Source organism: Barbus barbus (assembly GCF_936440315.1).
Source record: "Barbus barbus genome assembly, chromosome: 40".
Taxonomy (NCBI): domain Eukaryota; kingdom Metazoa; phylum Chordata; class Actinopteri; order Cypriniformes; family Cyprinidae; genus Barbus; species Barbus barbus.
In genome coordinates this window covers 472,035-616,213 of record NC_136718.1, presented here as the reverse complement: position 1 = coordinate 616,213, position 144,179 = coordinate 472,035, and the positions used below count along the sequence as shown (strand labels likewise).

Sequence of the window (144,179 nt, the reverse complement as noted above, 5' to 3'; positions counted from 1 at the left end):
AATGTGAAGGATCTTTGGACTGTTTTCTAATGCTCACCATCTCTCATTGAAATGAGTTCTTGTTTTTGGACCTACTACTAAATATATATCTTCACCTGCCAGCATTTATATGAATAAGATACATACACAAAACATACTTAGAGGAATGTGGAAACTGTTGGCACTGTGTTATGACAGAAATGAATGAAAGTTTGTAAATGTGTTACTCTGAAGAATCTGATAATCTTTTTTTTTTAAAGTACCTTTGAATATACCATGCTATACTTTCCTGTTAACATGTGGTTTATGAACATATTTAGTGCCCTATTTGATATAATACAGGACTTATAGAGGGCTGGAGGCCCCTGGGCTCTAAAACATCATTTGAGTTCCACAAAACAAAAAAAGTCAACAATGCTATGAGCCTGGACAAATGAATATAAAATCATCTAGACATTAGGGATGTCCCAATCAGGTATCACTCATTGAATATTGAGTATCTGCTGATGCAGAGTATTTGAAAGTATATGAAACTTGTATTTTCCTACTGCTTGGTGCACACTGTAAGAGGGTATATGTATATATATACAGTCATGTGAAAAAGTTAGGACACCCTATTGAATTCCATGGTTTTTCTGTATCAGGACATCATAAACAATCATCTGGTCCTTGGCAGATCTAAGCCAAAATGGAAAAACCATTAGTGACAAAGTTAGGACACTCTATGATTCAGTTGCCTGTAGATGCACTTTTAGCAGCAATAACTTGAATTAATCATTAATTAATCAGTCTGTCACATCATTCTGGGGGAATTTTGGCCCACTCTTCTTTACAACGTTGCTCCAGTTTATTGAGGTTTGTGGGCATTTGTTTATGCACAGCTCTCACCACATGATTACCACTTGATTCTTTTATTTTCAGCCGTTCTGTTGTAGATTTGCGGGTGTGCTTGGGATCACTGTGCTGTTGTATGACCCAATCTTGGCCAAGCTTTAGCTTTTTTCTATAGTACATTTTGGCTTTATTTTTGTTAAATAAATAATGGCACGGTGCAATATGTCATTGTTATTGTTCATCAGAGGTTTTTTTTTCCAAATTGTAAGACCTGTCAAGGACCAGATTTGTTTTATTATTATTATGTCCTGATACGGAAAACCATGGAATTCAAGAGGGCGTCCTAACTTTTTCACATGACTGTATATATACAGTCAGGTCCATAAATATTGGGACATCGACACAATTCTAACATTTTTGGCTATATATACCACCACAATGGATTTCAAATGAAACGAACAAGGTGTGCTTTAACTGCAGACTGTCAGCTTTCATTTGAGGGTATTTACATCCAAATCAGGTGAACGGTGTAGGAATTACAACAGTTTGCATATGTGCCTCCCACTTGTTAAGGGACCAAAAGTAATGGGACAGAATAATAATCATAAATCAAACTTTCACTTTTTAATACTTGGTTGCAAATCCTTTGCAGTCAATTACAGCCTGAAGTCTGGAACGCATAGACATCACCAGACGCTGGGTTTCATCCCTGGTGATGCTCTGCCAGGCCTCTACTGCAACCGTCTTCAGTTCCTGCTTGTTCTTGGGGCATTTTCCCTTCAGTTTTGTCTTCAGCAAGTGAAATGCATGCTCAATTGGATTCAGGTCAGGTGATTGACTTGGCCATTGCATAACGGTCCACTTCTTTCCCTTCAAAAACTCTTTGGTTGCTTTTGGTATGCTTTGGGTCATTGTCCATCTGCACTGTGAAGCGCCGTCCAGTGAGTTCTGAAGCATTTGGCTGAATATGAGCAGATAATATTGCCCGAAACACTTCAGAATTCATCCTGCTGCTTTTGTCAGCAGTCACATCATCAATAAATACGAGAGAACCAGTTCCACTGGCAGCCATACATGCCCACGCCATGACACTACCACCACCATGCTTCACTGATGAGGTGGTATGCTTACGATCATGAGCAGTTCCTTTCCTTCTCCATACTCTTCTCTTCCCATCACTCTGGTACAAGTTGATCTTGGTCTCATCTGTCCATAGGATGTTGTTCCAGAACTGTGAAGGCTTTTTTAGATGTCGTTTGGCAAACTCTAATCTGGCCTTCCTGTTTTTGAGGCTCACCAATGGTTTACATCTTGTGGTGAACCCTCTGTATTCACTCTGGTGAAGTCTTCTCTTGATTGTTGACTTTGACACACATACACCTACCTCCTTCACCAGGGAAAGAATTCTTCGGTCATCCACCACAGTTGTTTTCCGTGGTCTTCCGGGTCTTTTGGTGTTGCTGAGCTCACCGGTGCGTTCCTTCTTTTTAAGAATGTTCCAAACAGTTGTAATGTTTTTGCTATCTCTCTGATGGGTTTGTTTTGTTTTTTCAGCCTAATGATGGCTTGCTTCACTGATAGTGACAGCTCTTTAGATCTCATCTTGACAGTTGACAGCAACAGATTCCAAATGCAAATAGCACACTTGAAATGAACTCTGGACCTTTTATCTGCTCATTGTAACTGGGATAATGAGGGAATAACACACACCTGGCCATGGAACAGCTGAGAAGCCAATTGTCCCATTACTTTTGGTCCCTTAACAAGTGGGAGGCACATATGCAAACTGTTGTAATTCCTACACCGTTCACCTGATTTGGATGTAAATACCCTCAAATTAAAGCTGACAGTCTGCAGTTAAAGCACATCTTGTTCGTTTCATTTGAAATCCATTGTGGTGGTGTATATAGCCAAAAATGTTAGAATTGTGTTGATGTCCCAATATTTATGGACCTGACTGTATATATACAGTCATGTGAAAAAGTTAGGACGCCCTCTTGAATTCCATGGTTTTCCGTATCAGGACATAATAATAATAAAACAAATCTGGTCCTTGACAGGTCTTACAATTTGGAAAAAAAACACTAAAGAGCGCCTATACAACAGTTATTTTATTTCCTGAAAAAAATTGACATAATTTGAAAGATTATACTTTTTCTTACAATACACTCAAATTCAAATTTTATTTGTCACATACATATACATACATAGTACGACATGTAGTGAAATGTATTGTACGACTGTCCAACAAATTGTCCAACAAAATTAAGAAAAACCTCAAGTACAGTAAACATATATATAGAAATAAACTAGCAATAAAATAAAATAAAAAATAGATATGAGAATAAAAATAGATATGAAGAATAAAAAAAATATGATTCTATATAGATTCTATAAAAAGTAAAGTGTATGTCAGTGATAAAGTGTCTGTGTGCTGTGCAGTGCAGTAAAGTGTATAAGTGAGTAAAAGGAATACTAAAGACAAATGGTATGTAAATTCACTCATTTATCCTTACGTAACCTTCTACAAATTAGTGCAGATTGTAATAGAAAATGTGCAAAGTGGAAGTGTGGGGTGATGTGATTAGAGTGGAGAGAGGTTAAGACTCCGAATGGCCTGCGGGAAGAAGCTCCTCCTCATTCTCTCTGTGTTCGCCTTCATGGAGCGGAAGCGCCTCCCTGAACGCAGCAGAGAAAAGAGTCCATTGTTGGGATGGCTGAGGTCCTTCACTATCTTCCTGGCCCTGGTCAGGCACCGCTTGCTGTAGATCTCCTGCAGGTCAGGGAGCTCGGTGTGGATGGTACGTTCCGCTGAACGCACCACCCTCTGGAGGGCTCGTCTGTCCTGCATAGTGCAGTTCCCGAACCAGGAAGTGATGCTGCCCGTCAGGACGCTCTCGATGTTGCAGGTGTAAAAAGTCTTAAGCACCCGAGAGGGAAGTCTAAAGTCCTTTAAGCGTCTCAGATGGTACAGACGCTGCCTGGCCTTCTTCACCAGGGTGCTGGTATGACAGGACCAAGTCAAGTCCTGCGTGATGTGATCACCCAGGTATCTGAAGCTGTCCACTCTCTCCACTGGAGTCCCGCTGATCGTGATCGGCTGGTATGACCGCTCCTGCTTCGTACTGAAGTCCACAATCAGCTCCTTAGTTTTGCTGATGTTCAGGTGTAGACTATTCACTTGGCACCAACTCTCCAGGTTCTTAATCTCCTGTATGTAGGCCGTCTCGTCGTTGTCTGACATCAGGCCCAACACAACAGTGTCATCAGCAAACTTAATGATGGTGGTGGAGTTGGAAGTGGCCACACAGTCATAAGTGTACAGTGAGTACAGCAGGGGGCTCAGAACACAACCTTGAGGGGCTCCAGTACTTAGGGTGATGGGGGATGAGGTGTGTTTACCCATCCGTACGGCTTGCTGTCTGTCCTTCAGGAAGCTGGAGATCCATTGGCACAAGTATGTGCTGAGACCAAGGACCTCCAACTTGGAGGTGAGTGTGGAGAGAATTATGGTGTTAAACGCTGAACTGTAGTCCACAAACAGCATTTGTACATAATTCCCTTTTCTGCAGTCCAGGTGACTTGTTGTGGTGTGGAGGAGGTGTGAGATGGCATCCTCCGTGGAGCAGTTATGCCTGTATGCAAACTGTAGTGGATCCAGTGTGTCTGGTAGTGATGCAATGATGAAGTCTCTGACCAGTCTCTCAAAGCACTTCATCACCACTGATGTGAGGGCTACAGGGCGATAGTCGTTTAGGCAGGTGGACTGGGGTTTCTTGGGGACAGGAACAATGGTGGACTGCTTAAAGCATGAGGGGACTATGGACTGTTCCAGGGAGAGGTTGAAGATCTCAGTGAACACCGGTGCTAGCTGGTCGGCGCAGGCCTTCAGAACCAGGCCTTCACTCACCTAAAGGATTATTAGGAACACCATACTAATACTGTGTTTGACCCCCTTTCGCCTTCAGAACTGCCTTAATTCTACGTGGCATTGATTCAACAAGGTGCTGAAAGCATTCTTTAGAAATGTTGGCCCATATTGATAGGATAGCATCTTGCAGTTGATGGAGATTTGTGGGATGCACATCCAGGGCACGAAGCTCCCGTTCCACCACATCCCAAAGATGCTCTATTGGGTTGAGATCTGGTGACTGTGGGGGCCATTTTAGTACAGTGAACTCATTGTCATGTTCAAGAAACCAATTTGAAATGATTCGAGCTTTGTGACATGGTGCATTATCCTGCTGGAAGTAGCCATCAGAGGATGGATACATGGTGGTCATAAAGGGATGGACATGGTCAGAAACAATGCTCAGGTAGGCCGTGGCATTTAAACAATGCCCAATTGGCACTAGGGGCCTAAAGTGTGCCAAGAAAACATCCCCCACACCATTACACCACCACCACCAGCCTGCACAGTGGTAACAAGGCATGATGGATCCATGTTCTCATTCTGTTTACGCCAAATTCTGACTCTACCATCTAAATGTCTCAACAGAAATCGAGACTCATCAGACCAGGCAACATTTTTTCAGTCTTCAACCGTCCAATTTTGGTGAGCTCGTGCAAATTGTAGCCTCTTTTTCCTATTTGTAGTGGAGATGAGTGGTACCCGGTGGGGTCTTCTGCTGTTGTAGCCCATCCGCCTCAAGGTTGTGCGTGTTGTGGCTTCACAAATGCTTTGCTGCATACCTCGGTTGTAACGAGTGGTTATTTCAGTCAAAGTTGCTCTTCTATCAGCTTGAATCAGTCGGCCCATTCTCCTCTGACCTCTAGCATCAACAAGGCATTTTCGCCCACAGGACTGCCGCATACTGGATGTTTTTCCCTTTTCACACCATTCTTTGTAAACCCTAGAAATGGTTGTGCGTGAAAATCCCAGTAACTGAGCAGATTGTGAAATACTCAGACCGGCCCGTCTGGCACCAACAACCATGCCACGCTCAAAATTGCTTAAATCACCTTTCTTTCCCATTCTGACATTCAGTTTGGAGTTCAGGAGATTGTCTTGACCAGGACCACACCCCTAAATGCATTGAAGCAACTGCCATGTGATTGGTTGATTAGATAATTGCATTAATGAGAAATTGAACAGGTGTTCCTAATAATCCTTTAGGTGAGTGTATATAAAACTGGAAGTTTCCAATGACGTTCCAGTCGTGCAGTGGTTAAAACAATACTGTATTTGTGAACCAAACCGAAAGACCCATACTGAAAATGTTCGGTATGAATGCGTGAACACTTCTACTGTGTTGTTTGTAGGTTGTTTCCTCTGCGAGAGCCAGGAGTGAACTACATGGCTGCTGAGCTCACCAAGAAGGAAATCCAAGTAAGTCATGACGATCCCAAACTCTAATAAACCCTGTTCCAGAGACTCTAAACTCTGCTGTGGGACTGAAGCGGGCTCTCGTCCTGTCGTCCGCAGGCCTTCAGGGAGAGCAATGAGGCTAAGAGTCGTCTTCTGGACTCCAACGAGCTCATGCTCGGATTCTACGGCATACAGCTGCTCAACAGAGAAAGCGGGGAGGTGAAGCGTGCCGAGAACTGGAGGGAGAGATTCGCCAATCTAGAGAGGTGAGGAGACTCCTGCCTGTCCTGACGTGAGCAGCAATCATAAAACATCTTTTAAAACCTTCCTTCAAATGAAACGCTGGCTGTTTATTGTTCTTCTAGTGTACACAAGAAATCCACTGTAGATTTCTGTTTAGTTTCCAGGCATTCAGTAAGTTCCTCACCAGTACTGGGTCACAGGCCCCCCATCAGAAAAGCGTGCCCATACTTTTTAATACTGTTTTGAATATGGAAATTAATCATCTGTGCACTCACAGTAAAAAGCTGCTTCATCATTGACAAATGGTAGAAGTCATTTTTGTTTCCTACAAAATAAAATTTCTGTCCTTATAAAATTACAGAGTGTCTATTTACACGAAGTACAAATAGCCCGGCTTGTTGGCAGAGGCTATTTACACTGACTCCGCCTACCACTGTCAACATTACAAAAGACGCCTGTCAAACATCAGCTCCAGTGGTGTAGATGGTAAAGTGCATGCTGTCTTTTTGATGCGATCAACCAGAGTTCAAACCCGCTTTTTTTCCGCCCTTTTCACTAGAAAACCAATTATGTCGATGTCCCAATATTTAAAGACCTGACTGTATATATACATACACCCTCTTAAAATCCATTTTGTAGTTGTTCATCGACCGCCCCAGGTCCGCTAAGTAACTTCTTGGAGGAGGTGCTTTCAAACTTCCCTGAGGATGGTACTCCCCTAGTTATGCTTGGAGACTTCAACATCCAAGTCAAGTCACCTTTATTTATATAACACTTTTAACAATACAAATTGTGTCAACTTCACAATATCAAAATAGGAAAATAGTGTGTCAATAATGTAAAATGACAAGATTAAACATTAAATTTTCTGTTAAAGCCATTTCATTATTGAATTTAGTAGAATTAGAATATACATATTTATCGACCTAGATAAACCTCAGACTTCAGACTTCCACACTCTGCTTGCTTCTTTTGATCTCAAGAGAGTGTTAACTACGGCTACTTATATATCAGGCAACCAACTAGACCTTATTTACACACGACACTGCTCCACTGATCATGTGCTGAATTTAAATGTTTGTTAAAAACTCATATTTTCTCCAGTGCTTTTAATAGATAGGTGATTGGGTTGTTTTAAGAATATATGTTTTTTTTCTGTTGTATTTAAGCCTATGCAATACTAATGCAGTAATTAGGTTTGTTCATTTTTTAAATGCTGTAATTAGGTTTATGTTTTATGTACAGCACTTTGGTCAACTAAAGTTGTTTTAAATGTGCTTTATAAATAAATTGAACATTGAACATGTGCTGGTTACTCCACTGCACACCTCGGATCACTTCCTCCTCACTCTTAACCTCAGCATGGTTCCTGATACAACACATACCCCTCCACATGTCATCTTTCGATGTAACCTACACTCACTCTCACCCTCCCAGCTATCTGCTATGGTTTCATCTTCATTTCCTCCCCTAAACAGTTATCGTCTCTTGATGCTAACAGTGCTACTGATACTTTCTGCTCCACTCTTACATCTTGTTTAGAAACTGTCTGCCCCGTGTCTTCCAGGCCAACCCTTCCTTAAACCCTTCAATTTGTCTAACTCTCACATGCTCTTTTAGTACATTTTCCTTCCTCCTTTGTCAACTCTAACAGCTGATGACTTTGCGACATTCTTCGTTAATGAGATTACAACCATCAGTGCACAATTCTCCACACCACAAACTGTCAAACACATCTTACCAGCAAACATACACTCGTTCACATCCTTCTCTCCACTCTCTGAGGCAGAAGTCTCTAAACTTTCTAATCATCCTACAAACTTGTCCGCTTGATCCTATTCCATCTCATCTCCTTCAAGCGATTTCTCCTGTAGTTGTACCTGCACTCACATCGTTAACACATCCCTTCACACTGGTGTTTTTCCCTCAGCATTTAGACAGTCTGGCTTCAGAAGTGGACATTCAACTGCCTTGCTCTCAGTTGTTGAAGCCCTAAGACTGGCAAGAGCAGCTTCCAAGTCTTCAATACTTATCTTGCTGGATCTGTCCGCTGTTTTTGACACGGTTAACCACCAGATCCTCCTGTCAACCCTATTGGCAAAGGGCATCTCAGGAACCGCACTCCATTGGTTTGAAATCAGTTACCCATAGCTAGATAGGGCTCCAGACTGTGCTTTGTTATGTTTTAATAAAGAAAGTAGCCTAGGTTGTCAAGTGGCACATGAACCAGTATCTTTCTCTTTAGTATGAAAGTTTTTGCTATGAAAATAGCCTAAGATGCTGACATGAAATTAAATAAAAAAATACTACTATTAGCCTAATACTATAGTACTATAGTACTATTTTATAAAAGAGCCTACAGTACAACCTACTGAAATCTCTCATGTAATCTCTCATTCTGTCAGGATTCTGTCACTTCGGTCTAGTTTATTCATGGTTTTGTGACGGAGCCCTGACACTCCCTTCTTATCCTGTTTTCTGGTGAGCGCGCGGCTCAGAGTGTGCTTGAGCTGCGCACTCTCTTGTCTGCGTGCTCTGTTTCATGTTGGGGCGTGGGGTTCGGATCCCGGCACTCCTGTCTTGTTCAGACTCTGTTCTGGTTTCGTGTCGGGGTTCGGACACTCACGCTCCAGGTTTGTTCTTGCTGGGGAGCGTGTGATTTCGAGTTCGCTCGGGCCGTGCGCTCCTCTGTCCTCTGTGTATGTGTGTGTGTGTGTTTTGTTTGCATGCTTTCATGTTTGTTTTTGTGAATGAGTCTTCTCATTAGCTGCGTGTTCGTGTCCTGTTTTGCACATGGCTAGTGATTTGTTTTGCTGGCCATGTGCTTGTGTTTTTGTTTTGTTTGAGCACTTGGCTGGTCTTGTTTAGTTCTATGTGCCATGTGCTCTCATGTCAATTGTCTTGACCCCACCCACCTTGTTTCCTAATTATTGGTTAATTTGCCCCACCTGTTACCTCATTACCCTCCTCATTTGCTCCCTTTATAATCTCCTTGTGTTTGTAGTCCTGGGCCAGTTTGTCATCGTAACTTCCCCTGTCCTGTCCTGTCCTGCCTTGCCAAACCTGCCAGCTGTCCTGTTTTTCCCCTACGGGGTAGTTTTGGTTGGTTTTGTTTATTTTTATTATTAATAAAGCCCATTCTCTGCAGTACTGAGTCCTCGCCTCATCCCTTCTCCCCACAACCCTGACACATTCAGGGTTTCAAACTGTGGAAAACGTGTAAAGCTTGTAAACAATGTATCAATACATTTACCTCAGCATAACATTCAGCGTTCATCAGTCAGCTAGAAAAATTTATAAAGAGGACCATTTTGCTAGATTCATGCTGCATATTGCATATTCGTATTGTGACGAGTCGGCTGCCTCCCCCCTTATTGTCATCACCACCCCGTCCCGTATTCGCCGCCCTTCACCAGGCTCCCGACGGGAGTGGGTGTGTGAGAGAGGAGGGGCGCTGAAACAGCCAGGGCTGGCGGCGTGTGATGAGGCGCACCTGATGTGAATAGAGCCTCATCACCGCCGCCGTTTAAATGCAGAGCACGCCTCTCCTCGGGAGACCGGTCTCTTCCCCGTGCATGCACGCTGGTGTCCTCGTGGGTCCAGGAAGGGAGCGTCGAGTAGGAAGACTGCCGCACCCGTTAGACGGCCGACGGGCCAGGATGCCGGGCCATCGAGTCCCCCAGAAGCTCCGGGGGCTTAGGAGAAGGACGTCGCCGCTGAAGGAAGCCGCCGCAACTCGCTCCCGGACCCGAGAGGGGAGTGCGTGCGGCCACCGGACTCCGCCCCTTCCCTGGACCCTTTCCTCCTGAACACTGCCCTCCTTCACAAGCCCCGCAGCACGACGACGACACCAGATCCCCTGTTTATTTTGGACACTTTTCCCCCTTTGGACACTTTATTTTAATATTTTTGTTTAATAAAAACCTCTCCGAGGCCTGACGCCATGCCCACTGTGTCTGTCGTTTGCTCCTCCAGCCACAGTGGTGGAGAATGCGGGCAGGCGGAGCCTAGACAGCGCAGTGGGGCAACATCTGATGACGTCATCCCCTCTCGCTCGCAAGAAGCCATGGAGCCCGCACGGGGACGTAGGAAAGACGGGGACAGCCTCCCAGCCACCAGTGGGGTAAGTGACAGTCTGTCTATTTGTCATCATTACCCCGTGGTTGGTTGAGGCTGTCAACTAAAACCCGCTTTCTCTGTCCCGGTTCCGGCGCGGTGCGAGAGGGAGAGTTGCCCGGAGAGGAATTCCTGCCCCGCCCACTCCAACCGCTGGAGCCTGGTTGAGGAAGGTAGCACTCCTGCGTCGGCGGCGACCCTAGAACGGGGATGTCGCTTGGAGGGGGGAATGTGACGAGTCGGCTGCCTCCCCCCTTATCGTCATCACCACCCCGTCCTGTATTCGCCGCCCTTCACCAGGCTCCCGACGGGAGTGGGTGTGTGAGAGAGGAGGGGCGCTGAAACAGCCAGGGCTGGCGGCGTGTGATGAGGACTGCTAGCGCTACCCCAAGCCTAGTTCTACTACCTTTCTGACAAACTTACCTGATAACCCTCTTACCTCTTGTGTATCTGCTCCTAGGATCCCTCGTCCGTCTGCTCCAGGAAAACCCTCCAGTCTGCTCCTCGACAGCGGTGTGTGTCTCCTCTGTTCTGTCCTCCAGTCCCGTGTCACCTGCAAGATAAGATCCCAAGTCAAGCTCCAGCGAATACACCAAAGATTCCAAGTCCGATACTCACCACTACTGCTTCTCTGCTGGTCAAATAAACTTACCCATTACCATCTGTCTGTCTCCGGGCCTCTTCTGTAACAGAAGACCGGACCATCACCGACGATCAGCAGTTTAGAGGACCTGACCCACTCCGTAACATGGACTGCATTTTCCTGCCCCCTGAAGATGAACTCCTTCAGACGTCTCAGGATGGCCGCCCCATAGAGGAGTATGTGGAGGATTTCCTCGAGCTCGCCCACTGCGTGCCGTGGACGGATGGGACATTGAAGGTCGTCTTCTGGGGTGGTCTGGATAAACACCTGTCCCGCCGAGCGCCACCTATCACCACCCCGGGCTTCTTCCAGGAATACCTGAATTATGTTTTTTACCTCGCGGGTTCATCCCTTACTGTGAAGGAGGTCCCAGCTGTCCAGCTTCCGTCCGCGGTAATGAAGTCTCCATCGCCCGTGACATGCCAGCCGCCGCCGTTCGCGACCACCACAAGCCCGCTTCCAGAGTATTCCCGAGAACTGCAAGAGCGCCCCCTTGAGTCCGCGCTACAAGAGCGCCCCCTTGAATCTGCGCTGCAAGAGCGCCCCCGAGAATCCGCGCTGTCAGAGCAGAGATTCCGCACTGCAAGTGCACCCCTTAGAATCCGCGCTGCAAGAGCGCCCCTGAGTGTCCGCGCTGCAAGTGCACCCCTTAGAATCCACGCCGCCAGAGCGCCCCCTTGAATCCGCACTACAAGAGCGCCCCCGAGAAACCGCGCTTCCTGAGTGCCCCAGAGAATTTGCGCTTCCTGAACCCCGAGAATCCAGTTCTAAAACCACGACCAGGAGTGCCGATCCCGAATCACGAGAATCCAGTTCTCAGACCACGGCCAGGAATGCCGATCCTGAACCCCGAGAATTCAGCTCTCAAGCCACGGCCAGGAGTGCCGATCCCGAATCCAGTTCCAAGACCACGGCCAGGAGTGCCGACCCCAAATTCCGAGAATCCAGTTTCCAGACTACGGCCAGGAGTGCCGATCCCGAATTCCGAGAATCCAGTTCCCAGACTACGGCCAGGAGTGCCGATCCCGAACCCCGAGAATCCAGTTCTCAAGCCACAGCCAGGAGTGCCGGTCCCGAATCCCGAGATTTCAGCTTTCAGCCCACGGCCAGGAGTGCCGGTCCCGAATCCCAAGAAGTCAGCTCTCAGCCCACGGCCAGGAGTGCCGGTCCCGAATCCCGAGAATCCAGTTCTCAGACCACGGCCAGGAGTGCCGATCCCGAGCCCCGAGAATTCAGTTCTCAAGCCACGGCCAGGAGTGCCGGTCCTGAATCCCGATATTTCAACTTTCAGGCCACAGCCAGGAATGACGGTCCCGAATCCCAAGAAGTCAGCTCTCAGCCCACGGCCAGGAGTGCCGATCCCGAACCCCGAGAGTCCAGTTCTCAAGCCACGGCCAGGAGCGCCAATCCCGAACCCCAAGAGTCCGCGCTGTCCGAGCGCCCCCAAGAGTCCGCGCTGTCCGATAGTAGTCATCCTGCATTTCTGATTTGCCATACTGATTAGTCAATAAAGATAAATTAAAACCAAGTACATCTTAATTCCTACAGACGTGTAATATCCCACTCATAATGTCATGTTTCTTCATTTTCTCCCCTTTACTTGTGTCTCACTCTCAACAGCTGCTAAATACACCCCAAAGGCACTTTTAAGAGCCACAGAACAGAGCAGATTTTTGGCTTTGTAAGTATGATTTGACTGCATATTAGATAGTTCGATTATTTACTTTAATTGCTTAAGTAATGTTCATGGTATGACACCTTTTAGAGGCTCATTCACATTGTCATGTTTCTTCTTTTTCTCCCATCTGCTTGTCTCAACAGCTGCTAAATACAAGCTTATTTAACAGAACAGAGCACATCTTTGATTTTGTAAGTATGTTTTAACTGACAACAAGACTCTGTCTTAATAAAGACATTAGCCATATGATCCTATATCATCATTTTTAATGTAACACATTTGTAACATTGGTTTGTAAATAACTGTTCTTTAATCTTAATGACTCTAGTTATTCTAGTTAAAGTTATTCTGAACATATGTCATACAGACCTATGTTCTATCCTCTTTTTCTTGTCTGCAAAAAGATCATTGGCATCCTAATATAATTTTAATCAGGCATGTTCTCAGAGTTTGACTTTAGATTTATCTTTCATATTATAGTTTTTCTCAATCGCTTTGGCTCAGGTCTCAAATTAGTGTTTTGTTTTTTCTCTCAAAACAATTATTTCAGATGTCTAAACAATTAGTTTCTTTTTGGATTGGATTGGATTGGATTCAATTTATTGTCATTGCACATGTAGGTACAAGGCAATGAAATGCAATAAAGAAGAAGAATACAGCACAACATGAGGAAAGAGAGGAGAAAAAAATAGTCCTCACACTACGCTCCTGAACGAGAGTGCAGTGTGAGAACAGACAAAAACCTCAGCATAGAGCACAGTCAACACAGGAACATAACTTGCATAGTAATCCAGTTCAGACTAAACAGCCATCCGGCCTGCAGCCATTACAGCGCGAACACAGACCCGTTATCAACTGATAGGATGAAGCGACGAAGGAGTGGGATGGGGGTAGGGAAGTGGATGACAATCTGTATATATGAGCGTATGAGTGTGTGTATGTGTAAGTTCGTGTGAGTTCGTGTGAGTTCGTATGCCTTGAAATCCGTTGCGCCAGTACTCCAAACCAGTTGTCTCAGTTCGCAGGTTGTGGTGCGACATAGCAATTACCATGGAAACGACCTTGGCCAGAGCCCAAGCGCCCGACAATAACAAGGTGTTTGATGGGGGAGGGAAGAAAGAGCGTCTCCCTGCAGTATTCACAGGAGAGTTGATACCAGAGCGGCCTTGCCAAGCCGTTCTGTTTTGGGAAGCCGGAAAGAGATAAGATTGTTTTGTCTTTGGGCAAACAGCTGTCTTCTGGTTTCACAGCTATTCTCATTTTCCATTCTGATCTCCTTGTCCATCAATTTTCCTTTCCAAAGCCGAGAGCTTAGCCGTGATCGAATCCATATTGCGGTTAATCGTCTCTGTTTCAGAGCCGACCGCTCTGCCAACAGCTTCAATCATGACGGGCAGCCTTGAGAGGTTTTGGATAGCCAATCCCGTCTCCTTAATTTTCCGATAGTTTAGGGCAACACCTAATCCAAACAGCAGAAACCCAGTTATCATGGTTCCGAATAAGAAGATGTCTTCAATGTCCTCCACGGAGAGAGCCGCCAGACACACGACCCGCCATCTCTCCCATGCGTCCATCGTGTAGCCAGCAGCAAACGTCCCAGCAGGACATTCCGGTTCTCCAGATCCCGATCTTCTAGTCGAGAAGATGGTGTCAATTGCGTTAAGAGACCAGTTGATCAGATCCATAATTTCGGTTTTGTAAATAGTGCAGCGAGAGTCTCTTAAGAAGGACAAGACAAGGACAAGACAATACGAGAGAGCAAGCAGGGAAGTTCAGGATAGGGAGGGTAGAAAAATGTGACCGCCTTCGAACAGAGCCAAGCGAGAACCGTTTGGCTCACATCAGATTTGAATTTCCTATTAATTTAAGCAAATTGTGTGTGTTTTGGCACGTGTGCAAATGAGTAAATGCAATTGTCTAAAATTTGCACAATAGCCAAATAATTGTAGATCAAAACAGATGCGTTGATTTTCAGTGAAACTGTCCAACTCTTCACAACTTCTAAATGTTCTATCATCGTGTGAGCCATCACATGCAAGATGATCCAATTCAATTAACAAAATCTATCAGACAAGCGTGTAAATTTCATAAATATCAGACATGGAGTGGGTGCAATGTCTGCCAAGTTGGCAAATGGCTTTAAGTTTGCAAAGGGGCAGAAAATTTCTCGTCAGAGGACGTCTTTTCAATGTGCAACAAACACTTCCAAAAGATGTCATTTGGATGTACCTTTGCTCCATGGGTATCATATTAATTCTGTAATTGTATATAAATGCATCCATTCATAATTCTGTGACACTTAACCTTTTGAGCGGTACGGTCCCACATATGGGATTTTTATTTCTGTGCCCCTGGGAGTACGGTCCCACATATGGGATTTAGAACGTTCGGTGACGTCGCATAGCTGCCAAATTCAAACTCCGCTAAAGGTTTTGCTGGTAATGTATCAATTGGTGATTGAAAATTGGTTAATTTATTTAACCTAAATTTATTCACTGCATGGTTAATCAGTAACTTATATTACAAGGACCATGAATATTGGTTGAAAAGTAGTTCAAAGGTGTTTTGATATTTCATGGTAAACAAATATTGATAGAAATTGTGATTTCAGGAGTACAGAAAGAAACACTCCACAACAGATGAGAAGGTCCTAGATTTTCTTGGCTTATGTTCCTAGATTCTTCCATGCTGATGGCCTGCTGCACCCAGCAGATTTGGACCCAACCTCCTCTCAGCCAACATCTCCAAGTTGCTATTGACCATAGTAAGTCAAATCTCAAACACACAATACTGTTTGAAAGTTTTAAGTTGGTATGATTTTGAATATTTTTGAAAAAGAAGTCTCTTCTGCCCACCACAGCTTCACTTATTTGATTAATACAGTCAAAGTCCCTTTATGGCAAGTCATGTCACTCGACGCCCATCTTTGGCCTGCAAGTGCAACTTTACAGATCAGCGATTGGCTCTTTCAGTCAGAAGCGGGGCTCCCAGTGATTGATCGGCCATTTTTCCCCATTCAAAACTATACGAGTGACACATCTTGGGTATTTTATAATGTTTGATACAGTAAAACTGCAATATTGTGAAATTAATACTGTTTTCCATTTTAATATATTTAAAGTAGTTTATTACTGTGATGATAAAGCTGAATTTTCAGCATCATTACTCCAGTCTTCAATGTCACGTAAACCTTCAGAAATCATTTTAATATACCGATTTGCTCGCAGAAGTCCACGATACAATATTTATTACAATATTTATAAAAAGACAAATGAAGACTTGGGACATTTTAAAATTAATTACTTTTACATAATGCACTTTGAAAGTTCAAAATTAAAAACTCCAGCCCATGTTCCTAAGAAAACTTAAGTCAGAAAAAAAGACTTAAAGGGTACTCAACCCTCTTTTTAGTTATGGCGTACTGTCTTAGTCTAAATTACATTCACGCTGGTATTTTACAAGCCAAACAAATTAGAATAGAATAATAATAATTACAATTTTATATTATTGTTATTCCTGTGACAGTAATAGAGAAGTCCTAACTGCTCTCTCTTTTACAGGCTGCTAGAGAAAATCCATCTCTATACGGTGAGCTATTGTTGCTGTTGCTTTTTTTTACTCCAAATTGAGTTTTAAATTCGTTATTGAATATTAATTGAAGGAGACTGTAATGTTTTAATGCTAGATGTGTGTTTGTGTGAATGCTGTGTGTGTGTTGAGCTCTGCAGGAGCAGGGAGCAGAGCTGCCATGGAAACGGGGCTCAACACAACTACAGCTAGCAGTAAAGTGCATAGTGACCCGCCAATTAGCCTTTTTCACACTTCCACGTTTCTGGCTTCCGGTTTGGCGCTTGCAGGGTAAAAGTTTTTCCGGTGACAACAGCGGCTGTACTGAACAAGAATGAAGAATCAAAGTCTTTTTTTTACAAATTAGATCTTATGAAAATGCTTGAACTGCCGGTACTGTATTCTACAAAGCGCAATCATTTCACAATGAACTGTTGTTTAATGCTAAATGATGGCAGTTATAATTCAGTTAACGTTAGCTTTGCCATTCTGTCCGTTTGGTGCTGGCTGTGCATTATAACTGTACATTTTTCTCTCGCTATTATTATTAAAGTAATGTTGTATTTTCTATTTGCTCTCCTTTGCATTAATGTGATGAAGTAAATGTACATTGTATAATGTACCCTAGGAAATACATATTAAACGAGATGACTCGTATTCATGGCTTTGTTCCTATTCTGTCAGGATTACGTTGTTTTTTTGAGTTTAATATACTTCAACCGGGCTGAGAATTGCTTAATATTCTTGGAAAAAATGTGCATCTGGTAATAAATGTTGTCATTTTGAAGTAATTTATCATGATGTGGTGATTTGAGGGAAATGACTGAGTAAATTGAGAGAATACGCTCAAATGTACTGGAGATCAAAGACTATTTTAATTTGCCGGAGAATAGAAACCATCCAGCGTTATATTGAGCACGTTATCTCAGAGTCAGTGGTCTGAGTGGCCATATAAGTTACAAACAAGTAAAATGTTATTTCTTCATAGATTATATAACAACAACTTGGAAAAAAGACAAAACAGAAAAGGTAAGAAGCATTATTTGACAAAAGGACACACTGATATAATAGGCGCAGACCTGTAACGGAACTGATTTTACCCTGCGCTGACGTAGTTTCCGATTCTTGTGAAAAAGGCTAATACACGGGTCACTATGCACATTCATGTCACTCTAAAATGACGACGCGCCCAAAGCAGCAAAACTGTACAAACTCTGGACATCCACACACCACACCACAGTATTATCAACACACCACCTACACCTCCATAACAGTGTGCATGATACAACATTCATCAAATAATAAAGCACTCCCCTGTCACTTGTAAATAAAGTCCATGGGTCTGTCATTCCATGCCACTTTACTCGGATTTAAAAGCAAACACAGCCAACAAAATAACTTGTACTCGGTGCTAGCTGTCAGCCACTGATAGCACTCATAGCTGCAATCGTTGAAATGGTGCAGAAAACCTTTGCTGGCCTTTGCAAATTCAGTTTGGTGTTGGTCTTCCTTTCTCAGTTATTCTCTTGATAGAGCTGATTTTTCAGCATCATTACTCCAGTCTCATGATCCTTCAGAAATATCATTCTAATATACTGATTTGCTTCTGAAGAAATATTTCTGATTATTATCAGTGTTGAAAACAGCTGTGCTGCTTAATGTTTTCAGGATTCTATGATGAATAAAGTTTTAAAACAGTACAGTGTTTATTTGTACAAATGTTTGCTCTAACGTTTGATAATTGATAAGACTGATAATAATCAGAAATGTTTCTTTAGCAGCAAATCAGCGTATCAGTTTGATTTCTGAAGGATCGTGTGACACTGAAGACTGGAATAATACAAATTAGCTTAGATCACAGAAATAAATTACATTTCACCACATATTCACATAGAAATATGTTGTTAAATTATAGTAATATTTCACAATATTACTATTTTCACTTCATTTTGATCAAATAAATGCAGCCTTTGTGAGCAGAAGAGACTTCTTTCAAAGACATATAAAAATCTTACTGTCCTCAAACATTTAAGAGTAGTGTAAATTACAAATATGATGTTCCACCCACTTAAATGATACTGTGTGGCATGTGTTGTCCATTCTTAAGAGACTGCCTAATTTACTAAGGGATCACATGAAACACTTCAACAATAAATTGATTTTTGAGAGCATTAGTGGCAGTGTGCCGATTGTTGTTTACTGATAGATGAAGTGTTTCATGTGATTGAGCACCTGCCTAATGTTTTTGGATGAGCACATATTACACCTTCTTGTGATTTAAATCAGATATACAGCGGAATAAGCACAAATAGAGGCAGCAGCAGCTGTGGTGCTTGGTCTGTAGTGAGGTCACACAATTCTAATACCAAGGATTTATCAAAATCCACTGAAGGAAGTAGAGCTTTTTGGTATTTTACATTGAAATAGCCTTCCTGATAATATTTGGGGCTCGGACACACTCTTTTAGTTTAAATTAGATTAAAATACATATTTTAGCCAAGTATTCACACAACACATCTAATAACCATGCACTCCAGTTATACGTGATGAAATAAATCCTCTTTTGTCTGAAATAATATGAACAGCCGCTATGCTAAACTTTCTTCTTTTGATTTCCTGTTTCTATCTCTCAGGATGCCCATCCCAAGATTATTAGAGATTACACCAGCTCCAGACTGAATCCAAACTCACTTGTGAAGACTTCAGATGATACCAACACTCACAAAGACTTCAGATGACGGCAACTGTACATGCACACACACAACATTGGACACACAAAACAAATACTTTCTTATATTGTCTATAAGGCTAAGTTTGACTATTTTCAGCCCACTTTGTATTATTGCAACGTCTCTAATATCTGTAAATGAACCATATTTACTCTTATGTGTATCTATATGTCCTCTTTTATTTGCAAGCAGCACTCCACAGGATGAAGCAAAATGAAATGACGAGTTTTGACAAAATGACAAACTCTTTTTGTTGTTTCTAAATGAAAAAATGCTATTTTGCATACTTTTTGCTGGCAAATACACTGGGTATCTCAGAGAAAGAATGAACACTGTTCTTTTACATATATTACCAACATTGGTAAGTTCAACAATTTTCAGTCCATTTTGTTACAATGTTGAAGAATAGTGTTTAACTGAACACAAAAATAGAGACTTTAGTAAGATTTTATCAGAAAATATTTTAGAATTTTTATCATGCAATTTAAAACATTTTAACTGCTTAATTGTGGTTTTTATTGTGTGTTTATGTAACTGTTGTATTATTGTAACTCATGAAGATAGCCTTCGATGCTGACAGCACTGAACACATGACTTGTTTTATGAACTGCTGTCATATGGACATTATTTTGTTGCCAGAAGATGGTCTTCCCAGCGAGTCTCAGTCACCTCTGGCTGATTAAAGGATGTTTTTAAATTGTAACCTTGAAATATGCATATTCTGTAAACCTACTTTGAGATAAGTATTGTGAAAAGTGTTCTACTAATACAATATTTAACCATGGTTTTACTATAGTAAAACTGTAGCAAGCATGATTATAGTAACCATGTGGGTTTTTTTTTTAAAACCATGGTTTTGATGCCATATTCTACTATAGTACTATTGCAGTAATACTTCAGTAAAACTGTGGTGACTATGACTATAGTAACCATAGTTTTTGAAATCATGGTAAATGATGTAACTATGGTTTTACTGCATATGCTGTAGTAATGGTTATTGTGTACTTACTATGGTTTTACTGCAACAGTTATAGCTAAACCATGGTTATTGTAGTAAAACTATGGTTGATTTTGAGTTTACTATGGTTTTACTGCAAATGCTGTGGTAAAATAATGGTTAATTTTCAAAAGACTAAAAATAATCGTGAATTATCCGCTTTTGATCAAAGCATCTGATAAATGTAAATGTTTTGTATATGTAATGTGTTAAATGAAAATATGAATAAAGCTGCAACTGTTTTTCAGAGTGGTGTGTATTGTTTTATTATAAACCAGCGGCAGCAAAACACCGGTGAACCGTGCCCACGCAGAGCGGCTGGTATTTGCAGCTACATCGTCCCAACATTGGCCGGAAGGCATTTCCGATCAGGGGCCGACGTCGCGGCGATGTATTCCCGATTAGCAAACGCTCCCTGAGCGACATCGTGCCGATGGAATTTTGTACATCGGGTCGACGTCGGCCCGACGTATGTGTGCTATTAGGGATGGTGCTGCCTTATGTTAAACGGCTTTAAATTGCTTTTTTACACACATCAATCTACACTCAATAGACCATATTTACAAAGCAAAAACAGAACTTAGTAACACTCAATAGACCATATTTACAAAGCAAAAACAGAACTTGTCACAACTTAGTAAATTTATTAAAAGTAAAAAAAAACTGATATAAGTACATTGCATAAGTATTCATACCCTTAACTAAATATTTAGCTGAAGCCCCTTTACAGTCTCAAGTCTTTTTTGTTTGATGCGACAAGCTTTGCTCATCAGCATTTGGCAGTTATCTGCCATTCTTCTCCTCATCTCTTCACCTCTCAAGTTCTGTCAGGTTGGATGGGGGCAGACACACATTTTCAGGTTTCTCCAGAAACATTTGATTGGGTTCAAGCTCAGGCTCTGGCTGGGCCACTCAAGGACATTCATAGAGTTGTCTATAAGCCACTCTCGCCGTGTTCTTAGGGTCATTGTCAGAGGAGTAAAGAGTACCTGAAAATCATACTTGAGTAAAAGTGCAGATACCTTACAGTGAAAATGACTCCACTACGAGTTACAAGTCACCAACTCCAAAACAACTTGAGTAAAAGTATTAGAGTATCTGATTTTAACAGTACATAAGTATTTTACTTATACAACCCGAATTCTGGAAATGTTGGGACGTTTTTTAAATTGGAATAATGAAAGACTTTCAAATCACATGAGCTAATATTTTATTCACAATAGAACATAGATAACAAAACAAATGTTTTGAAAAATTTTACACTTTTATCCACTAAATGAGCTCATTTCAAATTTGATGCCTGCTACAGGTCTCAAAAAATTTGGCAAGGGGGCAGCAAAGGGCTGAAAAAGCAAGAAATTTTTAAAAGATTCAGCTCGGAGAACATGTAGCAACTAATTAAATTAATTGACATCGGGTCTGTAACATAAAAGGGATGTCTTAGAGAGGCAGAGTCTCTCAAAAGTAAAGATGGGCAGAGGCTCTCCAATCTGTGAAAGAGTACGTAAAAAGATTGTGGAATACTTTAAAAACAACGTTCCTCAACATCAAATTGCAAAGGCTTTGCAAATCTCATCATCTACAGTGCATAGCATCATCAAAAGTTTCAGAGAAACTGAAGAAATCTCTGTGTGTAAAGGACAAGGTCGAAGAACTTTGTTGGATGCCCGTGTTCTTCGGGCCCTCAGATGACACTGCATCATCGGCATAATTCTGTCATTGACATTACTAAATGGGCCCAGGAATACTTCCAGAAACCACTGTCGGTAAACACTATCTGCCTTGCAAATGCAAAACCACATACTGCAGCTATTACAACAGCATGGCTTCATAGTAGAAGAGTCCAGGTGCTGAATTGGCCTGCCTGCAGTCCAGATCTTTCACCTATAGAGAACATTTGGTGCATCATTAAACTAAAAATATGTCAAAGACGACAACAAACTCTTCAGCAGCTGGAAACCTATATCAGGCAAGAATGGGACCAAATTCCAACACCAAAACTCCAGAAACTCATAACCTCGATGTCCAGACGTCTTCAAACTGTTTTGAAAAGAAGAGGAGATGCTACACCATGGTAAACATGCCCCCGTCCCAACTATTTTGAAATGAGCTTTTGAAATGAGAAAATTGTATGAATTTTGTGCATACAATTGTAAACTGTATCAGTTTAAACATGTTATATATGTTCTATTGTGAATAATAATAAAATATTGTGCTCATGTGATTTGAAAATCTTTTAGTTTTCATTTTATTCAAATAAAAAAAAAAAAAAACATTTCCAGAGTTCGGATTGTACTGATTATAGGCTCAAAGATGCACAAGTTAAAGAGACATGCCAGTCAAAAACTGTAACGTTTTGGAGAAGCTGGGGAAACAGGCAAAGAAAAGCTAGAACAAACAATAAGCCAAAACCCACAGGGAACAAAAAACAGAATGACAAATAGGCAACCATTACATTCAACAACTCTCAAAGGAGGTGTACAAGCTGAACAAGATAAGATACAAAGTGACTACAAACACCAAGGGAGACAGGAGGTGACATAAAAGTACAAGACAAGGCACAGAAAACGCAACAAAAAGAAGAGCTGATTTGTGAGGAGAGCAATCATGCTTATTTTCTGAAACCAAAATAAAACTGAACACCTCAAAATTGCAAAAACAAAACAAAAAAACAATATCCTTCAAAAAGGTCTCTTCAGTATAATGGATAAATAAAATAATGTTAAGCAAAATTAAAAAGTCAAAGTCTTCTTGCACTGGATGTGCCGGTTTCGGCCTCATTGCCAGCTGCAGTCATGTCCTCATCTCATATATAAAACACCTGTGATTCACAACTACTGGCTAAGGAACTCACATTCATGTAAAGTAGCTTTGTTGACAAGTTTGGGTAAGAGCAAAATGCACAAGATATAGTACTTTCAGTGCCCTGTAGTTGGCGATATCACATCTTTTGTAGCAGAAATAAATTGCTTAATAAACAAACTCCAGATGGTCCAAAACGCAGCAGCTAGAGTTCTTACTAGAACCAGGAAGTATGATCATATTAGCCCGGTTCTGTCAACATTTCACTGGCTCCCTATTAAACATCATATAGATTTTAAAATTTAGTTAATTACTTATTAAGCCCTGAATGGTTTAGCTCTGGTTGAGCTATTATCGCATTATAGTCCTCCACGTCTGCTGCGTTCTCAAAACTATGGCCTGTAATACCAAAATCAACTGCAGACGGCAGATCCTTTTCCTATTTAGCGCCCAAACTCTGGAACAATCTACCTAACACTGTTCGGGAAGCAGACACACTCAGTTTAAATCTAGATTAAAGACACATCTCTTTAACCTGGCTTACACATAACACACTAATATACTTCTATTATTCAAATATTATTTATAGAAACTGTAGGACTGTGGTCATGTTTAGTGATGGTTGTTGATGAGTCCCGTGTTCATCCTGAGCAGTTCTTCTGCCCGTTGTTCTTCAGAAAAATCCTCCAGCTCTTCACTTTCTCAGGTTTTCCAGCATCTTCTACTGTCCAACAATAACTGCATGATTTTCAGATCCATCTTTTCACCTTGTTTCCTAATTATTGGTTAATTTGCCCCACCTGTTACCTCATTACCCTCCTCATTTGCTCCCTTTATAATCTCCTTGTGTTTGCAGTCCTGGGCCAGTTCATCGTCGTAACTTCCCCTGTCGTGTGCTGATCCTGTCCTGTCCTGTCCTGTCCTGCCAGCTGTCCTGTAGTTTTGGTTGGTTTTGTTTATTTTTATTATTAATAAAGCCCATTCTCTGCAGTACTGAGTCCTCGCCTCATCCCTTCTCCCCACAACCCTGACACATTCAGGGTTTCAAACTGTGTAAAGCTTGTTAACAATGTATCAATACATTTACCTCAGCATAACATTCAGCGTTCATCAGTCAGCTAGAAAAATTTATAAAGAGGACCATTTTGCTAGATTCATGCTGCATATTGCATATTCATATTTTTACATGATAAAAGAATGCTAAAGATAAAATTCAACTCCTATATAAATGCATGTTACTAATGAAGTCTATTTTCTATCTTAAAAACAATATTATACACTATCATTTTCGTTTCTTTAACATGTGAATATATCACCTATAGCATTCTAAAACAAAACCAATCAGAGCGCCTTGTTATCACTAGTTTTTTTTTATTTCTCGAGTCTGCTATTAGCTTATAGCCCGTTAGCATCGGCAGTGTGGCTGCCGCTAATCTCGCTTACATTGCTAATACTGTATTCACACACATTACCATGTTTCACTGTTACTTGCTTAAATGGCAGATTTGTGTCTACCTTTAAGTGCAGGTGAGGACACATTCGAGCTGCATTCGGTGGAGAAGCAGATCCGTGACCTGGTGGAGAAGCAGGCCCAGCTGAGAGAGCGGAGAGCCGCGCTGGAATCATCCCGTGCTGACGCTCACAAGTCCGGGGTAAGTATACAGCACGGTGCTAACACTCCCACCACCTCTACTCTGTGTGTTTCTCTGCACAGACCCTGTGCACCCAGGACGCCATCTTCCCAGATGTCCTTCACTCCGGCGCCGAGAGCTGAAGGTAAAGTGCACACTCACTGTTTCCCCGGTGCTTGTGTTCTCGATGTTTCTGCGCAGATACCCGCGATCCTGAAGGGCGATGAGAGCATCGGTTCTGTCGTGCTGCACGCGGGGGTTAACGACACCAAGCTGCGGCAGACGGAGACACTGAAGAGGGACTTCAGCAGCCTGATCGAGACGGTATGCAGCACATCGCCCACGGCGACGATCATCGTGTCAGGACCGCTTCCCACGTATCGACGAGGACACGAAAGGTTCAGTAGACTGTTTGCTTTAAACGAATGGTTGTTGTCATGGTGTAAAGAACAGAAACTGCTCTTTGTTAATAATTGTAATCTTTTCCGTGCTGATGGCCTGCACCCCAGCAGAGTCGGAGCGGAACTCCTGTCAGACAACATCTCCAGGACGCTACGCTCCATCTGACTAGTAAACCAATTCTCAAATAACTGCTATGATGACTTTTGTTCTACCCACTTAAAAGATAAAAGTACTTGCATTGTCTAATCTATACAGACTGTGTCTGTTCCCCAAATAGCGAGGTCAAAATATAAATTTAATGCAGGATCTAGAAAAAATCTGATCGTGATTAAACCAGAAAAACGCAAAATAAATGAACAAAAACAATTTTTAAAGCTTGGGCTACTAAATATTAGATCACTCGCACCCAAAGCAGTTATTGTAAATGAAATGATCACAGATAATCATTTTGATGTACTCTGCCTGACTGAAACCAAATGAATATTTTGGTCTAAATGAGTCTACTCCACCAAGCTACTGTTATAAACATGAGCCCCGTCAGACTGGTCGTGGCGGCGGTGTGGCAACAATATATAGTGATATTCTCAATGTTACTCAGAAAACAGGATACAGGAGGTTTAACTCATTCACAATACTTCTGCTTAATGTTACACTGTTAGATATGCAAAAGAAATCTCTCCTGTCTCTTGCTCTGGCTACGGTGTATAGACCGCCAGGGCCATATACAGATTTCCTAAAAGAATTTGCATATTTCCTCTCAGATCTATTGGTTAATGTTGATAAACTGCTAATTGTCGGAGATTTTAACATTCACGTTGATAATACAAATGATGCGTTAGGACTTGCGTTTACTGACCTTAAACTCTTTTGGAGTCAAGCAAAACGTCACCGGGCCCACTCATCGTTTTAATCATACGCTAGATTTAATTATATTGCATGGACTTGATCTTACCAATAGAGATATCGTACCTCAAAAAGTTGTGTCTGCTCAATTGTGCTCCTTCTTGCAAAAAAATTATCTCTATGAATAATTTCAGTCAGGTTTCAGGCCTCGCCATAGTACAGAAACTGCACTTGTTAAAATTACAAATGACTTCTTGCTTCAGATCAAGGCTGCATCTCATTGCTAAAAAACAGTACACAGAATCTCTTGGATTACAATTTGCAACTAGACGGATGCACTGTCACATGGACTATTGTAATGCACTGCTAGCTGGTTGTCCTGCATTTTCAATAAACAAGCTACAGATAGTCCAAAATGCAGCGGCTAGAGTTCTTACCAGGTCAAGAAAATATGATCATATTACCCCAATTTTACAGTCTCTGCACTGGCTACCTATTAAATTCCGTATCATTTACAAAATATTATTACTTGCCTATAAGGCCCTAAATGGTTTAGCTCCTGCGTACCTAACTTGTCTTCTACCACACTACAATCCAACCCGCTCTCTAAGGTCGCAAAACTCTGGACTTTTGGTAGTACCTAGGATAGCAAAGTCCACTAAAGGAGGTAGAGCTTTTTCACATTTGGCTCCCAAACTCTGGAATAGCCTTCCTGATAACGTTCAGGGTTCAGACACACTCTCTCTGTTTAAATCTAGATTAGACAAGCATTCACATAATGCATTTTATAATCTTGTACTGCAGTTATATCTGATCAAATGTACATTATTATTATTCTTTAGCTTGGGTTGAACAAATAATTTTTGCTTGGAACAGCAGCTACGCTAATTATGTCTCTATTTGTTTCTCTGTTGATTAACATCCCATGGTAACTAAGAATTACAGAAGCTTCAGTCTGGATCCAACCCTTAAATGATCTGAGATGACCAAACACCTGAGAAAAGATGATGCCAACCCCTCAGAGGACCTCAGAGGATGCCAAAGCTCAGGCAACATACAGAATTAACAAATTTTGCCATAAGTCAAACATATTAAGGTTCTGCAATATATAAATATATTGTGGAAACTTAAATTCCTGTAGAGCTGCTTTGCAACGATTTGTATCGTAAAAAACGCTATACAAATAAACTTGAATTTAATTTAATTTAATTTAATGGTCCTCACTGCAGAACACAAGATCCAAGGAGCGTGGTTGGATCTAGATCCAACTCCTCCCACCTTACATATAACTGAACCTACCCGTCCCACCCTCTGATCCCTAAACCCACCCATCCCCACCCCTAAACCTACCAATCTCCACCCCCTAGATGTGGATCCAACCCTGCACCCTGGATCTTTGTTCTGCAGTGAGGGGCTACTGATGTTTCTGGAGTCGCGACGCATGAGGAGCGAGCTTCGCTGATCAAACGAGAACAGAGGAGCAGCGCGTTTGGATGATTACAGATGAGACTTTATGTACTGCAGATAATGAATCAAGTAAGTATATCCTGATATAAGCTTTCTTTATTCTTAATTTAGTCTTGCCATTCACACTCAGCAGTTCTTGCTGTATGGACTCAGGAGGGGAAATAATCGTGTCCTATAATTTATCTATGAATGCATTATGATATGTTAATCACATGCCTGGACCAAAACATTTGGCTGCTGAAAATACAATATTTTATTTTTAACTAAACGATTTAAAATTAAATTTAACGCTAAACAAAATTCAAAGATCCGATCTTGTAATATTTATTATAAGCACCAGTAATATTCAATATATCAGCCACCTAGAAATAATGTTGTTGGTTTTTTTCTTTTATTTTATTTTTGCATTTGAAGAGCGAGATGTTCCATTACTGGTTGTGTTTATAATATGTAATATTTTTGTACTTCTCTGGAGTTCTTCATTTTGCAGGATCAGTACAGATTTGTTGCTGGAGATACAGTATGGAAACACGTGATGTTACAAGTTAGTCGGCTCACCCTGATCACGCATTATTACCAGCTAAAAGTGCTATATTAAGTCACTATCCCTATGGATTTTAAATGCTTTGAATCTTTTCCTTTTGCAAGTAATATATTCCCACCTGTGCATTTACAGATCCCCCTCTAATCATCATATATTTTACAGGTAACAAACCAAAGGAAGCGGGATGCAGCTTTGCTGTGTCAGTCGTGCCAAATACAGGAACATTCTTCATGAAGATGTGTGAGAAGCTTGGAAGGCAAGATAAGGGGAAAAAAGGTACCTTTCTTAATTTTCATAGATTTTGGGATATTTATCTATATTTGGGTAATTGATAAAGTTACATTTTATTCCCTGTAAAGTAGGAATAAAGTTTTTTTGTAAAAATGCCCAGTGCCAGTGAAGATGTTGTGATCAGGAAATCTGAAGGAACATCTCCCAGCATTCTACTACAATGTTGCCCTGTTGATTGAGGTAATTCACCGCAGGTGATGCAGATGTGGTCAAAAGTTTACATCTTGCAGAATAAACTGCTTCATCAGAGCAGAAATTGCAAATTTTTAATGATTCTACCCCTCTACCGTCTTACTGCTTAAATTATTAACATTTTGCAGATACTGCAAGGTGTACATGGACAGCAACTTGGACTGCAACTGTGTATTGCTTTCACTCAACTGAACCATTTATAATGACTGGATATGTTTTATAACAATTGTTCTTTTTTTTTTTTCCTCAAGGTATTGTTTTTTCTTTTGACTTTCTTGCCTCTTTGGAACATATCTGTTCACAGAGACTGTGGAGAGATAGTGTGTAGCTTTTCCCGGCATTTCCCAGAAAGCTCATTTGAAGTTATTTTTTTTTAATTAATTTATTTATTTAGTCAAACTTGCATTCACTAATGCTGGAGTAAGATTTTAGAAGAAAACTTTCGGCACTCAGGCTTTATAAACCTTGGACTTCCTCTTGCTAGAGGCCGAGTATTGTATTGCATTTATCACTCTCATAGCGATAGCTACTCTACGGAGTCATAGTCTTGTGCAGTGTTGGGTATAACGCGTTACTAAGTAACGCGTTACTGTAATTAAATTACTTATCCACTGAAAAAGTAAAGTAAGGGATTACTGTTCATTTTTAGGTAATTTAATTACAGTTACTTATAAAGTACTTGCGTTACATACAAAAGCAATATTGAATTTGAAATCTAAATTTACCGTCTAAAGATATTGAATGCAGCGGCTTTAACCCTCCGCGTGCGGGTGCGTTCACTTTCAGATTTTCCTGATTCACAGAGAAACCTTAAATACTCAAATCAGGGCCGGCACCAAGAGGGGGCATTCGCGGGCAGAGTTACGGTGCCCCCCACTTTCCATCCTCTCCCCTTCTTGCTGAACGTGATCGTTTCGAAAGCGAAAGTGAAACCGGTAAAACAGCGCACATAAGAAAGCGATTGCACGCTTTAGCGAGCGTCAGAAACTGCACGCAATCACAGATTGCACGCTTCCCATCCCACCCCGACACCCCCCCACACAACCACCACCACCCGCCACACACACACACAAAACGTGATTTGTGCCCCCCCCCCCCCCCAGAAATTCAAATGCCCCTCTGATGGAGGTGCCCTGGCGCCGGCTCTGACTCAGATACATATAAGACTAAAATCAATAGAATCTAAAAATCTTGAAGTGTCTACTTGACACTTGAACGAATTCAAATTAAAAACTAATGTTTCTGATTATGCAATCCGTATAAAACTAAAGCAAGGTACAGTCTTTCCCGTGTCTGAGCTCATTATATGCAGTCACCTGAGCGCATATGCCCTCACCTAGATACAAAAAAAAAAAGTAAAATATTAAGAAAAAAAAAAAATCATCTAATATTCATCATTTTTGAAAGAAGACCTGCTATGAGAAATTTACCTCATAAGAACAGCGCGATCTGACATTATGCAGCAGAGAAGATCATTTCTGTAATTTATTCTTTCCTACATTAGTTAACGTGTTATTTTGACATAAACCTGTACAAATTTTACTAGTTGGGCTTTTCCTGAACATCTTGCCAAACTGAAATGTATTGTTTAACTTTTAAGCCTTTTTGTTATTCAGATATTTTGCAGAGTATTTCTATTTGTTAACCAAAGGTGGTTACATTTTTTTCATAAAAATGTTTAAGTATTACAGTTGTTTTAAAGCTAAAAGGCTAAACTATTCTATGTTTGACTCGAATTGAAAGAATATAGAGTTTAATTTCTATTAAGGTTTATAGGGATTTTAAGATAGCCTAATTAGCGATTTGAATAATTAAGTTACTTATTGAGTAACTAAGTTACTTTTCAGATAGAGTAATTAGTAAAGTAATTTAAATACAATATTGATGAAGTAATTAGTAACTGTAATTAATTACTTTTTGAAAGTAACTTACCCAACACTGGTCTTGCGTTACCTTGTGTGTTCTCTTGTGTTTTGACTCCTGCCCTTGTTTTCTGGATTTACAGATTTTGCCTTGCCATTTGGACTCTGTTTGCACCTCGATTGGATTATTGCTCTCGTACCTGGATTACCCCTTCTGTCAAGCCCTTTGGATATTGTACGCCGATCACCGACCATGCCTGTTTACTTGAGTACTCTTCTGTCTTGGCCTCTCTATACCTTTTTGCTGTTTGTTCGACCCTGCCTGTTATTGACCGTGCCTGTATTTTCACTGCCAAAGATGCTACTTATGAACTATCACGTCCAGTTTCAGCCCATGAACCCAATTATGAACTATCAATATGTCATATGTCAGCCAGTGAACCTATTGATGCCCTTTTAGTGTTTTCTGCCATGGATTCTCTGTCTGTTTCATATGTCTCAGTGTTTCCTAGGTTCCAGTCCTTGTCATGGTCTTCAGGCCTGTTTGCTCCACTGAGGTGGCCTTCTGCTCAGGTCTGGTGGTCTTCTGCTCCACCATGATGGTCTTCTGCTTCATCTGCTCCGCCGTGGTGGTCTTCTGCTCAGGTCTGGTGGTCTTCTGCTCCGTCTGCCCCGCCGTGCTGGTGTCCTACTCCGATCGGGTGGTTTCCTGCTCCATCTGCTCTGCTGTGGAGATCTTCTGTTCCACCCTGTTGGGCTCGCGTCCCATCGGCTCTGCCCTGGTGGGTCCCTGCTCTGTCGGCCCTGTCCTGGCCTCTGGCTCCACCCAGGTTTCCTGCTCTCTGCCTCTGCCTTGGTCCCTGGCCACTCCACTTCCACGTGGATCTGGCCCTCCGTCCCTCCCCCTGTTCCGCCTCCGCTCCACCACCCTCCTGGATTGTATAGGAGCATCTGGAAGCCGTCTTTGGATATTGTAAGCCGATCGCCGACCATGCCTGTTTACTTGAGTACTCTTCTGTCTTGCCCTCTCTATACCTTTTTGCTGTTTGTTCGACCCTGCCTGTTATTGACCGTGCCTGTAAATAAAAGCTTGCACTTGGATCCGCATGTCTCACGTCTTGTTTGCCCCGTTACATTTACACATACGAGGAATTTGTTTTAGTGACCGACGCTCCACAGTGCAACAGAGACCGCAACAGGACAGGGCACAGATAATAAATAATACAAATAGGCAAAGTACAAAACAGCAAAAACACTATATAATATAGACAATTGTGTGTACAGGTCTGATATGTGCAAATTTGAAATGAAAAAATTAAATAACGTAAGCAAGTGTGGTGACTAGAGTTGTGTGTTCTGCGTTTTATTGTCAAGTGTTCATGAGATGGATTGCCTGAGGGAAGAAACTGTTTCTGTGTCTGGTCGTTCTAGTTCTCAGAGCTCTGTAGCGTCGACCAGATAGTAACCGTTAAAAGAGGGAGTGTGCTGGATGTGAGGGGTCCAGAGTGATTTTTACCAGCTCTTTTGCTCACTCTAGATGAGTACGGTTCTTGGAGCGTGGGGAGGGTTGTACCAATGATTCGCTCAGCAGTCCGGACTACTCTCCGTAGTCTTCTGAGGTCAGATTTGGTAGCTGAGCTGAACCGGACAGTTACTGAAGTGCAGAGGACTGATTCAATGAGTAGAATTGTTTTAGCAGCTCCTGTGGCAGGTTCAACTTCCTCAGCTGGTGAAGTAAGTACAACCTCTGCTGGGCCTTTTTCACAATAGTCAATGTGATTGTCCCACTTCAGGTCCTGAGAGATGGTGCCCAGGAATCTGAATGACTCCACTGTTGTTACAGTGCTGTGCAGGGGGGTTTCTCCTGAAGTCCATGATCCTCTCCACAGTTTTGAGCTTGTTCAGCTCCAGGTTGTTAAGACTGCACCATAAAGCCAGCTCCTTAACCTCCTGTCTGTAAGCAGACTCGGCACCGTCCTGGATGAGGCCGATCAGTGTGGTGTCGTCTGCAAACTTCAGGAGCTTGACAGAGGGGTCTTTAGATGTGCAGTCGTTGGTGTAGAGGGAGAAGAGCAGTGGGGAGAGAACGCAGCTCCAGTGCTGATGGTACGAGTGCTGGATGTGAATTTACCAAGTTTACTAACTGCTGCCTGTCTGTCAGGAAGCTGGTGATCCACTGACAGATGGAGGTGGGGACGGAGAGCTGAGACAGTTTATTCTGAAGGGTGTCCGTGATGATGGTGTTAAAAGCGGAGCTGAATTCCACAAACCGGATCCTCCCATAAGTCCCTGGTCTGTCCAGATGCTGCAGGATGAAGTGCAGTCCCATATTGACAGCATCATCCACAGACCTATTTGCTCTGTAGGCAAACTGCAGGGGGTCCAGTAAGGGTCCAGTGATGTCCTTCAGATAAGCCAAAACCAGTCTTTCAAATGATTTCATGGCCACAGACGTTACAGCTACAGGTCTATAGTCATTAAGTCCAGTAATTTTGGGTTTCTTTGGGACGGGGATGATGGTGGATCGTTTGAAGCAAGAGGGAACTTCGCACCGCTCCAGTGATCTGTTGAAGATCTGTGTGAAGATGGGGGCCAGTTGATCAGCACAGGTTTTTAGGCAGGCTGGTGACACACCATCTGGGCCTGGTGCTTTCCTTTTGTTCTTTCTGAAGACCTGGCACACGTCATCTTCACTGATTTGAATTGTAGGTGTGGGGGAGAGGGGGGTTGCTGGAGGTGTTAATGGTTGTGTGGAGAGGTGTTCAGGGTGGGTGTGGGTTGTTTTTTCAAACCTACAGTAAAACTCGTTCAAGTCGTCTGCCAGGTGTTGATTCTCCGAGCGCTGGGGGATGGTGACGTGTAACTGGTGATATCTTTCATACCTTTCCACACTGAAGCAGGATCACTGGAAGAGAATTTGTTCCTTAGCTTGTCAGAATAATTCCTCTTTGATCTCCTTTTCCAGTGTGTATTTGGCCTGTTTTTATCCCCCTTTTTGGTTACACTTTATTTCGATAGTCCACTTTAGACATTCTACTAACTATAAGTAACTTTGTAACTATATGTCAACTAATTCTCATTAATTTGCAACTACATGTCTACTAACTCTCAGTAGGGTAGGTTTAGGGTTAGTAGAGTAAGTTGACATATACTTGCAAGGTTTCATATAGTCAGGATGTTGTATGTTGTGGACCCATCAAAATAAAGTGGTAGAAGATATAGACAGTCGACTAATACTCTAATGACTGCTGGTTGACATGTAGTTGCAAAGTTATTTACTGTTAGTAGAATGTCTAAAGTGGACTATCAAAATAAAGTGTTACCCCCTTTTTATTAGTTTTTATCCCCCTTTCTGTAAGCATCTTCTTTGGCCTGACGGAGCTATCTAAGTTTTGCAGTGAACCATGGTTTGTCATTGTTGTAGGCTAAATGAGTCCTGGTAGGAATACACAAATCCTCACAGAAACTGATATAAGATTTTACAGTCTCTGTGAGCTCATCCAGATCGTTGGCAGCGGCTTCAAAAACAGTCCAATCAGTGAGAGAGAAACCGGCTTGTAAATCCCTCTCCGTTTCATTAGTCCATCTTTTAACAGATCTTAATACAGGCTTTGCAGATTTAAGTTTCTGCCTGTAGGACGGAATAAGATGAACCAAACAGGAATCAGAGAGTCCTAAAGCTGCTCGTGGAACCGAGTGATATGCGTCCTTTATTGTTGTGTAACAGTGATCCAATACATTACTGTCTCTGGTGGGACATGTGATGTGCTGTCTGTATTTTGGCAGTTCGCGGGAGGGATTTGCTTTATTAAAATCCCCGAGAATGATTAAAACAGAGTCCGGGTGTTGTTGCTCACTCTCTGTGATCAGATCAGCGAGTTTCTGTAAAGCTGTGCTCACGTCCACTTGAGGTGGAATGTAAACACTCACGAGAATGAACGAGCAGAACTCCCGCGGCGAATAGAACGGCTTGCAGTTAATGAAGAGCGTTTCTAGATCTGAACAGCACATCTTCTTTAACACAGTTACATCTATACACCACCTCTCATTGATTTAAAAGCACATCCCACCGCTGCCCAATTTCCCCGTTGATTCTGCGTCCCGATCTGCTCTGATCAGCTGGAAATTAGGCAGATGTAGTACGCTGTCGCCATTTAGCCAGGTTTCTGTGAAACACAGTGCAGCAGAGTTATAAAAATCCTTGTTTGTTCGGGAGAGCAGAAGGAGCTCGTCCGTTTTGTTGGGTAGAGAGCGGAGATTCGCCAGATGGATGCTAGGCAACAGCATTCGAAATCCGGGCTCACGAGTGCGCCGGCTCACTTCCCCCGTCTGTGCGTCCTCCTGAAGCATTTGACCAGAACTATGGCTCTGCCAACTACAATGTCCAGCAAAACGTCAGAGTAGTCAAAATCTGGTAAAAGATTTTGTGGTGTGTTCTGCCGAATGTTCAGCAGGTCATCCCTGGTAAAACTGATTGTATTTGAGAAACAAAAAACAGGAAAAACAAACAAAAACAGTACAAACACTGAAGAGCAAAGCACAATAGCTGCCATCTGCGGCGCCATCTTAGATCCATCTAAGATGTCATTTTCATTTTTCATTTTCATTATTTTCATTCAAGTAATTTTCATTAACATGCCTTAGAAAAAAAAAACATTACTGGTGTGCATCTTGAGACAAAACAAAGGCACTGATATTTTTAAAGATCAGTCAGTGCAAGTTTCTTTCAGTTGAAACAGCTCAGACTTACATTTTAGTCTAGGGCTAGTCTTAAGCCTCGTCTGTGAAACTGAGGGTACCATTAACACAGTTTTGTAATATTTTACAATAAGGTCTCATTTGTTGTACATGGAATCATAATTTTCTTGATTTGTTTTTTTTGTATTAAGTTTGTGTGTTAGTAACCCTATATGTTATGGAGACCAAATGACTCCACAATGATAGTAATACCAGTAAATCTTGACCTTGTGGACAGAATGATGTTTTCTATGATGGCGAGATTAGGTACTTTTGTATGTAAGTGATTTTGCATTGTTCTCCAGACTCTTACTAAGAAGTGAGTTAAAGTGTTGTAACTGTATTAGTTTTAGAGATTTTGTCAATAAATGTAGTGGGGTTTTCATTTTGTGTTTGTGTTGATTGTAACTATAGGTAAAGAGATTTTTTTTTAAATAAAATTTTTAATTGTCTATACTAAATTTCAACTTCATATATAGATATATAACATTGAAGTACACTGAAATGACATTTAGGTATATTTTAGTTCACATTAATTGCTTATTCAGAAGTACATATTTACCATATTGCAAAGTACATATAAAATATACTAAAGTCCCACATAAGTGGTTCAAAAATATCACTGAAAAGTTCAACTAATTGCATTTAATGTAATTTTAAACTAATATATTTGAAATCAATTACAAATAACATGCATTTAAGTGGTCGAAAACATTACATTTAATTCATGCTTAAGTGTATTGTTAACCGACAAAGTATATTTTAGTTAACATTGTTTGTCAGTACATTATTAGTACACTTTTAACATTTTAAAGACACTAGAAGCAATTATGAAAGTACATATAAAGATGTACTAAAAAGTCCCACTTAAGTGGTTTAAAAAAAATTGCTCAAGTTCAACTTATTGCATTTAACATCACTTTAAAATTAGATAGATGAGAACTTTTGAAGTTAATTACAAATACAATGCATTTAAGCGTCAAAATTAACATATTTAATTTGCACTTATGTGTGTTCTTTTAAAATATATTATTTCTGCAATAAGTACACTTTATAGAAGTATACTTAAGTGCATTTCTTTTCACAAGCATCTTAACCAGCTCTCCTCTTCAGAACAACGGTACCCACCAACAACACAAACTCTTAAATCACAAACATAACATTAAACATTATTAGGCCTTCCCATAAAACAAGACCTCAGTTCAACATTTTATCTGTATTCTGTTTTCTCAGCACATCACTGCCCGAATTAGTCCAATTTAGAGATGACATTACATTCAGAGGTATCACTGGGATTTCATTTGTGAACTTTACAACTGAAATAAGCTTTAAATATAAATCGTAAGATATTTGTAATTTGTACGGTGAAAACAATTGCTACAACGTATAAGTTAAAATTTCAACATTTTATTTTCTCTTTAATTTTCTATTGCATATAGGCTACGTCCAGTCTTCCATGAAAAATAAGAATCCGTATATGCTGTAAAAAAACCACGTGTTTACCCTACGTGTTTTGCTCATATAAACTATATTGGTGTTAATCAGGTTGTGCGTTTTACTTGCCAGTACTGACAGAACATGACAGAGCCTTTATTGGATTGAACCAGCTGGTGTGTGTGTTTCTGGTCGGGTGGGGGGGCCTCTCTCTGACCGCCCCCTCCGCCGGTCCGGACTCCTGCTCTTTATCTGCATTCATACCGAGCGCGTCCAGCACAGGGCACAGGAGCGCAGGAGCGCAGGAGCCATGGCCGTGTTCTCAGCGCTTCAGTTACTCTTCCTCTGCCAGCTGCTAGCGTCGTCTCTGGCTCAGGTAAGACAGCTGCCTGCGGTGATATCTGTGTCTGGACTGAGAGCAGTATCAGATCAGTTTGTTCAATCCATGAAAGTAGATTCACTGTATGCATGTTATTGTCGTTAAAGAACGCTTTGTGGACTGACTGTAATGTGTATGAAGAAGTAAAATCGTGCAGTTTCTACCTGACCCTTAAAATGACTTTTGCTGGTGTAACTTCGAGTGCATGTCAGATTGATATCTTATTTTTTCTTCTTCTTTTATTTTTTATTGATGTTACACTATATTAAAAATATATGAGATTACCTTACAGAGCATTTTTTTCACGGTGTAATGTGATCGTCACACAATGGCATCTTTGTGAGATCTTTACAGTGTTTGCCCACTTCACTTGTGTTCTTCATCTTGGTCTTTTTCTGTCTGAATATTTAGCATTTCAATGCAGATCACCTTGTGATTAGTTAATTTTTTATTCATGAACAGATTTAATTTTAGCTTCACTCAGAAACCTGACATTTTGAGCTGAGAACGGACACTTGAGGGATTTCATTTATTTACATTGATTTCTTTATTTGATTATTCTGATTGGTGATTTTGTGTTGTTTATGTCTATAGCAAAGGCCGGGTCCTCGGGGTGCATCTGGAGCGCCAGGGCTGCCGGGACCCCCAGGGAAAGATGGCATCGACGTGAGTTCCAGCTGCATGTCTTAATCTATTATAAATACACATATGTTTTTATATTCCGTTTCCTTTATCTGCGTGTGTTTGTTGCACATTTTAGGTGAGAAACAAAAGACGGAGAAAAAGATATTATCAAAATTCAGAAAAATGACTGAACAGATATTCCTTCTGTGAATTTAAAAACATTTCTCATCAATAATCTAAAACTTTCATGTAAATGAGCTTCATTATATTGCATGTGTGAACAGTAATGTGTAGACAGGCTGTTAATGGTAAAGGAAAAACTCAGGAATTTACGCATGCAAACGTTGAAAGCAGTGAATGTTTCCTCAGTAAACGAGAATCTGCTCAGCGTGAGCGGTGACAGAGAGCCCATTCATTCAGCCTCAAATCAAACACAAGCGTCTAGAGTTTCCCAGCCCCCTTCAGCGCCAGCGTTATTCAGCTCAGAGCAGGTCCTTCATACAGAATACATGATCACTGTGGGCTGCTGTCTAATGTTAAGTGATTGTTATCTGTGCAGGGTAAACCTGGCCCTGCCGGACTTCCTGGAAAGCCTGTGAGTATCTGGATGTGCTCACGTCTAATACTTTAAAGCACTGATCTTGCTTTTGCATCTAACTTGCATCACAGTGCTAAAGATGTAGAAATGTCTGCTCACCTCATATCTCTTTCTGACAGTGCTTCTCTATCTAGATTTTGTGTAAATAATGCGGTAGAGCAGGGGAACACCGACCAGTCGAGTGTCATGTTTTAACCCCATCCTGCTGCTTATTCCCTTCCAAAGACTATTGCATCTGTTAGATGCAATAAATAACATGTAAACGTGTATAAGGCACAAAGTTTTGAATTCTCGTGTGATTGCAGGGGCCGAAAGGTAAAGCAGGTAAACCTGGGGCCGCAGGGAGCCCGGGACTGCCTGGCCTCCCCGGTGTAGATGTAAGTTACAGCATTTTCAGTGCCACACACAAACCGTTTTCTTTTTTCTCTATAAAGAAAGGAAATCATTTAAGCACTAAACAAAATTGTCTCCTGGTCCTGAAAATGTGCTGTTCTGCAGGGTTTGACCGGTCCGGACGGTCCAGCTGGCAAGGACGGGCCGCCAGGAGCAGCAGTAAGTGACTCTCAGATTTGTCTCTATACATGACATGCATAACACTCTTGTAGTTTTGCGGTCCTAAACGGTCCCTCTGAGCTGTGTGCTGAGCACGGTGTGTAGCCGTGAGCAGATTTAATGAGCATCAGCTGACTGTAGATGAATGGGGAGTTTTCTCTAATCCAGCCTGGAATGTGAAGTCGTCCCAGCACAGGTTTTCTGTTCATTAGTTTCTTGGAATCGGCAGGAATCACTGTAATTCTGTGTGGCTGATAGTCTGAGCTGTGGGTATATGTGATGTCTTATAACTGTGGAAACATACGGCATCAACTGTTTGACAGCAATAGAAAAACAAAAAAAAATGTTTGTCTCATCAAATAATGACTTCATATGGAGCTGTTCAGTAGTGTCACTCAGAGAAATGTTTTGTTTACCACTCCATTTTTGTATATAAGAAATCTAGTAGGAAATATATAATATAATAAGATTTTAAGAGCAGTAAATCTACAGTGATCAGCTATCATGAGGGGTTTTCAGAGGATGTCTCCTGTCAGGACAGTTTCAGTTATGGGGAACTGAAATTAGTTACACAACCACACCATTCATTTAAATACATTTTTATATTGGTCTAATCAAAAATCACGATTTTCATTGAAGCCTGTTTTGTTCAGTTTGAATAAAAAGCAAATAACTCTTTACATGGAATACTCTGAAATTACTCTATTTTATTTACTTATTTACTTACATAATGTTGCTCTAGTTTGATTGCTTCTACTGTCATCATTTGTAAGTCGCTTTGGATAAAAGCATCTGCAAAATGATTAAATGTAAATTTATGCATTTATTTATTTATTGTTAGTACATTACATAAAACATGATACATAGTTTAAAAATAAGCTGTCTTAATTAAACTAAATTAAACATTGACTAACACATTTGTTTTTTAGTTTTACTTTAAAGGGGTCATATGACGTTGCTAAAAACAACATTATTTTGTCTATTTGGTGTAATGCAATGTGTTTATGTGGTTTAAGGTAAAAAAAAAAACACATTTTCCACATACTGTACATTATTGTTGCTCCTCTATGCTCCGCCTTTCTGAAATGCATCAATTTTTACAAAGCTCATCGTTCTGAGAAGCGAGGCATGCTCTGATTGGCCAGCTATCCAGTGCATTGTGATTGGCCAAATACCTACACGTTGCATCGCGCGGCGTAAACATTACCATGTCTGCATTTGTGACTGGAGAATCGTCAAAGAACAAGCGCTACTCTACACTGCTCAAAACTCACGATTGATAGGTCAGTAGCAGAAACATACTTACAGGCTGTGAGTCAGAAGCGCCAGACTGTCCTGGCAAAGTTGGAATTGCCCCACTTTATAGAAACAGTCTTTGTGTAAGCCAGCATTGTAGACTAACGTTACTCTTCCAGGTTCAGGAAACAGTCCTCTGTAAAATGCGCTGCACACACTCTAATATTTGTGTTGAGCTGTTCTGGCTCAGGACCAGCTCAAACCAGCTACCATGCCTAATCAGCATGTGCTTTTTTTTCAACGGTACTGTTTTTGAACACTATGAATTTGGACATGCTGGTCTTTTAGCATACTATCAGGGTTGGGGAGTAACGGAGCACGTGTAACATAGTTATGTATTTGAAATATAAAATATGAGCAAATGGGTTTTATTACAGTTACATTTTAAATGGGTGGTAGTCAAATTACAGTTACATCCAAAAAGTATTTTAGATGACCAAAGTGATCTCTGAATTTTAATGTTATTTATGTCATTTAAACATTAATGTAAACTGTATCGGGCAATGAATGGAAACAGCAGTTGGTGATTCTCCGAATCTGACGGCCTGCAAAAGCATCCTAAGATATGTTTTTTCATACCCCTTGCAGAATATGTACAATTTGTATAATTATTTTAAACAAAATTAGAGGGATCATAAAAATTGTATTTTAGTTCTGTCCTGAATAAGCGATTTCACACAACAGATGCTTACATACTGTCCACCACAAGACAAAATAACTGAATTTATAGAAACTGTAGGACTGTGGTCATGTTTAGTGATGGTTGTTGATGAGTCCCGTGTTCATCCTGAGCAGTTCTTCTGCCCGCTGTTCTTCAGAAAAATCCTCCAGCTCTTCACTTTCTCAGGTTTTCCAGCATCTTCTGCTGTCCAACAATAACTGCATGATTTTCAGATCCATCTTTTCACACTGAGGGACTCATACACAACTATTACAGGAGGTGAAAACATTTGCTGACGCTCAAGAAAGAAACCGTGTTTTAAGAGCGGGGGTGGAAACGTTTGAACATGAGGATTTCTTATTTTGTTTCAAGATTTTTTATTTTTTTTATTTACTGCGCTTTAGAATCTAATACTTATATGTTTCCCAGAAGACAAAATAAGTACAATTTACACCCCAGCACCCTGGCTCTTGGTCGTGCATCGTGTTGCATTCTTGAGCATTTTTTTTTATTTTATTTGTCTGCATTTTGTCCCTTTTAAGAAATGCTGTGGAAAACTGATTTAGTTAAAAAATAATATGCAGAGGAAAACCAATGTCCTACATTTTGTAGATGTCATTTTTCTCCAGAGGACTCGTTGTGTTACATACCTTATTAGAATTACAAAGCATTCAAAAGTGTTTAGATTAAATTTGAGTTATCTAAAAATACATTACAAATTACTTTTTAATAAAAGTGTGCATTTTGTAATCTGCACATTCTGCAGTGAAATATTTTAAAGTAACCTTCCCAGCCTTGTGTATATAGTAAAAAAGTACTATATTTAGTAAAGAAGTGGATTTTGGATGCAGCGTTACAATTTATTGTAATAATTATGTGCGATTGCTCCCTAACAATTTGTTATTAGGACTTCTTATTAAGTGCTGTAACAAGAAATATGTATGAAACTGAGTGAATTAATTCCTGTCATGAAACCACAGAAAATCACATTGAGACACTTCATTTGGTCACTTCAAAATAATTTACTCAAGTCAATGATCCAGCATTTACATTAACTAATTATGTATGTGTAAAAAATCTTTTACTTTGTATGTTTTTGTCTTTAGGAAAATAATTATTTTGATTAAATTAAAATCAGAATTTAAGGCTTGAACCAATCCATTGATATAATTTGAGAAAAAAACTATGTGATGTGGCTGTGTAATGAATTCAAGTATTTTTAGTAAGATTGTTGGTGATCAGGCCTACATCTATGGTGCTCGCGACTGCGCAGAAGAAATAATATGCCGTGCACACGCACAAATGAGTTGGGAAATGCAAAATAATTGCAATGCTTGGGCAAAACGCTATAGAGTTGGTGTTGCTTTAGAGTTATAGAAAGAGAATGATGTGCGCCAAATCAGTCGCTGTAGAAATCATATACTTTAATGGTTGCGAATGAAATAGTTCAACACAAGAGCCAACGCAAATGCAATGATGTGTAAAACAAAGACTACAGAAATACAAAGACGGTTCACTCCTGTTCTTATGAATAGGAGAAACTGCAACGTGCAACATGGCTTCTAAATGAAGGAGCCAATCGCTACAAGCTCTGGTTCCCATAGAAACCTGAGGCTAGACCAGCCAATGCCAATGAGCTTTTCTATTTGAACATAAGAAACAACATTCAGCGAGCAGTTGTTGAGATTTCAGGATAGGTTCATTTAGATAGGACTTGGTCTTGTTTGAGCTGCCCGGAGGCGTTGCAAATATGGCCGGCGAGTGAACAGACTTTCCTTGAAAGGGACTTTGTGTGAAATAAAACGCCATCATGTTTTAAAGTGGAGTGGCTTGATTAAGTGCTTGAAATGTGTATGATGTGCACAGAACAGTAACAAAACTTATCTAAACATCCCTATGGAAGGGAAGTGGTGGTGGCCAAGTATGGTGACCCATACTCTGAATTTGTGCTCTGCATTTAACCCATCCAAGTGTACACTCAGTAGTGAACACACACCCGGAGCAGTGGGCATTGAATGCTGCGGCGCCCGGGGAGCAGTTGGGGGTTCGGTGCCTTGCTCAAGGGTCTCACCTCAGTCGTGGTATTGAGGGTGGAGAGAGTGTTGGTTATTCACTCCCCCCACCTACAATCCCTGCTGGACCCGAGACTCGAACCCATAACCTTCAGGTTACAAGTCTCTCTATCCATTAGGCCACGACTGCCCCTAATGGATAGTGGTGTATGAGTCTGTACACTACTGCACTTGTGTGCGACTATGTAAGAATTCACATGCTTACGTTTTTTTTAAAATATGTGGCTCACATTTCTCAGTTTAAATGCTTCAGTTTGTTTTCTATTCTACTCTATACTGTTATATTCTATTCTATCAGTTTAAATTATTCAGTTAATTTCTATTCTATTCTATTCTAAACCTAATGAATAATTGACGTCAAAAAGAAAGAGTACAAGCAGTGTCTGCTGTTCACGACACAGGCTCTGTGTGCTTCAGCATGCTAGTTCAGTTCAGCTTGCCAGCTCAGACTTATATTATTTTGTGTATGTTGTTGTAGGGTGACCGAGGACCTCCCGGACCGGACGGATCCCCTGTAGGTGCCCAGCATCCGTAAATCCACTGTAAACACAGTCATATGACATTTCAGCATGTTTGCTACAGCACATCACAATAAGATGCTCTCCAGTTCAAGCCCACACCATGGTTTCTCTCACTCGTCAGACCACCGTCATTACCTACATTCACAAAACACATGTACAGCAAGAGTGCAGTATCATGACAAACACATCAGTGACTTGTCTTAAGTTGTCTTCTCTTGTCCTCCTCAGGGAAGAGGCAGACCAGGAGCTCTGGTGAGTAAAACCCGTCCAAAACCACAGTTAGAGGAAGAATGATCTGAGTAACGGTCATGAGTTCACACGCTTGGCGCAGGAGAGGTTTACTTGCTCTGGCTCTTGGTGGGCTTATGGGGATTTCTTATCTAGTGAGGACACTCAAAGAAAATGTGCAAGCTTTTGTGTTTCTGTGTATTTTCCGATCTCAGGGTCTCGCTGGAGCTAATGGACTTCCAGGTGGACCAGGACCTAAGGGTCCGCCGGTGAGTGACTGATCAGTGGCTTTTTACACACTTTTTACACACAGCGTAGATGTTTATGTTGCTGGACAATAATGATTAGTAGCAGTTGTAGCGGTGCACTAATGTAACAGCACAGCTGCAGGGTGAGTGTTGTGACGAGTGACTCGGGTTTGTGTCGTAGGGGCCCGAGGGTCTTCCAGGACTCCCTGGTCTTCCCGGCACAGACGGACCTCCTGTAAGTACCTGCACTCAGATGGCAAAAACAGTTATTTTATTCAAATAATTCAATTTCTTTTCTACTTCTTTCTCTTTTTTAGGGTGTCCCAGGCACTCTTCCTGAAGGCAGTGGAGATCTGCTGGTGCGTTAAGAAGCTTTACCACTTTGACATGAAAACTATTGTAAAGTACTACAATACTACACTGGTTAATATTAAATTAGTTTGTACAAAGTCAATTTTTCTCAAAGACAAAAGACATTCATACAACATAAAAAGATGATTTATTATCAATTCGATCACTTAAAAATAATTGTGTTGTATTTACCTTACTCAATCATCTACATCGATTCACTGAATTAAGTCGTTTCAAAATGCTTTTACATGGTTTTAATTTATTCAGTTTGTCCCATCACTGAATTATAAGATAGTACTGCTAGTCAAACCGTTCATGAGCAATCACACATAAATGCTAAGTCTGCTCCTTCAGTAAAGTTTTCTGTAGCCATCTTCATCCTCATCTTCAGCTCAGAAACTGCTCAGCTGCCATTAAACACCATCCAGGCTTTTCAAATAATGATAATAATACTTAATTTCAGAATGTTTACTCTCCCTGTTAAGTCAGATGTGAAGCTCTTGTTTAATTCACATTCACACGTTACATTATTAAGAGCAAAGAAATCACATTCAGAAGAGAAACACAATTTCCCTTTGTAGACCACAAATATGGTGTTTTTTTTTCTTGATTTTTTTCAGTGTAACCACACTTAATATATATGTTTTTTAGACATAACCCATAATTGACTGTAGATCAATATATGTAGGTCAACTTTTTACAGCCTGATTTCACTTAAACAAAAGCTAAATAAGATGTAATATTAAAGTTGAATTTTCAATTAAGATGAACTAAGATTAAGATTTAAAAAAATGGTTAGTCAATGCAGTTTTAAAAATGTAGTAAAATTGAGTTAACTTACTGTAAGTAAAGACAGCTTTGAGGAATCTTGATGTTTGCTGTGATGCTAGTTCTGCACATCATCTCTCCGACGTCAAGCAGAAATACTATTTAAACCAAAGAATTTATTTTCATTTATTCTATGGGGAGTGTTATTTGCTTTTAGACAAACTAAACAAACCAGGTTTAAATGGACATCATGCCTTTTGATCAGATACTTTAAATAAACTGTCCTTTCAGTTTTTCTCAGTGTATGCATACAGCATCTGTTCATCTGTGCTACTGCTGGGGCCTCGTATATAAAATGTTGTGCTGAAACCATCCTAAAATGGATCTTATGATTATCTCTAAAATATGTGTATGTGTGATTCACAGAAAACACACATCTCTTTCAAATCTATGACTTGCGTGCAATTGAATGGTTTCAGCTCTCTGCTTGCAAACGACTCCTAATTAATGCCATTAACATATAAAATATCACCAGTCATCATAGTTTAGAACAGCGAGAACAGCTTATATTTCCAGAAACCTGCAGTACTCCGACAATAAAAAGTGTGTGTGTCTGCTCAGACCCTGACTAGACGCTAAGCACTTTTCCACGTCCACACTCTACGGTCAAATCTGAGCGTACACACGCTTTATAAATGGTTAAATGGTAAAAGAGGCCTGTTGTAAGTTGTAACACAGATCATTATTAACGTAAAGCTGGCGCTCTCGTCTGAATTCACTGACTGGCGTCTGAAGAGCGTCATCACTGGACCAGTCTTCAGCGGTCTGGTTTTGCTTTGCATGCAGATTGATTGCATCATTGTCTTGTTTTCAGTGTCCGGCCATCTGTCCCCCGGGCCCTCCTGGACCGCCGGGGATGCCTGGATTCAAGGTACTTGATCTCAACAGCAGAATCTGAACTGTTTCCATCACTGTCTCTCTCACACAATCTGTGTTGAACATGACTTGACTTGATCAGCATTGACACGATAAGACGTCTGTTTCTATCACAAACTGTGTTTTGGTTTAGGGTCACACAGGTCATAAAGGGAGTAAGGGTGAGCTGGGGAAAGACGGAGAGAAGGTGAGATGGGCGTGCGACATGCAGAAACACTGCTCTGAATGAAGCAGCTTGTTGGTAACGTGTTTGTGTGGCTGTCTCTTCCCATCAGGGGGTTCAGGGACCGCCGGGGCCGCCGGGCATCCCGGGGACAGTGGGCTTACAGGTGCGACTGACCTCACCTCATGAATATAATCACTAACTCCTGTTTAGTTAGGGGTTCAAAGACAGTAAAGAAAAACTAAGAAAAATAGTAGCAAAAGAACTAGGTTTTAATGTTAATGCAACTTATTTTTTGCAAATAACATCAACTTCTCGTTTCTTTCTTTTATTAAATGATAAAGGACCCCAGTGTTAACTACTTGTGTAGAAGAACAGAATAGAATAGAACAGCTCAAAATAAACAGTGACGCATTCTGTTCAAACATAAAGCATATAACACACTGTATGTCCAGATTTTAGTAGCTTATCTTTTCCTCCATTGGTGTTCTGTGTGTTAAAGGGCTCTCGGGGGCTGAGGGGACTGCAGGGGCCGGTGGGAGCTGTAGGAGACAGAGTAAGACCTCAGTAACACCACACATCTCACTGAAATATAGATGATATGAACAAGAGAAGGAGCCTGTGCGAGTCCAGACAGTGTGCTTCTGCTTCTCTGTGCAGGGCCTGCCGGGCTTCAGAGGAAAACCTGGAATAGCTGGCATCATTGGAAAAACTGTGAGTGTTTCCTCACTCCTTTAACGTGGCACGTGTTAATGTGTGTGTTTCTGTTAATAAATAAAATCATAAACAGTTTGCTGCGTGTCTTCTGAATAGGGTGATGCTGGTGAGAAAGGGCCGCAAGGCTTCAGAGGGCCCAAAGGAGAGATAGTAAGCACTTTACTTGCTAGATTTCTTCTTGGCCCTTCATACTTATTTCAGTGTAGGCCTTTATTTCTGTAGCACCAGAGTGATTGTGATATTGATCCTCTTAATAGGGGAAAATAGGCCCCAAGGGAGTCCCGGGAGGTGCAGGACCTAAAGGAGAACCGGTGAGGAACTGTATGGTTTGCTGACTCTAGTGAGGAGCGTTAGATTTGCCCATTATAATGCTGTGTGTGGATCCGCAGGGCATGCCGGGCAGGGACGGGAAGGATGGCACTCAAGGGCTGGACGGTGAAAAGGTGACCAGCAGCTGGTTTAGAGACGCATCTGGGCCGTGTTTCTGGCCGTGCTGACGCTGTGTGCTTGTGTTGACAGGGAGATGCTGGGAGACCTGGAGTACCTGGTGAGAAAGGACCTAATGGCCTGCCTGTACGTATTACCATTAATTACACTGCAGATTAAAAAACAAGCAGAGATGAAATCTCACCACTTTTTATTAATATTTGAACAAAGTTTTCATTTAGGAGATCGTTTGGTTGTTCTGTTCAATAATCAATTTTGAGTGCTTCATAGTAGCTTTGTTTGTTGGGTTTTGTATCATTGTTCAACTCACACCAAGTGTAAATCTATCTGTGTAATTCAGGGTTTGCCAGGAAAAGCTGGTGCAAAAGGTGCCAAAGGAGGAGTTGTAAGTACTGTATATCAATCTGTTTGCAACTTCCATGAGAGCTAATGTTTCACTGTAATACAAGTCAAATAGATAAGAGAGACACACAAATTGTTATAATTCCATAACCATTTTAATTTTCAGATATGTAAAGATGTTTGTTTTTGTGTATTTTGAGCATCCTCAGTGAGATTGTATGAACTCACGGCAGTCACACAGAATGAAGTTTTCCATTGTTTCTCGATGTGAACTTGCACTAGATGAATGTGTGCTGAACACAGTGCTTGAATTAAAAGAAGCAAGTTATTTATTTTTTCATTCCACTGCTCTGTTTTTTATGTGAATTAAACTGGCCCATTATGCTGGAACACGGTGGAATTTAAAAAACAAAAACTCTTTGAGGATAAGCGGTAAAAAGCAACAATCGTCCTGATACATTGGTCTCAGTGGTCTCTGTGTAAATATTTGTAAGCATAAATTTAAACATTTTAGGATGTTTAGATATTAAATGACAAAGAGTCAAGTAATAATATCTAAACGCTTGAGAATTATTTTTGCTATGTAAAATACTGTTGTCTGACATCAGAGCTGAATAAACTTTATTTAAAAAAATGAAACATGCGAATCTTACTGTTGAGCGTAAAAGAAGACATTAGGAGGTTTATCGTTGCGATAAGGTCTGGATGCTGCACAAGACATCAGTAGCATATACTGTCTGCTATTATACCTCCAGATCTCTGTGTTGTGAAGCTGCTTCTTACAGTCAAGTGTGCATCCAAATATTTTCTTTGCACTTAGTAGATGGTAGTGGATGCTTTGCCTTTAAAATCACATTCTATTTCTAGGCTCAAATAAGTTCAAAAGTTAAGATAACAATGCTTTCAAGTCATCTGAGTGCATAACTCATTCATAAGAGTAGCATATTTCATCCAGTGCAAAGCCTTGTTTGATGTTCACTGCAGCACTTCAGTTTGCTCACAGCACAGCTCTGAGACCTTCTCCATTCCTTATTAGTATGTCCTCATTTCCGCTCCTTGTGTTCTAGCTCCTCGAGGGACACGAGGGTGAAAGAACTGACGAGAGACATATTTGAAAAAGCAGTATTACTGATCACTCAGTGTGCAATTTGAAGTTTGGTTAATGAAAGCATTTAAAATGAATGTTAAAAAACCAAGATGCACTGTGGAAGTTTGTGGTGTAACCCCCAAAGAAGAAACAAGAAGGGGATTGCATGGTGTCCTAGTTGCTAAGCTTCCTCCATCCTCGAGGAGGACAGTTTAATGATAAGCACCTCTAGAGAGAGGCGTCTGTCAGCATCTGCTCACTCCTAAACATGATAGCTATCCCATCTTCTTTGCTCGTGGGTCTGGTGTTTCTGTATCAGACTGTAAGAGTGTCTGCGGTGGTGTATAATGCAAGAATCCTTCTCTGTTCAGGGCAGTCCCGGAGAGATGGGAGAAGCAGGGCCGTCTGGAGAGCCAGGTATACCTGTATGTATCTGACTCGTGACCAATGCATGCTGTAAGATTTCAGATGCGCAGGCAGTGTTACACAGGCCAGGCGACTGCTGCGCGGTGCGATGCACTGATGTGTGTGACTGCTCCACAGGGCGAGATCGGCGTCCCTGGAGAGAGAGGAGACGCTGGACCCAGAGGTGTGGCTGTGAGTACAGGATTTTGGCATCATAAAGCCATAAGTGAAAATTCCCATTTTCCTCTTTCTGAATGAATTGTTTGAATTCAGACTCGTAACATAAAATAGCAGCGATGGTGACGTGATCGTCTGTAAAGGAGGTCTATCAGCTGATCCTGAGAGATGAGGTGCTCTTCATGTTCAGCAGGCTTTCTCAAGCTGAAGGGGTGTTTGTGCTTGTTTAACAGGGTGGCATTGGACTAGCTGGAAACCCTGGACCACAAGGTGTTAAAGGATTCCAGGTGAGTGGCATTATGGGATCACGTCAAGTGCCACAACAGAAAAACACTAATCATTGAAACCTGCCTCATATTCCTCATCTTCTGAAGGCATAGGATAGGGTTTGGCGAGAATAAATATCATTTATTATGTGGCCGCTGCTCTGAGAGAAACAAACCTCTGTCATCTGACCCGTGGTTTATGAACTTGATGAAGACAGGTTGTTTGGTGTTTCTGTACAGGGTGTTAAAGGGGCTCTAGGTGACCCAGGTCTGCCTGGTCCGACTGGAATCAGAGGCGGCTTCGGTGAGCGGGTGAGTGATCAAAACATCTGTCTGTCTTTCAGTCTTTGAAAATCTCTTCTCTATTCTAAACATCATGAACTTTCCTTTTCTAAAAGCAAAGACACAGACATACGCAGATGCTTACAGAGACAAACATATTCAGTTTGGTTTAATCACACAGTAAAGAGCAGAACTCATATTTTAGTAGATATCTAGAGGTCCTGGTGACTTCACTGTCCAGCGCTCCTGCCACAGAACAAAGCATATCTGTATTCTCTGGCCTTCACTCAAACACACACATAACACTCTCTCTCTCGGTGTCTCTCTCTCTCTCAGGGTCCAGTTGGGGCTGGAGGGCCTAAAGGAGACATGGTAAGAGGCATATCTGCTGTACAATGAGAGAAAGCATATGATGATCATTTATGTATGCATGTGTTCATATGTTGATGTTTTGTGTTTAGGGAGTTGCTGGAAGTGATGGTTTACCGGGGGAGAACGGGGAGCCGGTACGTAACACTTGCCACATGCAGCTCAGTGTCTGATAGTCCTCTGATTTCTGACACAGACTCCTCTTTCTTCAGGGTCCTTATGGTCCGGTCGGACAGAAGGGAGAGGTGAGATCTCATTTCATTTTTTTTACATTTTCATGTTTTCTTACTATTTGCATATTTTGTTGAATGAAAAATGTAGTCAAAACCAGTATATAAATGTTTTGTTTTTTCAAAATGATATATTTGATACATTTACTGTAATTGACAATACAATGCTATTAATGAAAGAGAACAGAGTTGCTATGCTTGGAAAAGAATCGTACTGAACACCACACAATATACAGTCTAGACTGCCTAAAACTGAACTTAAGTGAAACTGCATTACACCGTGGCAAACCTTTCAAACTGTACCATGCGGCTTTATTATTACCTCATTATGTTTGATGCTGAGCATTCTTGTAAAAATGTTTTAACATTGTGCAGTTAAAAAGGAGACAAGAAAAATGATCATAATGTCATCTCCAGGTTGTTTTTCTCTAAACCCTTTTTTACCAATGCAATATGTCACATTTACAAATTCACACACCCCCACATACAAAGTTATAATACTTGTAATTAAAAGTGCCTGTAATCAGATCACAGTTGCGTTTAATTAATGTTTTTTTCATGCAAATTATCGAAATGAAGCAGAGGGCATTGCAGATTCCTGCATGTGGCCAAGGACCCGACAGGTGAAGCGAGAGAATTCAAGTTTATTTGTAAAGCGCTCTTCACGATGCAAATCATTGCAAAGCAGCTTTACAGACAATTCAAGTTTCTACATTATATTTAGTAATAGCTTATCATCTCAAGTTGATGTACGTATGGCAGAAATTAGTTAATGTCATGTAATCAAACAAAAGATGAACATTGTGATTATATGTTGCGATCAAACTTCCAGCAAAAATTTTGTATGTATAGTTTATTTACAGGGACAATGCACATTAATAAACAAAGGTAAATGTGCCAGAATTAGCCCAAAAGGCTATTTTTCATCTGTAGACCCTTGACAGAATGTTAAAAGGTCACCCTAAAAACAGAGATGCTGTCTGAGGGTTGGTATCATCTGGCATCATAATCATATAAACATATTATAAATAAAATAAAATAAAAGGCCTAGTTTTGAATTAGGTGTGAATTAAAGCATTTGAATTATTAAAACCCAGAAAAGAATAATAAGCTATATTGTGTTTGGTATAAACTATATATTAATTGTTTACATGGCCATGACTGTCTCACAACAGAAAAAAAAAAAAAAAACAGAAATCCAGCAACACAATCTTCTGAAATCTCCCATAGATAATGTGAAGGGGTCATAAACTTCAAGCTAGAAGGCAGCAAATCAAGCTTACAGAAGTAAACTGTAGCTGGTGTGTGGAGGCCCCAGGCCCCCAAATCCAAGTCCAAGGCTATTTTTAACCAAATTGAGAACCCACTGATAGCTTGCTGGCTGTGTCATCTTTGCATATTTGTGTGTACAGTGTGAAGAGCATGAAAGTTTAGCATTTTCAGCGCGATCACACACGTCTGAACTGAAACAGAGTCCTGTCAGAGGTGTTAAATGTGCAGAAACTGTGAGAATTTCAGCACTCACTCTAAAATACAAAGTGTAGACACGATATAAACGAGAGCAAGCAGTATAGTTAGATTGCCTGCAACTTTCTAGTAATCCTGGAGACCTCGGTTAGCTTGTTGGAAAAACTGACATTGCTATATTTTGCTTTTCTACAATATATGATGCGATATATATATTTTTAAAAATGCAGTAATTTTAACCAGAAGATTTGAAGAGCTATATTTAAAAAGAATAAATCTTTCTAGAGTTAGTGGGGTGATTTTGTTAGGGAGTTCATCTATATAGAAAATAAAAATAATAAACAGCTGAAAAAATTTATTTTTAGTCTGAAGATTTACAAGAACCAGCTCAAATCTCTTTCATTAACAACTCCAGGTAAAAAAAACAACCTTTTTATACCTTGTTTTTTGTAGGCCACATTCCCATTGTGTTAGACCACTATGACTATAAAATACAATTGAGGTTGTCATAATTCTATTATTATTAGTGATTATAATATTGTGTTTTATCATCGTGATATTTCCAAATAAAGTAATAATACTGTAAAATTACAATACTAATATTGATGTCTTAAAGGAATAGTTCATCCAAAAAGTTCTGTCATCATTTTGTTCCAAACATGTGTGAGTTTCTTTTCTTCTGCAGAACATAAGATATTTTGAAGAATGTTGGTAACCAAAGAGCTGCTGGTAGCCACTGAATTCCATAGTATGGACCAAAAATGCTATGGAAGTCAATAGCTACCAGCAACTGTTTGCTTACCAACATTATTCATTCTTTTGTCCTTTCTTTTCTTCCACAGAAGAAATAAACTCTTACAGGTTTGGAACAAATGATGGCAGAACTATCCCTTTCATTTCTTCATTTTCAAAGGGTAAACCATCAAGCTTTTGACAGGCTGCCAACCAATAAAAGTTCAGCTCTGTGTGTTCATGCAGCCCATGAGATCAGTGTCTCAGATTCACAGTAAATGAATCAAACCATTCTCAGACGCTCAAACACTATCATGAACTACAGGTGTGGAAATATCGCTTAAGAGTATATTTAATGAAACTGCCACCTGTGTGGTCTGAAAATAGCACTAAGCCATATCGCCACAACAATTTTATTTTGATGTATCAAGTATGGAATTAAATTAGTGCTGCTATCAGATAACAGGTCAGGTGCTCTGTTAAGTGATATGGGTGTTGGTTATCGAGGTCTCAAGTGTTTATTGCTTTTAGAAAATAGTAGCTACATGAATAAACATTTATCATGGTAATGGATATGTCAACTTAATGTATTTCTTATACTTGCTGCTGCTAAAGCATATGCACATATGTAGATCTAGACAAGTGGTGCTGGGGAGGAGGAGGGTTAAGAGGAAAATTCTTGCATGTTGCAATGAACCAGCTTACAGTAACACTGGAGTATTTAAATGTTAGCATTAAATGGAGCTCAACAGTTTAAAAGTAGCGAACCTATCTAATCTAGTATGCAAGATGATTTCAAACCATCAGTTTAGTACATTCAGTATCACCAGTTTTGCATGTTTGAGGGGAAAACAGGGCATCCTGAGGACATCCACGCAAACACCACACAGAAAATGTCTCCTGGGACTCGAACCTTCTTTCTGTGAGGCAGCAGCGCTCACAGAAACATGTCGTATGTAGCTTGTGAGGAACAGTGCTAAAGAATATCTTTGTTCTTATTGTAATGTGTTTCCTGATTGAGCATCAATGAATGTCGGCACCTTTTGTAATAGTAGTGCGAGTCCCTTAATTATTAGTATTTTCTGGGTTTCCGTGTTCTCACTGCTAAACGCTAGGGAGCGCTATTACGCATCTCCTGAACGAGTCTTGAAAGTGTCAATCAAAAACACAGACCAGGAAGGCGCAGAAACCAGCGATCTCATATGTATGCAATAATGCGATCATCAACACTAACCCAGTGAGTGAAATGTGGATCCAGTAAGTGTTAAAGGCCTGTGCAAGCCTTGGGATACTGATGGAAGGCATCTACTGCACCTTTTACTGAATATGATCCAGATGTAATATTTGATAAAAATGCGATTTTCTCAGCTTTTGGCTCAAAATGTTGCTTTTTTTTTTTTTTTAAACCTACCTACATTCAAATGTTGATAAAAAAAGAATACTTGAAGCTAGAATAAAACAAATTGTTTTGTTTGTTAGGAGAGGATCTGTTCTTTATTTTGATGTACTGCATGTTCAGATATTCATACAATAAAATGTTCTGGGGTCCATAAAACATTTGTGAAAATCATCAAAAACGCTGGTGGTGGTTGGCAACTTAAAAAAAAAAAAAAAAAAAAACGTTGGCGGGGAAAGAGTTAATCAGGGCAGTACTTTAAATACATTTTTTTTAGATTTATTTTTGGCATTTTTGCCTTTATTTTGATAGGATAGTAGCATAATGACAGGTAGCGATAAGGGACATGGGATCAGGAAAGGTCCTCGAGTTGGGATTCGAACTCGGGATGCCCAGAGCACACCAGCGCACTGCCCACAAGGCTATTGGTGCCAATGATAAATAAGCTTTTTAAAACAAATAACATCTTGCAGTCTACAAGGGGTATGCAAACTTGTGACCTCAGCTGTAGTAGTAGTTGAACACGTCTTAGCTCTTAGCTGGAGTGACAGAGACACTGACTTACAGCATCTGGGACCAAATGCAAAACATTTTATGCTGCTACCTGCGAACAATCATTCCTCTGTGTGGTTTTCCCTGTGTCTTAGCACGGTAAGCGTGGCGAGCTGGGAGCTAAAGGAGTTGTAGGACCACAGGGAGAGACCGGAGCCAGAGGGGCCCCTGGAAAATCAGGACCGATGGGATTCCAAGGAGAGCAAGGTTTTCCAGGCGTTGCTGGAAAGACTGGTGTTCCTGTAAGCACCTGCCAGTCAACATGTGTCGGTACTGCGCTGTAAACACAAAATATGTCTCACAAGTGCTGTTGTGATTATGTTGCAGGGCAAACTGACTAGTGAACAGCACATCAGAGAACTGTGTGGCTCAATGATTGATGGTAAGACCTTTGTTCACTCATAAATGGCACTTGTGAAAAGCTTCACGATGCAACCTGTAGCGTATTGCTGGTGTTGATCTTAGATCAGATAGCTCAGCTGGCTGCTAACCTGAGAAGACCTCTGGCTCCCGGTGCTGTGGGACGGCCTGGACGACCCGGGCCTCCAGGAAAGCAAGGAGAAGTTGGATCCATCGGTCACCCTGGAGCCCTTGGCCCGCCAGGTTATAGAGGACTGCCAGGAGATCTCGGTGATCCTGGTCCTCGAGGTGAGAGACTGGTCATGTTGCACTTTTTTATTAAACAAATGGTTAAAAGGATAAATGAGTACAATGCAATGTCATTAAGGTTGCATTATAGGTAGTTAATGCAGTGCATTTGTTAAGAGTATTTATTCATCTTTGTTTATGTTAGTTCAATACAACTGTTCATCATTAGCTCAGGTCCATCCCATACAGCAAAAAATATATATTTTCAAATATATTTCAAAATATACAAACAATGACCAAATAATATATTTGTTAAAATATATTTCAAAATAAATTTACGTACATATATTTTCTACTAATATATTTTTGGCAATTTTTTGTTTACACTTTAAAAAAATAATGGTAAAAAAGTAAAATATCATAAATTAAATAATATGCAAAAACTCTTACAGAAATTTTCATTAAATGTTTTACAAAACAGATATTGCTTGAGTTATTCTGATGAGATACCTTAACTTTGAAATAAAATGGGGGGAAAAAGGTCAAATGACAGGCAGAGGATTATTAAACACTACCAGCTTCACACATTACTGACCAGATTAACCTGATTTCTTTCATACAAAAGTTCTTTAAGAGCATTAACTAGTTTAGATATTGAATTTTTACTGAAAATAATAAAGTTTGATATTACCATGATGGAGGTCAGTGTTTACTTTAGTTGGGCTCTTGACTCTTGAGTTTTTCCGCTCTTTTATCAGCTGTAACTCTGTGTTTCTGAAGCACATTTGTTATGGAACAAAGCAGACGGAGCTCTCATTGGAGGACGTTGTTGTCTTCATGTAGTGGTTGTTTCATAGTGTGGTCTCTGGTTAATTCATATTTTGAAAGATGTTGTAAAGCTGTAGTGCAGGTTATTTTAGGCACACACAGGCATCAAGAATCAGTGTATGAATCTCAACAATGCTGATCAAATATTCAGATAAACACATCAGCTCTGAACATCACAAAACAACCTATAGATTCTCAAATAAAAACGTTTGTTGAATGTCACCACTGTTGAGATTCATGTGCTGATTCTTAATGTCTATGCATATAAAACTCACAGCTCAATATTATTTTATACTGACTAAAAAAAATCTGAACCTCATATTGGTAGAATAATTCTGTCATAACGTCACAAAAGTGCAGAATATATATAATATACACAATTTTTTTAAAGAAATTAACAAAACTAGCCTTTTAATGAGCTGTTCTTAATGGCTTTTTGCAGACGACACTACCAGAAATGAACAGCCTACATCACCTATAACCTGTTTTCCTTTGCATTTGTCACTTTAACAAATGTGCTTGAGAAATAGAGTTAAAGCAACTAAAGAAAATCTAACACTTTAATCAAGGGTCAAGAGCTCAACTAAAGCAAACATTGATCTCTATCATTACTATTTTCAATAAAACATCAACATTTGAAACTCTGTTAATTCTTAAAATGAACTTTTGTATGAAATAAACTCAAATTACTTGCAGCAGCAATCATCTTCATTTATTACAAACCAGTCTGACTTTATTTATTTATTGTTAAAGTTTAAATACAGTTTTTGCACTTTAAGTTAGGATATTTTACTTAAATTTTACGGGTTTTTTTTGTTTGTTTGTTTTTTAAAACTGTGAGAAATGCTGCCATTTGCACCATCTGGTGATTTCATGAATTATAATTAGGGGCCAAGCACCGAAGGTGAGTAGGCACCTATTATATCCGTTAGCGTTCTTATTATTCTTCTTCTTCCGCCGCAAATGAATGGCAGCCCATATAAGTGTTTGCGGGAAAGTTGTCAAATTTGGCACACTGATAGATGATACTGTAAATAGTAACCACACCAAATTTGGAGTCTCTAACTCAAACTCTCTAGCGCCACCACTTGTCCAAAAATTCTAATTTTATAATAACTTTTCAACCGTAAGCCACAAAATGAAAATTATTTTTCCCTCTGAATCCTTAACTCAAGCCGAGTCGAATTAAGTCGTAAGGTTTAGTTTTTTCGCTATCTTCAATTGTTCGTAAAACCTACTTTGTCGAACTCGTCCTAGACGATTCGTCCGATTCTCACCAAAATTGGCTCAGATCATCTACAGACCATGGAACCAAAAAGTTAAGGAATTCAAGTCAATTCGTCCAAGCGTTCTCGAATACCACACTAACGAATTCGCCGAAAAGCATGCAAAAATTGATCTGAGGCTATATCTCCGCAAGGGTTTGGCGTATTGACACGAAACTTGTTGTGTGTTATAACAACCATGACCTGAGGCGACCTGCAGTGTTTCGGCGCTGTGCCACCTAGTGGTCAGGAGATATGAAAAATGCATATTTTTGCTTATAACTTGTGAATGATTTGGCCAAAAATCACAAAACTGGTCTCATTGGATTTGGAGCATCATGTCGAGTCCAACCATATCCAATTTTCCCATGTCAGCCATGTTGAATTTTGTTGTAAAATGCTCTATTTTACGAACGCATTGACATATCGTTACGGAACTCGATATGCTTCTTTGGCACCATGCCCTGATGGTATTCAAAAATATACCTTGTGGTCAAAAGTTGTAATGAAATTTCTAAAAATGCTAATAACTTTTGCTTATATTAGCCTATTGTAATAAAACTCATATTGATAGATTCCTTGGTTCATGCTGAGAACATCGATACCATTTTTGCCATAATTGGATGAACTTCCTGTCCGCCATTTTGATTCATGTTGAAAAAACGTTAGTCCGATTTTCACCAAATTTGACTCGGATCATCTTCAGACCATGCTGACAAAAAATTATGGATTTTGTGTCGATATACGAAACGGTTTTCGTTTAGAGCGTCAACGAATTTGCTGGAAAGATGCCAAACTGCATCTAAGGCTGTATCTCAGCGAAACTTTGACATATTCACACCAAAATTTGTATGTGACATTGTGACCTCACACTGACCACGCCACGTCAGTTTGGTATCAGCGCCACCTATTGGTCAAGAGTAATAAACCATTCATTAATTATCAATAATGAAATTTACAAAAATGTTATTACCTTTTGATTGCATTAACCTATTGTAATTACACTGGTCTCTAATTATTCCTTGGGTCATGCTGACAACACACATACCAATCATGTCATTGTAAGTCGAACTTCTTGTCCGCCATTTTGATTTCTGTTGAAAATCTACTTTTTCAAACTCCTCCTAGACCGTTGGTCCAATTTTCACCAAAATCGAATCATATCATCTTCAGACCATGCTGACAAAAAGTTATGGATTTTGTGTTTTTACATACCACAACAACGAATTTGAAACATGATGCCAAAGTGACACTTGAGGCCGTATCTCTGCAATGCTTTGGCATATTTACACATCAAAAGGTCAAAAGTGAAAAGTCATTCAATCGTATTACTAGTAGTTTTAAATGATTTTTCAGCCATTTGGACTACAATAATCTTAAAATGGCTTCAATTACTAATTTCTGCAGTTGGTCTGATGCTCCATGCTATGCTTAGCTCCTCGTTTTGCCGCTGATGTGCTTGGCCCCGCAATTGTTGCTTGCAGTATATTTACCATTAGTTTTGTAATTTTACATACATTTCTATTAAATTTTTAGAACAAAAATAGAAATACTCTATGAATAATAGTATTTATCTGTATAAAAATGAGAATTATAATGATATAATACTAAAAATAACAGCAAAATTTTTAATTTTACAGATATTAGTAATTTTACAGTGATTTGCATAACATTTAAAATGACTGTGGAAATGACGGTTTATTTTGAAAATATATTAATATATTTAAAATATATTTTTAAAACTATATTTATATTTTCAGAATATATTGTAAAAATAACATATATACCAAAAATTTGCAAAGAAATACATTTGCTAAAATATGTTTCAAAATATATTTACATAAATATATTTTCTATTGATGTGTTTTTGAAAATATATTTCTACATTTAAAATATATTTTAAAAAATATACAAAAATTGGCCAAGAAATATATTTGCTTAAATATATTTTTATGCAAATATATTTTTGGCCAAAAAGCATTTAAAAAATATATTTTGACCTCTGTATATTTCAGTCCAAAAAAATTAATTTTCTTGCCACAGTAAAATACATTTAGAAATATATTTTGGTATATGATGGTTGAAACTAAATATATTTACTATTTCAAAAATATATTTAATTGAGCTTCACTGTTTGCAACATATTAGCATATATTTCAAATATATTTTGGCCACAAAAAATATATTTCTTTGCCATATGGGATTAAATAACATCAAGACAACTTTTGATTTTGGTTCATGTTAAAATGACTATTGTAGATGTAAAATGCTTTAGAATGACTTTTTATTGTTAGTTCATGTTAACTAATGTAGCTCTTAAAGTGCTACCCATATTTCCTCAGGACAGGCTTTATCTACACCTGTTCACCTTATTGTTCAACGCCAAAGTAATCTGTTTTCTGTAAATGCGCAAGACTTCCGGTTCATTAACTGCTGAAGGGAAATAACGAGAATAACAAAGTGCAGTAAAGGGTAAAATGGTTTGCACTACAAACCAGTGTGTTCATAATTAAGATATTTAATACATTAAAATAATGTGATAAGTCACCAGTTTGAAATACCAAGCCGCAAAACGAGGTGTTTAGTACAGCTCAAAATAGCTGGAAGCGGGTGACACCGGAAGCCACATAAATTCCATTTACAAATGGCCACGCCTGCTCTAACGGGAAAAATAAGGTGGATAGAATATAGCATGAGTGTGCTTTCAAGCAGAGTATTACAGTTTGTTTTTTTTACAATTGCTAAGACACATCTTTCAATACTTGGGTAACTCTTTCAAAACTCTTCACACAGCTCTCCCTACCAACCTTTAGCTTGGCACAGCTGTACATTTCTCATCCAGAATGCAAAACAACCACCAACATCACATTACACAATGTTTTCTTCTGTCAAAGTTCTTCACTAAGTAAGAAGAAACCTGGCCATGGTTGAGAATTCACTGCAGTATTTATGAATAAATGATCTGGTCTACATGATTTCTAAGTTTCCTCATTTGTATAAGGTGCATGTAGTTTTGTTGATGTTTGAAAGATTTATTCATTGAGTGTGTTTTGTGATAAATGACCCACACAGACCGCTGCTGTGCTCTGTGTGAAGAGTTTTGAAGGTGACCAGAATATTGAGAAATGGTTCCTCTAGACTGTAAAAACTCTCTGACAGCTGTGTAGAATATTTGCTGTTATGTGTATGAATCCAGGAAGAGTGTTTTATCCTAATATGAATTCATAAAGCACATTCCAGAATGAATTTGGATGTCTCTTAATTCTGCAGGGGATGTTGGTGAGCCAGGTGACAAGGGGCCTGTAGGTAAAGCCATCGAAGGGCCCGCTGGAGACCAGGGTGACTCAGGTATGTACAGTATAAGTGCACCCCACATTATCAATGCAGCTTGTCAATGTAAAGTAGCTTATTAATAAAAATGAAAACTCGTTTAACACATAGCCCTGCTGTGTGAAAAAAGAAGAGTTCTGCCACATCTGGCCCAACTAAGATCAACCTGGGCTCGATTCCCCAGAACACACCAGTGACGTTTGTGACTCCATTAACTGTACTGTACTGCTCAAACTAAACCAAAGATGAGCATAAAATGATTATATGCAGAACTCATTACATGTAATCTGGATTACGTAATCAGATTCCAAACATTAAATACTTGTAAATTGATTAAATTACATTTCAAAATACTCGGAATCAACACTACAGTTACCTTTTTTTTTTATTAAAATGCACTAATTCAGGTTATTTCTTATTTACATGTAATGCAGGGATTACCAAACGTTTTTTGTACTTGAAGTACCCCTGAGATTTTATAATAAATATTTTAATTATCACATTTGCATGTTCACGGTTCTCTGACATTGGTTAATGGTCACATGACATGCTTTTACTTTACTTTTATTCATTTAGCAGACGCTTTTATCCAAAGCGACTTACAAATAAGAAAAAGTAACTAAAACGAAAAGTCAAAACTCTGTAAATACTATATACACACATTTAAGAAAATAAAGAAATTAAATCAAATTGACAAATGCATACAACAACATTTCAATATTGAACATTTAAATAAAAAAAATAAGCTAAAAACAATACAAAATATTAAAACAACAAAAGGTACGAGTATAATAATGCTTCTAACATAAGACTAAGCCAAACACCAAAAAACAACTACATGTATGTACAGCCACACACATATACATGCATATAAAAATAAATTCTATATATTATTTCATTTCCATATAGTATGAAGTACTAAAATAACAAATTAAATAAACTGAATAAACAACCTATACAGACATCAACACTGAGCCAAGCACACGTTTTAAAACGACTTACACAGTAAGAAATGGTTATAAAAACTGAAACAGAAGTGAAAAGTAGGAAAGAGGAGAAATAAAAAGCGATACTTGCATGCAAACAAATGAAATATTTCAGTGTTTTAGGGTTTTATTGTGATGTTATTTTAATTTTACATTATGATTTAATTAGTAGCTTTTCGTTAAACTCACAAACCCCCTGCATTTTATTCATGAACCCCATTTTGGGAAACCTTGAAGTAATGTTTAATGCACTTCATGTTGTTTATTACAACAAATGGAATATATTTTCTTACTCTTTGTATTTTTATATCAACATGGTCCTAATTAAATCAATGTGATAGACTACTTTTGACATAACTCGTTTTATTACCAAAAATGTGTACTGTAATGGATTACGTTACTAAATACAATTTAATTTGTATCATTTGGAATCAGTAACAGATTACAATTTGTAAGTAATCTACCCAGCTCTGATGGTATGCAAGCGCACTGGATCTGTCAGTCTACCCCGAAAGAAATCCGCTTTAGCTGAACGGGGCGATATCAGAGCATAATTGAATAGATGTGTCATTTATGTAGTTCTTTTTCAAACACCTGTGATTGTCTGTCGTACCTCATCTCATCACTCTGTGTCTCTGTGGCCATCAGGTCTGCCCGGCGTGCATGGCATCGTCAAAGACGGCCGCGACGGAGCGCCTGGAGATCCAGGAGAGCCGGGAGAAGCAGGAAGAGCCGGCAGAGCGGGGCACCAGGGGTCACCCGGAATCTGTGACACATCAGCGTGCCAAGGAGCCGTGGTTCATGGGAAGTCCTCCAACCCCAAGAACCATTAACAGAACCATCAGGAAAGCTTCTGGAGGAGAAACACAACTGAAGTGTCAGAGGATGTCAGAGCCGAACGAACACTGAGCATCAGAGCGGAGCATCTGTCAACTCCAACACATGTAGATATAACAAAATGAATCACTCTGTGAAAATAATCATTCGGTCCTTGTTTTAGAAGTCTTCTTGTACAGCACCCTTTAAAAGTGTAATGGAGTACAACTTTGAGCCTCATGAGGGGTTTTACAGTGCCTCAAAATCTGACCTCCACAACAGCAAGAAATGAAACCAAATATTGGACGCATTACTGCACATTGATTTTCTTTGCCATTTTATTCTTACGTTTACATTTAGTTCTTAAAAGTTTAACATTCAAAGTCACTGTTTAAGGAACAAACTTCAAGCATCGATGGAGATGCTTCAGACACACTTACTTTGTAAAATATGTCATTGGCCATCTGTGGGCTTCATCAACCTTATCCACTAGATAACGGTGCTGTAAAACTATTAAATATGATTTTAAATACTATTTATTATTTCTGAGTTACTGTTATGTGTACAGTGAGTTTCTACAGCATGGTATTGTAAGAAAAACTGAATAAAGCCACTTTTCAGTAAAGTATTTCTCTGAACGTTCGTTAGTACACTAATAATAAATACATTAAATATAAAATAACATATAAGACAACAGATGGTCGTGCCTTTCAAACAAACAAGGCATAAAAATACAAACAAAAATACACAGCACAACTTCTCTAAATGTGTGAACTATATTACAGTAGGGTTTGCTCTCCGGTCTTGAAATAAAATGAACAGTGGGTTGAGCCTCGTTCTACACTCGAGCTGGTCTAAGACAACAAACGCTCAGGGTCTTCTGGACATGGGCTAGTGGAAGAGAGGAACTAGTTTCATGCAATAACCCACATGAAAAACATTAATGACAAACTACAGGTGCACATTCCCAACACTGCAGCAGAGAACAGGGAGTCAGCTGTGCGAGGATGAGTCCGCAGCTTCTGTCATGTTTTTATAGGGTTCCAGGAGATGTGCCACTGAAACACAACTAGGCTTCAGCCGCAGTCCAGTCTTGCCACAGAATGTGCTCTGGAAATCCTGAAACAGAGAGTGGATTTGAGTAATGATGGTCAGAGTACTTCAGGAAGAGCTTCTGTAGCGTGTTGATCGTACTCCAGACACTCAGCGCCATGCATCTCTCTGATGTCAGGTGTGCATCGATCACTCTTACACGGTTTCAGGATTTGTATTGATTAAGTAACTGCCATAATACTTCAGGGGCCTCATTTTTAAAGTGTTGCGCATCCTAAAATTTATCTTACGACCATTTCTCGTAAGATCAAACTTAGGATGGTTTCTGCACAACATTTTATAAATGAGGCCCCAGCAGTACTCGTGTGAACATCTGCTCAGATCCTGACGTGACCCTAAGCACTTTTCCACTAAGACAGTTTTTACAAATATGAGCACTGGTTTGGATTTAAGTGTTAGCACATTCTAGGATCAAATAAGACTTTTCTACACTATTTAAGAAAATGGAAGAATTTTTGCAGCCTTCTGTTTAAAAAAGTAAGCTGAAGATATCTGATTTTCCTTTAGAATCGATGCATCACACATGCATGTCACATGACCCACACTTATTAAGAAAGAAAGAAAATGATGCTGTGATCGAGAGAACCTGCTTGAGTCGGTCTCCGTGTATCTCCTGAATGTATTTGAGGAAGGCTGTGGTCCACTGCAGTGTGGTGGCTTTATCGGTGTCAGCGTAACAGAACGGCACCAGCAGGTTTAACTCGTCACAGCACAGACGGATCCTCCTCCTGAGTCACAGAGTGAGCAAACCGTAAACATGCTTCACGTAATCTCTGCTCAGTGAGAGGTACAGGTTAAACAATACGTCTGCAGAGCCCACCTGCGGTCGCGCTCCTTTCTGTTGTGTACTTCTTTGCGCTGAGTTTGGTCCATGAGAGGTCTTGTCCTGCATCGTTTAGTCCCAGACATACTGGCGTACGGCTTCCAGTTCTCCGAGTCCTGCATGATATTAGATGACCTGAGAGGCCTTGTGCGGACGGGTTTGATGGGGTGCGCAGCGTTATCCGCCGCCTCATCTGCAGCGACAAGAGAAACAAAGCAAACATCTCTGCTTTTCATGCCTTAAAACAGTATGCAACAAGCAGGCTTTATTCAGCCCAATGGAAAGCATATTCACCAGATAAGGACAGTGAAAGTGTAACACAGTCTTACGGGTTTGGGTGAGTAAGGCTGAAGCTGAACCCTGCAGGATGGCTGGCTACACCTGCTCATTATGAACGAGTGAATGCGTTCTGTATCTGTGTGTGTGCTGCTGGTTATGTCCTGTGTATGGACGCTCTCATTGGTGCAGAATACTGTGAATGTCGCAATTACACAATTAAAAACCAGGTCCTATTTGGGTACAGGTTACGCATCATAACCAATCATTGTTTACATTATTGATCAATGCAAAATATTCACGCATATCCCTAGTTATAGCGATATGTTTTATTGTTTGATATTGGAAACCACCTCAAATTCATAAGATGTCTTAGGTTATCCTAACTTTAGGAGGTTATTTACGATGATTTTTATGGAATTCAGCATTCTTTTCAGGAATTTAAATTCAATAGAGAAAAAAAATGTAAGATGTAAAAGAGCAGAGTTTAAGAAGATTTTCCTTCTTAATAATTGTTAATGAATCTGGCTCTTGGTGTAAAATAGGGTTGTGACAGTGAGTTTTCCCTCTTTTCCTCGCCTTCCTTCGGTTTTAAATGGCTTGTAAAAGCACTGTGCACATTTTACTTTCACTTTCAAATTTGCAGCAATTCGGCATAAAAAATAAACTACAAAATACAACGTAGAACATGTAACTTTTATTAACAAAACAAATAAAAATACACAATGCTATATGCCTAATATAAAATAACAAATAACTTACAAATTTTAAATAGGTAGGCCTATACAAAACTGAAAATCAGTAAAGACTGAGGAACAAATAATTATAAAACGCAGAATGTTTATTAGCAAAACGATTAAGAAAGTTTGGAGGCACGGACTGCATACACGTTGATGTAAAATAATAGGAAAAAATTTTAAATAAAATAAAAATCAGCAAATACTGTGGAACCAAATAAATGAGAAACAAATGTTAAAAAAACCTTCCAATATCACCTTAAATGGCAGGTCAACAGGCTTTTCAAAATCCAAAATATTTTTAAAACAGGTGCTTTTACATTTGGTTTTGAAACTCTTCTGCCATGGTCTTGACTCTTGTCGGTCTCCCCTCACTCTTCTTGTCAGTCAGCTGGACTCACTCTCCTCACCTGATAATCAAATCTGTGATACCCGACTGTCCTTCGTTCGGTGTGCTGCATTGAGCGCCGCGCCGCGTTCAGTTTTAATTGTAGTGTCTGTTCTCTAACTGAACTACATGATTTTTATTACTATTAAAAAAATGACGGTGAGGGACGGTGTTGCGGTGGGCAAGTGATAACCGGCTTAACACCGGTATCACCGCCAACACCGTCTATCGCAGCAAGCCTAGTGCAAAGGGTTTGAATGTGTGCCAATATGGAAAAGATTTGTGAGCTAAAGCAGAAAGGAACGTTATTTAATGCATTGGTTAAATGAAGTACTGTTTTGTTTGTCCGTTTCTTTTTGATTATTGGAGCTTGGCAGCCCCTGATCACTGATACCCCTTTTCCACCAAGGCAGTTCCAGTGCTGGTTCGGAGCCAGAGCCTAGTTTCAAACCGGTTCTTTGTTTTTCGACACCCAAAGCACCAGCTCCGAACCAGGAAAAGCGGTTCGTAAGTAGCACCACAACATTGCTGGGCTAGAAGGAAAAACCGCTTGCGTCAGGGGCTGGGGGCGGGGTTACCGTGACCAACAAGACGAACAGAAACTTGGACCGCCATATTTGAAATAGCAGCTAAACGCTAACACGTTTGATTCGCCGTGTTTGGATGCCGATGTAGGTTCGCAAAGCCATGAACATCAATAGCAACGCAACGTCCCCCATTGCTGATAGTTTGTTTAGGCTTGTCCGGGATAGATCGGCGCTGCGCGGACCGTTCGGTGCGAGGCATATCGGGGTGCTGCGGGAGCGACTGGAAAGCAGACGGCTCTTTATGCTTTTGGATCGCTCTCGCGGTGCTTTAGTGTGTTGTGTGCCGATCGATCGATCTGCGTGGTGCTGATGCTTTGTACAGACGCCTGTTGTGCCGCGCTAGTGATCCGAAACATGAAACGTATTCAGTGACGTAACACCTGGCTCTGTATTGGCTCTCTAGCTTGTGGAAAAGCAACCGGTTCTTAAAGGGCTCGCCAGTCGAACTAACTAAGAACCGGCTATAGCACTGGCTCTGAACTAGCACCTGGAACTGCTTAGGTGGAAAAGGGGTATGAATGGAAAAAAGTATTGTGTTCTACTGATGAGGGATATTCACATATCTTTGGAACAACACAAAGGTATCATTTGCTCATTTTAAAATGAATAATAACTCAATAAGCTGATTGTTTATGTGTAAGTGAACAATATTAGAGAATCTTACTCTTCAGCGTGTCTGCGGTTAGCTGGTCAGCAGTGTCTGTGTAGATGACCAGCGGAGCTCTCATCACAGACTCTGAGCCTTTATCTGCTCTGAAGCTCACTGTCAGCTCTGTAGGTATGACCAGCTCAGACTGCTGCCCACCCTACCATGAGAGAAAGACATTTCTCATCACCAGCCGAAAACACACAGGACTCAGAATCAGATAAAAACACTGAAATGCGTCTGAATGAGATCAGCACTCACCGATTTGAACAGACGTCCTTCGTATGGATACGTGCCCTGTATTTTCACCATCTTGTCTGGTTTGCTCCATTTCTCTATTTGTGCATGTGTGGCTATCCCTGAAGTGTTTGTAGAATGACAAAGCACTGATAAAAATCTGGAAGACAAATTATTAAACCATGTCAAAATTGAGACAACTATGAGTAAAAGCAGGGATTTTCAATTTTTTTTGTCAACCAAACCTAAAACAGGGCTTCCGAAACAAAGCATAATTAATTATGTCATAACAGCTTTGTGATTTTCAAACAGCAAAAGCCTGCAATTTATTCTGATGCAATGCATCACTTTGTTCATTTCCACGTGACCCGCTTACGGTGTTTTCAGTGTTTTGCAGTAAACTCTAGCTAGGGTTGACATAATGGATTCATTGTTTTTAATCAATCTTCAATTTGATGAACAAATATCGATTCTAAAATCCCAAGAACAATCTTTCAGTCTGTGCTGTTTTCAGGTAATAGATAATTAAAACCTTCCTAAACATTATGTGTAGCATGTCTCCAATTCAATCATTTCAGTGGGCTTTGTGCTTTGTTACTTTTGATTAGAAATAAAGTCTCAGCTTTCAAATTGTGTCATTATTACAAAATTGTGTCTCAAATCTGGTGTGACAGACCTGAACTGAACCTTGAACTGAAACAATCTGTTCCAACTAGGGATGCTCCGATCGATCGGCCGGAGATCGGTATCGGCCGATATTCACATTTTATGACTCGATCGGTACTCATACATTTGGCCGATCTCATGAACCGATCGTAATTTGATGACGTCAACGCGTGACGACATATATGATGCGTGGGGACATATGCTGCAAGTCATCGCCAGTGTGGAAATGCTATGATGTTTCGAGAAACAATGAAAAATTTGTTATATGTCGTGTATGTTTTGCATGATGATATGATGAATGGGTGGTTCATTTTTAACAGCAGATTCAGTGACGTTAGAGCTGATCTGCACATCACTGCACGTGTCTGCAGAGCCCAGGCCTTATGGCACGGGCACCGGAGCTGATCGCGGCTGCTCTATGAACATTTATTTATAAAACATAATATCTTCTTTGGCCATATTAGTCTACTCAATAGCATTAACAGAGGCTTTACTCCTTTTAAACTTTATCTGGAATGCCACCGTTTCTGTCACTGCAACTTCCCGATCAGGCGAACACACACACACACACACAAATGAAATCATTTTGTGTGTCTGTGTCATTAAAAATGTAGTTAATATTGCATCATTTGTGATTTATTTTATCCACCCGCGACCCACCCGCAAATAATCAGAATGCATTTTTTATTACCCGACCCGCTTATTATCTGCTGCGCCCGTGGATAACTGTGAAACTACTCCGTTTTGTTCTTTCAGTAGTTTTAATGTTTCTATTTCTTTTTTCCTCTTCAGTTTTATATTGAACAGTATTAACCTTATAAGTTACATTAGACTTCTCCATATTGGTGTTTAAATATATATAAATGTACTTATAGATTAATAATGCTAAATGATAGATAAATAGATTTTTTAAAGATTATATTTTAAAGAAAAATAACTATATTTGCAGCATTGTTTTTTTTTTGCTGCTGTATTTTAGTGAAAGTAATCTATAATTTTGCCTCTCGCCATGTTTCTGCCGTTGTTAAAATAACTGCGGCAGCTCTTGAACTTGATGCCGACGCACGTCGGAAGAGAGAGAGAAAGCGCCCGGAGCTGAAAGGGCTCGAATAAAGAGTGTTTAGCTTTAGATAAAAATACTAGAGTATATAGCGCAGAAAGATATTTACCATAAACGACCCTGAGCGCTTGTTATGTGAATCTCTCCGCTGTTAACATGCTGCTCACTTAAAATGGTGCTGCTGTTACGGCTCGCGGTCCGGATGGATGGCAGGGTGCGGATGAGGTCCGCCTTTTAAGAAATCAGTTATATAATTATTTATGGATAAAAGACTCGAGTTGCTTTTAAATATTCACAAGTCCTTTTCCTCGAGTCGAGTAAAGTCTGGAGTCATTTCAGGTCAAGTCAAGTCTGAAGGCTATAAACATGCGACTGGAGTCCTAGCCAATCTCTGCCTTGGGTTGCATCAGAAACATTTTGTTTGCATTTATTTTTGTCTTATATTGAGTATCCTGATACACGTTATGCATAAACACCATTTTAAAGGAATATTAAAATTCACTGTATAAGGAATAATTTTTTTGATTATTTATATAACATTATTACATATGTTATATAAAGCTTGAAGCATCAGAATCGGCATCGGTATCGGCCGATCACCATGACAAGAAATCGGTACTCTGTATCGGCTGCAAAAATCCTGATCGGAGCATCCCTAGTTCCAACCATTAAAAGACATCAATAAAACAGCTTGTAAACAATATGTCATGCAACATTAGAGCCTCATCACCGCCGCTGTTTAAATGCCGAGCGCGCCTCTCCTCGGGAGACCGGTCTCTTCCCCGTGCATGCACGCTGGTGTCCTCGTGGGTCCAGGAAGGGAGTGTCGAGTAGGAAGACTGCCGCACCCGTTACGGCTGACGGGCCACGATGCCGGGCCGTCGAGTCCCCCAGAAGCTCCGGGGGCCCAGGAGTAGGATGAAGCCGCTGGAAGAAGCCGCCGCCACTCGCTCCCGGACCCGAGAGGGGAGCGCATGCGGCCACCGGACTCCGCCCTTCCCTGGACCCTTCCTTTGCGAACACTGCCCTCCTTCACGTACCCCGCAGCACGACGAGGACGCCAGATCCCCTGTTTATTTTGAACACCTTTTCCCCGTGGACACTATTTTTGTTGATTATTGTTTAATAAAAACCTCTCCGAGGCCTGACGCCACGCCCACTGTGTCTGTCGTTTGCTCCTCCCGCCACAGTATAAATAATACAAATTGTCATCCAAAATCAGAATCTGACCGTCTGAAACTGGAGTTTGTTGATACTTCAATAATGTATTTAAAGAACGGCAATGAACAGATTATTGTGCTATTAGTAGAAAAACCTTTATATTGCACGTTATATATTGTTCTAAAGGTCACTGCATACCGAGTCCGAAATTTTCGTCCAAGTTTTTTGCACGTTAAAAAATAAATACGACCTCACGTTGTGTTAATCACGTTTACACACTGCCTCCGAAACTTTCGTTCGTCATAAAAAAATTCGGATCAGGTTCGATTTTCTGCATTTTCGCATTCATAAGCATTTTGATAGGTAAGGATGACGAATATGAAAAAACACATACAAACATTTCGGACTCTTAAGACCTTTAGTCTTTCCTTCTTTTTCCCTAGAGCTGATATGTGCAAAGTTTGGTGAAGATCTGACAAATGGCCTAGGAAGAGTTCAGAAAAAGAGGGGGTTTTTAACAGGTTAAGGATAAAGTTTATAGTCAATCATAAAAATGACTCTTGTTTGGGCTTAAAGCAAGGATTCAGAAAAATTCACATACGGTTGCTGAATTATTAGGGTTAAGGCTACAAGGGATCCGTATGGCGCTACTGGGCATACGCACATCAATACAGCGTCATTTTTGTCACACTGTATAACAATAATGACTATTTTGTCATTATTGTAAGGGGTAGGTTTAGGGTTGGAGTAGGTAGGTGTAGATGCTAATAAAAAAAATTATTTCATTGTTCATTTCAGAGCTGTATCCTTTCTAGCCACTACCAATTAGCTAACATGTAAAGTTGCTAATTATAGTTCCACCTTGTGGCTGATTTTCACAATATTTGGTAAGCATATACCTTATTAACCCGATTATAAGACGACCCCCCTTTTCCAGATGTACCTTTTGGAAAAAGACTTTTTGAAAACCAAATCTGGTGTTTTACTGAAAAAAAAAAAAAAAAAAAAATGTTGTCTTAAATTATTTTCACATTGCATATTTTTCCTATTTTAATTTTTGTTTTGAGAGTATGGTAAATACTGGTAAAATGTACCAATAATCATATTTAATCACATTAAATATAATACATATATAATTCAGATGGGCTACCTGTTATTTTAATGGTATATCAAAAAGTGTATATAACATTTAGGCTATCCATCTCATAGTAGCCTTCCAAACTTTTATTAACAGTAGAAGTGAAATCTTATTGTAGCCTTCAAATGTGGGTACTGTCTTACGTTTTAAAATCCCTTACAGAGGAAGTTTGGTCCCATCAGGCTAACATGACAGTCACGACTCACGCCGCTGTAAGCTTTTCTTTTTTCTTTTGTTTTCACTTGCGATGTTTACAACACACATTACATTACTTCATGGCACACTCGTTTTATGTGTTTTTGGCGCCACCTATTGTTGTGGGTGTATTATTGACATTTTAAAGTCTTGACCCTGAATATAAGACGACAGCGTTCTTTTAAGATGTATTTCCAAGAAAAAAAACAAATATTCGGGTCAATACGGGTAATCCATTTTTTTAAATGGTAAGCGGTTATTAACTGCTTAATTTTGATTGATCAAGTTCAGTTACAGTGCATCCGGAACGTTTTACAGCGCTTTCAGACTTATTCCAAAATGAATTAAATGGATTATTTTCCTCAGACTTCACCAGACACATGTGTCAGTCAGGTGGCATGTGTACCTCTTCTCCAGGCAGACGCGAGCAGCTGGGCTGGGTCTCTCCTCCAGGGGCCTCTCGTCGACGGCACACTGGACTCTGCTCAGCACGGAGCCGGGCACCTCAGCGCCGCCGGCAGGTGTCGTGTTCGACTCGCTCAGCAACAGCATCTTAATGTCCTGCAGGTCCACAGGCCCCGTGTCACTGGACCCCGCCGATGTCCCCTCTGGCTCCTCATACAAGCTTTCTTCAAAGCTGTCCGTCTCGGTCACCTGAGCATCAATGTGGCTCTGAATAATGTGCTGTAAGTACTCTACCTCGGTCATCTCCACCAGGCTGAGCTCTGAACTTTGACCCCCAGGCTCAGACACATAGACATCTGCGGCGCTCATCCTGAAGACATTTCAAAACACACTTCAGTCCAATCTGCTATAAAAACAGATCTCTCTGCATTTGTGTCTTATCCTGTTTAACTCAAAATATGTAGCATTAGCGGCAAAGTAAAAGGAGCTGTGGATTGCATGTTAACTAACTCTGTAAAGTAGATGTAATAAGACAGACATCAGCGTATGCAGAGGTGTAAAATACTTGAGTCATTTTACTTGATTACTTAAGTATTATTTTGGGGGATTTTTACTTTATTCAAGTACAATTTAAACTGACTAATACTTTTACTTGATTAAATTTCTGAAGAAAAAACAATACTTTTCACTCCTTACAATTTTATTTCAACTTAAAAGGTACATTACATTTTTATTTTATCTTATGCACATTAAATATGGTAAACAGAAGCTTGCTTGATGTGTAATAAACAATTAAAAGATGAATTATCCTTTTAGACTGACGTAGAAACACAAAACAAGTGGCCTTTCAAAACGTTAATGTTGTCTGTTTTAATTCTGTGACTCTCCTCGTTAATTCAACACATTCTGTCTGGAATATGTGTCTAACCTCTGCATCACATTTTTATTAAAAGTGATAGTTCACCCAAAAATGAAGATTCTCGTGTCGTCCCTGATGTTTATGACTTTCTTTCTTCAGATGAACACAAGTAAATGTTTTTAGTCTGTAATGCTGGGACCACTTCAGAAACAACACAAAGTTTATTAACATGAGTTACTGTCATATTCACTCGGTGCAGTTTCTGAAGCGTCATTTTCGGACATCCAAATATAAGAAGAGAGATGATTTAGATCTTAGTTTGTGTCGATCTGATAAATAAAAGTCATGTATATATATGTATATGTGGCGGTTGTGCTGTGGTTTCTCTAAAGCGCTTTGGGTGTAGCATTCGTTCATATATATATTCTTTACTTTCACTTGAGTAACGTTTTTGAGTACTTTCTGCACCTCTGAGCGTATGACATCAGCTAAAATTAAAATACTGTGATTATTACTACAGTAAAACTATCGGAACCACTCTAAAACATCCATCCATTCTCCAAAAATCACAACACATTCAACAACAAAACTAAGACTTTCTCTTCCTGATTGGCTATATTTTACAGAAGTAACAATCAATAATTAAGAACACAATAAACCCATTTTCTTCAAATGAAAAGAGAGATTTTTAGCTAAAACACTTCTAATAACTCTGGCTTGTTCCCGCGTTTCCCGCCTCGCACCCCGGTCCTAACGACCCGCCACTCATTCATAAGAGCATTCATGAGGGAAATTATGTCTCCAGAGCACGACACAAACGGACAGTTAACCGGTAAATGATTAAAGTGTTTACCTGACACACACACACCTGCTCTCAAACTGAACTCCCGATCCCCGCTCGCGCGCCGCTACCGTCCGCAGTGACGTCACACCCCGCCGTCCCTTTACTTCTCCTACTTTTTTTTTTTTTTTGGTAAAAATCACATTAAGGCCATAGTTAAAATCCAAATGATGCGATCCGTTTCAGGACTGCAACCTGTATTTTATTTTAATTTAAAAAAAAAAATATTCATAATCCGCGCGCACGTTCCCGCGGGATTTGTGGCCCCGCCCCCACCGCCAGGTTCAACCAGGACACCTGTTTATGCGCGGGATGCACTGTATTGTGTTTATTAAACATTATTTTTCATAGTAGCCTATGATCCGCACTCACAAAATAATCTTCTTTTTAGCGTTTATTTTACATGAGTCACCAGAATAAAACACCACCTGTGTTTTATCATATAGCCTAAAATAAACGCTAAAAAGAAGAATAGAAAATATCCTTAATTTTCTTTAAAAAGTTTAAAAGTTTCGAGGGGAGAAGGTAAAAAGCAATATAAAACAAATCATGCATGTTGCCATTCCTTCGCTCTGTAACTGAATGTAATGTTATAATATGCATCTAACTCTTTAGTATAATAAAATCAAGTAAATAACTATTCCTGTTAAGAGTGAATAGCTACAAACACAAAAAGCTTGTTTAAAAAGAAAGCATTCTTGGAATTATTTTAAGTGCACTCATTTATTTAGCCTATAAATAATAATAATAATAATAATAATAACTATGGTGAAGTCAACTAAAATGGGCCACGTTTTGGTAAATTACTTATAATACCATCATGGGTCTCTTAAATATATTTATATTTTTAAATGTGAAAAAGTATAAAGTTTTAAAATGATGAGAGTTAGAGTATCAGCAGTACCTTCTTGAGCCACGGCACAACATTCAGGTAAAATGGGACAATATAAAGAGAACAACACGGGTCATTTCTGCTTAAATCAGTTTATTTCAACAGTAAAGTGACACTATTGTCTTTAGTGTGCCATGGCAACACCATTAATGTATTTCATTAAATAGAAAGTTGAATGAATATTTCATTAAACAATGCAATTAAAAATGAACTGATCGTGTTGTATAGATGTGTGTTTTGGTGTCTTTTGTGTGCATGTGTGTGTGTATGCTTGTATTTTTCTTTTTAAAGATTTTGTATTGATACATATCTACAGTAGGCCTATAAACCTATTTTCACCCTCAATTTATGTCTAAAAGTGTGTGTGTGTGTGTGTGTGTGTGTGCAGTCCATTTTAGCTGAAAATTGTGGCCCATTTTAGCCATTTCTACCTAAAATGAGCTTTTTCACAAAAATCAAAGTTTCTGTCAAAACATTGTTCATAAGCCTTTGCTTTACTAGCTTACTTCTAATTGCTGTAGTACCCTTATTAGTGATGAATGAAATTGTCTGTCAGGCTCAATTATCTCTCTGACGAGCTTCATGTAACACTCTGACCAATACAAATTATTGTTACATGTCAGCAAGTGTTGAAGCAACAATGCAATATCAGTTATTGTGATTTTCTGTAAAAATTATAAAGAGATATGATGCTACAAACTTATTTGGCCCATTTTACCTGATATCATTTTATCTGATTTCACCCTATTATTTTATTAATAATTGTATTATTATTATACATTATTATGCATTTCGAAGAAGCTTTTATCCAAAACGACTTACAAAAGAGGAACAAATTACAAGGTCAGTCACAATGCCATTATACAATAATATTCAAGTGCTAAGATTATTACAGATTAAACAAGATTTTGATGCACATCTTTCTTATTAAATCGTTGTATTCCACCTTGTACTAGACTGATAGATTTCTTTAACTCCTTTTTTGAACATTTTCAGTGTTCTTAAATGCAATAATTACATTAAAATATTTTCTGATGTTTTGTCATGGTAGTGTCATGGAAATAAGTATAAAATAGTATACTTTGTTTTTGAGACAGAAAGAATTGAGAGAGAGAGAGAGAGAATGAACCGAGATCCACTCAGAAGAGAGGAGATCCTAAACGATGCAGAATGTAAACAGAATCAAAATAATGCCTTAAAAAGAGAAGTCATATACTTAAAAAACATAGTTTTCATCTCTAAATATCTTAAAGAACAGTTGAGTATGGCATTAGGGGAGATATAATCATCATTCAGCAATTTTTGTCTTGAAAATGTCCAGGTATTTGTATATTAAGAGGTCTTTTCTCTCTTATTTTTTGCTACATCACACCATAGGACAAATTCAACAGAGAATACAAAATGGCAATAGAAATGCTAAATTTGTAAACACCGTAAGATTTTCTGTCTGACGGAGTTGACATTAGGGTTGAGGGAACATAAGATTAAGGGATAAAACATATCTGTACATAAAAGACTTCATTTCTATTCTGATCATAAGTGTTCTGATAATTTTGGATAATTTGTTGAGATGTTTAAATGTGAATATTAAAATCGTGGTGAATGTAAATGGATAGAGGTGTTTTATTTGTTCATTTAACTGTTTTTAAAAGGTACCTTGTTCTCATAGCAGATGCACAGCACACATACTGCTCTGAGATGAGAGAAAACAGATCAGTTGTGCTCCAATGATAATACTTTACTGTGAATCTTGAAGCATTAACATACTGTTTGTTGTGTTTGTTTTAATACAGTAATTGATTCAGTGTATTTAAATGACAACAAATTCAGGTTTTCGTCAACTCCGTCAGAAGAATATTTTGATAATATTTGAGTAATTGTTGGTCACCACATTTTGTCAACACCGTCACGTGGAAAATGTAATCTGTCTGCTAACATGAGAATGCTCTTTGAAATGTTAAAACCATCTTGATCACAAAATAAGTGATGGCAAGGTAAAAAGCACCTTTCACAGCACATAGCTTAGTACATGTAACAAACAAATATATATTTCATTTGTCTGAGTACAAGGTTTTATTTTTCAATATTGCACTGTTTTGTCCCACCTCTCAAGAATCAGTGAATTGTTAAAAGCACTATAAAAATAAAGTCGACTTGACTGTATATTGTGTGCATTTTTGTGTTATTTCTTCTGATTTTGCTGTTGTTGTTCATACAATGGAAGTCAGCGGTTCCAATGTTGCTTGATTTCCAGTGTTCTACTAAATATATTATTTTGTGTTCTGCAGAAGAATAAAAACAAAGTATTGGAACCATGTAAGGGTAAGTGATCACAATTTAAATTTTGGGCAGAGGGACACAATAAGAGGCCATGAAGTGCACTGGTCAGGTTTTTAATGAAATCAGTGGACATTCCAAAAGATTCCATCTTTTGAGGTTCTGAATACTTACAAATGTACATTTAGAAAATGACATAAAAACCTATGAACAAATGTACACTGCTATTTATAGCTCGAGAACTTTTTTCATTGCAAGAGAAAAAAATTATGTTTACAAACTTTTGTCAGTAGTTAACATGACCATGTCCTGCTTCCACAAAACAAACCAAAACAATTTTAATAGTAATCAATTTGAAGTAATTCAGTTGGTATGGCAGGATGAACAAACCTTCAGCCTTTCAAGAAAATTTAAACAGTTTTATCAAAAACTGCTTGACTGACATTCATTGCTTCACTTTCCAGAACAGAAAACGAACACACGAACACACACACACACACACACGTGTATAAGAAGGTCTATTGATGCTTCAACTGGTAAATATTCATTTAAAGTTTCAGAGGGATTGTCTTTCTTCATTCAATCCATTCTAATTCTGAACATTCTGCAAACTGAAGTCCATCTATATTAACCGTACAGCACCCCATAGTTTAAATCATGACTACTCAGCCAAACACTGCAAGACCTGCTCCTATCATTTCTATATAGTCTGCAGTCAAGTGCTCTTGCATTTCCTCTATATTAAAAAACAAAACAATTTAAACAAATAAATCTCCTCTTCATCATATTTTCCCTCTTCTAGGTTCTTCCGGTCTACTTTCACACTCAACTCTTTGTTCCTCCTGAATTACACTTTGCAGAAGTTTAAAACAGTTACTGATGCTTGGCTTCTCTTCATGAATACAGCATCCACTATCATCCTTTATGATATGACTTGTCTTATATCAAGCAGTCCCATTCATTGTGAGAGTTGTGCCCGTGTCCCCGGGAAAGGTTCTGCCTGATCGGACCTCCGGGAGGAGTGGGGAGTAGTGGACCTGATAGTCGTAAAGGGCGTACATTAGTCTGTCTGAGCCGGCTCTCCAAATTTGTAGGTGGCTGCCCCAAATGCTGATGCTGTGGTTTCGTAAAGTGAGTGGGCGTGGTAGTGGAATGGTCGGGAAAATCAGGTGAATGTGTTTCATTATGATCGTCAAAACCCTCACAGTTTCGAGGTGAAGGTCTTCTCCGTCTATGTAAATCAACAGATGGTTCTCTTTGGCCCAAAAATTGTTGTGGTGCATCAAAGCAAGGTCCCCTTGCTTGTGCATTATTTTTATGATCCCTGGCATAAAACGGGCCCACAATGCCCCTTCTTCGTCCTCTGAATTTTTGAAGCCCTCTTGGTTGACCCTTGATTTCAGTATACTGCTGTCCTTCAAACCGGCTATGCATTGCCCCATGTGCTGGGTCCTGAGAGTGTGATGGAGCCGGTCTTGAAAAACCTGTGCGTATTCTGTCTTCTGCATCCTCTGCAGATGTTTGGTGGCAGTCAGGGCTTTGTAGTTCACAGATATCTTGTGCGTATCCACTTGGATCAGCAAGATGTGGCATATGAGATTTACTGGTTGGGGTTGTGTGCGAGTCTCTGGCGTCAATCTGTCTCTCCGATGGCCCTTCAACATTAGGAATGCTCATTTGTTTAGTTGAATTCATTAGATGGATTCTATCATGTATGACCTGACGCGAACCCCTGTGACCACCCCTACCTCGCCTAAAACAACGTTGTCTTAGAGATGGGTCCTTTGATCCAACGGGTTGAGCAGGTCCCGGACTCTCAAATATCTCTTCTGTAAACGGTCCTCTGGGTGGAGGATCTTTAGTCAGGGCTTCGTACCTCACAAAACCTGAGGATTGGCCCCTAGGTCCAAAGTTCGTAGAAGTACCAGAATTACCATCCCTAGGCTGAGCAAATTCAGGACTTCTCTGTTTCATTCCAGACGGACGCTCTCTCAAAGGCTTCCACTTATCAAAGGTGGAAGGGTGAAAGTGCTCTCTAGGATTAGGAGATCTGAAATTGCCCTTGTGCACAGGAGGAGGTCCTAACAGTGACTCTCTTTGCTGAAACTGGACAGATTCATCCTCATGAAAATTCTGCCCTTGCTTATGAGATGTGTATTTTTTGTGACATAATCCAGCGGTTTCAGGTTCTTCAAAGTTGCATTCAAGTGACTGGTCAGGTCTGGGTTGCTGACTTTGATGAACCTGATCTGTCGCTTCCACTGGAAACCTTCTGAGCCTGCGGTTTGGATGTTTTTGGTGAACAAACTTGCCTGTGGAGAATTCTTCCTGCTTGTGAGATACATAAGGTTGACTGTTGCTGTCTGCATCATGCATAAACTTTGCTCTTTTATTTTGAGGCAGTTCTCTAGAATAGAATTGATCCGTGTCAGATTGTGATGAATTTCTGTATTGTGAACGGAAAGCTCTTTGAGGGTAATCTCCTGAATGTAATTTGTCTGTCTCATTATGTGAATAATTTGGTTTTAGCATCGATGGCGTGTTTCTCTTTTGATCAATCTGGCCAGGCTCAGAAAACTGATCTGTTTGGTTATGTGGTGGCTGGGTATCATGGTGAAACACGTCTGTCTGAATCACAGATGGCTGTAATGCTGGCGAGTCTCTATGTAAAGGCAAGTCAGTAGCAACGTGGCAGGGTGTAGGCAGTAGCGCTCCTTGTTTAGAAAAGTCAGTTTGACTCGGGGGCAAATTCTCCCTCTTCATTTCAGACAGGACAGAAAGTGGCTGATTTTTGTCAACTGACTTATTTAACAGAGGCTGTGAAGAACCCTGCCCAAAATTTTGGAACGTCTGAAGTCCCTGGTTTTGATCAGCCTCATATTTTGTATTTGGAGGACCACCTTTCTGAACTTCTGCCAAACGCTTGTCTTTGCAATTAGCAGCCTCGCCCTCCACTTTAACACTCCGTCCTGATGGGTACGCAGATTGAATGCTATCACTGTCTGGCACCTGGCCAGACTCATGTGAAGATTTAGTGATATGCTCTGACAGGTCAGTCTTGCGTGACTGGTCACTGTCACCATGTGAAGATTTGTCTCTCCTGCTTGAGTGCGAGACGGGGGAATAATGACGTCTCCTTCGATACCGTGGGGGTGAAGATGAGTCTCTGTGATGGTGATGAGGCCTTTTCCTTGATGAGTTCACTCCTTTTTTGTCACTGTAACCTCCCCTAGAGAGATGCCCTGCAGAGTGTCTACTTCTATGGTGCTTGTCTGAGACGTCATTAGAGGATCTAACTGCACGCGATGCTCTTGAAGACGCCCTGTCTTGGTGGGATGACCTGTGTTCGTGCTGTGACCTGCTCCTTGATGACCTATAGGTGCTCAGAGTGGACCTTCTACTGCCTTGATTTTTGTGGGTGTACTCTGAGTGTGAGCATTTAGTGTTCTTTAGCTGTGCGCTTTTAGTGTCTGGTGATCCTTCTTTGGACATTGCTTTATCAGAAGCTATTTTCTCTTTCTTTGTGGTAAAAGATTTGTTCAGGACTGCATTCGTGGCTTCCTCTGTGTTTAATAATTTCTCTGCACTTTCTTTATCTATAGCCTCACATTCAGCATCATCAAATGGCATATCCTGGCTAGTTTTTTGACAGATGCGTGGATCCCTATTCTGATGAATTATTGGACAGTAGGGTGTGTTTTCTATGCTTTCCTCTTCATCCCTATCAAAGTGTGTTGGTGACATTAGAGCTTTAGAAACAGAGAAATGGGCCATGGAAACACCAATTGCTTCCTTCTGTAGGCGTAGAGTTTCTGTCTGTTCTTCTAACTGCCTTTTCTGTTCCTCTATCTGCCTATTCAACTCTTCTAGAATTCTTTGCTGCTCAGATAATGTTGTAACTGAGGTGTTATCCTTGTAATGTGACGTGTTATTTTCACAGACGGTGGATTTGTGAGGTATAGCTTTACTTGTGAGGTAATTTTGCATCTCCTCAAACATCGTCTCGTCCTCTGGATCATAAGCTATATCACTGGTAACTGTAGTGGTCTCTTCCTTGTTTTTAGCCTCTGATGCTTTCGGTGTATTATTTCTGACAGTAACACCATTAGCAACTGCACTGTACTCTTCCTCAGGGTCGTATGGTCTATCATCATCATCAGCCACTGAAGATGGACCTTTAGGCTCCAAAACTTCAGCTGGACTGAAGGAACCCATGACCCCATTAGAGCATGCCGGATCATACTCCTCGGGATCGTAAGGCCTGTCATCACCCAATATCACTGCATCATCATCTTTGCAAGTCTGTGGACAAATCTGAACCTTATCTGTCAATGAGCTTATCTTACACTCTGTGACATCTGAGGGTTGATTCTTTTGTCCAAATAATGTGTTAAGGATGGTTTGAAGTGGGGTAGTATTGGTGGAGTCTTTGGATGGGCCCACAGTGACAGATTGGGTGGCATTTGACACGCTAGGGAGAGAAGATGGGGCACATAGAGAGCTGGCAGGGCATGATGGGTCTGGTAACCCAACTGAAGGTAAAGATCCAGCAGGATTTGAGTTGAGGAAGATGTCAGCATCACAACAAGCCTTTATGCTATGTTGTCCAGGATCATTTAGTGAAGTAGGATTGCTGGTTCCCTTCGCATCCGAACACATCAAGGACCTAGAATTCTTTTCGCCAACATCTTGTGGTAATCCCTCGGGACGCTTCGGCTTTTGACAGACTGCTAACCCTATTAGGAGATTCGGGTGATTCTGTTCAAGCCCTAAGAGAAGTCATAACATAAAACAGGTTAAAATCATTAAAGTCTGATGTCAGAACCGATCAGTGTGCATCTGTTCGTGATATACCTGGTCCCTCTATGGGAAGAAGCACCGCAGGGATGGACTGTTTTGTACTCAGAGGAATGAGGTAAAGATCTTTGATGTGTTTACAAATATTAGAAACAACCCCAAATCTTCTACGACTGTTGAAATATGAAAACAGAGAAACATATGCAACCTCTTCCTCTTCAGATGATGGATGGAAGCGGATTAATGACAGCTCCTGCATTCAAAGAAATAGTGCAAATAGGGCATTAACCTTAATAATGTGCATTTAATATAATTAATATATCAGAATTATTATTATTAAATTTGAAGTCACGGTCTTACCTTTGCCTCTGATGTCTTTATCAAATCAACATATTCCCACACAGTTTGAGGTAATATCCTTCCTCCTATGTGTATAGTGTCTGGTAAGTCCTGAACAGTGAAAATGCACATATTTAACACCCACTGACCACATTCAAATACAGCATATTTGGAGAAAATAATTAATAAACACAATTTTAACTTTTATTTAGTTAAGCTTAAAAGGCTAACCTCTTTTAGAAAGTTAGGAGAGCCAGAAATCAGGTATCCATTTGTGACGAATTTGGCCACAGTTGGCATGTTAAGAAAGCCTTTCCATAAAATGTTCTGCTTGGATAAAAACTGTTTTGTTCCTTTATCACAATCTGCCAGCCTTGAAAGAGACGGAAACACTTGATTAGAATCAATAAAATATTTGTGCCATGTAAGTTTCAACAATTGCTTGCATTGGTTACGGTTGAAATGACAACTGACAAAACTGTCTGCATGCACCTTGTCGTTGAACCATATGAAATGTCCAGTGAAGCTGGCGGAGGTTTCATGAGGATTGATTTTGGCATAGGAGCGGGCAAAGGTACGGACACATGAGGTGGATGCGTCTCTTTCAGAGATTCTGGTGCGTTCTTCACAGGGTGCGGATGCTGCTGTGGGATTGAGGCAGACTCTGGGCCGGCAGACGATGGCAGGGCTTGTCGGTATTGTGCCCTACGGGGGTCTCTTCTTGAGATGGACACAGTGGGAACTGAAGGAATCAACACAGGAGAGAAATCTGCCGAGGGTATCTGTGAGTTTAGGTCCTCCCCACTGGGAGAAGCAGGGGACTCGATTATATCAGAGTCCAGCGCTGGGGAACCCAACGCTTCATCGATCATGTGAACAACACAGGAAGATTTCTCCTTTTCTGTCTCATCTTTGGTCATTGTCATCTTGGGTTTCTTGGTTTCGGGATCATCATCAGTGGATACTTGGCCTGCAGGTAAGAAATTCATTTGTAACAAATTGTACTGTAAATAAATTATAATTGCATAACTTTATAACGATTTTTACAATTTCTTAAATTTCCAGGTAAACAAACAAACTTCACACGCACTGCTTTCGAAGGTCATACCTGTACATATCCTGCAATTAAGGTCAAAGAGATGGCGCTTATGTTCTGCTGTAGTGTCTTTCAGCATGCAGCTGATCACATCTGGAGCACCTACGCATATTTCCTTCGCCTGAGGCAGCTTCAGAGATGATTTCTCCTCCTAAGGGTAGACACAATGCTTGATCGCTCAGAGAAGAACAGAAATGCCACTGTGCTCTAGCCAGTGAAGGGAATTAGCCCTAATATAAGGATGTGTTCTGGTTCACTTGGTCCTGACCAAAATAGAAAATTACACATTTAGTTCTGGTTTGTGGTGTCATTTTTAACATTGAACCTAAAGACTCCAGTGGCGGAGCCAGGATGTTTTCATAGGGGTGGCCAGGGAGAGGCCAGCAAGCAGTCGGGGGTGGCACAGAAATCTTCATCATTTCAAATAATAACTATAAAGTATTGGACTGTTTTAGTGCCTAAAACACAACTGAATACAATTAATTTCTACTACATTGCATTTGAGATATTTGTGAATTAGATCCAAGGAATGCTGAGTGAATATGACAACTTGCGCATTATTCCTCACCTCCAGGCATTTTAATAAAGGGGCTCATTATAGCTTTATCGCTCAGTCAGCTTGGTTCTGGTCCTCAAAACCCCCAAAAGCTTGTTCTCCGTCATTGCATACTCATTGATGAGACATGCAGATAGTGATAAGAATTGGTTAACAAAAATTTAAAAAAAAATTAAAAGGACGGAAGTCAACAGCACTTAAATGCCAGCAAGTAAAATGAGTTATTTTATGCATTTAAGAAAAAACAAAGAAAAAACATCAGCTTGCGCCTTATATTGTGATCTCGAATTGCACAATATTTTAGTACATGCATTTGAGAGACGTTCTTTAACGTGATTCTATACATGCATGCACTAATCGCCTTCTTGGTAATTTCATGACTTAACTGATGACAGAACTACTTTGTATGCTCAGTTTCTTGCGTGCATTATTTATGATGAAGCGATATAGAGCGTGTGCCTTATATTCACGTAAAATAGAAGAGTGTGCGCCGTGAGCACAGTAAAACAGCTCTCAGGACAGGAAAGTTTGTTTTACTAACATATAGCCTAACAACATCTCATAAGACCGCAGTTCACTGTTGATCTACTGAAGCTCATTTGGCACGTTCCTTTCCGCACGCGTCTGAAAAGTCTGCTGTTTGATGTGGTCATAAAGAGATACAGCATTTCCACGTCTTAAGTGCATTTCTTGTCAGGAAAAAAGGGAGAGAAACTGCAGTTTTGAGTGGGGTGTCCACGCTTAGGTCAGTGGTGGCCATGGAGTCACAACCTGACTGGACTACTTTTATATTTTGTGACTGAACTTAAATAAAGCAATGCTGTATGCTAGGCTAAATGTGCTTGTTGTATGTACACATGGTGGTTTTTTAAAAAACAAACAAAGTTTTTAAACAGCATTAGGAATTCAATTCCACACACAAATGAATATCTGCTGCAGGGAGACTGCACCAAACTGTAATAGGCCATATGAAGTTCATGTTGCTCGTCACAGCTCCATGACAAGAAGGGAACATTTTGGTCCAAGCTGTGTTCATATTTCAGTCGAACTGAACCAGAATCTGTCTGGAAGTAGACCGAGACTCAGCTTTTCAAGGGGTCCCAGCCCACTCGTTTGGTGCGTACCAAGGTTCGGATGGCAGCATTCATACTTGTTCAAATCAAATCTAACCTGCCAGTGTGAACACACCCTAAGATTGCTGTGGTGGATGATCTGCAATGTCGTTTTTAACGGTGTCTAAACCCCAGCTAGAGCGCAGCAGATGAATGATAAAGGTTATGATTCCCTGAAACATGTAAGAAACTAAGCATCAGCTCACTGAAGGAGTGGTTGTGCTCGGCGTGGTGTCTACGCTCATCACTTTCTCAGGAGGAGTAGCTGGTTCCTCCACATCCTCAGAAAAAAGGGACGGTTCCTTCTTCACAGAGATCTGAAGCAGTGCATCAGCAGCGGGTTCCTGTCAAAATCAGTCAAGAACTGAAATGCTACACATTGGCTTAAAATGAATTTGTTTGTGATGTCACAGTACTTTACCTCCTGCTGACTCAACTGAATGAGCTTCACTGAAGGCATGTTTCCTTTCAAAACCTGATGACACAGTTCCTGAAAACAATACGCCATCAGAATAAATTCATGATTCCACACATTATAAAACATTTCAATAGAATAACTGTGTACACAGTAAACTGACAAAACTAACCTTGTTTTTGGGATCTTTCAAGGTGAGGACGAGATACTGGTATTTATTCTTATACTCCTCATCTGTTGTGTAACACATATTGAACATCTCTTTCTCCATGTCCACTGCCAACTTTTCAATTTCACTCTCAGAAATCTCCAAATCATCACTCTGACTGAACCTGATGAAGACAACGACAGGATTATTAATATAGCTGTTACCACAAATGGTAAAATATGGACTGAATATAGAATGAGTTTAGGCAAAGTGGTCTCTAAAACCATAAGAATAATTACTTATAATGCAACAAAACTGATTTTAACTTGACTAATGTGTGACACTGCCACCATATTGATATTATAATATTGTCATACTATGACACCAAGTATGCCAAAGCATTCCAGAGATTGTTATTACTAATAATACATACATAATTTTCTCTATTCCTTTATACCTCCCTGTTCTAGCTTGCATTTTCTAAATGTCTGAAATTTTGTATTACTAGCAATAGCAACTACTAGAATTGTGTGTACTGCCTCTTTATGATAAATGGCTTCTTGTATTCTTCATTTGCAAGTCTCTATTTGGATGAAAGCATGTGCTAAATGAATAACCTGCCCGAACACACCTGCCTGGAAGTTTCTAGTAATCCACCAGACTGTGATTAGCTGCTTCAGCTGTGCTTATTCAGGATTGGAGCTAAACTCTACAGGATAGTAGCTTTTAATTTTTATTTTACCAAAAATTGTAAATTGTTGACACTCAATTTGGCCGACATAGGAACATTAGGTATCCTTTGACTCCGTATGCCTCGTGAAATAAATCAAAAGATCAGTCTCATGATGTTAGGCCAAAATTACTATGTTTCATTTCCATATTCCTTGACCAGCAGGTGGCACTATACTAAACCTGCTTTAATTCATTCACAAAAGAGCTGTGAAGATACAACCGGTGTGCTCAGTTTCATTGTTGCAGCTTTATACAAGAATGCTTTGGTATTTCAGAAAACTTTTCATGACTTTTTGGCAACATGATCTATCCATGATGATCTGAGCCAGATTTATTGAAGACCTAATGAACGATCTGGGAGTTTGACAAAATCGATTTGGCATTGGCTCTGGAAGTGAATCTTCTAACTGTTGGTTAAAGGTTCAAGATTTTTATAACTACTCTATGTATGATTCTATAGACTCCACAAGAAACAGATGCCGATGATGACTGTTAGTGCTTGATCATTTCAACATTTATAACAGGATTTTTGTTTTTGAAAATGAAGTGTTTGAATGAAGACATGACTAGAGACGAGGTAGCTTTCTCTGACCTTCTGCAGAGAAGTGTGCTCAGTGAGCGGCGAATGTTTTGTCTCATCAGGAGAGGACAGGCGCGAGGGGCCACAGTGGGCTCATCTGCCCAGGGGCCACAGGTCACCACTTCTGCGGCTTCGCTGGACTCTACAGGGGCCTTGGATTCAGAGGACTTTTTAGGAATCGATAAAGGACTTTTACTGAGAGCCCCTTTCAGAAGCTCCAATCGTGGAGAGCCTGGCATGGTTTTCTTTGCTCTTCCTGGAGTGCACTTCTTAACTAGTGGGGCTGCAGGAGCTTTTTCAGAAGAGCAAATACCCGGAGTCAGATCTGAAGGTTGGATCTGTGGTGTGCTTGTACTGCACTCAACTTCATCTTTCTCTTTAACGGCTGAAAGAAACAATAAAGAGAAAGAAATAAAACACCAAAAGAATATAGAAAAATCAGGAAATCCTAACCTAACGAAACCCAAAAGTGCTAGTGTGAAAGCACTGGGGCTGCACAATACTGAAGAAAACTAACATTGACTTATTTTGTTTTTCTGCAATACGACAATACGATTTTCACCAGAGGACTTTATGAACAGCTCAATTTATTAAGAATGAATCCTTCTAGATTGAATAGGGTGATTTTGTTGGGGAGTGTGGCTATACAGAAAATATATATTTTTTTTTTAAACTGTAAAATGTATTTTTAACTCAAGTTTTTTTTGTGTGTGCATGCATGTGAAATCCTTTAAGGTCTTCAAGATTTGGGAAAAACTTGAAAATTTAGGGTGTTCATAAGTGGCATGATTTTGAGATCATTGATTTCGATATTGTGATATAAAACATAAAAAAATAAGAAACATTCTAATACTGTAAATTGGTGTAAAAAATTGAAAATATACAAAATGCAAAATTACAGTACTAATATATGTCTTAATTTATTATTTTAATATAATGCAGCCCATGATATCAGTGTCTCAGAACAGCTCGATTCACAGTAAATGAATCAAACCGGTAGAGTGTGGAATTATTTAATTAAATCACATCTTTCAGATTCACATCTTGACTATGGACTGTGAAAATGACTCTGAAACCTCTATGTAGATTCATTAGCTGTTACATATGTGAATAACCTTTATTCAACATAACAGTCATTCTTGATCACATGAGATGTTTCATGGGTGGGATTACACTAATTGTGAAAGTGCGTGCACATACACCATTTTTATGAAAGATTGAAATTTATTAAGACACTTAACATACACAAGTTTTGGGAAGGTCAGTTTTTTATGTGCAAATTACTCAATTTACTCATTTATGATGAAAAAGTTTTATAAATGAAGGCCCTTTTAATATGCAGTACATTGTTATTTTCACTTGTTTGCACACTGTATAATTATCAGTAACTTAAACTGATATTTTAGTATACTGATGTTTAACGTTTTGGCAGAGTATGTGTTGGCAATAAAAATTGTTACATTATTTGTAGCTCGACAATTCAATGTCTTCATCTTACTTGACTCCAACAAGGGTTTAAATCCAGTATAATCTGTGGTCCACGTTTATTTTTGCATTATTTAATGATGTTGTGCTGCACAGGATTGTGAACGTACCACACTGCAGTAAGATGAATCATATATGTTGGTGAAATAACTGACTGATTGACCTGTACAAATGCACTGCTCATGTTTTGTTTCTTTCTTTTTTTTTCCATCTCTGTGAATAAAGGCTTGTTCATACCAAAAACGATAATGACAACTAATACCTATATTTGCATCCACACCAGCCAACGATTTATCCAAAGCTTGCACAATGTGGTTTGTAAATGGTGAAAAGGAGGGGGAAGAATCCGTCACTTTGCTTAGAGTTTCGCTTTTGAGGACTAATTTTATTCATGCTTCTGTATAAATCAGTATCAGTTTTTGCTGTTATTGTCTGTTCAGAATCATGACAGCTGTGCAGAAACATGTGATGCTTACTGTGTCTGATTTAATGGTCCATGCAAATGCATCATTTTCAGTGTAAAGCAACTCTAGTTGTCTAAATCTGAGAACCTAAAACATTTCATTGAACCAAATGTATGTTTTGCCCTGCACTATTTTGCACACTGGGCCCATCTCACTTAATATATATCAGTTTGACTCTGTGTCAATTGCCAGTTAACCTCAACAGCATCTTAGAAACGCCAAACCACAACAGCCTTCCAGATTACTGCCCTATTCGTTTTTTTTTTTACTTGAAAAATGTAATTGTGTAAATACTGACCTTGAAATATGATCATCCAATGTTTGTTACTACACTAAGAAATCGAGCTGAGCAGAGGTGTGTGAGAGAGTGTGTGTGTGTGCAAGAGAGAGACAGAGCGCACATTTACATGCACACCAACATGCTGATAACTATAAATCAACAGATTTGTGTGCAAGCTAATAACCCAGCAAGCAAGAAAGCAGTTTACAAACATTTCTCAGAAAAAAATCTATTTCCCAGTAATGACGTTATCATCTGTGTATATGACTCTTAGTGTATTCCATCTATTATGAGAGTTGTGTTAAACCACATTGTTTTAAACCTGCATGAATTCCTTTCTTCTGTTGAACACAAAAAATATATTTTGAAAAAACTATTTGCGGGTGAACCATCCCAGCCTTAAATCTAGGGCTGCCCTCAACTAAAGAGTTTTCTGGTTGACTAGTAGTCAATCATTTGAAGCATTAGTCGAATAATTGCACGTTTATTGATAAACCATTTAAATCATTAATGAGCCTTTAATTGCCTGCATATCCTAATAAGTGCTGAAGCGCACACATAAAGCTTGCCATAGCGCATCGCAGAAGTAACGATTATTAATGTGTCAGGGAAAAACAGTGAGGCGGCTGCATTAACATTTTAAGAATTTATAGATAAACTAGTGCTTTCTTTGTTTTCGGTTTAAGAGATGTCGGTAACACTGACTCATCATCAATAGTGGCCTGTATGCATGTTTCATACGGATACATAATCTGAGAATATCTTTTTCATTTGAATTGGTTCATTTGAAAGCAGACATCTTTCTATATTCACTCTCTATAGATATGTTTTCATATCTGTAAAGCAAGTATACACGGAGAGCACATCCTGTTTGCTTTATTTTACAAAAGCGCAACGTTTCTTTGTTATTCTGAGTGCACACAAATAAATGTAGTCTTTACAGATTTGAAAGATGTATTACTCTTGATATGACCAAAACTGACGGAGTATTTTAAGAGCAAGTGAGCGCACCAGCGCCTCCATCTGTCACACTCCACACAGAACAGCGCACATTTCTCTAGATTAACATCAGATTGAGCGGCCATGTAAAGTTGCTACTCCAAACCTATTTCAGATAAGCCATATTTGAGGTGGATGAATGACAGGTGAGCGTTTGGATGTCTTGTATTACCACACAGACCAGCTGTTAACGATCTGTCCGTCACGGATTGCCTGACTTCACCACTTCCTCTGGATTTCTTCATTTATTTTCTGCGACTAAAGCGACTACTTAAATTTTGGTCGACCAAGCCTCTTCACATCGACTGTTAGGGAGCAGCCCTACTTAAAACCCACATACATGTACTCCAAGCGTCAGCAGGAGACGTGTAGCGACTCGTTCTCCTCATGTTTGCAGACATTACCTCCTGCGGCTGCACAAGACAACACTTCTTTATAATTTCTTGGGTCAAGAAAGAGTTGAAGAGTGCAATATATTTTCTCAGTTAACATCATGTGTTGTCAGCTTAACCATATTTGGTTTAAGAATGTAATTGCGTTCACAGAGAGAGATAGCGTGTCTCCTTGTGTCTGTGAGGAGAGTATATGATACATACTGGGTTTGTAATCTGGAGCAGGAGTGGATGGTGAAGCGGACTGTACAGGCTCAACGACTGTAGCTGAACACGGAGACTCTTCATCCGTTTCTTGCTTGCTCACACGCTCTTCCTGTGCCGGCGTCTTACTGATCTTCACCTTGAAAAGCTTTGCAAGAAATGATCGTTTCTCGCTCTGAAATGTGAAAGCATAAGAGTGAACGGAGTACACAGCTACAGTAACAAACTGAATAGATCCTAAATGTGATGCGATTCCACAACCTAATCAGTTTTATTTCACGTTGTTTATTTTTCCATTTAAATGACATTTTTTAAAGTGACACTCATCAACCGTTCTCTCGCTGATGACTGTCACACTTCACTATTCATATATATTTATAAAAGAAGAGCATGCCGAGGCCGGCACGGCTGAGATACATGTGGACCATCTGTGGTTGTCTGCTTTTGTGGAGTAATCTGTGCTGGAGTAATCTGTGCTGATCAGATGCGTGTAGCTCCAGCAAACCAGTCTCACAACACAACCGAAGTGTTTCTCCCTTTCACTTCGAGTGTATGACAGCTTATTCTGCATTGACTGCTCTTAGCTTTCAGAAAAAAAGTGAATTATTGCTATAAATGTTGGAGATTTTCAAGTCGGTAAACAACCACTACAATATTCTCTCACACACAGGCATTCAGTAGGGTCTGTAAATCCTCCCGTATATCTGTTATTCAAAGTCTGATTTAAAACCTTTAGTCTAAAACACATTTTATAAAAAAAAACAAAAACAAGAATATTTAAGATTATGCACTATTCACATTATATAATCAAATAAATAAGTTTGGTTAATCATGTTATGTTCAAGAAATTGTTAACCATTTCAAGTTCACATGAAAATAGTCAAATACAGCATTTACACACACTTCCTTTCTTTTTTTCCAACTTATAGTTGTTCTGCAGCAAAGGAAGTAAATTTGCCCTTTCAAGTTGATGCTAACAGTTCTTACAGGTTTATTACTTACAAACCCTCTAGTCTGTCTATAAAATATAGTGTTGGAGCAAATTATAAATAATTCAAATCAATCAGAAAAAAAAAAACATAAAAACGCTGGTGGGGAAAGAGTTGAAGTTGCCAGCCACTGCCAGCATTTTTGATGATTTTCACCTAAATATGACAGCCCTGAGAATATTTTCTGCTATGAATATATGAACATATTATATATCAAAATAAATAATTGAGCCTCTGCTTTTAAACAAACAAAAAACTATTTTATTCTATCTTCATGTGTTCATGTTTTATCACCACTTGAATGCAGAGAGGTTTCAACAGAAATATTGTCTATCAAAGTAGTGCATTTTCAAGCAGAATTCATTCAGATATCATATTCTTTCACCTGTAAATAATTATATGAATAATGGAAATTGCATTCAATAAACAGAACAAGCAGACAGACAGACACACACACACATTTATACACAAACACACATAAATAAATAAATAAATACACACACACACAGTCAGGTCCATAAATATTGGGACATCGACACAATTCTAACATTTTTGGCTATATACACCACCACAATGGATTTCAAATGAAACGAACAAGATGTGCTTTAACTGCAGACTGTCAGCTTTAATTTGAGGGTATTTACATCCAAATCAGGTGAACGGTGTAGGAATTACAACAGTTTGCATATGTGCCAAACATTTCATTTCAGTCATACTCTATTGCGTTTATTTCTCCCCTCCTTTTACAGCATTAGCATTTTAATCTTATAGATGTCCTGAGAACTAAAAACTGTTTATTACACAGACTGTGCCAATATCATGTACCAAAAGCATCACTTGGTGTCTGAATGTAGTTTGGGCTCCTCATGCTATAAATATTGTCATATGTCATGCAAACAGTCTGTTTTTCTTCATTAGTAACATGCAGTTATATAGCTGTTGGATTTTATCCTTAGCTCCTTGCATTCTTATGTAGAGAACAGGTTAAGTAAAAATATGAATATGCAATATACAGTGCATATATTTAGCAAAATGCTCCTCTTTATAGTTTTTTTTTAGCTGACTGATGAGCTTATGGACGCCGAATGGTTATTCTGAGGTAAATGTATTACTGCGTAACATTGTTTACCAGCAGTTTGAAACACTGAATGAGCGAGTACATGAGACATTTCAGTAAGTTGCACTGTATCTTATAATATACCTTCTGGTGTCCATTCATGTTCATTTTGTACTATAGCAGTAAAGAGAAAGCTCTAAGTTCACGTGCTGCTTGGATCACTCACGCCACGTTAAGGAGCGCCAAAACGGTATTTATTGTTTGAATTTCGTTATGAATTCGGCAGAATTTAAAAGGTAACAGAGCACAAAGCCTATTGCAATTACTGTATGGCAAGTGCACTGCAAATAATATGAAGTTCACTTATTAACAGAACAGCATATAGACTAAAGATCTTGATAAGAATCCATATTAGCATCGATTATAGACGAGAAATGTTGAATGTTGTTCATGTGCACACAGCTGACAGCTTTACCTGTAGGGATGTAACGATTAACCGCGAGATGGTTGAAAATCGATTCAAATCGGTTGAGATGCTAAACAAATCGTGATTTAATTCGTTTATATGAATGTGTGTCTGGGGGGAACTTACTGTCTTTAGAAAAGTTTAGATTAGAACCATTCTGTTTTTGCTTCAAATGGCTAAATTATACAATCTAATTTAGATTAAAGACTCGTGTTGCATGTATGCTGCATCTTTGTTTGGATCATGATTAAAATGCAGTGGTTGCCTCTAATTTTAAATGGAAAGAGCACAGACAAAGACTTATTTTGTTTATATGAAGAGATTTGTTTTATTTGTGTTACGTAGTGGATTTGGAGCTTGTTTTAACATTTCAATTTAGTTTTATTTACATTTACATTATATTTACATTTTGTTATTTAGCAGAGGCTTTATCCAAAGCGAATTACAAATGAGGAGAATAGAAGCAATCAAAACCAACAAAAGAGCAATGATATGCAAGTGCTGCATTAGTATATTATTATAGTGTTATATTTCAATTTCACAAAGAAACGTGCTGCATTTTGTCCAAACAATAATAAAAGGACACATTTCATTTATAATTTGTCTTAAATCTAATTTTGTAAAAACAATAAAAAATTGTGAATCGAATCGTGAATTGAGTGAATCGTTACATCCCTATTTACCTGTTGTAGTTTATGAAATAGACACTCACTGCTCGAATTGAAGGGGGGCTGGGGGGATCCGGGACCCCCCATAAGGCATTAGGGACCCCCCATAAGAAGTAAAAAATAGACTTAGGGGGGTCCCTCAGACATTTTTACTTGGAGTAAGCCATTTAAAAGAAGAATAGTAGCTTATCTCTCTTTGTTATGCAACATTAAATAGTATATAGTTATGCATATTATGATCAAATATATTGTTTATTTTGTATAAATTGTATATTGCGAGACTAACCCCCACCCCCACCAAAAAAAAAAAAAAAGTCTGATGGTGGGGACCCCCCATAAGACTTGATTCAATTCGAGCACTGTAGACACTGCGTTTCTGCACTTACTCCGGTGTCCTTCACACATCTCCGTCATTTCCAATCCCTCTCATGCTGCACAACTGGAGCTGCTTTTAGCAGATGTGCCGTCAACACTGGTCTTCGGCAGAAATGAGGACTATTTTTCCACTAAAACTTTGATGCGCATCGTTCCAGTTTATTACGTCAAAATAAAAGATGTGATCGGAAAACAAACAGGGCATTTTTTTTAAATCATACCATGTAAATTTATATAGTCGCCAGTGGCGATCTTAGCAAAAATGTCACTTAAATTTTTTTTTATTAATATTTTTGGTCGCAATGGCAACCGTTTTAGGTGCAGTCTAGAACTGTAAACCAATGTCTTCTGGCAGGATAATCTAATTAAAGTTTTTGGTCAGCAGGATATGGGCACAATTTAAAACAGAACATTCTTCAAAATGTTGTCTTCTGTGTTCTGAATCATGATAGTGATTAAATGATTTCCCTTCCTTTTCCTGACAATGTAATCATCTGTGTTATGATTTCTACCACAGATCGGAGCTACAATGAAAGAGACTAAAATAATATTTACCTTGAGAGGCAGGTCAGCTGGTGGGGCACCAGGCTTTGCCTCAATTTTGGGTTCAGAGAGAGACTTCATGGCCGCAGCTGCGTGCCGCACAATACACTGATGACCGCAGTACACTGACTCTGGCAGAGAGTCATTACTGCAGCCTGGACCAATGCATTTAGGTAATGCCGCCTTCATCTCCTCCTCCACCGGCTGCTTAATCTCCACCTAAAACCCAAGACACAGATTAGATAAAGTAATCCGTGCGCAATTTAGAATCTTATGTGTGTTGTTATGTGACAATTGCATAAAAACCCTAGGAGGAGTAGGGGGCGGCGATCTGGCGATTTTATATCATGACCTATCTTGTAGATGTCCACAATGTAGTTTTCAAATGAATCATACAGATTGTTGTCTTATGTACTATAAAATGATCCTATTTTGTCCATATCTAAATAAATCCACACAGCTTTCAGTTGGCAGGATTTTTTAAAGTTATTAACAACTTAGAGCGATGAAGAGACATGGATTAATCAGACAGGAAAGCGTGGGATGTGTCTGATATTAAAAGGAGTTAAGAAAAACCAAAAAGGCACAAAAGAAAAAAAACATCCATAACCCTTGAATTGCTTTAAAACTAGACAAAGACTATAGTTTTCTCTACACTGGACTGTACAGAGTGGTATTGTGTCATGCCTGTAAGCTTTCTTTTGTCTGTGGGACACAAAAGAACATTTAATTCCTCCACACAATGAAAGAATTTAAAACATGTTTTTTGTTTTTAACTAAACACAAACGTCATACAGATTTAGAACGACATGAGGATGTGTAAATTTAAATTGTGTGAACCATTCCTTTAAATCTTGCCAAACACAATGCCTGCTTGATAATAGTGGGCAATATGCTCAATTGTCATCGTCCTATCGTCAGCCTGTGAGATTGGCGATACACAATATTATCGCGCTAATTTATTTAATTATTTTTAATATTTTTTTATTTTAATTAGTTTCATTGCCGGAAAGTGAACCAACTCCAGCGTAAGGCTAAAAGCAGCCTTTTTAATATGACTGAATTTGTATTTAACATGATAATTTTATATAAACATTGTAAGTTACTAATTATTTTGCTTACATTTCCTCCGTTATTCAAAAAGCAGCTACAGAAAACGAGCAAAGAACATTTACATTACCAAAGATCATAATCACTGACTCAGTCCAGCATGAGTATATGCTCTTTAAAAAACACCCCTGTTAAAATCAGTGAAGCCATCTACACTGTATGATGAATAAATCTCTTATTTACACTGCAGATGTCTGCGGCGCGTTACGGCTCTGACACGGTCTCTCTAGTCAATGCTTGTGTTTATACCAGGCGCGCCGCAGCATGTTTCTGAAGCGTCCCATCACTCTCTATCTGCATCACTAAAGATAGACGCCTAGTCTATTTTTGACTAATAATAGGGCTGCCTCCTAATGGTTGATTAACCGTTAGTCGATGAGAAGAAGCTTGGTTGCCCAACATTTTTCAGATAAGAGTAATACATCTTTCGAATCTGTAAAGAATCTACGTTTATTTGTGTGCACTCAGAATAACAACAAAACGTTGCCCCTTATACTTGAGAGAGGCCACGTATTAAGTGTTTCTTGGAGGCTATAGTACATTGAAGAATGATCATATGACAATTTACATACACCATGTGACCTGTAAATTGCATTGCCTGAAAAACCACCTCAGGCGAGTGTAAAAACTTTTTTGCGATATATGGGCGTTTTTGCAAAATTGACGCATTTCCATTAGGCATATTTTCAATACGCAATTTCAATTTGCGCAATTTGAAGGGTAATGAAAACGCGCCTAGTGTCGCAGACTTCATCTCTTAAACTGAAAACAAAGAAAGCACTAGTAGTTTATCAATAAATTATTAATGCAGTCTCCTTGCTGTTTTTCCCTGACACATTCGTAATTATTATATCTGCTGGCGTGCTGTGGCAAGCTTTTTTTGCGTGCTTTGAGCGCTTATTAGGCTATGTAGGCAATTAAAAGGCTCATTATTATGATTTAAATGGTTTATTAACAAACGTGCGACTAATAGTCGACTAATGCTTAAAATGAACGACTACTAGTCGATCAGAAAAAATCTTTAGTCGAGGGCTTCCCTAAATAATAATAATAGTCTTGCTATCGTCAAAGGCATCAGCAACAGGCAATATCTCTGCCTATCATCGATACACAACACCATCATCTATCATCACAACCCTACTTGATAAAAATGAGAATTCAACTGACTTATTAGAAATGCACTTCTTAAACGTTATTGATGGAGAACAGTAAAGGCTGCTATAGTAGAAGCGGCTAACATTGTAGTGGTTTTCCTCATCAGGGTCTGGAGAACACACACTGTTCATATTCTAATATACCGAATGACGCAAAAGCAGATAATCAGAAAAAAGAAAATTACCACATGAGTTGAGTCGATTTCATGTTTTTCGCTGAGACGGTTGGTTGCCGTGTTCTTGCTGGTGGCGTCCCGGTCATCGGAGTATGAGGGACAAACGTATTCTCTGTTCCTCTGCAGGAGATGCTCATCTCTGCAAGTCTCTGCGACGCCGACACAGTCGACATGACGCCACGTTCGGCAGGAGTCACAGCAGATCATCAACCTGACAGATGGAGCCGTTAGATTGGCAGGGGCTGAAAAATCTGACCACTATGAATATGCATTACCATTTCAATCAATTCATAAAGAAGCTTGATGAATAAAGTCCAAACTCAAATAAGATGCTGAGTGAGAAACAGAACAAACTGAAATCCACAATCAATCTTCTCTCCTGGCTCATTACAGAAACTAACCACATTTGGATAAAACAATAGAAAAGCCTACTAGCACGAACTCAGTCGAACACATCTAAAATAATGCGGGTCACAACAAGGTGAAGTATAAGTGAAAATTCAGTATTAAAAACCTGCCACAATAGCATCACCACTAATAGCATCCCCGGGACAGTGCTGCCACATGAGTGCTGGAAAACACCGGAAACAGAGGTTGTGTTTTGACTGTGCTCTGAACAGTGTATGATAAAAATCATCATACATAAATCCTGTTCCGAATTCCCAAAAGTAACATGTTTGATACTGATACTTGTACTGGACTGTTACTCTCAGAGAAACACTGTTGAGCTTTAGATGAAGCTGCTAAACTTCATGTCAGACATCACAACTTTCAAGAAGCAGTTGAAGACGCACCTCTTCCACAAAAACACAAAGGGATAGTTCACCCAAAAGTGAAAATTATATCATTAATTACTCACCCACATGTCGTTCCAAGCCTGTAAGACCTCCGTTCATCTTCGGAACACAAATTAAGATATTTCTCTGACCCTCCATAGACAGCAAGGATCCTAACATGATCAAAGCTCAGAAACATAGCAAGGACATCGGTAAAACAGTCCATGTGACATCAGGGGTTCAATCGTAATTTTACAACGCTACGAGAATACTCTGTGCGCAAAGAAAACTAAAACGACTTTATTCAACAATTAGTCTCCTCTGCATCACCCTGGCAACATTTTAGAGAGCATCACATACGTAAACAACGTATGCTGTTCTGAGGAGATTGTAAAATTACGACTGAACCCCTGATGTCACATGGACTGTTTTACCGATGTCCTTGCTATGTTTCTGGGTCTGGGAACATTGCAGTTGTGTTGCTGTCTATGGAGGGTCAGAGAGCTCTCGGATTTCATCAAATATATCTTACAGGTTTGGAACGACATGAGGGTGAGTAATTAATGACAGAATTTTCATTTTTGGGTGAACCATGCCTTTAATTACTCCACAATTATAAACCCAAACTATAACCAAGGCACATGAGTTTTGGAAGACGTGAGGGTGAGTGAATGATGACAGATTTATCCTTTTCATGTCCATCTTTATCATGTTTACCTATCACACAGCGCTCTGGAATACTTCATTCTGATTGGTCAAGCTCATCATTCAGCAGTCCCATAATTTCTAATAGGTTTGGGCCAATATATGATGTCATCGTCCATCGCCGATGGCTGACAGATATCACGATATTGAGCCGGCAGTTCACTTTTGTGATTTGCGATCATACGGACTCTATAGCAGCAGTACCATACATTTTACAAGATTAGATATTTGTCAGTGATGCTCAGTATATGCAAATCATTCGCCATTGTCCTATCAGTCATGTCTCCTTACTCCATGCTTGTGGTAAGAACTTTCATGTACTGTAAATAATAGGCTGCAAGTGGCTAACCATGTCCCTTTAGTGCAGCGGTTCTCAATTCTAGCTCTGCACATTTTGTATGTTTCTCTTATCGCTTCAGACGCGGTTCTATTCGGCTGTAAGTGCCCTGCAAAGTGGACATCACAGGATATTCCACCATGATTCCACTTCGAAGCGAACGTATATGTTCAATTTAAAGGGCATTAAAGTGTACGAGACGTGAATTTAAATTGTATTTATTTACAGTTATATTATGTCACAATTCATGCTTCTCTAGTAGGTTTCGTCTGTGTGTGAAGACGCTGCAAGCTGTGGCGCAGCGCAAATCCATGAATGAATGCTCCGAAGTGAAGTAAACTTCAATGGATTTCCCCTGCTCAGGGAGTAGGGAGCAATGAACACTGTGTAGGGACCATGTCAATCAGTACACAGTTCATGCACGGAGCTCTGTTCTAAAGAGCTAATGATTTGAATCAGGTGTTTAAACAAAGAGAGACATGCAAAATATGTGTGGGGTACGCGAGGACTGGAATTGAGGACTGCTGCTTTAGTGGCTCCGTAGAACACGTTATTTGTTTTCCGTGCGTTTCTGCCCACGTATTCACACTTCGGTCACACCCCTAACCCGGCCCCGGTGTCATCGTCTATCACGATGTTTCACTGTAGACATCGTCCGATGCCAATTTGGTAGACATCGTCCAACCGTAATTCCTAATAGGCTGCGTTTACACTTGGCATTAACATGCGACCTGTATCTGGATGTTGTCCACATACACATTGAAAAGACAAGTGTAAACGCGCATCTGATCAGAATGCTATCTGATCAGCGTGTCCTGCTCCAGAGGTAGTCGAGGACACATTGAGATCGGATCTCAGTGTAATGTAAACGCAATCCAGCCATCGTGTCTGCATTCGCAGGTCGACACCATGCAAAACCCTGCCCCCTCTCTCTCAAACGGTCACAAGACGGAGAAAACCTGTGTAGAGCACTAGTGAGACTCCTGCACTTATCTTTGATTTGTAAAATGTCCTGCAACTGAAAATGGTTTTCAAAAGAAGCTTGGCTTCGAAGTCACGTAGTGATGTCTGGGTTATATATATCAGATTAATCTAATATAGGATGCGTTGGGATATTAACATTTATTTACATGTTGAATACGCTGCATATTTCCAGTGTTTAGTTTCATGATCAAATGCAATGCCTGATATTGACAGAGTTATTTGAGCCGGTCATATTGCTTTTAGATGTTTCTTTTTCAAGAATACTGATCCTATAATAATGCAACAGTGATGTTTTTTCATGTCATAATTGTTCAACAGGAGGCATACTTCAATTAAACTTGTTTTCGTAATTCGTATGAGTTCGAAAACATGCAGGCGATTTTAAGAATCACTTGATAATGTAGATGAAAATATAGCACAAATCTGCCATAAACATTAATGACATAAGCTTTATAATGAGAACTTTATAGAACGTGAAATCTATAGTGAATCCTGTCCTTGTCCGTGTTTCATCACGCTGTTGAAAGCGCATCACGGCGGGAGCGCGCTTTCTCTCTTTCTCTATAGAACGCGTAACTTGAACTTCACCTTTTCTAAGTTATCCGATTAATATCATAGAAAGGGTTTCAGTTTATTGGCATAAGGTCAGCTTCACCTCAGGGAGCTATTCTTTTTTAGATGCTTCTTTTTTAATAAAATAATCTATCATCTAATCATGTTCATGGTTTCAAACACGTTTTCATGTCATATTTTTAACATTCATTTTCATAACTCAGATATTTTCATTATCTCCATTATGGCCATGCCCCCTGCCCCAGTGACTGATCAGATTGCAAAATAACAGGCCCATGATGCTCACCTGTCACTGTGTCCTTGTTGACATGTGCAGCAGACAGCATCCAGATTCATCTTTTCAATGTCTTCCTGGCTATTTTCAGCGAATTCCTCCTGTTCTTCATCCCGATGCTCTTCCACTGCTGCAGCGACAGAAGTCCCACCTGCCCCTGTGTCTGTGGAGGAGCACACCTTTCCTCCTCCAGATGTGATCTCCGTGTCTTCTGACACGTTCTCTTCTCGTTCCACCAGTAACCTCAGCCCTACGGCGATATCTTCTGTGCCTTTGGCACCAGCATCATCGTCATGCTTGAGTTCTTGCAGCTTTCGAGCCACAGCCCGCTTCCGAATCTCTTGGAGATTGAGCTCGTCACTGTCTTCAGCTCGATCTGACGGGATGCGCTCCTCACACGGCACTGTTTCCCGAGCTTCACTCTCACTGCTCGACTGATCCTCTGCGGGTGTGAGTGCAGGCACGCGTCCTCTGCCCCCTCGTCCTCGCTTAGAGGCCACAGGAGTCCGGCTGCCTCGGCCCCGACCCCGACCCCTGCGGCGCTGAACCGGAGGGCTGCTGTCCACAGAGACCATGGCTTCCATGAACTCCCGCCTGGCGATGGTGCTCCGGCGGAAGCCCCAGGACTTGGTCACCGCCGTAGCGCTGGAGCCTTCCTCATCCATCTGAGATGAAACACAACATTACCGCACTGTTAACTTCCACTGCACATGACCTGATCAGCAACAACTAAACGAGACAAACATCTGTGTAATTAAATTACAAACTGCATCATCACTTATTGTCATAATTATGAACTGATCTAGCAGCTTCTGTTCCAGACTCTAAACCTACAAGTTAAGCAACTTCTGGACCTGCAGATTGTTTGCTTCGGGGGACTGAAATGTTGTTGTTTACTCTGTTTGCTTTCACAAGGCAACGTTTAACTCGTACCAAAATGTGTTTAGGCAAGTCACATGTGAGTAAATCTGTCCTCTCATTGGTCAGAGTACATAAGAATGCTTATGTTCTTCACAGCATCATCCATCAAGCTGGACTGACAAGTTAGCTCTGTGGTCTTATTGTGGCTTTATCTGTAGCTGTCATTACACACACACACACACACACACACACTTATAGTCTTGAGTCCCACTCTAACTGATAACTTATATCAATAGATTATATTTGTTAATGTGTTTATTTTTATTGCCATATGGCCATTTTCATCACAAGATTTGTTTTTTGTTTTTAAAGAAAAAAAAATAGCAACATACAAGTTAAAAAAAAAGAAATTATCAAATAACTCACAACAATATAAAGCATTATTTTAGATTTACAAATGTTGCCTAACAGTATTTAATGCAGTAGGCTACCTTTCAACAAAATATGCTTAACAGATAGAGGGATTTGAAAAGCAAATGCTATTATTTTATCAATACATTATTTGTATTAGAGCAGCAATTCAAGTGAGTGAGTGAGTGTGTGAGTGTGAGTGAGTGAGTGAGAGTGTGTGTGTGTGTGTGTGTGTGTGTACACAAAGAAGGGGGTAGGGCTGGACTAAGAGATAAAACAGACTATGTTGTATGATCTTCAATGCTACTAAAACAGAAACGGCAGACCACACCACAATGTATCATCATTTTAAGTTATCAACTGCTCTTTTTTTGTTTCACTGGTTATTGTTTGGGAAGAAGCCAGGCCACAGAAAAACTGAATTGAGCAACATTTTGAATCCCTGTAATGTCACGAAAATACTGTAAAAGAGTGATTTAGTCATTTTCAGCTTCGTTCAGGACCAGACAGGCGTGCATGTGAAACTCTGATGGAATTAAGCCCTGAGATGTGTTAAAGAGAGCTGAAGCATTGCTACTGACAGCAGAAGACATCAAACAGTTCAGATAATATAATATATATCAGAAATATATTAGACGGAGTGAACCAAACTACATTTACTGACCTGCCTGCTATCATATTATTTCTCAACACTTGCTTATCACAACCATCAGCTGATAAATGAATGACCGCAACTGTGTACTTCAAACGATATAATAGCTTAAAAATGAAAAAGACAGAAAATACTTAGCAAGGCTCTTCTCATGCTGTATTGTGAACATTGCGTCTCAGAGAGGCATTCCTCGTTTATCTAGTGTCATAAACATGTGCTCACACACACTATCAACTTTCTAACAAAACTCACCCTTCAACGCACGCGTAATGTCTGCGTTTACATGCACGTTATTAAAGTTATTAATGTATCCTGCACTCAGACAAACAAACAAACGCGGAGTGTTTCCTCCATCTTGTCCGTGACGTCACCGGAAACCGACAGCTCCGCGCGCGGACTGGATGACGTCTCACTCCATTAGCAGCTTTTTTTTTATTATCATTGAATGCATGAAAAAACAAAAAAACAAAACAAAAAAACAAAAACAATAGGCATCGTCAAATCACAACAACAGTCCAGGGTCATTCAGTGTTTCAGTCCAGAGGAAGTCCACTGCTCTTATTGCTTTCAAGTTCGTAGAGAATTCAATAGATTTGAAATACATATTCAATTCAAGTTTGAATATTACAAAAAGAGGTGTGCATTTACAAAATTTACATTTATGAACATGATATTTAGCTAACAGGAAAATAAGGTTTATGAAATAAGTATCACCTTTTTTTCACATTCATGAAAGCCAAAAATGACGTTTCTATAAGTAAACTCAAAATTATGATTCACATAACATTTGATAAAGTCAAGAATGTCACACCAAAATGATGTTGTGTAAGAGCAATTCCAGAATAAATGTAAATACGTTTCATTGTTTTCTAAACAGAAAGAACAGTTGGTATTAATATCATTCTGAAGTCTTTTAAGAGAGCACTTATCCGGGTAATTTCTATGAATCAACGTAAATGCAATTTCTCTCATTTTGTTAGTAATGACATATTTGTGAGGTAATGAGCAAACTTTCTTCCAGGGAATATCACTTACTAAACCATTCCAATAAGAGATTACATAAGGCACAGAAACAGACTCCATCTGAAACACAACTCTCATTTTATGATTGTTTTTGACTTGGATGAAGAAAGGCACTGCTTTCAAACAAATGTTTTACAAAGATCCACTGAGTGACATGAGATTGGAAAAGAAAGAGCTGTAAAAAGCAGGAGAACTCATGTGGCACTGCATCAGCAACAACTGCAAACTCTCTCGGACTAACAGCAATTCATGCTTAGCTAAAAACTAAGTAATTACAGACTGAACCATTCTGATTGAAAAGTTGAGACACATTTACCAGATGCTTTTATCCAAAGCGACTTACATTGCATTCAAGTTTTTTTTTTTTTTTTTTACATTTTATCAGCTCTTGCTTTCCCTGGGAATCGAACCCATGACCTTGGCGTTGCTAGCGCCATGCTCTACTATTTGAGCTGCAGGAAAGCCCACACAAAAATAATATTTTAATAAAAATAATTTAAAATAAAAAAAAGATTTGTGTTTATACAGTAGATTCCATAAGCAGCATCTTTACTTACTTTACTTTACTTTTAGTCATTTAGCAGACGCTTTTATCCAAAGCGACTTACAAATAAGAAAAAGTAACTAAAACTAAAAGTTAACACTCTGTAAATACATACAGAAAATACAGAAATTAAATCAAATTGACAAATGCATACAACATTTCAATACAAAACATTTAAGCATCTGTCATTTATTTCAAATATCTGTCTCTACAACAATATGTGTGTGTAAGCCTGTTAAGTGTGTAATAAGTATTACAGGCACACGGCCAAAATGAATAGAGGAAAGAAACCTCATGGGCTGCAGAACAGAAAAAGACAAAGGGGAAGAAAATAGCATTAAAATGAGGACAGCAATGAGCAGATGAATGAACAGAGATTGTAAGCTTACCCCCCCCCCCCCCCCCCCCCCCCCCCATTATAAGTCATTCAACATTTAACGTTGTTACCTTAGAGGGCAAAGTGATAAATGTTAATATCAGGTCATTTCTGAGCATCTCTTGCTCAAAATATAAAAAAGTCATGGTATGTTTGTGAGGAAGTGGGAAGTTGTTTCTAAATTTAATTAGTTTATTTAGCACCCCCTCTGAACTGTTAAGCCCCCCTTACACCCCCAACAAAAAACTCCTGGAGTCGCCACTGGTGCTATGGATGTCTTTGAATTTGAATGCTGCGCTCTCGTCTTTTATAGCAGTTTCTCAGCGCGTAATACATCATTATAAAACACTGCACTGGAAAAAATAAATAAATAAATGAAATAAAAAATGAAATAAAATACCTTCCACTGACCTGTCTCGTGACCAAAACACTATCTGTGAACCCAGTATTCTAATAGTTGTAGTAGTAGTGCGGGCAGGTTTGTTTACAGTCTGACAAATACGTGAATGGGCCACATATGTTTTTATTTATTTATTTTTTATTATTATTTTACTTTGCGCTACGTCATCGCCCCCTTTCGTTACCTCAGCCGCCCCCTCATCAGTGCTGCGCTGGCGCCGGCTCTGCCCCCACAGTCACCAGATCTCAACCCAATAGAGCATCTTTGGGATGTGGTGGAACGGGAGCTTCGTGCCCTGGATGTGCATCCCACAAATCTCCATCAACTGCAAGATGCTATCCTATCAATATGGGCCAACATTTCTAAAGAATGCTTTCAGCACCTTGTTGAATCAATGCCACGTAGAATTAAGGCAGTTCTGAAGGCGAAAGGGGGTCAAACACAGTATTAGTATGGTGTTCCTAATAATCCTTTAGGTGAGTGTATAATGAAAAATGAGTTTACCTGCTGCCATCTAGTGGTCATATGGAGAATATCATGACATTCATTTTAGAAGGATTTGTTTTTCTACCAAGTAGCAGAACTCTTTCACTTAAACATGTCAAATTTTCCATGAGTTATCTCTGTAAGTAAAAAATGAATATGCTCTTTATAAAGTTAATTTATTAATTTTTAATGAGCTGAAAAGAACGCACGTCACACCTGTGTTTATCAATTTGCGCTGGCTACCAATAGCTGCTCGCATGAAATTGAAAACAAAACCACCACTGGCTCTGCTCCCCTTTAATTAAATTCAGTACTTCAGAGTTATGTGCCTCTAGAAGCTTGTGTTCTGCAAGTGAACAACGCTTTATTCATCCTAAAGAGGCACAAAATCACTTTCATAGACTTTTACATTAACTGTTCCCTCCATGAGTCCTTAACCATCTTCAAGAATCGACTAAAAATACATCTCTTCCATCTTTATTTGACCCTCTAACTCTAGCACTTTCTATTCTAATTCTATTCTTTTAAAAAACTTGTCCCTTTTAGACTTGCACTCTATTCATTTACTAATTTCTTGTTTTCTTTAAACAAACAAAAAAACTAACACTAGCTTTTCTAATCTTTTTATATTGTATCTGCTTTCTTTTTATTTATTATATAATAAAAAACAACAACCTTACTGCGTGTACTGTGTTAAGCTAACTGAGACTTGTTATAGCACTTGTATATCATTGCTCTTTTGTTGATTTTGATTGCTTTTATTGTCCTCATTTGTAAGTTGCTTTGGATAAAAGTGTCTGCTAAATGACTAAACGTGAATGTAAAGTGAATTTTACATACAGTGTTTTCATTTGACATAAAATGCACAACAATATGAATAACATTGAGGCAAATGAATAATAAAAAAATATTGTAAATCCCTCCAAAATTGCTAAACTAAAAAGTAAGCAATATTACATGTTTGAAAGAAATAAAATAAAAAAGTGTTCTACTGTCAGCCATCAGGAGTTAAAGGGGATGTTATACAGCACACTTTTCTTTCTTTCTTTCTTTCTTTCTTTCTTTCTTTCTGTCAGTCCTCTGTCGTGGAATGGTACCATAATATAATAGGATATCTGCAGGATTTTTAAAATCAAATGTGAGATTTTTGAAGGAGGCCTGCCCACACTCCAGCCACTGAGAATGAGCTGCTGTTGGCCTCTGAGCTATCTTTTAATATTCTGTAAGAGGATGATCCCCTGTTTCTTCTGTCCCCACTGGGTCTCCCCAGCTCCTGTTCTCTTGTGCCTCCACTGGTTCTGCCCAGTTCAGAATCACCTGCATCTCAGCTGGTTCTTCCCAGCCCAGTATTTCCTGTATTTCTAGTGTTCCCACCCAGCCTTTCTCTCCTATCTTCTTTTCCAAACTCAGCCTGTTCCTCGGCCCCCCTCCACTGGGGGCAAATGAGGACCAAGGTAGAGCCAGAGGGAAGCAGGAGCCCAACAGAGCTAGAGGAATGGAGGGATAAGGTGCACTTGTGCTATTTATTTCAATACTTAGCAGATTTCTAAAGACAAAAAGTGTACACTTCATCAGTCATGATCTATTATACTAATATTGTGGCTCACGCACATTCAGATGACATGTACGCTAGTGCATGCCTCGAATGCAGTTGAATATGTTGCCTTTCAAAGTATACTCCATTTGATAGAGTGTCCAAACGCAGGCGGTCGACACACACACACACACACACACACACACACAAGAGAGCTTCATCTTTATCCATTGTCTGCTCTATTTTCTACCAAAGTTATGACAGATAAAAATGTATTTGCACTTTTCTTAACTAAAGTTGCAGCTATCTGATAACTTCTTACACAAGCGTTTGTCAATGCAGGCATCTGTTGTTGTTCCATCTTTTTAGTTTTGTTTTCTACAGGCCAGTGTTGCCACCTTGTGGATCAACTGATTAGTGCAGAACAAATTCAGTGCGCATGTGTGATGTGCATTGTTCAATGTGCACGTACAACATATGCACAATTACAAAAATAGGATGGTGCTATTCTGGTGACGACATTTTTGTCACACGCACTGTATGTGGGCCCTCCATTAAACTCAATTGTAGTTAGTTTGTAGTCCATCAGAGCCAGTGCGAAGTTGGGGGGTGGGTGTTTTTTTTCACTTATGAAAACGTTCACGTTCAGTGGGGAGAGACGGAGGAGGGCACAGTAACTCATCTAGAGGGTCAAGGCCTGTGAATGCCTTCCCTTGGCGCCAACTCTGTACTCCATTATACTTCATTGTATAGTAGTTTGAAAATGCCAATTGATTAAGAAACACCCATTTTACTTCTGCATGTGCACTTCTCAGTAGTCTTATTGATGCTTCCTCATAAATGAGAAAACGGGTCCATTGGTAACACTTTATTTTGATAGTCCACTTTACACATTCTAGTAACAGTAAGTTACTTTGCAACGCCATGTCAACTAGCAGTCATTAGAGTATTAGTAGACTGTCTGCTTAATATCTTCTAACACTTTATTTTGATGGATCCACTACATACAACATACTGAGTATCAGAAACTTTGCAAGTATATGTCAACTCATTCTACTAACCCTAAACCTACCCTAACAGTCTACTCTGAGAGTTAGTAGACATGTTAATGAGAAATTAATATGTAGCAAATTAATGAGAATTAGTTAACATGTAATTGACATGTAGCTACAAAGTTACTTATAGTTAGTAGAATGTCTAAAGTGGACTATCAAAATAAAGTGTAACCGGACCATCTTGTTTGACTTCTCTCGCACAACAAATAAATTCAGCCACTCTCCTAAAAATTGCATTTGACTAAATGCTGCTTTCACCGTATGCCTGGAGTGTATAACTGTCATGACCAGTACCCACCCAGGAATTATGACTGCTTCAGATAAACAGAAAGAGTTTCTCTCCTGAATCTCTGCATTAACTTCAGTTGCATCTTAATTAGTTACAATGCTCAATGCTGCAAACGGTCTTCAGACTACAGATTGTGGACATGAGTATGTATGAGAGTGGATATTGAATTGAGTCTAAATAGTGTTGGCTATTGGACCCAAAGTCTGCCTGTGCCTATTGATTACCTGCACCACAAGTGACAGCACAAATAATCTCTACATGTTACATCAAATATTAGTAGTTTGCTGCATGCAGGACTCTGATCTAGGCAATACACACCAAGCCCTGCTTACCAGGCACCAATACCCATGCTATACTCAGTTGTCAGTTCAGATACGTTTCCTTACATCATTAGGTTATTTGGTTTGTAGTTTGTATTTTTTATCTTATATTTTTTAGTTTGTATTGTCACGTTCTAGTTATGTCTTCAGTTGACCCAGTTTCCCTGATGAGTTAATTAGCCCCTCACCTGTTCCTGTTGTCGTTTGATTATGTTTTGCATTTAAGCCTGTGTTCACCCTTGCCGTTTTGTCTGCTATTGTTTGATGTTACACCTTACGTTTCAACAAGTAAAGAGCATTGTTTTCTATACCTGCCTGTCTCGTTCGCATTCCTGGGAGCAATACCGTAACAGAATAGCAGACCGAAACAGTTTTTTTAGCGGCGTTTTTCTTTTTGCTCATTTTTGTTTCTTTTCCCTCTCCCTTCCGGTATGGATCCCGCCGTCCTACTCCTTTGCCTGGAGCAGAAGGACCGTTCGCTGGTGGAACACACCATGGACTACATCAACCTGGCGCGCCTTACACACTTTGAAGACCGCTCGCTCTGCGTGTTCTACATCGCCAACCTGAGCGAGCAGTGTAAGGCACGCCTACCAGCGAACGGTCCCAAGGAGAATTTCGCCGCTTGCGTGGAGTGGGTGCTGGAGAATAATGATCGGTTTATCTTCGGTGACCCTGCTGAGGACAGCTCCAGCCCCACTCCCGATCCAGAGCCCAGTCAGCCCTCACCATCTCGCTGCACGGAGGTTTCGCCTGAGCCCACCGCAGTCGCAGAGCCCGAGCCGGCCGCGCGGAGAGAGCCGTCACCACGGAGAGTGACAGAGCCACTCATCGCCCCGGAGACCGAACTCGACGCGACTGACCAGGTGTGTGAGCCGGCAACATCGTGCGTCGTGGGAGTCTTAGTGGAGATTGAGGGAATGGAGAAATCCCCAGCCCACACATTTACCACTGAGGGTGAGCAACCACTGGCTTCTGGAGACTTTTTTGAGGAACTGTTGGGCATCTTTGAAGAGGATCTGATTGACTGGTTTGGGGAGGCATTACCCAGCCCGGTATCTCCTGTGTCTCCGCTGGTTCCGTCCAGCCCTGAATCTCCTGTGCCTCCGCTGGTTCCGTCCAGCCTGGAATCTCCTGTGTCTCCGCTGGTTCCGTCCAGCTCGAATCCTCCCGTGTTCCCTCCCAGCCTCCCTCTCCCGCCTCCTCGATACCAGTCAGCCAGCCCATCAGTCCCTCCTCAGCCACATCTGGAAGACCCCTCAGCTCACCCTCAGCATGCCATGCCTGGTGGATCGGTTGAGCTTCGGGTCTCCCTGCAATCAGCCACCTCGGGGTTGGAGGATCCCCAGTCTTCACCTCCAGCCTGCGAGACCCGGACTCCACCTCGGCCCTCCGATCCATCGGCTCCACCTTGGCTCGTGGCTCCCTCATCTCCACCGTGGCCCCTCACTCCACCAGCTCCGCCGGGCTCCCTCGTCCCTCCGGCTCCGCCTGGGTCAGTCGTCCACCTGCCTACTCCACGGAATTCCACTCCTCCAGCTCCGCTTCGTCCCTCCATTCCTCTGGCTCCGTCGGGTTCCTCCCTCCCTCCGGCTCCACCGTTGTCCTCTGTCACTCCGGCTCCACCGCGTCACTCGGGATCCCCGCCTCCGCCTCATTCGCCCAAGCCGCCGGCTCCGCCGTGGTCCTCCGGCCCAGCAGTGTCACCCTGGCTCTGCGGCTGCTCGGCTCCATCCTGGGCTCCTTCTCCACCGGCGTCATCTCCGGCAGTCGGTCCCCTGGTGTCGGTGGTCCCATCACCACCATGGCTCCTCCCGCCATCGACTCCGCCGTGGGCCGCCATCCTGGCTGGCCTCTGGACTGCCATCTGGCTTCTCCTGCTCCGGGCTCCTCCCTGGCTCCTCCCACCCTCCACTCCCCCTTGGACTCATTTTTTGGACTGTTTTTCTTTTTTCCCCTTTTCCATTGCCCGGCTCCCTCCCACTCCATGCCCGCCTCCTGAACCCCCACCCTCCCTCCTCTGGTTGTCTACATTTTTTCGGTGCGAGGACGCACCGTTCCGGGAGGGGGCGAACTGTCACGTTCTAGTTATGTCTTCAGTTGACCCAGTTTCCCTGATGAGTTAATAAGCCCCTCACCTGTTCCTGTTGTCGTTTGATTATGTTTTGCATTTAAGCCTGTGTTCACCCTTGCCGTTTTGTCTGCTATTGTTTGATGTTACACCTTACGTCTCAACAAGTAAAGAGCATTGTTTTCTATACCTGCCTGTCTCGTTCGCATTCCTGGGAGCAATACCGTAACATGTATAGGGTAAATACTTATATATAGTATACTTATAGTTAAATCTGTCAGTAGGTTAGTTGTGTATAGGTTTATAGTGTTTTTTACTTCATTGTTGTATGTCTGTATTTATGTAGCACCGTGGTCCTGCGAGACACGACATTTCCTTCCACTGTATGTCCCCACATGTAGCAGAATGACAATAAACCTCAACTTCAACTTTTGGAGTCTCCAAGTATCCTTTTTTGGAAAGACTAAATTTGCCTTGAAAAAAAGCAAACTGAAAATACAGTTCATCCTACAGCAAGAGGAAGAAGAAGATCAGTACAAAGTAGGAATAATAATATTAATGTTGTGTTCCGGTAATAGTTCCTCCGGTCCTGCGGGGGGCAGTGCTCAGGGTGTGAGAGCAGAGGATCGCGGAGACTGAGTTAGGAAACGTGGCCTTAAGAGAGATTCCAGCTCATCTCATTGAGAAGTGCACTCAGCTGATACTCTCAGCGCATCTGTATTTGAGGCTCGCAGTGTTTAAAGGCGCGGGAACATGGCTGATGTGGAGCAGGACGCAGCCGCTAACGGGTCGGATGCGTTGAACGGGACCGCGGGCCGGTTCGTGTCCAGCGCCGAGGGCACAGCGCTGGCGTACGGCAGTCTGCTGCTCATGGCCCTGCTGCCCATCTTCTTCGGAGCGCTCAAATCCGTGGGCTGCTCCAAGAGCAAGGTAAACTCGTGTTTAACTCCACGCGCTCAGCATGAGCTTGAAACAGTCTTTGGAGAAGTCTGACCTGCTGCTCTTGATTGATTTGCCTCTGGTTTGAGAGATGCAGGCCTGTCATACTGCCATATGTTACCTAATGCATGATCTGGTGAACATTCAGAATTGCATCCACTGATATGTTTTATGTATGTTTACTGGACACGTTGTCATTCTGTATTTAAGTTCCCAGTGTAATTATGTAATTCAAACCCGTGTTTTGTTCCTTCTGAAGCGATATGAAACAGGACTGCACCCTTCATAACTCAGTCCAGGGTTTGAAATAGTCATTCCTGTCTGAGTAGCTACCCAACAAGAAGTTTTGATCTTGTCCTTTTTTTCCTGAAGAAAGATAAACGCATGCATAGTGATGAAAATCAAAATACTACATATCATGGATGAATGTTAACAGGGTAATCAACTATTTTGTAAAGGAGGTCAGATTCTGACATAAAATTCAGGATAGTGAAATTACTTTAGAAAGATGTAGCATATATATATATATATATATATATATATATATATATTATTCACAAGTAGGTCTATTTGTTGCATTATATGCCAGTGGTGGCTGTTCAGAAATGGGGGGGGAAAGCACTTTAAGCACTGCTCTTCAAAGTTTGCATGCCTGGAACACAAGTAGTAGTAAAGATACCTCAATATCATTTTAAAGGCCTTTTCTTAATGCACTTTTTTTTTTTTAAATTGTGTTCATTTTTAAGGGCCGATATGGTTCAGTCCCAGAGACATTAGGAGCCCAGTGCGACTCAATGTTGAAATTGACCCATTTTCAGTGGTTGAAAACCAAACGCAGTCACTTACAGTTGATACTTGCTGTTCTTATACTTATTATTCAAAGAACAATGGGTATTAGACTGTCTTCTAACACTTTATTTTGATGGGTCCACAACACACTGACTATGAGAAGTGTGTTAACTTCTTCTACTAACCCTGAACCTACCCTACTCCGAGTTAGTAGACGAGTAGCTGCAAAGTTACGTTTAGTTAGTTGAATGTCTAAAGTGTAACTGAACAATGTCTGAAGAACAAATAATAATATTGGGAGTAAATATGTATGTAAATGTGATCAAATGTAGCAATTCCTATTGAAGGGAGCGCTGCAGATTCCTCCTATATATGACACATAGGGGTGTAGGGATGGGCGATATCTTATCGTTTGCGATATACCGTTGAAAATTCTCTTCACGATAAAAATTTGTCTCCTCACGATAATAACGATAAGTCTAGTTGATGACGTAGTTTTGTGCGCGCCCGATTCACTGTTCACGTGCGGAGTGAAAACAAGCATGGCGGAAGGCGGACGTGAGGCTGACAGTGCGTTCACACCGGACGCGACTTGCGCGAATAAATCGCGCTATTCGCGCGTAGTTGGACGCGTGAACATTTTGGGTTTACTCGCTTCATTCGCGCGTGAAATTCACTGCACAACAGACGCGAATTCGCGTCATGGGCAGGGCTTCTGCCAGGCGCACATGTATGACTGCCACAGAGAGCATATGTATAGAATTTCGCTCTAAACGCTCAATTCGCGCTGCGTCATTCGCGCGAATTGCGCGGCAGGATGTCTATTCGCGTCTTTGCATTGACTTAACATGTAAATCATTCGCGTCTGGTGTGAACGCACCATGAGGAGGAGCTTGTTGTTACGCGAGGAGCTACCTCCACAATTTGCTACTGGTTTGGTTACAGAAAATCAGATGAGGAGCAAACTACCGTAATATGCAAAGTGTACAGAAAAATGGTGGTTACAAAGAGTGGAAACACGTCCAATTTGAATTTGACATAAAAGATGCCATACTTTTAATAAAGTTAAATATGCCGTTTCTGAGATATTACAATGAATTAATTTCTAAAATGTTATGATATGGAAAGCCTGAAACAGATCACAGCAGTATAGCCATACACAGGCTTTCAGTCATCAGCAACGTGGTAAACGTGTGCCAGTAGCCTATGCATATGATTTAATATGAAGCGTCCATAATGCATTATTATGGTTGATAAGAGCAATTAATGGAGATGAGCTGTTGATCATAATTAGCATGGCCATAAGTTGGCTGTGTACAGAAAGTTTCAAGTTAATTGCATTAATAATACTATATGAAATAAACTTAATCTTTAAAACTTAACCTATTTATATATATATATCGTCATTTGTATCGTTATCGCAATAAATACCTGAAATTATCGTGATAAATTTTTTTAGGCCATATCGCCCATCCCTATAGGGGTGTCATCTTTGGTCTGGGCATGTAGGCAAGATTTTCTAACTATGTTAACAATATTTAAGATAATCATTTTGTCATTTACATCAGCTATATCTTCACAGGAGGGCCATCTCTCTTTTGGATTAAGCATCATAGACTAATGTCTTAATAACATTTTATTTGATCATAACTACAGTAAAAAACAGCAAGATTGTGAAATATTACAATTTAAAGAGCCTGTTTTCAGACTTCAGTTTCACATAATCATTCAGAAATAATTCTAACATGTTGATTTGGTGTTCCAGGAACATTTGATCAGTGTTGAAAACCATTCAGTTTTTTTTTATTTTTTTAATAAGAAATGAATACTTTGGCAAGGACACATTAAATTAATCAAAAGTGACAGCGAAGAGATTTATATTGTTACAAAAAAATATTTTTCAAATAAAAGCACTTTTAAATTGTAACATTTCACAATATTGTTAATAACCCTTAGAACTGACCGTTTACATGAGTTTTTGAAGTCACCCCTTAAACGTTATAATTATCATTCTTATTATTATTTTGCATGTTTCATATCCTATGCCAAAGTACACAAGCTTATGGTGCACAAAGTTGACACTGTGTGTGTGTGTGTTATGAGCATAACCGTGTTTGTGTCTCTCTGTCAGAATCCTTCAGATATGCCTGAGACCATCACAAGCAGAGATGCGGCTCGATTCCCCATCATCGCCAGCTGCACTCTCTTTGGCCTATATCTCTTTTTCAAGGTGACTTTGTGTGTGTGTGTGTGTGTGTGTGTGTCTTCAGTCACAGTCACACCGTTACAAATTGTCTAATTTTTGTGTTTAGGTTGAAGGTGTGTTGTTTTCTGCAAAATGGTACAAATGATACAAGCAGTCTGTTTGTTAGCTTGCAGTGTAATATCATTGCTTGGTCACACTTTATTTTAAGGTCCAATTCTTACTATTAGGGATGCATGATATGAAAATTTTACCGATAATTAAGTCCATCTCATGGCCGATACCGATAAATTCATGTTTTATATTATAATTTTCATATAATCTGCCGTTTCTGCACCCAGGAGAATACAAAATCTAAGATTCACTGATTAAACTGATGTTTTAGTAGCTCTGGCCTAACTATAGCAAACATCAGTCCTGACTCTTCAAATGTTTTTTATTTTTTGTGTAAGGCACCACAATACTTTGTAACAGAAATGGTTTAACAGAATTATGACAGAACTATGGTTTATCTGCAATTAACAACAAATTTATATTCAAATATTTCATGCATAAATGCATCTATTCAACGTTTTTAGTGCACGAGGATGAGAGTTATATAGTGTTTAAGCAGTGTTGGGAGTAAGGCGTTACAAAAGTAATGCATTACAGTAACATATTACTTTTTGCTGTAACGCAGTAGTGTAAGGCATTACTAATCAATTTTCAGTAATATTTTACTCTGTACATGTTCAGTAACGCTTGCATTACAACACACTTTTAGCCCCCTATTATTATTATTATTTTAAATTTAATTTAAAGTCGGGCTCCTTATGTCCCTAGGGCCGGGCTTCGGGCCAATATTAAAGGTGCCATAGAATGGAAAATTGTATTTACCTTGGCATAGTTAAATAATAACAGTTCTGTACATGGAAATGACATACCATGAGCCTCAAACACCATAGTTTCCTCCTTATGTAAATCTCGTGAATAAAAAAAGACCACTGAAAAACAGGTGAATCAGAACATAACACCGACTGTGATGTAACAGTCTGGATCACTACGCCCCCAACATTTGCATAAACCCGCCCTTGTTCGGCCAGCCGCCAGCCAAACCATCAGAAGTTCTGCAGGTAATGTAAATAAACAAGCGAGGACAACAGCGAAAATGGCAGATCATGGAAATAAATGTTATGTTCCAGGCTGTGCAGGGGGTGTGATGTGCAGGGATTGGTTGGTGTCTGTATTCAGAAAGGCACGGAAAGCAAATAGCGCGTTCTACTAAAATAATGCGAACCACTAAAAGGACATGGTTAGCTCCTTGCTAGCGGTAGCCTGTTACATTGCAGTACATAAGATTTCACGTACCACATAAACAGAGTAAGGAGAGATGACTGAGGATGATGGCGAATGATTTACAGATCCTGAGCACCACTGACAAGCATCTGATCTTGTAAAATGTGTGGAAAGTACTGCCGCTCCATAATATAAACAGAGTTCATGTGATCGCGGATCTTGAAAGTAAAATTATAACACGATCGACAAATCGTTCAAAAGTAGTTTCGATGCCCCGCGTATTAATAGCGGCTCCCTGATGCCGCATTTTATATACAGTATAATTACCCGACGATATAACTGCGAGAGTAAGTATTGAAATATATATTTTCCTCCCTGTGTTTCCTTCCTGCTGTGTGAGCTACTGAAATGAGCAGCACTGTGAAGCAGCCAATCAGAGCAGAGCTCATTATTATTCATGACCCTGCCAAATAAGCCAATAACAGACCGTTTCATTCTGGGGAGAAATCCTAGGGTTGTAAATACACATGTAAAATCGTTTCTGGAGATTTTTTTGCCCTTACCTAAGCCACATACCTTCTATGTAGATATCAGAGAACAATTTAAAATATTGTATCAATGCATTCTATGGCACCTTTAACGTCATAGTTCAGACGCGGGCCGGGCCTCGGGCCTGCTTTAGGCTTCTCCTTATCTTTATATTTTAGACATCCATTAATTATTGATGAAAAAAATTTCCAGGCTGGTGGAAATAACATGAGTCCGTGCCGTGACTGTCAAGAGCACTCGACTGTGTTTAGTGTCCCGCAGCAGCAGCGAGTCGTCAGCACAGATGAAGAGTTCTGCTTCAAATACACGCAATAAAGCAAAAGCCCCAGCAAAAGTAATTACCACGAATGTGTTCGGGGGAAATAGTAAGGATTCGCCATCTCCTCGTTAGACGTGCCTTTAGAGAGAAGTGCATCTTCACGGATAACGATTGTATTAAATAGTTTTTTTTTTTTGTTTTTTTCGTTAAGTAGCAATTTAAAGCTTTCTTTAGATACATTTATCATGTCTGTGAGGCATGTATTTCGGTTCATTTTTGTGAAGAACGACAGTCGCGCATCACAGATCAGATTTCATTTATCACCTGAGGAGAGTGAGTCGAGCTGACTGACAAGAGTGAGGAGAAAAACACAAGACGATGGCAGAAGAGTTTCAAAACCAAATGTAAAAGCACCTGCTTTAGGTGATATTGGAAGGTCTGTTTATTTTTTAAACATTCGTTTCTCATTTAGCCTATTTGGTTCCACAGTATTTGCTGATTTTTATTTTATTTAAACTGTGATATTTTTCCCGTTATTTTACATCAAGGTGTATGCAGTCCGTGCCTCAACTTTCCATCTCACTAATTCACTACGTTCTATGTTTTATAATTATTTCTTCCTCAGTCTTTACTGATTTTCAGTTTTGTATAGGCCTACCATGCATATTTAAAATTTGTAAGTTATCTGTTATTTTATATTCGGCATATAGCATGGTGTATTTTTATTTGTTTTGTTAATAAAAGTTAGCTATATGTTCTATATGTTGTAATTGATTTTTAATTGCCGTTAATTTAAAAGTGAAAATAAAATATGCACGGTGCTTTTACAGGCTATTTAAGCAAAGGAAAGTGAGAACTCAAACGAACTTAAAACAAACAACTGCTTGACGCCGAATTGCCACTAATTTAAAAGTGAAAATAAAATACGCACGGTGCTTTTACAAGCTATTTAAAACCGAAGGAAAGCGAGGAAAAGAGAGACTCAAACGACGTCCACCCCCCATCCACCGAGGTGATCTAAGATGGTAAGGTGTTGCCTTTTTTCCTCCTTTCGGAATCCTTGCTGAACACACGAAATTGTCCTCCTCTGCCACCGAGAAAAGCTTCCAGACCGGCGAAGACATGTTCGCAAATGATGACGTAATGAGCACAACACATGCTGAGAGTCACTGCAGTTTGAAGCTGCAATCACTTGCACTCGGAAAGATGATGAATCTCAGATAAATCAGACTGATTGATTGATTTACCAGCAAGCATACTTTATCGGATCTAGTTATTGGATTTAATTTATTTATCAGAGCAATAAAAATGACGTCATTTTCTCTCATATAGGTCTAATTTATCTGTCCGATAAATATTGTGCATCCCTAGTTACTATTAATTATGACTTTTTCCTCAAACTCCTAATTTGCTGCTTATTAATAGTTAGTAAGGTAGTTGTTAGATATGGGGTGGATTAAGGGATCTAAAATATGGTCATGCAGACTGAGACACTGATTTAGTGCTTTATACTGTAAGTACTAATAAAGCCAATGCACTGGTAATATGCATGCTGGTTAATTGGTTACTCATTGCTTAAAGTAGGTTTGGGGGAAACTGTTCATTTCTGCCATTTAAATGTTTGTTTAAGGTGTTAAAAATAACAAGTGCAGCATTTGTTGGAACAAATCACTATTATAAGAACAAAACATGCAAGCAGGCTTCAAAAAGCCATGTTTAGATAATGTAGTTAACTCTGTGTGTGGCCTTATATTTGATTTGTGTTCCACAGAAAAGTTATACAGGTTTGAAACAAAGTAATGGTGCTATAACATTACAACTTCATTTTTGGGTAAGCTGTAGTCTATAATTTCTAAAGCAGCTTGTTATACATCTATTACTGATTCATTCATGTAAGTTTTTGGGATTTTAAAAACAAGTAGAAAATGTTGAATGTGTAATGTTTAACCCACTGAAATTCACACAGTTTCACTGTAAGGTATGGTCACGTCTTAAATGGCGTGAGTGACGGGGGTTCAACATGAGCTTGGATGAGGATGAGCACAGAGAGCAGGAGAGGAGCAAACATGCTAAAGCTCTGACACGACACACAATGCAAATGCTGTGTAATGATGCCATGAGTAGAGGATTTTGCTGAACTCTAGGTTAGACCATAGGGCTGGGTACAAAATATCAATTTCTCGATTTTAGTCAATTCTAATTTTTACAAAACGAGAGAGATTCTTAAATCCCAAAAATCAACTAGTCTAGCCTGTTTTGTTAATGAACAGAACATGAAACTGCACCTCCCATCCACTTTATCACAAAAAGCTTTGTGTTCCTGTTACTTTTGATATGAAACTAAATCTCAGATTTGTTTTTGCAATGTTCAAAGAATAAAATCAATCAGGGTTTCAACCGTGGAAAGACGCCAGTATAACACTTTGTAAACAATAGAATTAAGTAGAACTCGTTAGTCAGCTGCAGAAATTAACTCTAGAGAGAAGTATTTTACTAAATATATGCATATGACATTCATTATCATTTTTACTGTTCTTCAATATTTAATAAATGTCAAGTTTTTATGACAGATGCCATTTAAATGTTTACATTTTTAAAAAAACAACAATGAATTATAGAGTAGAAATATAATTGTTATTGTATAAAATGTAATTGTAAACAAAGTTAGTGTTCTAACCTGACTCGTGTATTTTACAGCATTAGTTAAGGGATTTTTTTCCTTGAGAAAATTTGACATGTACTGTACCTGATATACATCCAAAATAATCAATATTGGATTGAATCGAAATCTAAACAAATTGCAAGCTTGGGAATCAAAATCGAATCGAATCATGTAATTTGTCCCAAAATCCAGCCCTATTGGGCCATGCTGGCCAACAAATGCTTAATTAACTATATAGTTTATTACATGGATACTGAATGAAAAGAGAAATAACACCAAGTAAAATATATTTAAAAAAAATTAAACCCCTGGTTTCACAGACAAGGCTTAAGCTTAGTCCTAGACTAAAATGTAATTCTGAGCTGTTTCAACTGAAAGAAACTTGCACTGACTGATCTAAAAACATTTCAGTGCCTTTGTTTTGTCTCAAGATGGACACCATTAATGTTTTTTCTAAGGCATGTTAATGAAAATTACTTAAATGTCTGAATTGAACTATGGGCTTAGTCTAAACCCTGTCTGTGAAACCAGACCAAAATGTAATAATTTATTGTACTTAATTTAGGGGTGTGCGATTTGACGATTTTTGATCGTGGACGATAAAAATATCTCCACGATCTGCTTTTGAAGAAATATGGTAGTATCGTGCTGCAGCACACATTGTGTCAAATACAGTTCTGGTCTGACGTGAGCCTTTTCTGAGCGCATACACCTGAAGCACGCACTAAAAAGCCTGTCTAACACAAGGTTTACATACAGACTCAGTTGGTTATGTCTAAAATGAAAGTAAATAGTTAAGAGAGAAACAGATGCGTGCAGCTCTTAAAGGGACAGGACACTAAACATGCTGTCATTAAAGGGATAGTTCACCCTAAAATTTTATTTCTGTCTTTATTTACTCAATGTTGTCCCAAACCTCTATTAATTTCTTGTGCTGAACCCAAAAGAAGATATTTTGAAGAATGAGGGTAACCAAACAGTTGCTGGTACACATTGAGATATATATATATATATATATATATATATATATATATATATATATATATATATATATATATATATATTAGTAGGAAAGAAAAATCCTATGGAAGTCACTGAGGACCAGCAGCTGTTTGGTTTTCCACCTTCTTCAAAATAGCATTTATGTTCAGCAGAAGAAAGAAACTCATTCAGGATTAAAACAACTTTTGAGTAAATGATGGTATAAAAATAAAACATTATGACAGAATTGACAGACAGATGACTATTTAGTTTTGGGGGGAACTATTCATTTAACATTAACAAAACGCAAATGCTCTGCTAAATACACCTATTGTACCTGAAAATAAAGCACTGTTTGTTTTATTTGTAGATTGTGTATTTGTAATGTGTATCTTTGTTCTTATTTTTTAATAAGAAAGATAAAATGACACAGATTTTTATCTTCGCCCACTTTGGCCTAAATATCTGCCATGCCTTTTTTGTTGTTTTTTTTGTTACCTTGAAAGGCTTTGTCTTTCTAGTTTGGCTGTAATGCTCAGACAACTTGTAAAACCAACATGACAAAGAATCGTGATAAAATCATGAATTGTGATATTTCTAAAAAAGTGATATTTTTCCCATATCGCCCACCCCTAACTTCATTATATCTTAATCATTCATGTTAGTTCATACTGCATTAACCACTGTTAACATGCAAGTTATAAAATGTTAGTAAATGTTGAAATGAACAATCTAATGATAAACAATACTTCTACAGCACTTAAGCTTAGTTTGTTACAAATGGACAAGTGATGTTAAGGTTTCATAATCAAACAATCATGCTAGATGGCCATCTTCAAATACAGTTGAAGTCAAAAGTTTACATACCCCTTGCAGAATCTGCGAAATAAGAGGGATCATACTATAACATGCGTATTGTTTTAGTTCTGACCTGAATAAGAGATTTCACATAAAAGATGTTTACATATAGTCCACAAGAGAAGAAAATAGTTGAATTTATAAAAATGACCCCGTTCAAAAGTTTACATCCACAGCTGCTGTTTTTTTGTTTAGTGATAGTTGTTCATGAGTCTCTTGTTTGTCCTGAACAGTTAAACTGTCTGCTGTTCTTCAGAAAAATCCTTCAGCTCCCACAAATTCTCTGGTTTTCCAGCATTTTTGTGTATTTGAACCCTTTCCAGCAGTGACCGTATGATTTTGAGGTCCATCTTTCCACACTGAGGACGACTAAGGGACTCATGTGCAGCTATTACAGAAGATTCAAACACTCACTGATGCTCCAGAAGGAAAAACCATGCATTGTGATGATTTTTTTTGTCTGTTAACTGTAATGTGCATATTTTGCTCAGTTACACTGTATAAACTTTGCTTAAAAGCATTCATTAAAATGGTTTTGTAATGAATTTTAAAAACTTTTTTACTCATAGATTTTCTCACAAGAGTACATTAACTTGCTGCTGTCCATGTATTTCTTCGTGCTGGGAATATTAGCGCTGTCTCACACAATGAGGTATGAAAATACATAGAGCTTCTAAAATGTTTCATGAGTTTGAGTTGTTTAGTGCTTTTAATATGAAATGATTTAGGTTAACTCTTGGTTTTGCTGTCCCAGTCCCTTTATGTACAGAGTTTTCCCTGCTAACTTGCCAAATAAGCAGTACCAGCTGCTGTTCACCCAGGGCTCAGGAGAAAGCAAAGAGGGTGAGAAGTGTTTGGACCTTTACAAAACAGCATTTGTATGTATGGTGGTGTAAATACTCTTAAACGTCCCTGTTATCTCCCACAGAGATCGTCAACTATGAGTTTGACACCAAGGATCTGATATGCCTGGGAATCAGCAGTGTGGTAGGGGTCTGGTACGTCCTCAAAAAGGTAGAGTAGATCTGTTTTAATTTAGATCAGCTTTCTGTAGAACTTTCTGCATTAGTTTTATATATTATTAAAAAAAAAGTTAATCTTGTTGATGCTTTACGTAGGCCAAATGCATATTCTTTCTGTACATGATTTAAATGTTTAAATCCAGTAAATAGCAGTAGTTTCAAGTGAAGCTCCTGCCCTTGAACTATATTTACTATATTTGGTCACACAGACCAAACTGCTAATCTTATTTCAGTGTATTACATATAATAAATATAGAAATATTTAACATTTCTGCATGAAAGCTTTGGCCATCATTCACTATACTAATTACAAATGTATGCACATAAATTTCTTTACCCTAATACTCGTCTTCACATTTACATTTGGCTTTATCCAAAGTGAATTTTACTGTATTTGAGAAATACATTTGATCAGTTTACACTTTCACTGGTAGCCAGGGTTGTTGCAATATAGTAGAGCCGTTATTGATGGTGACGTGGTATTTAACAATTGAAATAGTGATGTGTTAATAATACATACAAAATAAATAATCCAGAGCCAGTAACTGTCTTGTTGCTCACTGGCTTTGTTTACATGCACAATTTTAGTTTCGGTTGGACTGAATTCATTCTGATTGATATGAATGTAGTGTTTGCATGAACGCTAGATAACGTGATTGGGTTAATGTGCACATTTATATATCACAAGCTTCAAATCAGAACAGATTTTTTTGACGTGCACGCTGAGTTATAGAGTAATATAATATAGAGTTTCCCACTGTTTGCACACAACCACACTCCTACACGGTGTCTTTATTAGTTTTAAACCGCAGGATTAATATTTATCCATTTCTAGATAGATATTACATATAAACTGCTGGGTCGCGCTGCTTATATTTATATGCTTTTTGCTCAGACAGAAAAGGCAGCTAATTTTAGTCAACCATCAAAAAAAACTAAACCCCATTTAGTTGACCAGGATATATATAAATGTCTTTGTGTATTTCCTGACAGCATTGGATAGCCAATAACCTGTTTGGTCTGGCTTTTGCCCTGAATGGAGTTGAGCTGCTCCACCTCAACAATGTCAGCACTGGATGCATCCTGCTGGGAGGGCTGTTCGTTTACGATGTGTTTTGGGTAAGTTAGGGGAATTTTAGTACATTAAATGCACTATTGTAAAGCCTGCTTAATATAGGGCCCACAGTGTGTACTCTATTTGCTTTCTAGGTTTTTGGCACCAATGTTATGGTGACTGTTGCCAAGTCCTTCGAAGCCCCAATTAAGTGTGAGTATCTGATTTCTCCATCCATCCCTCTCTCCATTAATCTCCAGAACAGAAGGTTGTTGGTGGTTGGTTATCTCAGTACTGTATGCTTACCAACATTCTTCAGAATACTTCTGTGGAACACAAATAAGTCATGCAGCTTTGGAACAACATGAAAGAGAGTAAATGATCACAATGTTTTTTTGGAACTAGTGAATTTAATCTCTTAAGTGCTTCAAACAAACTCATATACCCACAGCATCATGATGCTTGCCTGACAGATGTGCTTGCTGACAATGTCCTCTGCGCATAACTTACTTTCTATGGTTAATGTGTGTTGTTTAAATGTTAAAAATTCAATATTTTCATTTTGCATAAAGAATCATCCTCACAGTAAGTGAGCCTATAACAGACTGCACTGGACAGGCATAAGCACATAATTCATAACACAAAATATAACATGCAGTTACTTAGAGTTCTTACATTTAGTCATTTAGCAGATGCTTTTATCCAAAGTGACTTACAAATAGAAGCAATCCAAATCAACAAAAGAGCAAGAGCTATAACATGTCTCAGTTAGCCTAACACAGTACATGTAGTAAGGGATCTTTTGTTTTTAATTATATAATAAAAAGAAAACGGATAGAAAGAAAAAGAATACAGCAAGCTAGTGTTAGATGCCTTTTTTTTGCTTTTGTTAATTAATTAATAAAAAGAAAACAAATAAAATGCAAAAAGAATAGAGAAGCTAGTTTGTTTTTGTTTTAGCTATTAGTAAATGAAGAGTGCAAGTCTAAAAGTGCAAGTCTAAGAGTGCAAATAAATGATTCAAAACATTAAAAAAAAATTATTCATGCAATATAATACAGTGTACCTCTAACATGTCATTAGCTCTTTAATTGTTTTTTCATCCGAATTAAATTGTTTACTAATTGTAATGTTTTTTTTAATCCGGTCATACTGGAGCTGGTCTTGAAGTTTTAACCCTGATATTCACCTCTTCTGCTAGAAATGACTTAATCTTAGTCTGGTATTTCTGCAGGTAATTCTCACTCTTATATTTCACTATTTCCCACTCCTTTTTTGTTCTAGTGGTTTTCCCACAAGATTTGCTGGAGAAAGGTTTGGGTGCCAGTAACTTTGCCATGTTGGGACTGGGGGACATTGTCATTCCAGGTAAACATATGAAGATGATTTCTTTGACATGTTTTTGACAAGACACTTTGACATGTTTAAGACAGCTACTGTATGCATTGCACAAGATAACGGGCCTCATTTATAAAATGTGCAGAAACCATCCCAAATTTGATCTTATGATCATCTCTCAAATATGTGTACGTGTGATTCATAGAATGAAAGTACGCACAGAAAACGAACATCTTTCAGATGTGAAATTTATGAATCACAAATGATCTTGAACTCGTGCGCAATTGAAAGGTTTCAGCTCTCTGCTTGCAAACGACTCCTAAATTAATGCCATTAACATATAAAAGATCACCATTCATCATAGTTTAGAACAGCGAGCTGCAAGAACAGCTTTCATTTCCAGAAACCTGCAGTACTCGAACACGAGGAAGTGTGTATGTCTGCTCAGACCCTGACGTGACGCTAAGCACTTTTCCACGTCAAAGACCGTCTTTATAAATATGAGCGCTGGCGTGGATTTAAGCGTTCGCACACTCTACGATCAAATCTGAGCGATGCACACTTTATAAATGAGACCCAACCTGTGAACTCTGAGCCATGACCGTTATGTTCAGTATTTAAAGGAAAAGCATATTATTGAATCCACTCTTTCCTGTTCTGTCAGGAATATTCATTGCTCTGCTCCTGCGCTTTGATGTCAGGTAAAGCCTTTTTTTCTTTCTGACTTCAGGTGCTTTTAGTTTTGATTTACAGCTGTTCTGTCATTTTTCTCGTCTTTCACTCTCAGTTTGAAGAAGAACACACGAACTTACTTCTACACCAGTTTCCTGGCTTACATTTTTGGCCTGGGTCTTACCATATTCGTTATGCACACCTTTAAACACGCTCAGGTAAAAACATAAAACACACTATTGTGGTCCTTCATGAAAGAAATCAAGCCGAGATGGCGCTGAATGTGGTTGTTTTGTTTCCCAGCCTGCTCTGCTGTACCTGGTCCCTGCTTGTGTTGGATTTCCTGTGCTGCTGGCCCTGTTTAAAGGAGAACTGACTGAGATGTTCAGGTAACTCCCCTCTGACACTGACCATGTTCAGAGTTTATGTCCAGGGTCAGGAAGCTTAGGGGACATTAGCTTGGATTGCAGTTGTAATAAACACAGTGACTTCTGCGCTCACATTCATGCCCGTCTCAATGGGCTGCTTCATTTCTGTGTTGCTCTTTACCTTCAGTCTGCTCATAGTGCTTACATTGTGTGAGAAGTGTTAGTAATACTCGCGACTGTTTTAAAAGAGCACAAAGACCTCTTTGATCGGTCATAACTTTCGGAGAGAAATGGCGCAGACTGAACTGAATCCTCTGAACACACACACATACACAAAATACCCATCTCAACAATCATTCTGGTAAATGCAGTCAGTTGCATTATGTTGTCTTGTTGATCTGAAAAACGATCCGCTCCGTGGGTCAAAAACCACAATGTGCTCTGAACCGTGAGATTTGTGAAATATCCATTGAACCACTGAACCGTTGCTCAGATAATGTGTAATCACAGGGTGAAAACTACTTATCAATAAAAATCTAAATGTCAATAAAACTTGGAAAAAAAAAAAGAATGAAAAAAATTATTACTTGGATCTGCGCTCTGCCCAGAGGACTTTCCTTGAAATCACTTTACAGTAGTCAAGGAAGGGATAACTAGGGCTGGGTATCGAGTTCGATACTTTTTAGGCACCGAATCAAGTTAGTTTTACTCGAATCAAACGGTAAAATGCTCATTAATTGACTCTCAGAGCAGTTCTGGAGATGTTGTTCATGTGTTTATGTCCTCATTTAGTGAGGCGGCAGACGCTGAAATCACCGCGAGCGTCACGCTAGCTTCAGTCTTTGTAGTAAACAAACTGCACGATATAGAGAGCGGACTGCTCCGTGCGCTTTATAATCACTCTCGCGGATGTCAAACACTGATCAATCAGCGCCGCGCCGCTTCTAGTCAAACACACCTAGTGCTGCAGGATTATTGGCTCACTGACGGTGATGAGATTAACCCCTTAGGTATCGAAATTTGGTACCGAACGACAAGACGTTTTTCGATACTCGGTGGTATCGAGGCAATTCGGTCGGTGCAAAGGGTTACAAAGAAATGTAGAAAATACAAAAGATTAGGCTACAACACTGTATAACATCACTGAACTAAATTATACACCTATAAATACCTTTTATTAATAAACATTTATTACCAAAGATTAAAAATAAGATGCACATTACAAATGGGCTACGTCGTTGTAAATGAGAGAAAGTCCTGCAGCAGGAATGATAACAGATAAAATTTCAAGCAATTATTCAAGCATTTAACATTTTATAAGTTTATTAAATGTCAGTAATGAACGGCACAAATTCTAGATAACCCATTAAGAAGGTCCTCTGTCCCAAACGCGTACAGCAGTATACAACTCCCCAGTCGTAGTTCTGTAACATGAAGAACAACTGTTATCTCTGTTATGTCGAGATCACGAGAAAACGAGAAAAAAAATAATAATGCATGGCTGCTTAGAACTTCCGTATCATCTAGGCCTGGGTGATAAAACGGTATCAGTATTTATCGACTGTACACCTTTATCGATAATGATAGAAAAAAGTGTTCGATATAGGCACATGCTATGAGTGACAAGCTGAAATAACGATGCAAGTGTCAATGTTGCTTTTGAATGTTTTGTTCGTCTATCCAGTTGAACTCATGAGATGCGCCACTGCTGTGCTTTTCATTAATAATATTTGAGAAACATAAAGAAGCTCAATGTGGAGAAGATCTTGGTTGGGTTAAAACCGAAACAAAGCCATTCACACAGAATGCATGTTCTGTGCATTTCTTTTTTTTTTTTTTTTTTTTTTTTTTTTAGTCTGACAACTATGACTGCTGCACTCGCATCTCACACAAGAGATGGATAGAAAGTCATGCAAAGTTAAGAGTTTAAACTTTTAGAAAACGTCATAAATTTGTGGAGGTTTATTCCATTTCACTTCGTCTTAATTTTTTTTTAAATGCAGTCTGTGTGATCAGCGCTATGGCTATTTGTATTAAGCTGTGCATGAATACATAATGCTGTTTTGTTCATAATTGTTTATGCAATTTACAAAATTATATTTGATATGTTAATTTAGACGTCATGCACTTTTTTTTGTTTTTATAGACCGTTATTTCATTGCATTGAATAAACAATTTAATAGCTGCATTATTTTGCTCGTTGCACCCTCCTGTGGCTTCAGGAAACAAATGAAGACTTCTTTCATCTGCATAAGAAAGGAGATATTTGTTTTTGTTTGACTATTAAAACAAAATTGTTTGTCTGTAAATACAGAGGTTAAATTTACATTTTTAAAATCACCTTTTTTAAAACAATTGTCGATACCGAATGATATAAAACATTGTTGATGCACTTTTTATTTTTATTTTTTGCTATAACGCCCAGCCCTAGCATCACCCTCTTTCAAATTCTTACATTTGAATAAATTCACCTAGAATGCAAGTACAATATAGGAATGTTTTTCTCTGCATGCAGAGGCCATCGCTGCTTTTCATTTGTGGTGCTCTCTCAGAAGGTAGCAGCCTCTGTAGGCGGTAGACAGGCTTTGTTTTCTCCACTTCTTCCTGTTTTAAGGCATCTTCTGTGTGCTTTGTTCTTCATGTTACTTTCTTCTTCTCCTCCCTTTTTCTTTCCTTCCTCACTCTATCATGTCCCTTCTCTGGCATGCAGCTATGAGTCGTCAGACGAGGTTTTGCCCCACACGCCGCGGCTCACTCATTTCCCCACTGTGTCTGGCTCTCCAGCTAGTCTGGCTAACTCCATGCAGAGTTTTGGCCTGTCGACCCCCCGCCGGCGCCGGCACACACCCTCCGACATGTAACGACTGAATTCTGCTTTTCCATTACTGTCTGCTCCCGCCTGTGCAGGTATCGCCCTTGATGATTGCACTCCACTTTCCTGTCAGCATCCTCACACAATTCAGGGTCATTTTACCCAGTAGCTCCGTGAGCTTCATTTTGTTATCTCCTAGCTGACCTCTCTCACTGTCATGCATGTTGCTTCCTGAAGCCCTGCTGATGGTGCACTGCCTCCAGTGGTTTCTCACCTGTATTCAATGACAGCAATGCAAGACCGCAGCGTTCCATCCGTTGACTGATCGAAAGCTTTTTCATTTCGAGAAATATAGTCAAACTGCATTGTTTATAAGGATGCATCTGGGGATTATTGTACATTTAAGTTCCCAGGAGCCATGTTTGCAGAATATGAATTAATTTGACCTGTAGTTCTGTCTTTAGTGAGCACTCACCTTTGTCAGCTTCTTTTATGTCGGTTTGATTCTCGCCCTGCCTTGTCATCCGCGTACATCTGTCCCTCGAATCCACTTCAGCAGACATTCATTTATCTAAAAGGCGCAAATCACATGAAATAGAGAAAGCTGCTGGACTGCTCTGTCCCTATATTTATTAATGCTGATTGCCTTCCAATGACACTTGACTTGTTTCTTGTGTCTCCTGCAGATATGAAGAGTCTTCACCAGAGGAGGCGTCATCGAAAGAGGAAATAACAGAATCTGATAAAGACAAATAAAAATGCGGGTTGAGCCCTTAGTCATGTCCTATGTTTGTTTGTCCCAGTGATGTGGTCATGTTCAGAGTCACATGTTCTGTACATTTGAACTTTATTTTAATGTACAACTGCTTGCTCAGTGCCTGTGTATTCTCCTTGTTCCTTTCGTTCAATTCATTGCCTTTAACATTTGAAAATTTAATTGGTTATTTGCTTTCAAAGTGTTTTTTTTTTTTTTTTCCTTATAATAATTATTATAATAATATAGTATTTGAACAGGGTCGAAGTTAGGCTTTCTGAATGTAATGTGTCAGATTGCTATACAGATTTATTAAAAATCTGACAACAAGTCCGGTACCTATTCCTGTGTAGCTGGTTTCTGTTATTGGTTTTACTCCAGGATCTCATAAGAGATTGTTTGTGAAACAAGTAATTGTCCGTCTTTTATTACATGAAGGGACAAAAGCATTCGGGATGAAATATTTTTACTTCATTCAAGTGTAAACAAAAGTGGGACCAAATATCTCCCTATAACGTGATGGCAGTGTTTACATGTGATGTTTTTCTGGATGTAGTTGAAGGCTTCTGAGTTTAGTTTTCTATGCCATATTGTGTCCTGATCATATTCGTTTGTACGCCTCATGCTTAGCTTGGTAAGCATTATTTTACAGTCTCCTCTTGTGTAATCTTTCTTTTCTCAATGTAAAAGTGTAAAAGTTTGTTTACATGAGGAGCATTTCTTTCTCAGTTTAACTTTTTATTTGCATTAAACCGTGGTGTTTACCACTGTAGAAAAGCATATAACCAGTGTGTGCTTGACTATATTTTTCATACTGAAAAATCAGTAATGGTCATAACTTCACACGTTTGTCATGTGTATTACGTATTTTATATTTTCTAGGCCATCATGCAAGTGTGACGTTTTGAACATGAGAAGACCGGCAGAGTTCTGTTAAGTATTGGAATATGCCATCTTTTTGCTGGATTACCGATACATTGAAAGAGTAAACGGCAGTGATATAATGCTTGTGTTGATAAACAAGCCTAGAACATAATGCTTTTTCTCCAAAGCTAACTTGGAAAAAAATGCCCTCATTGCAAATATGATTGACATAAGAGTTTAAAAAGAGTCAAGTTTGTTTAAAAGCCAGAATGATAGAATAAATGTGAACTCTGTAACCAGGGTCAAGATTAGAAATGTAACCAGGGTCAAGATTAGAAATGAAACCGTTGTTATTAGTCAAGTCCCCTTTATTTATATAGTGCTTTTAACAATACAGATTGTGTCAAAGCACTTAACAGTATCAAAATAGGAAAATAGTGTGTCAATTATGTAAAATGATTCAAGATTAAACACTTAATTTTCAGTTAAAGGCATTTCATTATTGAATTCAGTGATGTCATTGTCTAGCTCAGTTTAGTTTAAATAGTATCTGCTAAATCAAATTGATGATAATCACTAGAAATGAAGTGTCCCCAACTGAGCAAGCCAGAGGTGACAGCGGCAAGGAACCAAAACTCCCTCTGTGACAGAATGGAGGAAAAAACCTTGGGAGAAACCAGACTCAGTCGGGGGCCAGTTCTCTGGCCATTATTAAACATTTTATATATTTTTGTTTTTTCCTCCAAGCAGCTCCTTTTATTAAAACGCCACGTTTAGCACAACAACATTGTTCCCTACCTAATTTTAAAGAGGAAATTAGTGATTTCAGTGTTAAATAGAAAGATGTTCATCAGAATCAGAATGAGCTTTATATTTATTTATTTTATTTGCTTACACATACAAGGAATTTGTCTTGGTGACAGAAGCTTCCAGCGCACAGACAGAATGACAGGGACAAGAAATAGATCAAAATAAATTAAGTGAATAACATTATAGTGCTTAACAAATTTATTAGATCACTGCCACCCAATGTAAGGTTTGTGCCACAGCTGCACTAAACTTAGTATTGGTGATTAGCAAAATCATATTTCTGGAATGATTAGTCCACCAAGCTAATTAGCCACAGTAGTATTTGTAATGCTAAAATAAAATTGTTGTTATCCATTAATTTTCTAATTTACTGTTTTACAAGAAAGGCAGAAAAATAGTAAAGCACTTTATTATTATTATTATTATTTATTCAGATGTCCAATTACAGTCAATAACAACAGAGACTGTGAAAAATACATAAAAACAATGCTAGCAAGAATGCAAGCTGTTATCAAGACCAAAGGTCTTTTTTTTTTTTTATATTATTTTTGGTTATTATGTGTGAATAAAGACTGTTTAGTTGTTTCAGTTTTGTATTTGCCTAATAAATGACAATCAAATTTTTTGTTTTAAACAATTCCTCAAATATTTCATACAGTGATTAACAAGTTTATTAGACTGTATTTATTAACTGTAATTGTGCATCTAAAAATAAATACTGTTCTTGTAAAACAGTAAATTAGAAACTGACTGAAATTCAATTCAAGTTTATTTGTATAGCGCTTTTTACGATACAAATCGTTGCAAAGCAGCTCTACAGGAATTTAATTTTCCACAATATATTTATATATTGCAGAACCTTAATATGTTTGACTTATGGCAAAATTTGGTAATTCTGTATGTTGTCTGAGCTTTGGCATCCTCCGAGGTCCTCTGAGGGGTTGGCATTATCTTTTCTCAGGTGTTCGGTCATCTCAGATCATTTAAGGGTTGGATCCAGACTGAAGCTTCTGTAATTCCTAGTTACCACGGGATGTTAATCAACAGAGAAACAAATAGAGACATAATTAGCATAGCTGCGGTTCCATCTAAGCACAAATGATTTGTTCAACCCAAGCTAAAGAATAATAATATTGTACATTTGATCAGATATAACTGCAGTACAAGATTATAAGATGCATTATGTGAATTCTTGGCTAAAGAATAATAATAATAATAATAATTAATTACATTTATATAGCGCTTTTCTGCTTCTCTAAGCACTCAAAGCGCTCTACATTGTGAGGGGTGGTGTCTCCTCGTCCACCACCAGTGTGCAGCATCCACCTGGATGTGTGTAAAGAGATGTGTCTTTAATCTAGATTTAAACAGAGAGAGTGTGTCTGAACCCCGAACGTTATCAGGAAGGCTATTCCAGAGTTTGGGAGCCAAATGTGAAAAAGCTCTACCTCCTTTAGTGGACTTTGCTATCCTAGGTACTATCAAAAGTCCAGAGTTTTGCGACCTTAGGTAGCGTGGTAGAAGACAAGTTAGGTACGCAGGAGCTAAACCATTTAGGGCCTTATAGGCAAGTAATAATATTTTGTAAATGATACGGAACTGAATAGGTAGCCAGTGCAGAGACTGTACAATTGGAGTAATATGATCATATTTTCTTGACCTGGTAAGAACTGTAGCCGCTGTATTTTGGACTATCTGTAGCTTGTTTATTGAAGATGCAGGACAACCAGCTAGCAGTGCATTACAATAGTCCAGTCTAGAGGTCATGAATGCATGAACTAGCTTTTCTGCATCAGAAACAGGTAGCATGTTTTGAAGCTTGGCAATGTTTCTAAGATGGAAGAATGCTGTTTTTGTAACATGGGAAATATGATTTTCAAAGGACAAGTTGCTGTCTAATATAACACCCAGATTTTTAACTTTAGAGGATGTGACAGTGCATCCGTCTAGTTGCAAATTGTAATCCAAGAGATTCTGTGTACTGTTCTTTGGTCCAATAAGTAATATCTCTGTCTTAGCCGCCACTGCTATCAACCTAGAGTTTCCTACCTTTGGACAACATCGTGAAACTTGTGATGTTTTAGAGTTCATTGAGAAGTGTGAGAACTTCTTGTCCCTTAGACCACTCACAGATGCGGAACTGCTAGCTACAATTAATGCAGTGCTAACAGGGCCTGCAAGGAGCTGATGGGTAGCTGAAAAGTTAAATATACAAAACTGGGATGAGTTCAAACACTCTTTTATGCATGCTTTCCTTTCTACCGATTACCTGGCTGAGTTGGAAGACCAGCTCAAGGCTATGGTTCAAGCCCCAAACCAGAGTAACTTTGCCTATGATTATAGGGCCTTGTGCCTGAGATGGAAGGACGACTTGCCAGAAGAGGAATTCTCAATTGTTGTAACCCTTCCCTGGCGAGTAGTCTAAGAGGTGCTGTGCACACTGTGGAGCAGCTGGTTAAGGTGGGATCTTTGGTGGAGAGGGATTTGAATTCAAAGAAGGATTACTGGGCTCGAGTCAACCAGCTCAAAGGAACGAATGAAGGAAAAAAGAGTGCCTCATCCCGTCGTGATCACTAAATACCTCATTTCAACATATCTCACTGATTCAAGCAACCATACCCCCTCTGCTGAAAGTTGCTATAGGTGTGGGGAGGTACCACGTCGAAGCCGTTGTCGACACTGGTTCGACCTATTCCTTAATGCAGAAACGGTTATGGGAGTCTGTGAAAAAAACAGAAGAACGTCTGCTGCAGGGTTCAAGCAGGACATTCATGGTGGCCGATGGACAGGCTCATGAATCAGAGGGTAGAACCTCTGCAGATTATGATTGGCATGGAATGGCCTGGTCCATTGACACCTATATAATGTCAGATGAACACTTGGCCTTTCCTTTGATCCTTGGACTGGACTTCCTGAGACAGACGAGGGTACAGTTGAACATTGCCACTATGAGCTATGAGTTGAAAGTCAAAGGGCAAGATAGAGTATACCCTTTACTTCAGCAGCCTAAGGGGGAGCAACCATATGTTCTAAAGAGGGAACCGGTTATCACTTTGTTCATGGCTGTACCATCGGGGATGGGTGGAGAGCCGGAGATAAGGGCATCAGCAAATAACATAAAGAATATTATAGCAAGACATCCGCCAGAAATCCAACCCCTCTTAAATAAATGGGCTACGGTCTGTTCTGGAAGTCTAGGGAGAACTAATCAAGCTATCTATCGGATCATTACAATGGATGACATCCCTATATGGTCGAAAGCATATAGAGTTTCTCCCTTAAAGAAAGAGGTGATGGAAACGGAAATTGATAGGATGATGCGAGAAGGTATTACCAAGCCTTCTCAATCCCCATGGGCATCTCCGGTGGTATTAGTCCCAAAGAGAGATGGAAGTCTAAGGTTCTGCGTGGATTATCGTCGTCTTAACTCCAAAACTCCCCAAGATGCCTACCCGATGCCACTCATCCATGAAATACTGGAGTCATTGCAGGGTGCCAGTTATTTCAGTACCCTTAACTAGAAATCTGGATACTGGCAGGTCGAAATGGAAGAAAGCAGCAGAGAGAAGACAGCTTTCATAACCCCCTTTGGGTTGTTTAATTTCTTGACCATGCCCTTCGGGCTGAAAAATGCAGGGGTTACATTCCAGAGATTGATGGAGAGAGTGTTAGGTAAGCTAAAAGGAAAGGTGTGTTTTGTCTATATAGATGACATAATTGTCTATTCCCCAAGTCAACAGCAACACTTAAAAGATCTTGAAGCTGTCTTCCAAAAACTAAAGGAGGCTAATCTTACCTTAAATCTTAAGAAATGCCACTTCATGAAAGCAGAGCTTAAGTTTTTAGGACATGTGGTGTCCAAGCAGGGGGTAAAAGTCGACTCGGACAAGATCGCGGCCATTAGTGAGTACCCAGTCCCACAAAACCTGTTGGAACTTCAGAGATTCTTGGGGTTGGTTGGGTGGTATCACAAATTTATTCCCCACTTTTCTGAACTGGCCGTCCCATTGAACCACCTCAAGAGGAAAGGGGTGAAGTGGGCATGGACCGAAGAAACCCAGTGAAGCTTTGAGAATCTCAAATATGTTTTGCAACATGCCTATATATTAGCTCAACCTAATCTGTCGCAACCCTTCCAGGTCCAGACGGATGCTAGCTCAGTTGGCCTGGGGGCGGTTCTAACTCAGAACATCGGGGGAGAGGAAAAGGTGATTGCATATGCATTGAGGGGTCTGAGGGGAGCAGAGGTGAATTATTCAACCTCGGAAAAAGAATGTGTTGCAGTGATGTGGGCTGTCGAAAAGTGGCATCACTACTTGGAGGGAGTTCCATTTGTGGTGTGTACAGACCATGCTGCTTTGACCTGGGTTTTTAATTCTCCCAAAACTACATCTCGGCTGACGAGATGGACCCTAAGGCTCCAGCGTTTTCACTTCCAGGTACAGTACCGAAAGGGAAGGATGAATGTAGTGCCGGATGCCTTGTCAAGGGCTCAAAGTTGCAATGTCTCCTTGGCAATGTATGTTGACAACAAATCTTCCCATTGGAATTTGGATATTCCATCAACCATGGTAGAAATATTAAAAGCCCAGAGTGTGGATGTTGGGGTAACTGAGTTAAAGGGGAGGATCGCAATCACGAATGAGGTCAACCGCATTAGATGGGAAGTCCAGCAAGGGGTGTTGTGTACAGAGTGTAAACCTGTACTGCAGGCACAAAGTACCAGCTTGTAGTGCCCAAGAGTTTAACCATAACCTTTATCAACTATTTTCACAACAGCCCGCTGGGGGCACATCTGGGATGAATGAAGACTCTTCAGAAAATCTTTGAGGTCGCCTGGTGGCCCGAGGTGCGCAAAGACATTTGGAAGTACTTGAAGGAATGCACGGTCTGCCAGAAATACAAACCTGGCCACACCAAGCCCCAGGGATTCCTCCAGTACAAAGAAATAGAGGAGCCTGGGTACATGTTAAGGGTGGACCTTATGGGGCCCCTACCTAAAAGCAAAAAGGGTAATGTGTATCTTCTGGTAGTGGTCGACTATTTTACCAAATAGGTAGAGCTCTTCCCTATCAGAGACAGCAAGACCCACCGAATCTGTAAGATTTTGCAAGAAGAGGTGTTAATGAGGTGGGGAATTCCAAAGTTCTTACTGTCATATCGCGGACCTCAATTCCTAAGCCAGCTGATGGAGGATCTGTGTAAAAGATGGAGAATAACAAGGAAGCTCACCACCAGCTACCACCCTCAAACAAATCTCTCGGAGTGAGTCAACAGAACCATTAAGACCATGATTGCATCCTTTGTAGGTGAAAACCATCGTGACTGGGATAGGTGGCTGGCTGAATTCCGTTTTGCTATTAATACTGCCTTCAATGAAACCACAGGACGTTCACCTGCTGAATTAGCATTGGGCAGGCAGTTGAAAGGTCCCCTTGAACGACTTGTTGCTCATCCACCAAATCCAGAGCAATCAGCCTATTCCCTCGTAGAACAACGACAGCTACTTAAGCATGATGTTCTAAACGCCATGAGAAGCGTGCATACCAAACAGGCCAGGTATTATAATGCCAGGCAGAAGTTTGTACAGTTCCAAGTGGGAGACCTAGTTTGGGTCCGTGCTCATCCTGTGTCAAAGGCCGATGCTTACTTTTCATCTAAACTAGCCCCTAAATGGGAGGGTCCTGTGAAGATAAGGAAGAAGTTGGGGCCAGTGAACTATCTTGTTGATTGGGGTTCGGGGGAAAAGATGGACAATGTAAATTTCGTGAACCTTAAGCAGTACTTTGGGGGGGAATCTCCAGATTAGCCTCTGGCGGGGGGGAGGGCGCCACAGTAAAGACACTGCCATAGTAAAGCCTGTATGATAGTTACTCACTGTAAATATGTAAAAAGGTCATGATATATGAATGACTACCATGCCTAAATGTTTGTTTATTTTTTCATATGTGAGAGATGATGGTTTTGAAAATTCTCATAGGCATTTTGGTTGAGTGGGAATTATGGGGATTTTTGTTGGCTGATTAGGACTCTTATTATGATGGGTCCACCTATAAGGAAGGAAGGGTGGCCATTTTGAAAGAGTGGTATGTTTGGTGAGGTGGCGTGTTCCATTGCGTTAACTCCAGAGCGATGGTCCAAAATGATCTCTAATAAAAAAGGCTTGGTGTATTAGACTTAGGAGATCTTTTCTTAAGTGCATGCTCTGGTCTGAGATATACAGATTCGGACTATAATCTGAGGACCTTTTCCCCAGCTGGAGGATAACCTGTTTTTTGTGGGGCCTTGAACCAGTGGATTATATATATATATATATTATATATTTTTTTTGGGGGGGGGGGGGGGGCGTTGTATTTTTTTCTCTGTCTCATCTGGATTTTCAGTTTGCGGTCCACCCTAAAGGAAAAACAAAGGACTGAGATGACAGACTGATAAGTACTATCATTATATTTCTTTTCTTTTTCCCTTCCTATGGACTAATGGACTGGTGTGATGCAGCCAACGAGCCTGTTTATGAACTTTCTCGCTTGGGACTATTTTGTCTATTTTGACTAGTTTTGGTGGTGTTTGGTGTTACTGTCTAACAAACAAGTAAAAGGGAACAATTTAATCAAGCTCTTCCTGTGATAATTAATTGTTATGCTGCATTAATTAGGCTGCATTAAATAGGTAATTATCAAGATCTTATAATCTATACAGTGTTTAATAGGGAGTCAGTGCAGTGTTGTATCCAAGATGGCGCCGAGCATGGCAGCCGTGTTGCGAGCTTCTTATGTTTTATTTGTTATTTTGTTGTTTCACGTGTTAGATGTTGTCAGTATAACTGTCTACGATAGACACGCTTTTAAACATTGGTTCCTTCATCACGCAACGCAAACCGGACTTTGAGTTCCTGAACGCCGGCGCCTTGTTTACAGACACCGCATCAGAGCCATTTGTCTGGGCTGCACGATCGCGACCGAGGAAACGCCGCCGGAAAAGGGGGAAGAGAGCCGGCGTCCTTGTCAGACTCAGACGCCGTCCCCTCCGACCTCCTCACCCAACTATTTTGCTGGCTAACGTTCAGTCACTGGACAACAAAATCTGTGAACTGCGGGCACGCATCTCATACCAACGGGAAACAAGGGACTGCTGCATTATTTGCCTCACAGAAACCTGGATGTCTGCAGTGGTTCCAGACTCAGCCATCGAGCTCACGGGGTTCTCCGTGCACCGCTCGGACAGAAAGAGCTCACAGGGAAAAGCAGAGGTGGGGGCGTCTGTTTCTTTATCAACAACTCGTGGTGTGATGAAAGGAACCTACACTCTATTAAATCCTCCTGCTCCCCTGATCTGGAATTTCATATGCTTCTGTGTCGACCATTCTGGCTACCGAGGGAATTTACAGCGATCATAATCACAGCTGTTTACATTCCCCCTCAAGCCAACACAGACCAGGCACTCAAGGAACTGCATGGGAATATAAGCGAGCAGGAAACCGCGTACCCAGACACGGCGTTTATTGTTACGGGGGACTTCAACAAAGCCAACTTCAGAACAATAGCCCCAAAATACTTCCAACACATCACCATCAACACGCGTGGTGATCGTGTACTTGACCACTGCTACTCTCCATTCCGGGATGCCTACAAATCGCTCCCCCGCCCACCTTTCGGCAAATCGGATCACACTTCCGTTCTGCTCCTGCCTGCTTATAGGCAGAAACTAAAACGAGAAGCACCCGCCCTCAGGACAATTCAATGCTGGTCGGACCAATCAGACGCTATACTACAGGACTGTTTTGATCACGTGGACTGTGTGGTGTTTTCACACTTAAAACAGAACACACTCCATGCGGTATACCACTCACATCCCAAACTTTATTCTTCTTCATCGCACTACTCAACACAATTTCTCACTAGAGCTCCTAGTGGTGCAGTTCCACATTACTGTGTTAAAGTAAGCAATTACTATGAATTGAACATCAAATATTGTATGCTTCTCAACACAACATCTTCCCCGTTACTCAAACAGAATTACTACTCTTTTTAGGTCATTACCTTATTCAAGTCTTTACTCAAACAACAACTTATCTCAAATAATCATATTCAAATGACCTCTTATGCCTTCAAACAACAGTCTATTTCAAATAGGCAGTTCAACAGAGGATAACGAGATTTTAGCATACTTTTATCCTTATAACATAACACAGAATAACATTCATCAAACATTTCAGGATTCAGTGTACATTCAAATTTTTTTTTTTTAGATAGGGCAGCGGTCCGCCTACACCCTTTACATATCTTCTTGATCTGACTTATTTCTTTCTCTTTCAGACACGTTACTCTAACACATAGTCTTGAGTCCACAAAGGCGGGCGTCTCTGTCTTAAGCCCCTATCCGAACTCAAAGCAGTGTTCTCCATTGTACAGCTTCTTTCAGGTATTTCATCCTGTGCAGAGTTTTCCTCTCTTTCTGGACAAAGTGAAAGACGTGCTGAATTCCATCTTTTCCCATCACTTAAGATGAAAGAACTCGGGCCTGTTTGTTGTTGAACTGACAACGGATCAGTGAACTGGGCTTCTCCTTTTTTCACATGAAAAGGCTTCCTTACTCTCACCTTATCTCCAACCGCAATTTTAAGAAATTTAGATCCTCTTTTACGATCGGTGTATTGTTTACTTTTTTCCTGTCTTTGTGTCACACGAGCTCTGACCTGAGCAAATTGATCAGGGTTATCCTCAGGCAGAAGAACATTCAACTTTGTTCTCATAGGACGACCTCTCAAGAGCAGAAAAGGAGTCTCACCCGTTGTGGCATGGGGTGTCGCTCGATAGCTCTTCAGCATGGTCAGGACTGCAGATTTCCAGGGCTTACGAGCCACTTCAGCTGCTTGAAGACATTCTTTAAGCACCCTGTTGAACCGTTCGATGGCCCCATTAGCCTGAGGGTGATAAACACTGGTCTTTATGTGCTTTATTCCCTGTGTTTTGACAAAATCAGCAAATTCAGACGAAGTGAACTGCGGCCCATTGTCTGTTGTGATGGTGCAGGGGTTTCCTTCTCGAGCAAAGATAGTGTTCAGAAATCTCAGAACAGTCTCTGTTGTTACTGATGAAGCAAAACCAACTTCCGGCCATTTACTGAAATAGTCAATCAGTGTTATTGCAAACTTACAATCAGTAGCTCCCTTTTCAAAAGGTCCTACTATATCAATAGCAACATGTTGAAATGGGCCTTTTGGGAACTCCACTGGTTGCATTGGAGCTGTAAATGTTTTGGCCGATTTATCACTGGCCTGGCAGGTCTCACATGCGGACAGGATCGTGTGGACAAGATCGTCCATTCGCGGCCACCAATACAGCTCTCTTAGACGCTGTTTGGTTCGAACCAGCCCCTGATGTCCCTCATGCGCCAGATGGATGAGGCGTTCCCGGAGTGCCATAGGAACAATCAAACGATTCCCTCTGAAGATCAATGGACATTCAACAGCCAGTTCATGTCTGATCGGGAAGTATGGACGTAAGTCACTGGAGACAGACTTTTGCAATTTAGGCCAACCTGTCTGAATTGTCTGACGTAACTGAGACAGTTCTGGACAGTCCTCGCATTCAGCTTTGAAGTCCACAAGCGGCAACGCAGTCAGAAAAGGCTGAATTTCTGCGATTTCAGAAATCAAATCCTGTTCAATGGATACAGTGGTGTCTGTGTGGCTCAATGGCATACGGGACAGACAATCCGCCACACAGTTTTTACTACCAGGACGGTACTGCACATCATACTGGAAGCACAGGAGCCTAGCAGACCAACGAGCTACCCTCATGCCTGCTCTATTCATGCCCTTTGTGGAGAGAAGAGTGGTCAGGGCCTGATGATCAGTTCTTAAAGTGAAACGATGTCCCCACACATACGTTCTCCACTTTTCTACCGCCCAAACACATGCAAGTGCCTCCTTCTCCACAGTAGAGTATTTCCTCTCAGACGTTGATAGCGTCCTGGATGCAAAAGCTACCACATGTTCGACACCATCAGGATGTAACTGTGTCAGAACAGCACCCAGGCCGTAATCTGAGGCGTCTGTAGTAATGAATGTGGAAAGAGAAGGATCATAAATAGAAAGAACAGGGCTCTCCAGCAGCATTCTCTTAAGCATTTCAAAGCTTTCAACAGTCTTTTTACTCCACTGTAGTGGCGATTTTGCATCAGCTCTGAGCATCTGCCTCAGTGGCTCGACCACAGTAGCGTAGTTTGGGAGAAATTTGTTGAACCATGACGTGAGTCCTAGGAACGAACGGAGCGTTACCATATCTGTAGGTCGAGGTGCTTCTGAAATGGCAGTTAGGTGGTCTGGGCTGGGACGTAGTCCTTCTTTTGAAATGACATGACCAAGGAATGGAATGCTTGCTTGGTTGAAAGAGCTTTTCTCAAAGTTAATCTGCAGGCCAACCTCGTCTAGCCTTTGGCGAACATCTTGGAGGTGCTTATCATGGGCCTCCTGAGAATTACCATAGACTATAATGTCGTCTAAGTAATTCCTTACCCCTTCCAGCTCTTTTAGGACCGTTTGCATCATTTTTTGGAAGGCTGACGGCGCTGAAGCTAGTCCAAACGGAACCCGAGTAAAACGGAAAAGGCCTTCGTGCGTTATGAACGCTGTCAGATTACGACTGTCAGGATGGAGAGGTAGCTGGTGGTAAGCGGAGCTCAGATCAATTTGACTGTAATGTGAAGCACCTGCAAGTTCTGTAAACAAGTCCTCCATGTGAGGTAATGGGTAGCAATCCATAATCACACTCTTATTGGGTTCACGGAGGTCCACACAAAGTCTAATGTGTCCATCACGCTTACGTACCACCACCAACGGACTAACCCATTCTGAAGCATCAACTGGTTCAATTACACCCGCTGTAAGGAGACGATTAAGCTCAGTGGACACCTCCTTGCGGATGCTGAGAGGTAAGCGTCTCAATTTTTGACGTATTGGTGTGACTGTTGAATTAACTTGCACTTTGTGGATGAATCCTTTTACACATCCAAGGTGAGTAGCAGATACAGGTGATACTGTGTACACGGGACTTGTGGGATGCTGAGTCATATGAAGAGGTGCAGCTGAGATTCCACCTTCATTGTCTATGTGCTTTACTTTCCCGCTTACAATGTTCAAGTTCAGCAGTCTTATTAGATCTAACCCTAACAAGGGAGATCCTGCAGTCACTACATAAAAACTAGCTGCAACTACATTGTCATTTTCTGGGACACCCACTAATGCTGATAAGCAACCAATAACTGGTAGGTTCTCTTTTACATACGTGACAAGTTTGATTTTTGGCTTATTCAGGGTGCATTGTGAGAAGTGTTTCTTATACAGATCTTCTGGACGTATGGAAACTGATGCACCCGTATCTACAACCAGTTGTAACTTATGTTTATGACCTCTTGGTGCTTCAATATTCACTTCACAGGTGATCTTATCATTGGATGTAACAGATTTGTTTATGTTATCCACGCAGAGTACAGTCACGTCTGGAACTACCACCTCTCTTACTTCACTCACTGCTGTCTTACATACTCTAGCAAAGTGTCCTCTTTTTTCACAGTGTCTGCATGTCACTTTAGCAGCAGGGCAGTTTTTATCATTTGCCAGATGTTTATCTGATCCACATCTGAAGCATTGTCGACGTTGCTGAACGGTCATTGTTTGTTTTCGATCCTCCGATCGTCTCTGAGCAAATTGTGACTTCTTGGTTGAACGTGCGCGATTTCCCCCTCTGCCATACTTAGTATCCATACTAATGGCTTGTACCGACTTCATGGCAGTAGCAGTGGAATTACAGAGCAATGACGAATTTTTAACTGCAGCTTCCACTTGACATGCAATTGTAATAGATTTCTCTAGAGTGAGGTCGTCCTCTAACAGTAATTTGTCCTTTACTGCAGTCAATGACGCATTCGCGATCAACTGATCACGGAGCATTTCACTCTCCATTGCCCCGAAAGCACATGGGGCTGCTAACGCTCTTAAAGCGGCAACGTATTGCGTAATAGTTTCATCCGCTCTTTGCACACGTTGTCTGAACGTGTGACGGCAGGCGACAACGTTAACTTTAGGCACAAAGTGTTTCTGAAGTGCGGCCATTGCTTCATCAAAAGTAGTACCTTGTTCTGGCAGAGTATAAAACAGACGCTGACCTTCCGTCCCCAAGCAGTGCAGCAAGACTGCTCGTCTGCGTCTCTCCGGCCATGCATCTCCGGTTGCCTGGATGACTATCATGTAATTTTGGAAGATTTTCTGCCACGTGTCAAATGGAATCGGTGGCTCCCCGCTAACAGAAAGAAACGGGGGCGGGCTCGGCACTGAAGCGCTCATCCTCGTCGCCAATTTGTGGTGTTTTCACACTTAAAACAGAACACACTCCATGCGGTATACCACTCACATCCCAAACTTTATTCTTCTTCATCGCACTACTCAACACAATTTCTCACTAGAGCTCCTAGTGGTGCAGTTCCACATTACTGTGTTAAAGTAAGCAATTACTATGAATTGAACATCAAATATTGTATGCTTCTCAACACAACAGACTGGGACATGTTCCGGGCAGTGTCTGATGACGACATAGAGGCGTACTCAGATACTGTAACGTGTTTCATCAGGAAGTGTGTAGAGGATGTAGTACCGACAAAAACAATCCGCATCTACCTCAACCAAAAACCGTGGATTAACAGCGATGTTCGAGCAGCCTTGTCAGCGCGGACATCTGCCTTTAAATCCGGAAACTCTGACGATCGCAAACAAGCCAGTTACGATCTCAGGAAATCAATCAAAGCTGCCAAACGACAATATAAAAACAAAGTTGAAGAACAATTCAAAACCAACAACGCAAGAAGCATGTGGCAGGGTATCAATAACATCACAGATTTCAGAGGGAATAAACCAGCTACTGTGAACATTGCCGCCTCTGTACCGGACGAACTTAATCACTTTTATGCTCGTTTCGAGGCTCACAACACCACCCACACAGAGCGCGCTCCCGCAGCTGTAGCAGAAGAGGCGAGCGCACTTTCCTTTTCCGTCGCAGATGTAACCCGATCCTTCTGACGGGTGCACATCCGCAAGGCTGTGGGTCCCGATGGCATCCCAGGCCGTGTGCTCCGAGCATGCGCATTCCAACTAGCCGGGGTTTTCACAGACATTTTCAACCTTTCCCTCTCTCTGTCTGTGGTTCCCTCATGCTTCAAAAAATCCACCATTGTGCCCATACCAAAGAAAAATAAAATCACATGCTTGAATGACTGAAGGCCCATAGCTCTGACACCCATCTTCAGCAAGTGCTTTGAGAAACTCATCAGAGACTACATCTGCTCTGTGCTGCCTGACTCACTGGATCCCCTACAATTTGCATATCGCAGAAACCATTCCACAGACGATGCTATTGCCTTCACCCTGCACACTGCTGACCCTCAACACTGGTGCTCCTCAGGGCTGCGTCCACAGCCCACTCCTGTACTCCCTGTACACACATGACTGTACAGCAATACACAGCTCCAACGTCATCGTCAAATTCGCTGACGACACAACGGTGATAGGCCTGATCACTGACAACGATGAGACGGCCTACAGAGAGGAGGTGAGAACCCTGACTAAATGGTGTCAAGAGAACCACCTCTCACTCAACATCGATAAGACCAAGGAGCTGGTGGTGGATTTCAGGAGACAGAGCAGAGAACACACACCCATCACCATCGACATGACACCTGTGGAGCGAGTAAACAGTTTCAAATTCCTCTGTGTTCACATCACTGAGGATCTCACATGGTCTGCTCACACAGATGCAGTGCTGAAGAAGACACACCAACGCCTCTTCTTCCTGAGACGGCTGAGGAAGTTTGGAATGAGCCCCAGCATC

General features: G+C 39.9%; 4 protein-coding genes across 6 annotated transcripts; 2 read left to right on the top strand and 2 right to left on the bottom strand.

The window, feature by feature from the left end:
- The first annotated feature begins 36,565 nt into the window (after positions 1 to 36,565).
- Positions 36,566 to 62,600, top strand: col9a3 (collagen, type IX, alpha 3). Its single transcript, XM_079400744.1, has 32 exons — positions 36,566 to 36,675; positions 37,273 to 37,344; positions 37,862 to 37,897; positions 38,206 to 38,277; positions 38,399 to 38,452; positions 42,960 to 42,995; positions 43,231 to 43,254; positions 43,446 to 43,499; positions 43,660 to 43,713; positions 43,796 to 43,837; positions 45,472 to 45,528; positions 45,667 to 45,720; positions 45,809 to 45,862; positions 46,199 to 46,252; positions 46,357 to 46,410; positions 46,510 to 46,563; positions 46,671 to 46,724; positions 46,803 to 46,856; positions 46,933 to 46,986; positions 47,201 to 47,245; positions 48,661 to 48,714; positions 48,833 to 48,886; positions 49,105 to 49,158; positions 49,378 to 49,449; positions 49,756 to 49,791; positions 49,881 to 49,925; positions 50,001 to 50,033; positions 54,261 to 54,407; positions 54,493 to 54,547; positions 54,631 to 54,813; positions 60,117 to 60,194; positions 61,811 to 62,600. Exons 1-32 carry the CDS (start codon positions 36,610 to 36,612, stop codon positions 61,993 to 61,995), a joined length of 2,040 nt encoding a protein of 679 aa, XP_079256870.1. The 5' UTR covers positions 36,566 to 36,609; the 3' UTR covers positions 61,996 to 62,600.
- Positions 62,282 to 73,387, bottom strand: LOC306859628 (uncharacterized protein). Of its 2 annotated transcripts, none has more exons than XM_079400746.1 (7): positions 73,138 to 73,342; positions 71,412 to 71,780; positions 66,810 to 66,945; positions 66,567 to 66,708; positions 63,912 to 64,107; positions 63,678 to 63,819; positions 62,282 to 63,097 (listed from the first exon to the last, which is right to left on the bottom strand). In XM_079400746.1, the coding sequence occupies exons 2-7, from the start codon at positions 71,777 to 71,779 to the stop codon at positions 62,972 to 62,974; spliced, it is 1,110 nt and encodes a 369-aa protein (XP_079256872.1). In that variant the 5' UTR covers position 71,780; positions 73,138 to 73,342; the 3' UTR covers positions 62,282 to 62,971. The 2 variants fall into 2 exon arrangements, with proteins under 2 accessions (XP_079256872.1, XP_079256871.1); XM_079400745.1 differs by having other exon boundaries at positions 62,294 to 63,097; positions 73,123 to 73,387.
- A 2,993-nt stretch (positions 73,388 to 76,380) lies between these two features.
- Positions 76,381 to 102,371, bottom strand: LOC306859330 (death-inducer obliterator 1). The gene is made up of 15 exons (XM_079400331.1): positions 102,242 to 102,371; positions 100,078 to 100,730; positions 96,426 to 96,627; positions 93,989 to 94,195; positions 89,879 to 90,053; positions 86,067 to 86,439; positions 84,767 to 84,926; positions 84,601 to 84,669; positions 84,386 to 84,523; positions 82,524 to 82,662; positions 81,908 to 82,385; positions 81,647 to 81,788; positions 81,437 to 81,526; positions 81,134 to 81,329; positions 76,381 to 81,048 (listed from the first exon to the last, which is right to left on the bottom strand). Exons 2-15 carry the CDS (start codon positions 100,728 to 100,730, stop codon positions 77,219 to 77,221), a joined length of 6,852 nt encoding a protein of 2,283 aa, XP_079256457.1. The 5' UTR covers positions 102,242 to 102,371; the 3' UTR covers positions 76,381 to 77,218.
- Positions 102,372 to 110,687: 8,316 nt separating this feature from the next.
- hm13 (histocompatibility (minor) 13) lies at positions 110,688 to 129,973 on the top strand (the record flags this gene model as incomplete). 2 transcript variants are annotated; one of them, XM_079400979.1, is made up of 12 exons in its annotated part: positions 110,688 to 111,017; positions 113,947 to 114,045; positions 121,172 to 121,254; positions 121,357 to 121,445; positions 121,531 to 121,616; positions 122,618 to 122,743; positions 122,834 to 122,891; positions 123,963 to 124,046; positions 124,681 to 124,717; positions 124,804 to 124,906; positions 124,992 to 125,077; positions 128,555 to 129,973. In XM_079400979.1, the coding sequence occupies exons 1-12, from the start codon at positions 110,841 to 110,843 to the stop codon at positions 128,622 to 128,624; spliced, it is 1,098 nt and encodes a 365-aa protein (XP_079257105.1). In that variant the 5' UTR covers positions 110,688 to 110,840. The 2 variants fall into 2 exon arrangements, with proteins under 2 accessions (XP_079257105.1, XP_079257106.1); XM_079400980.1 differs by lacking the exon at positions 128,555 to 129,973 and adding an exon at positions 127,767 to 127,917 and having other exon boundaries at positions 110,695 to 111,017.
- Between the last annotated feature and the right edge of the window lie 14,206 nt (positions 129,974 to 144,179).

Bases quoted from the DNA above. Each gene is read 5' to 3' on its own strand.
- col9a3 (XM_079400744.1), top strand. From the start codon at position 36,610: ATGGCCGTGTTCTCAGCGCTTCAGTTACTCTTCCTCTGCCAGCTGCTA. The intron at 46,564-46,670 runs GTAAGCACTTTA...TCCTCTTAATAG, and splicing joins GAGGGCCCAAAGGAGAGATA to GGGAAAATAGGCCCCAAGGG. The intron at 49,450-49,755 runs GTGAGTGATCAA...TCTCTCTCTCAG, and splicing joins GAGGCGGCTTCGGTGAGCGG to GGTCCAGTTGGGGCTGGAGG.
- LOC306859628 (XM_079400745.1), bottom strand. From the start codon at position 71,779: ATGAGCGCCGCAGATGTCTATGTGTCTGAGCCTGGGGGTCAAAGTTCA. The intron at 66,946-71,411 runs GTACACATGCCA...TTTGTCTTCCAG, and splicing joins CGCGTCTGCCTGGAGAAGAG to ATTTTTATCAGTGCTTTGTC. The intron at 64,108-66,566 runs GTAAGATTCTCT...TTGTCGCTGCAG, and splicing joins AACCGCAGACACGCTGAAGA to ATGAGGCGGCGGATAACGCT.
- LOC306859330 (XM_079400331.1), bottom strand. From the start codon at position 100,730: ATGGATGAGGAAGGCTCCAGCGCTACGGCGGTGACCAAGTCCTGGGGC. The intron at 96,628-100,077 runs GTGAGCATCATG...TCCATCTGTCAG, and splicing joins CAACAAGGACACAGTGACAG to GTTGATGATCTGCTGTGACT. The intron at 86,440-89,878 runs GTATGTATCATA...TGTTTCTTTCAG, and splicing joins TGCTCCAGATTACAAACCCA to CCGTTAAAGAGAAAGATGAA.